The sequence below is a fragment of the Apostichopus japonicus genome, chromosome 18, assembly GCF_037975245.1.
Source record: "Apostichopus japonicus isolate 1M-3 chromosome 18, ASM3797524v1, whole genome shotgun sequence".
Taxonomy (NCBI): Eukaryota; Metazoa; Echinodermata; class Holothuroidea; order Aspidochirotida; family Stichopodidae; genus Apostichopus; species Apostichopus japonicus.
The window spans coordinates 5,382,824-5,519,747 of NC_092578.1; the positions used below are offsets into that span (position 1 = coordinate 5,382,824).

A 136,924-nucleotide genomic window follows, 5' to 3' on the forward strand; every position below is an offset into this window, starting at 1 on the left:
AATTTCTGCTTGTATAATTTATCCATTAGCTTTTTTGAACCAAAAAAGGCTTTTTTGCTTGCTTTGTGCTACTTGATTCCACCACTGGTCAAATTCGGTGTTCCTTCCCTTCACAGTCCAGCATGTTCGGCCAAAAAAAAATTAAATCAAAAAAATAATAAAAAACGCGAATTACGAGAAAAAACGCGAAAATGAAAAAAAAAAAATCGGAAATCCGCGTTTCCGCTGAAGAGTCTCATGCCTGTAATATGGTGTCTGCTCATGATTACGCCGCTGATGTTTTTTCTATTGTTTTTTTCTTTTTCTTTGGTACTTTCAAGGTCAACGTAAGCAGTGTTGAAAACTATTACAATGTCAGTATTATGTCATATTGGAACGGTATTTTCTCTACACAGTATAGTTGTAAACAGTATAAGGTGGACTAAACATGTTTTTCCAAATTTTAGGAAATGTTTTCAAACAAGGCAAACAATCTTGCATATCCTGGGGTTCACAGTTTTTTCATATTTTGTTTTTAGCTTTCCGGTTTTAATAAAATCAAGCACGCTTTGCAAAAATAAGATGAGGTAAATAGAAAACAAAAAAAGAGGGGGGGGGTGGTGGTAAGCAAGGTTAAAATTGTAGAATTTTAAGAACTAGTAAGCGTAAATACTTCGCAAAACACGCGTAACATTTAAAGAAATGACATGACAATAAAGGAAATGCTTTTCTCACCCAAATAGTTATTTCTGTCTAATTCGTATATAATTTCAATCCGTCAGAAGAAACAACAGCGAAATGAACAATAAGAAACCAATACCAGTAAACAATAAAATGTTTAAACAATGAGCAGGCATTGCGGTGGGAGGAGTGTGGAACGGACGTTGCTAAGGCAGTTTCTGAACACAATGGGCGGGGGGGGGGGGGGGAGGGCACACTAGGAACTCACATACAGTGGTATTAACTCTACCATTAGCTGGTAAAAGGAAAAATCGAAATTTTTGTGGTTCAGTTGAGAAATCCGTTCAGAATGAGTTTATGCTATATAAAGTACAGAATCCAACTTATTGAAGGAATAGGGGTTAAGGATGCGTACTGGTGTACGAAACTCAAGTAACGATACAATATGGGTTTTTCTGTTTACTTTGGTGAGCGATAGACAATCAGTGTGCTTGTATACTCACTTAAACTTGGTCATTACAGTCGGTGTCAATGATAATTGAAACCCGCACCCACGAAAGAAAAAAATGCTAAAAAAGAATGAAAACAAACAAATAAACAAGTAAAAAAACATTTACAATTGCAACATAAGATGGAGAAAGTGGACTTTTTAATATCCACAAAAAATATAGCCTATACCTTAAGCAAAATACCAAAGGGGCGTTTAAACACACCGATTTGTTGAAAAGTATCACGGATATATATGTTCAGTAATATCGCGTCTACATGTTCAAAGAAGCGCGCGGATATGTTAAAAGCTAATCATTTTTTTTCTGTGTAATCTTCGTCATGCAAGTATCAAATTATGACACGTATAACTCATCATAAGTCATTACATGATACAACATGCTGATATATATGTCGACATTTCCATTGAAACATTGTCATCTCATTTTTGTGTACGATATTTAGCCTATGAAAAGTTTGGCTCTCCTTAAAGACACAAACCTTAGTCCAAGACCCCATGCAGTATACTTTAAGAGTACGTTTTTTTTTTGCCAGAGCACTTTTAATTAATTCAGACTAGATTCCCTTTGTACATGGACTATTCATTATTGCAGCTGCGCAGTTAAGGACTTCGAGCTGTCGAGAGTACGGATGAACATACATACAGACGCGCTAGGTGATAGACTAGTTCAAGGTTTCACTTGTTTACTTTGTCCGAATGAAAAAAAAAAAGGCTACAAAAGTCAAGTTTAGGTTGACTTGAAGGTTCGAAAATATGTATCAAAAGGATCTCCTTTTCAATAATAACGAACATAATAGTATATTCTTCTGATGATCAACTCACAGTACCGTTCCAAACGATCTGCAGCTAGTCAAGTTTCGCGGAACTAGATAGAACCAATATGAAAGCGCCCTCTCTGTCTAGTTTGGGCGATGCTGCAGAGGGAGCCCCTTTTCCATGACTTATGTTAACAATCCAATCTCTCATTAATAAAATAAAATAAAAATGGAATCCAAATAATAGAAAGCAATATAAAAACCTTTTGGAAATGCCAAAAACTGAAGTAGAAAAAATAAGGAACCAAAACATTCCTTAACTATACTTACATGGGTGTCTATTATATAGAACAGCATAGATTTTACATAGAGGTATAACACTCAAGACCAGCTTTAGTGGGATCCATGGTATCTATACACATATCCACCTGGTCAGACCAAAGAACACCTTTGCTGTTCTACTTCGTTCTCAATGTCAACAAAGGTGTCATCATCAATATTAGGAACCGTAACAATCAGTGGCATTGTGAGCCACGTGAGGACCAGGCTGGCCCCTATGCTGGGTCACCGGGCAACCCTTAATGAAGTCGTCTTTTTAACTGAATTGAATTATGAAAATGGGAATATTTTTTATATATGTAAATGTTCCCTGGACCCCAATTGTTTTTAGCTAATTAATCATTTAATCATTTTATTTTTAAAGGGGGTTCGTTATCCAAAAACTCGATGATTTTTCCCATGAGAGTAAAAAGTAAATTTCTGAATGTACTACTCTAATATCACAATTATAGAAAAATTGTCAATAGTATACAGTAGTAAATATGGGGGATTAAAAATTGAAAAGTAAAGGGAACTGAAAATATGAAAGAAACTCATTCTGGGTATGTATATATATATCAACCCTTTTCCAATATTATTGTGGATGTCGATAGTCAACAAACTCTAGTCAGCCTATGCACAGTCTACATTAAACTGACTAATCATGCTTATATGGGTAGATGAGAGCGCAATAAAAATAGTCAATAATGGCGAATAAGTAAAAAGCTGAAAAGGGCGCCAGCAGTCCATTTGAGCCCCCCTGACTGTATGGACGCTCCGCCACGGCTCGGCGGAGGTTGTTCGGTTGTTCCTATAAAAGAAATTACAAAAATACGTAATAGAATTGTTATTTTTTAATAAATTGTTTTCATATCGACAATGCAGACTTATGATCAAAATGCTTATGAAAAAATATATATACTTTGAACGGTCATTCGTTTGTACTTTTATAGGTGGTGTCGTTTAACTAACTACCGCCAAATACATTGTATGGGATATATTACGTAGAAGTGTCTCTAGCCAGTGGCGTGCACAAATTTTCAAAAGGTGATGTGGGAAGGGGAACGAGGAAGGGCAGGGGTTGGTTCCCCTGTATTATATCATTTGTTTCTAAACCACAGATTATGTAATCCGTTGATTTGATTACATGATATCTTCATACCTTGACCTGGACATACAGGTATGGACCCAGTTGTTGTAGAGAATGCTTCTGCACCGTTAATGATTTCCATAGAGGAGGCGATAACCCGGAATTCGAAAACACCATCAGAAGCCACGATGCTCGCTGGAATGGTCACGTTCACAGCGACTTGCGTTGTCGTCATAGTAACATTCGGGAAGGCACCGATATAGCTGGAATTATCCGATATTTCTAAAATAAAATGTTCATGAAAAAAATATAGCTCTCTCAATTATCAATTCTCTTGAAGAAAACTGTTACCAGTGAATTATTATTCGATATTATCGAAAATTAAAATTAAACAAAGATGAAACCTACCGCTAATTAAGAGTGAAATAATTTCGGAATAGTCCTCGTCTCCACTGGCGACATCGATGACGACTGTAGCGGAAGAATTTCCTCCGGAAATTTTGAAACAAGTCTCTTCGATGGTAAGGATCGGTAGATCTGCTTCCGGTGTGATGGATACTGGCACATCGACACTCCTGGAGACGGTGACGCCGTCTGCGTCCGTCACTGTTGCGTTCACAGTAACAGTAAATTCGCCGGAGATATCCGGGATAGGGGTAAGAACTAAGTTTTGAGCCTGTTCAGTCGGGATAATCCAGGCCTCTCCTTCGCCTAATTCTTCTCCTATGTTTGCCTCGAACAGTCCTGCGAGATTTTCCAATCGGAGCTCAATGTCATCATCGAGAGTTGGATTCACCAGCTGGACAACCAGTGGGAACTGGAATGGCATGTCTTCCACACCGAACGCCGGTGAGAAGCCAATAATCGGTGGTTCCTTTGGTGGTGTGTCTGAATTTGTTGAAAGTTGAAATTTATACAAATGCGTGTTGATAACATAATAATTTCTTCTTTGTTTCAGATTAGAGATTACTTCATTGATTTCATAACCCTATATTTAAACTAGACTGGGTACCGAGACGGAAGTTGGCTCTCCCCCAATAAATACTTGATTAAAAACACCTAAACTAGTGGTCATTTAATTTTTTCAATGCTGTAGGCATTGTAGGTATTATTGAATGCAGGGGCGTCGAGCCAAATCGGGCCCCATATTTTGAAGCCATGGTTTCCCTTGAGTTTATTATGAAGATGAAATTAAAATATTCTTTGACACATATTGTCTCGGGCCCTCTAACTATGCAGTTGAGTCGGGGCCACGGTGTTGTAGCTCCCTGACAAGCACCCCTCCTGTCCCCTCCTCCACGTAAGCAAACCATCTCAAGCCTGGTTCTGTATACTGTTAAGACCAGTAACTGCAGTTGCCTAGTAATGTTTTGACTGTGAACATAATGAAACCGGCGGGACAGTCCCCCCCCCCCCCAACTCCTCGGCCTGTTCTCTGTCTATCTGGGGTTTTTTGTGTCATGCTCCTGGTTTGGATAATTTAAGACTGTGTCAAACTTACCTTGGCTGCAATCGTCTCCGTAGCGGCCCTCAATACACTGACATAAGTTATTGTTAGTGCAATTACCAGCCCCAGAACAGTTGTTGACACCTGCGCAAGACACTGTTTGGTAACAAGGGGGAGAAAAGCAACGTTCAACTACTAATTTACTTTCTACAGCAGAGATTTTTCTATGATAAAAAGGCCTAGACGTGATCAACACAGGCAAAAGACATGCGGAACTAGAAGAGTGTAATAAAGAAAAATCGTTATGCAGGGAGGGGGAGGGGCAAACATGTGCACTATTTAACTTATATTGTACCGTTGCGTGGTACTGATCAACATCGTTGAACCCACGCGCTGGAAGGAAGCCTCTAGTTGCCGTGAAGTTCTGTGGTATATGACATTACCGGAGCAGTTGAACTGCTTGGAAGCGCAGTAATGAGAAATGTAAGTGTGGAATGATACAAATCTCTTGAGCGACGGCCATGATGGTGTACCGGCATTCTTGCATACAATTATGAAACTGTCATGGATAGACGTGCTTTAGATAAGCCGTGCTAAAGCATCAATGACGTCATCCTGAATGCCTTCATTATAGTATAGATACAGGCATATGCCAAATAGGATGATATCTTCAGTCTTTAATATATAAATAATTATATATATATTTAGAAAATACATAGCCTAATTAAAATTGAATTGAATTTATTAATTTTTAAAAAATTAAAAAATATAATTATAAAATCACGTAGAGGTTGACCAACCCGAGAAGTCAAGTTTCATGAGTTTTATAAATCAGACGACATTTACGCTTTTTAGTGTCTGCGTCTTCGACAAATACGGTTAGGCCCTATTAATAAAATTACAATTCTCGATCTCCATTTTTTTTTTGTGAAAGTGTAATAACGGAACAATTTACAGAACATGGTTTGCCTAAATGATAATAAAGGATTTCAAATCAGAGATGAAAATAAACACTGAAGCGAGAGAGACAGATAGAAAGTACTAGGATAAAATCCAAATTATATGCACTGCTTGAAAGTGTGCTCATGAAGTCATGAACTAAGATTTCAAGGAGCAATATTTAGAGCAAGAGAACTCGTGAGTTTCGGACAGCGTACAGCGAATTTGTGGGAAAGTGGGAAAGAGTGTAAGGAAAAGCCAATAATGCATAGAGAAGGAAAATGTATTATTAATAGAATCATCGTTACAACAAGATTGAGTCCTATATAGATTATGTTTAGAAAGTGATGATAGAGAAGAAATTTGATAAAACTAAGGTAAATTCCAAAATGGTCGGAATATATCAGTTTTGATTTTCTCTTTAGGCTTATATTGAACTGGAAAGGATTTGTTTTCGTTGTTTTTGTGTGAACATGCACTTACCTTCCGCGAAGGGAAAGATGACCGTCAGCGATGACGCACCCCTAGCCGCCGACCGGAAATTACCGACGTTATCTTCAGGTTGTAGGACAAGTTTATAAGTTGCACCACTAGGCACATCTAACACGACTGTCCGTTCGTTAGATGCACATGACTTCAAGAAACTGAGCTTGCCATCTATATAGCGGAGGAAACCAAAAATGCAAGGAAGTCATTTAGTGTAAAGTATAGGTTTCTAGCGATAAAGTTGAGCTAACAAATTGAATCAATCCTCAACTCACGACATGCACATGCAGCATTAACAACTAATTCCAAGTTTGTATTTTACAGGCCTCTGAATGCTATAATCGGAAGTAGTATCAGCCTAGTGGTAGAAGTAGGTATAGGAGACGTGAGGAGTGACGTCAATAATGTTATTTCGTTTAATACACTTTGTTAGTTTGATATGAGCCACAAAAAAAAATCAATCAAACAAAATAAGGGTTCAGTGACCCATCAGTTATGAAGAGATGGAGAGAGTGACCAAATTGAACAGGATAAAGTAATGAAATCAGGAGGAGAAGATGGAACTGGCTAGGACATGTGCTGCAAAAAGACAGGGCAGGCAACAAGTACATAGCCCTGGGATGGACCCCAGAAGGTTGAAGAGCAAGAGGAAGGCCTAAAACAACATGGCGGAGGACAGTAGAGAAAGAGAGGAGGAGAGCAGGCTGGAATAGTTGGAACGAAGCCAGGACAACAGCAGCGAACAGGAAGACGTGGAGGGAAGACGTCTCGGCCTTGTGTGCCTCTTGGCACAGAGAGCGTTAAGAACATGAAATATGATAATCGTAGTTCATTTCTGCATGTACATTCGTTTAACGATACATCATCACAAACTATGAATGTCAAACGAATAGATAGTCTTGCTGCAAAACTGGAGACAATGTGCGTTTTAATTATTTATATAAAGTCTGGCAATTTTCGTGACATAACATGGTCTCATTAAGATGCGTCGAATGTTTCACTTATATAGTTTTAAGTCTACGAAATTGAAATGAATTGGTGATGATCAACGTTACCGGTATCGGAGTAAATGTTAGTAGTTTTTACACCGGCTCCTACGTCATTCAGTTCGAAAGAGAGCGCGAGAATGCCAGAGCTGATGACGTCATCGACTACACTGATATTGGATGCAACAGGAGAATCTCTGTCGATCTGATTAAAGGAAAGAGTACAAACTTGAATCAACTTGTCTTTGAAAGTTGCACTTCCTAACATAGACGGAGATGTAAAAACATACGAGAGATGGTAACACGTGTTATTATTTGTATACTATGAATCATATATATATATATATGATTCATGATATACAAATAATAACACGTGTTACCATCTCTCGTATGTTATATATATATATATATATATATGACTCATAAGATACAAATAAGGAGTACTGTTTTAGAAATTATATTGGAATGTTCGGTCCACCTGGGACCTTCATCAGCAAAATTGGCAGTGCCGAATGAAAAGTACAAAATGTAACAAAATTGAAAGTATGACGCTAGATAAGTGTGATTGGCACTGATGGAATTAGTACCAAATAAACCATGACTACACAGTAAGCGGATTAAGGAGCACAGAATAGGAAGAACGGATTACAAATATTTGTGGAACTAGTAGTTATTTAGTGGTCCCAAGTCTTTGTTGAGGCCGGTGATGTGGGACTTAATACGAATGATCCAAACCATTTCTTTCCGTACAGTTCCAGACTTGCAGTTAGAAGCAATTTAAATACATTTTAGGTTGTTGAGAGAAATTATGTGAAGATTTAAATATTCCGAAAGGAGGTATTCTGTAAAATTTTCAAGAATTGACTAAAAATCAATTCGTTATTCTTTTGATTTTTTTAGGTGTATACACGTGTAGTTTCTTTATAATATATTATACTAATTAAATATTCAACTGATGACAAAAAATGTAGATTGTCGAAAATATTGAATAGAAATACAAATTAATGTCATTAACATATCATTTCAAATCAGAACGAAGTGTGTTGCTAGTGCATGTGCATCTCAGTATTCATACTTCTTCCGTTAATCTTCAATGTACATTACCGTGTTAAAGATAGCTTCAGTATCAATTGGATCGTTGTTATCAAACACTATCCTAGCCTCAGCGTCAATAACGTCGTACGTTTTGGACGACGAACGAGGCCGCACAGAGTACGTCACAAAGCCTTCTCCGTCAGTTCCATTTTCCATGTTTGGTGGCAGAAAACCGATTCCGGGATCGACTGGAGGCTGACCTGTCCATATATTGGTATAAAGTATCATTTCAATGAGTTTTAATTGTCTTTTAACACTGTAGTAACACTCACATTATGGATCACTTGAAACCCTCATTACATAGGCTACCATGTAGACATTTTGACGAGGCTGTTACAAGTTTTGCCCTTTTCGGGCAAAGGAGAAGGGAAGGAAGGAAGGAAGGTAAATGAGAACCAGAGCAATGAAGAGGGGGAGGGGAGGGGTATTGGGAGTCGAAGGAGATGCAGCATGGGTGCCTTACACATGCACGACTGATTTATCTACATGATCGGTGCTTCCAAAATCTTGAATCAGGAATCAAGTCGACAGTTACAAAATCTATCAAAAGTTAGATTGGGAACGATAATTGTTTCTTGAGTCCTGGAATGGTGTTTTCAATGCCTTTTTATTTTTACTGTTTTGATAGATATTTAAAGCTCATTCATATATTCACAGGCTAGTTTCTGTTATAGCATATATAGTTGATCGTGCACCTAATAACTTAGCCGGAGCATTTAATTACACTGACCTGTGTCAGGATTCAGTGTTTGAAGTTCCCACGTAGCTCTTCTGTTGACAAAATCGAGTCCAGCCGTAACCCGAACGACATATTCTCGATCATCGTCGAATTGAAGCGTCGTCTTAATAAAGGCAAAAGAGAAAGACAAATTATGAAGAAGAAGGAAAAATATTAGTTCACAAAAGAAATGAGCTTACACAACAAGTGAAAATCCACTTTTCAGAAAATGACGTAACCTCGTGTGGTTATGGCGCATCAATAACATGCGACATGATTGCCGACATGATTAGGCTGCCCTGTTTGGCATTGGATATGTACCAAAAAAACGTTCGCCCAATTTGCCATGTGAGTACGCATATATAAGAGAGGTTATGTATGAATACTTATAACACTGACAGTTATCTTATAGTGAGCAAACAGAGAAAAGGAAAATGCGTACAGGTATGCATGATCTAAAATCTGCAGATCTAACTTTTATTTTCGTGAGTCCTTCAGATCAATATACTTTCATGCGAATAATAATTGTAAAACCTAAACGTCATTTACTCGCAACGCGGAAAAGAACATCGGTACGGTCAGAGCATTTAAAAAAAAAATTAATTGTGATGAAATTGCCATGATTATCTTATATTATAAAATACCTGTAATAACGAACTCGTAGAGCCGAGTTCGAATGTAAAGTTGCCAAATCCGAAATTACCCAGACGAAACGTTGCTATGTCGACATCGTCATCCAAAAATGTGTCGATGGTCACCAGTTGGGCAGGTGCCGTTGCATTTGCCATGTTTTCAAACCTTATACGATATTCAAGAGTATCGTCTGCTGCAATGAATCGTGCATCGCCGAATCCAGACGGTCCTATAATGTCATTCTGCAAATGATAGTATAAGAGTATTAACTAAAACTGTGATCCGCTCACAGATTTTCTACCGGTCATAGCTATAGTTCATAATAATGGTGGGCTTTCGTTTCAATTTGTTCGATCGTTATAGTGCTGACGTACATTGGTCAATAGTGTTGGGCTCCCGACCAACGGTATGTTGTCAGAGCTAGGAGCATATTGTAAGCACAAAATGGTCAGCTAGATTTCTATTTGTTTTGTAACGACATTCAGTTCTTAATGTAGTTTGTTGAAAAGAATTTATCTGTAGTTCTTCGAAACGACTAGGCCTATATGTGTTTTCTCTTTTCTGTAAATGTTACAGATCTTGTAGAAGAATTAAGTATATCAAAGGAAATGATGGATGTCGTTAGTGAGATCTTCAAAGCAGCAACGTTCCGATGTTGTACATCGCTTGCAAAGTCTCGAAAACGGTACACAGGAACTTAAAGCAAATTTCAACTGAATGCAAAGACTGTCAGGCTGCCTTACTCATAGGTCTTAAAGGGCATGAAGACTTTGGAATTTTTTTGCATTTCCAGGTGGCCTCAGATGCAATTTGGTGCAATATAGCACACTTCAACACCCACTCCATTTTGTAAAGAATTTTGCATTTTCACCTGGCCTTAGATGCAATTTGGTGCTTCAAATGAGATTTTTTTCTCATTTGGAAATGAAAAAGGGGTTTTCTGACTTGCGGAGCGGGGGGGCGGAACGATACTTCCGCCCCCCATATTTTTCACTGGGGGGGCTGGCGCCCCCCAGCCCCCCCGGTTCCTACGCCCTTGCTAGTGTATACAGTCAGTACATACAGCTGCGGTCAATACCAACAGCACAGTGTACAAACGATACAGCGACGGACATCTCGGGTCCAGCTAGAGATAACAAGGTATCATATTTCATTACTGTCTGCACATTGTAGCGACAAGAGAAAAAATTCACTCGCAAGCAACGGAAAGTTAACTTATTAAAGATGGCGGCACGCTGTTTGGGGCGAGTCTTCAATGCCTTTAACCATTGATTTATCCTTTAATATACTAGCACGAAGAAGAGGGAGAGCACAGCATGGGTATTAATAGAAAGTTAAAATAGTTTACGGGATCAATAGAGCGAACCCAGCGAAGTTCATCTTCAAATTCGTCTATTCCGTCGACACCCATCCTCCTCTCATCTTCTTTTTCAGGTTTCTTTCCTACAAGATACAAAATCACCATGCAACAATCATCAAATCAAGACGCCGTGGAAGACTTCATGCGTAGCCTCTTCATGCACGTTGGCTTTTTGCCCATGTATTTGCACGGTTTTAGTTAAGCTATCCTGTCATTCTTTTGGCTCTGTTTAGAATATAATAAATGGTTTGAAATATACGCCTAATTATTACCTCCTGTAAAGAAAATATAGCATTTCCGGTGTTGACCTATATATCACTAAACCACGCAATGTCAAAAGGCAACCAGAATATTTTTATTCAAAGAGGCAATCTTTCTTAATGATATTATTAGTAAATGTTTGCAACGTTTAAGGAACTGAGTGGTTCTTTGGTGTCAACATTTGAAAACAAAACACATTCCAAAAGTCCTGGCCACCTCGATAGTTTGAAATAAAGATGATATTTTAACATCAATATATTAAAACATAACATGCAGTAGTTACCTGGGAACAAATGTGCTTCACCAATTTTCGCAGTAACTTTCGCCGCTGTTGACAAGTAGGATTTGGAAGTTGCTAACGAAGCTACCCCACCAATCACTCCATGGCTAAGCGTTGAATATGAATTAAATTCTGCGTCAGAAAAAAGGGCTGTCGATACATCTCCTAAAGCATTTCCGACAAACTCTTCCGTAAACTTTTGTCCTCTTTCGGAACTTACTAATCTCCGAGCTCGAGAGCCTGTTCGACCAAAGAAGCGGCGTGTGGATCTTAGAAAGTTTGAATTAAATGCTCGTGTTAATGGCACCCTCGAAACGGCATTTCGCAATAACCCATTCAGCCTCGGAGCCAACCCGACAACTTTTCCAAGCGGTACTGCACCTGTTACAGCAGCCCAAGCTGCACCTTCCCAAGTTAGGCTTTGACAGGCTACTGTTTGTGAAACTGCGTAAGTTCCTAATCCAACAACCGCTCCAATAGCAGCTTTACCAATGGCAGGTAAGAATGGTAGAAGAAACGCTAATGTTCCTTCTGGATCGACAAAGGAATATGGATTGTTCTTTGCATAGAGGTACAAATTTCTGGGAGATCCTTCGAAACCGAAGACATCTGGTGAAACGAATCGCCCAATCTTTGCATTATATAGGCGGGTTCTGGTAAGATAAAGCCCACTTTCTCTCAAGGATAGTACTCCGAATTGACCAGAGAACTTGAAGAGATTGTTAGATTTACCGGATCGTTGTATGATATTTCCGAATGGATCGTATGAAAATGAAGATACCACTGCACCACGTGCATCGACAATGTCTGCCACGGCTCTATAAAATAAAATATAAAACGTTCATCAACTAACCAGGGATCATTGCTACGAACATATTGTACTTCAATCATAATCAATGACAGAAGATATATGCAGGCAATTCTGCATGATAGCAAATGTAAATCCAAAGCAAACATTCACTTTCAACTTAATGTATAACGCATTGTAAGCAGTAAACTACTTTGAACTAAAGGACTAAAACAAAAAGCATTTCTGTACTCATTATGTGTACTAAAAAAGACATCTTTTCTACCACCCGGCAGTCAGTGGCCGTTTTGCTCAATTACGCATTATACCTAATCGATCCTCTTTGGGTTGTGTGTCCCATAATGCTGTAACGTAGTCCCGGCACTGTTCTGTCCAAGGCCATTTCTCTCTTATATCATTCCAGGACGTACAACCTAGCTTCTTGAAGTACGCATTAGATGTGTATTTTGCATGTGGAATCGGAGACACCATTAGATATCACAGATATGAAGATAGAGTGTTTGGGAGCAAATAACCCACCGTAAGAGATAGTATACTAACCCCACGCCGTCGAAATTGTAGAAGAAAAAGTCACTCCCTTCTTGGTAGCCGACAAGACCAATGTTAGATGCATGGAAATAGTTTATTGATTTATCTTCCGACACCTTGAAATGAAAGGCAACAAAAAGTTCACTGCTATGTCATTACGAAACAACAGGCATGAAGTAAACTGTATTCTTGGAAAAATAATGTTGACATGAAAGTAAAGGGGTGTTTAATGTCACGTAAGTTGTGTGGTGATATGATCGTTAAAAGTATCATATTATATTTTATTATATGGTGTCTTTGAGCAAAATCTAGGCTTATTTATAGTCCATGCATGGAAAAGATTTGAGCTTTGTTAACGTTTATTTAGCTGTTCTGTTCTTCAAGATCATCCAGCTTTAATGTATGCTAAATCACTGTAATGCTCCATTACTGGTTAATTGATGACCTATGTGCCCCAATAAAATGTTAATGTTCATCCATTGTCTTATGAATGATAAAAATTCAATCGAATCATGTTCTGATTCAAATATGAAACAGAGCCCCGCGCCCACTTTTATTCTCCTCTGGGGTCCTAAGAACATTCCTGCAGTTGATATACTCTTAATTAACATTGATAAAATAATTACCTCGATTAATACGTTCGCGTCAATTTCTCCAAACAGATCCATGTAGTAGCGTGTGCTTACCCCAGCGCAGATTGTTTCGTGTAAAACACCCATCGCGTTGTAATTATACACGCAATCTTCACCACCCATTTGGGATGATGCTGTTATCTGATTGTACACATTAAATTCATAACTAGCAGAACTGATTGTGTCTTGCATTTCAATGATATTTCCATTTTCATCGTTCATAACTGCCACGTCTCCGATCTGCTCATATTGGTTAAGACTGTTGACAACATATGAGGTTACATCACCATTTACATCCATGGATCGACGATTACCGGCACCATCATAAGCAATGCTCACTTCATTTCCCTGAGGATCACTCCAGGAACGAATCTGATCAGCGCCGTCGTAGCGAACGTTCCATGTTCCCTGGGTAGTATTGATTTCTTGCCTAAGAAATCGTTGATTGTAGCCATAATCAAATTGAGAGACAACAGTAGATCCGCAGAAATTCAAAACTCGGGTAAGAATTGATCCACCTGTCTTATAGGCATAGGATGTTTCACATCCGTTTGGAAATGTTCGCTTAGAAATAGGACCACGCTGATCATATTCAACATTAACGAGGTTTAATCCAGTTTGCCCATCTGTAACATTGATAACGCGATTGAGCGTATCATAGGAATACTTGGAATGGTAGCCCTCGCCATCACGGATAGCTATTCGTCTGTCCTGATCATCATAATCGTAGGTGAAGGTTTTGCCGTCTGGGTACTGCACCGTTCTTGGCGCACCAGAAGATGTATATGTTATCTTGATAGTGCCGACACCATTTGTGGCTTCAGTCACTAAACCTCTGTCATTGTACATGAAGAATACATCATCGTCTTGCTCATTGGCTCTTTCAACGGTAATCCCTTCCTCGTTTACTTGAAAGGATGATGTTAATCCGTTTCGATCACGCCCTCCAACCAAAAATCCGTTTTCGTCGAAGGTTCTGTTTTCAAATGTACCATCTGGATAAACAATTGATGCAGTATTCGTTTCCTCGTCAAGATTGTATTCATACCGGTTATTATTCCCATCTATATACTCAGTAAAAGGCTGGAAAGATGTTCTAGTGAATGTAATTACGTCGTCATTACCATCGTAGACACGATGGATATTTTGTTCGATATCGTACTCGCGTCTCTCGGCAACCTGAAATATTGAAGAAGAAAAAGTATTCACAATTATTTGTAGTTCATCAATGAATTGTCCAATTTAATGGTGCAATATTGTTTTTTATCAGTTTAGAGTTTATATATTTTTCAACAAAGATAAAAACAAATATTGCTAGTTGTAATATAATGAAAGTATAAATTGCTTTGGTTTATGCCTTAAAGGAAAGACATAGCTAGACCATTAAGCTTTTTTTGTATATATATATATATATATATATATATATATATATATATATATATTCGTAACATTTACATATAACATTTGTACTTGTTTACGACTATTTTTACTCACATGATCACCTATAAGAGTCGTAGAACCCCCATTGTTATCTTGAACTACCCTCACAGCACTTTCGCCTCTGATGTGAATATAACCAGTGTTACCCGAGATATCGTAGGTGAAATCTGTAGTCAGGTTGCTTGGATAGTCGATAACATTCACTCTCCCGTCTCGCAAGTCCGTTATAATCGACTCGGCAAAAATTTCGCCATTGGGATCCAGGACTTTCACACTATCTAAAATCCCATATGCATTGTAAGAATAAGCTGCCTTTACACCATTTGCGTCGGTAAATGATGAAACAGCGCCGTCACTTTCGTAGGTATACGATACTGTGTCGCCATTGACGCTAGCCGATAGTAGGAAGGATTCAGTAAGGTCGTAGGTATAGCTGTGTTAGAAGCATAGAACGATTATCATTACGTGAAGAAGCAAGTTGGATTGCTAGATAAGAACTGTTCTACTAGATATACGGAGTATTGTGATCAACCTATGACTGTAATTGATCGAATTATGGTTTCCGTTCTTTCAGTCAGGCCGGGTCTTTAATCACTATTGATCGCACGGAAGCCCAAGATTACATTCATTTCAATTATTAAGAAATGTTATTTAACTAAAGATTGCAACATTAAATACAACCAATCAATTTACTGTAACATGTTCTATAACTTGAGTGGAAAATACATCTAGAAATCACACTTTCTGTCGCCTAGTTAACGCCTGTTACATTTGCAGAACCTGCAAGCGTCACTGCATTTAAATGGATTCTATGTGTTCTATTCACAGAATTTGGAAATCTGAAATTATTTGGACATTATTTTGAACTACTAACCTAGCCGAACTGTACATATTACCGCGACGGTCCCAAGCCTCTACTAGTTGTACGAAACCAGACGCAGTGTAGGATACGGTTAATGAAGAGCCAAAAGATGAAATCACTTCGACCGGTCTGTTGTCTCCATTGCACTCAAAGGTTAATCGGGTATCGTCCTCGAAGGAGGCAATGTACTTCAAGGCCAGAGTTGTGGAATCGAATGCATACAAATACCCACCTAATGCAATGGCATCAATGTAAAGGAAGTCTGAAAGGGAATCGTGAAAGATAGAGTAAGTATTAATCAAAACTTTGGGAGAAAAGGCTGTTACAGACGTTACGATATATCTTGGAGGTTATATAAACGCATTTCTATTTATATGCACCAAAAAATGTTTGGAAGTCATATAACGAAAAGTATAAAGTAACATAATATCATTTTCCTTTAAAAAAGGAATAATAACATCGTTCAGATAAGTTTCTCAACACATTCTTTCAGCGGTTCAACCACCCATCTGTAAAGTGAACCGGGCATACTCCATTAGTTAAGTAGTTATGCATATTCACCACCACCATACTTTGTGTTTGAAAGAGAACGTCCGAGTTTCGTGGTCCATGATTAAAAGCTTGGGCATATGGCATTACTAACAGTACCTTTTATAAAGATCAAGTATACATTCAATATGAAAATTATAAAAAAAATATGTAAGAATAAAAAGAGGCTGTAGGTGTGGATTAATTATTCCTAACGCCGTAGACTTCGTCTCAGCTTGCAGCGTGCCGTTCATTCTGCGAGCAAACATCCGAAAACTATAACACAACATTTCAGAAGTATACTTATTCCCCTCCCCCTTACCCTTTTTCTCAGAAACACAGTTTATTTGTACCTGTTCCGTTAAGAATAATGGAGCCCCTGCTGCTGGTATATGGTCCATCGTTATTCTCTCTCTCGAACTCAAAAAAATTATTTTCCTGCTCCAAGATCAAAGATGTTTCTTCCACGGATACTATCTTTAAATTCCTACGATAAAAAAGATAACAGTTTACATGGGTTCAACACATTTTAAACTTCGCGTGCAATTTTAAACAAGTACGTACAGTTCCTTACAGACTTACAATTCCTTTCAATGGACTATATGTCTATGAACTTTGGGACAATATAAAGTGCAAATGAAATAGACAGTGCAAACGAAAATCTAACTGTATAATTATATTTTATAATCAATGACACAAACAGGTTTTCGTGGCTTTTACGTGTGGCCTAAAAGCATGCCAAACGCAGTTGAAATTCATCTGACCAATATCACTTAATCATGTTTGTCATTTCAAAAAGGTAGCTAATTCCAAGTTGTCTAACTACAGCTATAATAAATAAGCTAAACTGATAGGATTCAGAGTTACTTCTGAGAGTCACATGGAAGGCATTTCACTTAAAATCCATAGCAGATAATCATAGCACAAGTGTTATTTTTTTTAAAGAATGGTCTTCATGATCTCAATGAATGTTACTAATCTATATGGCAAAAAAAGGTAGAAATCTAATTACCACCACAATGACTTCCAGCCTCTTCCAAATGCTCCAACAACTGCTCGACTTGACAAACGCGAGTCAAACGTTCTGGTATACTCTAACGTCAACAGCCCCTTTTCATTTCGAAGTTCCTGTATATCTACTATGTCAACATCAACAGCACTGAGATCCCCAAAACCGTCGATTAAATCAAGTTGATATGTCATAGCCTGCTCCAACAAAGGAGCTCTGCTTCCGGTCACGGCAAGTTGGTTCAGTACATTAGACATTTGCCGCATAAAACTTGCATGAGATGGGCCTGTGGCTTCAAGAAATGTATCCCACACCCTGTTCCAGCGTTCATCACTGTACATTAATGGACGATAAAAATCTTTGTCGTCGGCGTACAAATTTGGTATCGATTCGTCGTCAGAAGATATTGATGAAATTTTAACATTCACCGTTCCCATTGCATCCAACAACCGCACCTGAAAGGTGTACCTTGCAAAAGATCCAGGAATTAAGACACCAGCAGGGCCTTTGCTAGGAGAGCCAAAGAAAACGTGAGAGGGTGACCAATCAGCAGTTGGTCCTCCATTTATTAAAAGCGCTTCTCCGGGGGTTGTAACACTTAGAGTTAAAAGAGGGGAAAGGACATCTGTATTGCCGGTATTTGAAATAACAACATCAACAATGCCAACTTCAAAGGGCCTTAAACGAGTCGGATTGTTTACAGAAATTGTCGTTGTGCCCTGTGTTCCATTGATCATTTCTAATGCTTCGGAAAATTCGGCCACGTTGTTCAGAATTAGATCAAAAGATGACCCGACGTCTGTACTTGACAGATCAAATGTTGCAAACAGTTCCTGAGAAGAAAACCGGAAGACTTCAACTGCGTCTAATTCAAATCCGGATGCCCTATTTCTAATTTTAGCATAAATGTCTTCTGGGAATACAGTCCCTTCCACTGAAATGGTCACCATACCGAGAGGGGCGACTTGTCTTGGCTTAATGTCCATAATTTCAAACGCTGCAATTTTTGCAGAAAGCGTTATGGTAGATGGGTTGTAAGATTCTCTGTTATCTAATACACCGTTATTCTGCACTAAGAGGTAATACTCTCCTTGCCTAGTCGGAGTGAGAACGACTGTTTGGTTGGCAGAGAGTTGCCCTTGGCTTGCAGAATCAAAAAGATGCGGAGAAGCAACATCATTGAATCGAAGAAACAAGGAGTTCACGCCAAAATTAGATGTGCTTTCTAAACTGACTATCAGGGTTTCATCAGACGGTACTGATGGAATGCGGTATGCTAAGCGCTGCATGAATTCAAGTTGGGCAGAGAGGGGTACCTCAAGTTCCAGGAGCGGTAGAGATACAATCACTACGTTGTCGTCAATTCCGATGTTGTTCTCTAAACGCAAGTCTCTTACATTGCTACGTGTTCTAACAATTGTGTATAATTCCCCGGAAGGGACGAGTGGTACTTGGGCTTCGAGTGAGACGATATCTGTGTTCAAGGGAACACTTGACAATCCATCAAGTAGAAATGAGTTACAAATACGCCCGACTTCATAATCCATGATGCTCCATTCTTCATTATCAGACAAGTAAACCGTGTCACATTTGTAGCCCCGCACCATTTGAAGACCAAGATTTTCCACAACCCAGTCAATGGCAATCGATGCCCCAAACGAAGCTGTCACTGGAGCATTTACTGAGGTAACTGCAAGGTCAGACGAAAATCCGCCGCGTATATCAAACGTCATTTGGTCTATGTTGTTATTCTCATCCTCTTCAAATACTTCACCTCTGCTATCTATATCAACAATAAGATAGTACGTCGCCGCAGGGAGGTCGAATGGAAGGAACACTTCTACGTTTTTCTGGAATGTGTCTCCAGACGCCAACGTTGCACTAGTGGGTGATGATGAAAGTCTAGTATCGAATGGATCAACACTTGAATCTTGGCTGAGATAAATGGCATCAATCCATGCATTCTCAATGGTTGCAGGTCCAACGTTTGTCACATTGTAGCGAAAAGTGAAAGGTTCACCAGAACCTAAATCCAAAGCGCTAGAAGATATGGCAGCTACAAGATCACCCCTTGGTCCTTCGTAGAGGTTAAACTGGCTGCTAAGTTTAACATTGTTTTCACGATTTGACTCTCGTTCCTGCAATGTCACGTCAGTAGCAACCTGAATTTGTGCCAAACCGTTCAAAGCAAAGGGGATTCTAAACCCGACAGTGGTAATATATTTGTCTTTGGTGTCTAAAACACCAATTCGTGTGGACTTTACAACTAGTTCTTCAAAGAACGGTTGAACCAGGTAAATACAATCAGTCCAAGATGACGATGTCGTTGAAGCACCCATGTTTTGAACCTCGTAACGAATTGTGATAAATGACCCAAATGAAACATTCAAAGGAAATCCAGTTATATTAGTTACAGCAAGATCAGGTATACCAGGTTCTGGAAGCGTCAAAAGCACTCTACTTTGGGCTACAGCTGTGCCTAGTGGTAACGGTTCTCCAGGGACTAATTCGTATGTACTTGTGACAGCAACGGATAGAGTACCAGCAGCATTTTGAGGAACTGGAAGTGTCTTGGAAGTGCTGTAAGACTGTCCAGTTTCCATCTGTCCAATAGTAGGAAAAACGCCAAGGCTGAAGGAATTGTCTGTACCCAAACCCATGTCGGAAACTATAGTAACTTCGTCATACCATTCGGATTCAGCAATCATTGTATTTCCTACATTTGTCACCCGCCAACTGACAAAGATGGCCGTTCCAGACTGTAAGATTTCCCAGCCGACGTTGGAAACCTCTAAGCTAGGCGTTGGCGGCGGATTAATGGAATATGGACCAAAGTATACTGGCGAAACAGAGACACAAACAGACTCATCCTGTTCATAAGATACGGTAAATGAGACAATACCATTCACAGTCAGTGGAAGACGAACCGAAATATTAACTTGTAAAGAGTCACTGGGAACAAGAGCAGATGTCAATAGCACATTACGAAGAGGATGGCGTTTTTGAGATACTAACGACACAATCGCAGTTACACTGTTGGTTAACGCTGTGAGGTTACCAACATTAACAGTAAACCATGTTAGTTTAATGTCTTCTCCTGCAGTGAAAGAGTCTAACTCATCAAATGCGTTAGAAATTGTCAAGTTACGTGTTTCCAACAGAGGTGACAAACATGGTATGGTGAGGAAAATATCGATCACGTTACTACCAGTCCCGCTTTCCAAACCATTGAACGATGTGGTAATTTCAATCCTAATGTTTCCACTAATTTCACTCGGGATAGGAAATTCTCTATTTGCTATGTTGTAATTGGAATCTGGAAGAAGATTCGTCATAGTAACAACGCTTTCAAGAGTTCTTCGTACGCACCTGCCATTACATTGTATCACTACCACTGTATCTATGATGCGATCGCCGCCAGTCGCCCCTGGCCCAACATTTGTTACAGTCCAGTTCAGTACGAGGACAGATTCCCCACTGATAAGGTTCAGGCTAACTGTACCATTTGCATCCGAAATTACTAAATCCGCCAAGCTTTGGACAATTTGCATATCCTGGGAGGCCTCGTTGTTATTCTCATATTCAAATTCAAAGACTGTATTGGTTACATCTGTCGCCACTTCAATTTGATACATTCCAGTTGTCCATATGTCACGTACGAAGAATGTCGTCGATCTTTGATAAGACGAGGATGGAGATAAGTCTTCTGATATAAACCGATAACCAAATGTCTGCAATACTCGACCATCTGCTTGTTTTATCACCTGCAGAAGAAAATGAAATGAGATTTGATTCAGTACTGATAATCACGGCCCATGAGTGTTGCAATTACTTGTTGACGCACCTATACGTTACTTACTACACACTGAATATGGACTACATCGATGTTAGCAGAAAATGAAAGTAGAGAACAAGTCGACAGTACAAACAAACAATACAGCTTTACTAGGAGAAATACAAGAACAAGTGTCACCTACCACTGAATCGTACCAAAAGCTAGAATCTGGAAGTCCATTTCCAGCATTTCGCACTTCCCAGCTTACGTTTACAGCTTCTCCCGATTGTGCTCTTTTAGGCTGAACAGTTACGTTGGTGACAGTGAAATCAGCAGGGGGACTCAGAATGACAGAAATATTCTAAGGGAGTGGAAAAAATAAAGAAATGCCATTATAATTATTCTGATGACATTATTTCTCATATGAAAAAGTGTAAACCATATAGTCAGTGGTTTGGTGCTTACTGCAGGTTTTTGATAGTCTAAATGTGACGCCATTGAGGCTGACACTTAGATATGTACACCTCCATGGTAACAGTCGTACAGTGTAGGTACTTAGTAACTACTCAGAGTGGATTCATTTATCTGTTGTTGTTGTTACTATTAGTTGTTAAACTATCTTTCATTTAAACTGTTCTCTTTGACCTTAGAAAAGTTAGACCTTCTGAACTTCACACTCACCCGAACCCCCCCCCCCCAACCTTCACCTTGTTGTGTTAGCAAGGGTAACAACATGGACTGAGTGAAATAAACAATTCCTGTACAAGTAACGGATGATTGGCAGGGATGATAACAAGACGTCGTTTTGCCAGTGAGAACCGTTATAGCAAATGACAGAATCATATTAAATTTGTGGAATATTGTTTCTTTTTCACGGTCTTCTTTGTGTTGCACGTATCGTGATGGACAATTGACAGGAATGGAGCACAGAAAGCCGTCTTTGCCTATACATGGTAGAAAGAAAAAAGTAGATTACCATGGAGTTCAGTTCATTGTTGTTTTCAAATACGTGCTCGTAAATAGAACTGAATACGTCAGTTTCTACGATGACTTGGAAGGTTCCAAACACACGTTCTGGGATCGTCACTGTAGCAATACCGCTGTAGCCGCTTCCAACAGAGAGGATACCGTCGTGTCTGACCGTCGCAAGTCGATGGTCTTGTCTGTCCAGAACCCCATCGGAGGAAAGGGAAATTTGATCAAACCATACGGCGCCTCTGGTGACACCAAAGCCAACATTATCCACAGACCATCTAACTTCAATTTCCAGTCCTGAAGAAGAACAATATGTGGCATAACCATTTTTGACGAAACCGATACGTATAGTTACTCAATTTTTTCAGAATTGGTGAAGAAAATTGGCTTTCTTGTTGTTATTCATTAAAGTTCCAACACTTCAGTTTCAGGAAAACACAATTGTAACACTATTAGAGTGACTATTGGCGGTAATTAATACAATATTATTATCATTATGCCGATATAATCCCATGTTATATATTCCTACCTCTATACATTTTACGTTTAGGTAAGTCGACTGGAAGCTGTTTAAGGCAATGAGTGTTTTAAAATTGTTGCGAAAAGATTCAATTCAATTTATTTCTCATATGTACATAGGTCACTGGCGAAAGTAGTTGTAACAAAGAAGACAAAGAACTTACTGTTTAGATCTAGAAATATGAAGAAACTTACCAGAAAATGAAGAAGATGGTACAATTACGTCGGATACCTGTAGGTCTGGGGGTGGCGTTAAGCGTATCTCAACCGTACCGTCTGAGCGTATTAAGTTATTTGACCTATCGATGTCTTCCACTGCTCTTCTTACATCAGTTTCAACAAAAACAAAGTAGGTGCCAAACAAGTCTTCTGGAAGTATCCATGTAGAGGTCACAATATGTCCATCACCCGGATCAACAAATCTTTCCACATATTCAAAATTCGAAAATTCTAAATCAGTGGGGTCTGGTAATAACGAAAAATAGACGTAGTCTAATCGGCCAGTTCCAGGTACTCCCATTTGCCCAACATTGCTCACCTCCCATGAGATCGCAATCGCTTGGCCTGAAAACGCAAAATCTGGTATGACGATCTCACCGACAGTTAAGTCAGGAAAGCTTCGAGTGATAAATCCCCAGATAGGACTTGGTACAATCGTGACCTCACCTGCGATAACGTATTCCACTTGCCATAGCATCCGTGCGCCATGCGGATAGGGAGAGGAGGGTCGATACATCAGTTCAGTTGTTTCTTTTGCGGGTTCCATTGGACGTTCATCTTCATAACGCCAAATGTAAACTCGATGGCTTATTGCACCTGGATAACTAGGCCAACTTAAAAAAGCTGTCAGAGCCACATTAACTTCTCCATTAGCGGGTGATTCTGGTAACACCAGTTCAAGTATTTGGATGCGTTGTTGTGCTCCAACTACATTACCACAGTCATCCATAACCGTCCAAAATCGTGTGAATTCAGAGCCACACTGCTTCACGGCAACATCATCAGAGAAGGTAACTCGAAGAGGATGACCACAAGGGTGAAAAACCGGTGTACCGAGCTGTTGTGGGTTCAAAATATCTAACTCAGATTCCAGATTATCGTCACACGCCAGTAATCTAAAGGTTGGAATATTGATCTGCGGTGGTAAAATGATATCGATGACAAGGCTTTGACGTGAAGTAGCTGAGTTGCCTGCAGCATCGGTTGCTTTCCAAACGCGACTGATGGAACAGTCAGGTGTGAAATCGTCGACGAACGTTAGTAACGGAGCAAAGTCTTGGTTATCGGTGACGATCGGAACACCGGTGATATTTGGATGAGTAGGTGCTCCACATGTTACAAAAGCGGTAGAAAGATTTGAAACAACTGGTGCTTCGTTATCTGAAAGAAAAAGCCAGGGGTATTATATTCCAAACCATCAAGGTAGCGTTCATGCCATGCAGAAACAAAGTTCATGAAGGCAAGATTATGCTTCTAGCCATTGTAATAGGTCACGACGTTACACGTCAGTCTTTAAGATAGGATACGTCCAAGAACTTTACCTGTTGTCATGAACCTTCTCGCAAATAAATTGTTTACACGGCACAGCAAAAAAAAAAGATTTGTCATTAAAACATGAAAATTAGACGTCGTTGCAGTCTTTAGATAGTTATGAATCATTCGCATACTGCTCTGTAACGTCACTATAAAGATCGTGTTCTTAATGTTGAGAATAAAATGCTCACAAAGAAAGCACATAATCGCAACATCATTAAAACAAAGTCTTGTTACTAATCGGTGAAATCAAATGTGCGACACATTGTTTTCCTTTTAATGTTTGTCCCTTCATCTTATATACATATCGTACGAAATACGCTAAAAGAAGCCGCAATTTTGCAAGTGGAATTCAGTTCCAAGCTCAGTGAAACTGATGAACTCACCCACAATCCAGGAGATGGTGACTTCTTCACCAGTATTACCAACATCATCGGTAGCGATCAGTGAAAATTGATACTGAATGTTATTGATCAGTCCAAATATCATGTACGGACTTGTACAAGGATGATAGTTTGGCTCAAAATTGGAACTGTTATAACCACATACGAATTGGCAAGTGTCCCGGTAAGAAGCGCAACGGAAAGAAAGTAGTTCGTTGGTATTGTTGGAGAAATCCGTGGGCCGCATTAGTATTTCAACCTCTGGTGCAGTTGTATCTACAAGACAGATTAGATAAAACAGTTTTATCATAAATTCTGTCTGGGATTTAACGCTGTCATCGTTATTATACGAATGATACCATTGCCGTTAAAATTTCTCCCTGCACCTTTCCAAACGATTTTTTTTTTCAAATTCCAAACATTAATTGATTAATTTCTTCTTGATATCATTTGTTAAGTGCAGCAATGCAGCTCATATGGTAGTGAAGTTTCACTCAAAATAACGAAGGAAAAATGTCGCCAATTTTTATTTCAACTTTCTTTTGACAGATTACCGACACTGATACGAACAAGTATCTGGAGGGGGGGGGGGGGACGAACTGCTTCGAATCAAATAAAATACATTATTTACTTTCACTGAGTGAAGAAAGCAATACTTAGTACAATGATGTTGGTCAGGGGTGCAAAGCTGCATCGTAAAGTCATTTGGCAGAATCCATTGTGTCGTTTCTCCTCTGTCCCCAGCAGTAACACTAAGTAATCCTGTGTAATACATACCAACGAACCAAGTGGTCTGCCTAGTCGTGCCGATATTTCCAGACGTATCCGTGGCGGTAACATAAAGCGTATGGAAACCCTCTCGTAGACTATCGCCTCGCCATGACTGACCACAAAAGACAAGACTTGTCCCACTAGGTGATGATAAGGTACAGGTGCTATTTGCTGGTTCATTAACGCTCCATTCAATGGTAACGTTTTCATTTGATCTAAATAGTACATTGTTGAAAACAAGCACCGGGGGTGTCACATCTCCTGCGAATGACAAGTTTAAATGCTTATTTGGATGTAATGTTCCTGTCTTAACAATTCATTCATGTCCAAGGAGCAACTCCTTGCAAATACCTAACACGTAAATCATAAAACAACTGAGCACAGTCTGGGAAAAATTGTGAAGGAGCAAAGATATCTTAAGGATAACTTCCATACCAGAGCCATCATAACTTAAAGCCATGAGTTCACTAAGTGATTTATCTACCACTTAGTTATTAAATGAAAAATGAGAGGAAGGGGAGAGGGGGGAAGGGAGGATTGTGGGTGGAGGGAAGCCTGAGGTTCCTTCTGTGAAAGTACAAGAAGCACTTACTTATCGTGAACGTCCAGAGGGTAACGTCAGTGATTTGTGGTGATTCAACGCCACAGAATGATGTAGATTTTGCAACTCCGGGATCCATTAGAATATAGTAGGTAAGTTTCTCTACAAGGACTCTTCGTGGGATGACAAATGCAACATTACTGTCATCGAGAAATTCAACTTGTTGAGAGAATTCAGCATCCAGTTGGTAGACGAGCGAATCAGTTTCGTCATAAACTGAAATATAGGTCGGTCTTGTGGGTCGAACAATCTATAGTGCATGTAGGCAAAACGCACATGATTACCATAGTGAAGTGTTGGGGATCAAACTTAAGTATAGTGAATTTCACTGCTTTCATTGCTTTCGGGAAATGATGGTTTGACTATCGATAAGCTTAAAGTGTTTCAAATTGATGCAAATTAGGTTATGAATATTTTATATATCAGGACAATGAGGTTTCATATATTTAGCCTGATGTGTTCATTATGTAGTAGAAGACGAGTGAAGCCATCAAGTCTTACCTCTTGGTCAAAAGTAAATACCACTGAAATGTCATTTGGGATGAGTAAAGCTCCATTCGGTGGTTCCAAAGATGTAAAGTTTATTTCTGGCGGATTAGCTGGAAGAGATATAACAAAGAAATATATGTTTATAGCTATACATTCATGATACAAGAACCTGTTGAATATTTGAAGTTTTATATATAATCTGTCAATACGACGCATATTAAATACATATGAAAACAGTCTTAACCTGAATGGCTTGTGAATGAAGTTTAGTTTGCTCCTATTCAGTCTTTTTTCGTTACATGTGAAAGCGACTGTGATATCAAAACAACTTACTCCCAGTGACCAAGGTGATACAGGATTGTATACCCACGGATCTGAAATGACAAAGATATTGAAGATGTAAAAGGCATGCATTATCAAACGTTGTCTGAACATTTTAGGTTACCTCGTCGTCTTATGTTTGTAAAGAGAAATATCATGCTATTATGCTATGCAGTACATACTAACATGAGTAAAACAAATCAAAGAAAAATCAAACCCAGCTGGCAGATGCAATAGCTGAGCCTAACGAAGTCACATGAAGTAGAAGTATTTTTCTTTCTATTTGAGTTCGTTGGGGGGGGGGGGGGGCCTTAGCAGCGGTCTTTATCTGTTAGTTCTATAGTTATAATTGCCTTAGTCGTCACCTGATTCACAAGCGTGTATAAATCACAGTATTCCATAATAAGATAACGTAAACAATAGAAATGAGAAACAACATAACACATCCGTACAATGAAATAACTTATAAACCGATGTAATTGACGCTGTTAAATGGACAACAACAGACACATTTTAACACATGTCACGTATATACTACATATAGGCTGCTTATAGACAATCATTTAACAGTAGTTATAATCACTTACCAGATAGTCACGTGACTTGGTGATTTCTTGCCAATATGAGAAGAAACTTTAGATACAAGATTCTAACGAGCTGAATTGCTGGGCATAAATGGCAAGTCTTGCAGAATTGAGTAATACTTACCTATGCAAACAGGGTCGAAGGTCAAACAAACTTCACTTCTGCATAATAAGACTTATTATGACTGTAACCAACAATTGACATTCAACGACCTTCGACCTCCATGGAAAACACAAGAGCCCAAGGGCACTATGGTTCCTTGCTTATAAAGACTAAGCTCTATCCTAAAATTGTTATTTCCGGGTTTAATGTACACAAACAAGACGACTGCTATAAATATCACAAATCAATGATTGGCCATTTTGTTAATCTGTTGACTTTTGTTAGATTTGTTTATAGACTGTACTTAATAACTTTGGTTGCACATTTACCCATGGACAAGTTTGGTTACTCATGGACCCATAGTTTGGTTACCCATGGACAATTACAATATGGCCACCAAAATTCAAATATTCAACTTAAAAATAACTAATACAGGTCACTGGAGGCGCTATTCCAAGGTTATGTGAGGTCAACAGAGGTCCACCTCTCAAAACCAAACAAAACCTTGACCTCTGCTAACGTTGCACATGAAGATCGCACAGGGGCCAACCATGGACAATTTTGATCAGTTTTTAGGAGATTGAGTTTTTGACCCATAATTGACCTTTGTTGACCTTGGATCACATAACCGTTATGTTCGGAAACAATCGCTTACCCTATTCACAACTAATCCCAAAATGTCAATCATGTCGGACCCCTTGAGTGGCAGTTTCACCAGTTATTGCCAAAAAAAACCACACATTTTGAGCCATAATTGACCCTTTGGTGACCTTGGATAACATAACGGTTATTTTTGGAAAACTTCATTCACAACTTGTCCCACTATATCAGCCATGTCAGACTTCGTCACTGGAAGTGGTTGCAAATATTAGCATGTGGGCATTTTTTGCCCATAAGCGACCTTGAATCACCTTAGATGGCATGACGGTTTTTATGAAAAATGTTCCCCTTGATGATGTGCACTCGATCCTAAACTTGTTATACACTCAACCCATGGACAATCATGATCGGAAGACCATTTGCGATCTGAATATGGCCACAAAAATTCAAAGAAACTAATACAGGTCACCAAATGTCAACCTTAGGTCAAAGGTTACAAAGATGCGGGTCGACTAATGGATTACAATAGCGTAACTCCCAACCTTGAAGGACATTTCATTCTCAAGTTTTCTCAAAAATACTAGTTTTTGACCTCTAATTGACCTTGTTGACCATGGATCACACGACTGTTTCATTTGAAAACGATCCTCTACCCTATTTACAACTAGTTCCAAAATAACAAAACATCTCGGACCCTTTCAATCATGGGAGTTATTGCTTTGTTTATTATTTTGGTTTTTGGCCCCTAACAGACCTTTGGTGACCTTTATAGGCACCGAAAACAATAAGACACACCTTCTTACTATGGCGCATGTAAATACCAAGTTTGAGTGAAGTTCAACATTTCCTAGCTGAGTTACAGTGTACCCAAGCAAGTGTTACAGACACACACACGCACGCCAAGTTGACTACATGTTCCTTTTGCTAAAGCAAGGAACCAAAAGGGATCATTTGCTCACCAAGGGCTACCAACATACAAAGTTTAAAGTTCAAGAAACTTCAGTTCTTGCGATATCATGCATACAAGTTTTTCAGACTTTGACCTCTGGTGACCTCAAATGACTTTGAACTCCATGAAAAACACTAGGGATCATCTGCTTACCAAGGGCTACCTACAAACCAAGTTTAAAGTTCAAGCAACTTCCACTTCTTGAGATATCGTGCTGACAAGGGTTTCAGACAAACTTTGGCCTCTGGTGACCTCAAATGACCTTTGACCTCTATGACAAACACTTGGGATCATCTAATTACTAAGAGCTACCAACATACTAAGTTTAAAGTTCATTCAACTTTTACTTCTTGAGATACCATGTTTACATAGTTTTCAGCATTTGACCTCTGGTGACCCCACATTACCTTGGACCTCAATGAAAACAATAAGGATCATCTAATTACTAACAGCTACCAACATACTAAGTTTAAAGTTCAATTAAATTTTACTTCTTGAGATATCATGTTTACATGGTTTTCAGCTTTTGACCTATGGTGACCTCAAATGACATTGACTCCCATTCAAAACCATAAGGTTTACCTGCTTACAAGGGCTTTCAACACACTAAGTTTAAAGGTCATTCAACTTTTACTTCTTGAGATACCATGTTTACATAGTTTTCAGCCTTTGACCTCTGGTGACCCCAAATTACCTTTGACCTCCATGAAAAACAATATGGATCATTTGCTATCCTAGGTCAATCCCCAGTTAAAGTTTAAAGTTCAAGCATTTTGTAATTCTTGAGATACCGTGTTTACATTGTTTTCCGCCCATGACCTCTGGTGATCTCTCAAATGACCCTTGACCTCCATGAAAAAATAGAGAACATCTACTTACTAAGGGCTACCCACATAATAAGTTTGAAATTCAGAAACTGCTACTCCTAGAGATATTGTGCTTACCAAGTTTTTCAGACTTTCACCTCTGTTAACCTCAAATGACCTTTGAACTCTATACAAAACAACAGGGATCATCTACTTACTAAGGGCTACTTACACACCAAGTTTGAAGTTCATTCAACTTAAACTTCTTGAGATATCGTGTTTACGAGCCAAGCGTCACATACACACACACGCATACACACTCGCGCCATCACCGTCGCATAGATTCCTTCGGCCTTCGGCAAGGAATCAAAAAAGTACTTTCTACCTAAGGTGTGATACTGTGTGACTATGGGGTCACGGCACACCCAACATACTTCCTTTCTATACCTAATTCTACGCGTAATGGAAAATTGAGTCCGTCACATGTAGCTTGCTTTCCAGTTGTTAATGATTTTCCCAGAAAAATTAACATGAAGTACCTAGTATAACAAGATATAGATTGCCTTCACTACAGGGGTTTTGTTTGAGCAACGAATGCCTATATCAACCGTAATGGTGTGGATGTCTATGTCATCTACTTGAAATGCGCGAACGGAAATTACCTTTCAGGGTATCTCACGGCCTAAAACCTATAGTATATATATGCAGAGTACAACCAATAGAGATAAAATATACTTACCCAACGTTATCACGTGGAGTGAAACATAGTATTTCCTCTACACCAATGGTTTGAGGTGTCCATGTTACATTCACATGATAGTCAGTCGGTAGGCCACCAGGATAAGGCAAGACACCTGATTTTAGCACTCCTGGTGGTGATACTGTGTCAATATCTGCAATACTGTCATAACGAGAAATATATCATACCTTTGTAAAATGGTTTTTATACACCTCACTGCAAATGAAATTAATAAAAATATATATATTATCATTAAATTTACTCTTTTCAGCAGCAAATCAGCTTAATGTGTTTTCCGATCAGTTTGGGTGTTTGTAGGCGATATATTTTCGTGTTTGTATTGTGTTGTGCGTGTATTTGTTTCTCCCTTTTGTTCAGGGAGTGATCTACTCCTGCATGCATGTCTTCCTGTCACATGACTGCTTCATGTTCTTTATACCACTTCGTTTCTGTGTGATACGATGAATCAATTGAACTGAGTATACCTGACGTCTTCAGAACCAGTTCTTGCAACAATCGGCTCATGGTAAGTACTGTTTGCAGGTACGCCTACACACGATCCCGAACTTCTTGTCGGAGGAATAAAAACAGGCTGAGAGACACACGATTCATCGCTAGAAAACAAATCAACCAGGAACTGCAAAGGTATCTCACTGAGAACCTCTGTTGAAGATTGGGTGGCAAAATCCTTAATTTCAAGAGCAACTCCGTACAATCCAAGAGAGGTGGATGTATCGACATCCCAGACGAGTTCACAAGTTGTCTGTAACATGATTGCAGGACTGTGTAAAGAGTTGTGTTCAAGAATTACAAGGAAAACGCACGTTAGGGTATCAGTATAGGACGTTACTATATATCAGCGTGTGAGGACGAAATGGGGGGAGGGGAAGATGCCGCAAATATCAAAGTTATTTTGAATTTCTATATATTGAGTGCGACATTAAAATTATTTTAGACACAGACCAGCTGCCCCTTTATTCATGCATATATAGATGAAAGGGGAAAAACAAGGGTAGGTTTATTACCTCAATCACTTCGAACCCACCTCGTTAGTTCAAACACTATTTGTTTCGTGCTAATGAGCAATTACTGTTTCAACAGTTAAGGCCAGTTTAAACTAATTCATCCATTAATTTGGGCACAACGTTAGAGATAAGATTCACAAAGACTTAAGCAATTTATCACCTAGCAAGGTGCTATAAACGCATCTCTCGGCCAAAGGGAAGCCACGTCATGGTGTAATGACATTTAATTAGAAATTAAATAACATATACTGCGTAGGGAAGGTCGTGGCCGATTGTTTCAAGATGATAATTCTGTGCACACTGCAGGTGTCGAATCGCATTTCATGTTTTAAAAGGTTAGTTAAAACTAAAGTCATCGTGTGCACTGCTTATTTAATTCCAACTGTACCCTTTTTTGCTTGTTTTGGGGGATTTTTTGGGGGTTTAGGGTGTTCCTTTTTTTTTGTAACTGGGGAACTGCCTGTAACAATACATTTGATTCTGCGTTTCCAAGTATATAATCTGGGTGTTTACTTTGTTATTACCCTTGAATAAAATACTATTCTGAACTGAAACCATGCACTTCCTTTGCACCGTTGGAAGACAATAAAAGCGTCGGGTGTCACGGTCTACCAACGAAATCAATTACGGTAACGTAAAGTAAATGACACGCTGTATAGTTGTGAAAAGGCTTCATAACCCTTAAAAAGATACTACTTAACCTTGAATTTCGTGGTTGACAAAGACATGCAGTTACTTTTAACAACAATGATGCCTCAGTGCTCTCCATAAACCTTATTGAACCCGTCTGTTTGCTTTAATTGGTTTGAAAAAAATTGTTTACCATTCGAAACTAAAATCTCACAACAGCACAATCTTAAGCGCTATTTGTTCGTCATGCCATATAATGAAGAAAACTCCCCCCCCCCCCAACCAAAAAAAAACAAGTGTTGTATGATGAGTCCAGTACTAGGTGATAATTTCTGTAGGTGACGATATGTCATAAGGTAGAATGAAATCATAAGACTTTTTCTATTCGTTTGGTGACAACATCTTGCTTGCCGTAGATGGTGATCATACACTAAAAGTTTCTCTACACATGCATACATATATTAATGCATACATAACACTGTTGACTGGCAGTGACTTCAATGTTGTAACTTTAACCTGAATGGTTAGCGACCATACATACATGAAGGCATTTGCGCAACGCCACTCAGCCTAGGCCTATATATAGTCTAGAGCAGAATTTGACATATCCACCAAAACTTGTGTAACACGCACTGCATTATAAATGAAGACCGACAGAGTGGAGAAGGAGGAGGCTCTTTTGTATACCCATGGAGCTATAAACAGCTCCATGGTATACCCAAGTACCGAAACCTCGTGTTTCATTAGCCGCCGCCCATCGTGGGCGGCTATATTGTGCTTATACAAATGGCTTCTTTGTGAACAACACGGCACATCGCTGCTCACAAGACAAAAGATATTACATACTTCATTCAAGACCGCTCCTGGTAAACGGTTGCAGATACCCCCGCATCTTCTTGTGGCCCAGAAGCACCTTACGTCATCTCCATCCGGATCATTAACTGACGCAGATAAAAAGAAAATATATTGTGAAAGGTTACCCAAATATTCTTCTCTTAATAAAGTGCCGGAGAAGCTTGTGTCTTAAAAGCTTGGTTTTTTCTTAGGTTGTACGATTATGCAAACGGTGGGAAAAAAAAGGAAAATAGGAAGATAATATAGCTTTTTGACACGTTTGTCGGATTTTTTTTAATTAGAAGTTGAGAAATATTGAATGAGCACAGTGTACATGGGGCGTAGAAGGGATAGCGACAGCAATAAGTTGATTTTACAGGGTGAGCGCAACTTATGGGAATCAATATGCTTTCGGGAAGTCATTCTAACAAGTGTTTCCACACAACACCTCATCTCTTTCAAAATGTGCACGAAATGATACGAATAATATGTCACAGCTACATTTGTAAAGAAAATCTCGGGGTGTGTAAGGTAAACACCCAAGTTTAAGAATATATTACTCCAGTTTCACAGAAACCCGTAGAGCGTTGTAACTTGTTCTTTTATTGACATAGGCCTATGCAAACGTGATATAGCTCCTGGACAGTTATAAAAATGCAAAAACAGTGCAATTTAAACTGCTCGATGTATTTAACTTATTTCCATATTACAAAAGCTTGAGTATAGTCCTTTTGTGAGAGAACTCACGTTATCATAAATAGAAAGGCTGATTCTCGAAAATACCAACGTGTCCTTTAAACGTTAAGGCTGTGAGTATTCCCCCCCCCCCCTTCCCTCCACCCGGCCACTCTTTCTTGGGATGGAGACATTCAACATACAAAAAGTTAGTCCCAATTATGGTAAATTTATGTTAAGATTCATTATATGTATAATGCTTAAAATGGAATATGCATTTTGAGTTGGACTACATAGTCTATAGCTTGATCACATTGTCCTCCTAAATCCAATCAATTTATTAGTTATACCCTCAATCAAGCTAATTTGCTTGTCACTGGTTTACGAATTAGTAACTGGTTTGATACATCCCACTAATTTTAATGCATTCTTTCATTGAAAAACAAGTATGCCAATTTTAACATCTTTCGTGTGGTTGTGGTGAAAAGATTACATCTTCAGATACATGCAGGTCTTGTCTTAGAAGTTAAATAACGTACGGTACGTGGTAACGGCAGGTTTGTAGTAAATCCAACACAAAAGGACACTATTATAGTGGTTTCGCGAATATTTTATAAGTAACCGCAGACGGAAATGCGAACCGACTATAACTGAGCCATGCAATGAAGTCAAGTTTACGTGTCTTTACAAACATAAAGTTGTTAGTAGCTGGTGTTTTGGGTAATGTAAGTATTTCGAAATAATTTGCACATAACCCAACGCATCGATTATACGTATTAAAGATATAAACTTTATGCTGGATATTAAAATGTCCTAGGAGGGTCATATCTGATTTCCTAGTCGAAATGTACAAAGATTAGGCAGATTAATGGTCATCTTCAAATATCAAAATTAAATTAAAATAAAACAACAACCATTATCCAACAGCTTATCCACTTGTGTGAGCCTGTGTACGAGAATTAACCTATCAGTATTCTGTGCTTGTATTTTGTCCCTTGCAGTTTATGATACTTGTCATTCAGCATCTGAAGAAGATCCTGGTAGGATCGAATCATCAGGCCAACTCACTTTTACAAATCTTCAAATATCATATGATAATGATATGCGGATGTGAATAAAATACTCGGCTGTAGAATACCTCACATGCAGTAATCGAAGAATTAAAGTTGCTTTAATTTCTAAACATCTGTTAAACCAGGGAGGATTTAAAAATGAAACATGCATGCATGCAAACCTAGCTTTCTTATTCTTTATAGGTTAAACAACAAAGCGTTTCCGAGCCTACCAGTGTTTACTTACTGGTCAAATGTAACTAGAACATTTTAATCGGTGGCTTAAAACACCTCAAAATAATTCGCATTCCGGCGCTATAAGATAAATACCATCGATGCAAATATTTCGTGAACATAGATTAAAATATTAAAGTGTTATGCAAAGTATGTTTAACGGTCCAATAATTTCTTTGACGCTCTACCAATATTAGCTTGCGAATTTAAGAAACGCGGTTTTACCTGGTATTGTGATGGAGTTATTGCATTCACGTTGAAATCGCACAATAGGCATTGTGGTTGTAGTCGGTGATGAGTTGATACGTCCGGTGTCGTTTCGAATCGTTAAATCGATTATGGCACCTAGATTCCAACCTGACCCACCATTTCGTAAGGAAATCCAACAGCAGCCTGAAAACCTAATGAAATCGTTCACTTACTAATGTACTCTGTAGTCAGTAATTCTGTCAGCGGTTGGGATACGCTGTTAATGGCTGGGTGCAGGGGCCCACCAAGAGGACAAAACGCTGGTGTGTGTTTAGTAAGGGGCCAACTCAACAAAGTTGATCAGCGTTTTCAGCTATTCATGTTTTATTACAGAAAACGTATGCATCACGCTGTACGATTGATGTTAACTCGCGAGCGATTTATAAACAGAACATGACACAGAAGCAAGGAAGAATAACATAAATAGTGCAGTAACCGTACAAAGAATAGCTATATTTGAAGCAGCAAAGTCTCAAGTTCTCCTGCAAATTGTCAAAATTGTGTAAGATAAGGAACCTTATTATCAAATCACAACATAATTGGTTTTGCCAATTAGTTTTCGCAAGTCACTGATTTTGTTTTGTTTTGCCGACCTCGGTTAACCTTAGACAGTTAGACCTGTTCATCTTAATCTGTAAAACGTAAGTAAGATCCGTTATATTACAACCTGTAGAACTATGAAACTGATACTTTTTAAACTAAGACTAAAACTAGGACATGGAAAAAAAGCAAAAAGAAATTTAAAGAAGAGTAACATAAATAGTGCAGTAACAGTATAAAGTATAGCTATATATGAAGCAGCCGTTATAACTCTATTTCATCTTTACATTACGTTTCCATTGAAAACCACTGTTAGAAACTGTTAGCATATCACATCTGTTTTATACAAAAATAAATTTGATGAAATAACGTAACGATGTTATGCTACTATATACAACGAGATTTGTTGGCTATATAATTATACTGAAAACTTATTTAATATACGCTTCAATTATTTCATCTAGTTATGTTAAATGTAATACTTACCATACTTCGAATGTTGTTGTCGAGGGCTGGTACTGAAATGAATTAATTCCAGTAGACCAGTCTTCTGTGCTACTGAAATCAGTACAGATATAAGTCAATCTCTGAGAAAGACCAAAACATGTACATGACAAGCCTCCTTCCCCAGATATTACTTCACGGTTGGCAATGCTTTCGTCAGTGCAAAAATGTCCACCAGCACTCCGTCTCCACGCCATACGGTATGAGACTTCGATCTATTCAGACAAGAAATGTAAGCATTTTGTATAAAATGTGACTACTTTAAGAAACTCACTTAACTCAGAAGAATATCTTGAACGGAAGCCCGTCTTCGAAATAAAGCTCTCCGTGTATATGATTCACACAAGTGCAACCATTATATATTGCTACTATCTGCAGCACCGCAAGTTAAACTAGATTTATATCAGAAAATGCTTTTCCTGAAAGAGGAGTCACATAAAGTGATGAATTCGTAATTGATACTTTATAAGTGCGGAATACATATAATTTTATTTTAACTTAATTAAAAATTTTCGTCTAGATTTATATAACATTTTCTGAAAATGTTGAAATGATTAGGACTAATACAATAAGTTCAACTGTTTGCACCAAAATGGTAAGATATTTTCGCTTTTGTAATTAATCAATTAACGACAAAATGATTATCTCACACAATTAAGTGATTGTCTCCTGCAAACTGCAAATTATTAAAATTTCGAAGTTTTTTTTTTAGGTTACAGTGCAAGATAAGGAACCGTATAATCAAATCACGGAGATTGTGAATTGAAGGAAATAGGTTTGGCAAATAGTTTTCGGAAGTCACTGTTTTTTTTTTGGCGACCTCGGTTAACCTTAGACAGTTAGACCTGTTAATCTAAATGTGCAAAACTTAAGTGAGATCCGTTATATTATAGCCTGTAGAACTATGACCTTTTGCAACTGATACTTTTTAAACTACTGTAAGACTATTAAAACTAGGACATGGAAAACTATAACTTTGAAACCTGTGGAACAATGGCTTATAAAACTAGTACTTGTCGAGCTAAGACCCTTAACTAAGACTGTTAAAACTAGGACCTGTTAAGCTAGGAATTTCAAAATTTCTGAAAACATGGCTTACAAAACTAATACTTGTGAAGCTAAAAAACCTGGAAAACTCATGCTTCCAAAACTAGGACCTGTAAAGCTAGGAACATTAAAACATGTGAGACCATGGCTTATAAAACAAATATACTTGTTAAGCTAAGACCCGTAAACTCAGACTTTTAAAACTAGTGCCTGTGCAACTAGGAAATTTAAAACCTGTGAACCCATGGCTTATAAAACAAATATACTTGTTAAGCTAAGACTCGTAAAACTATGACCTGCTAAGCTAGGACATTTAAAGACAAATATCTTAAATTTGTTCAAATAAAAGTACTATCTTTAAGCCGTAAAGGGTGAATGTAACTATGATTGAGATTTGAGATTTTCCCGCCATTCAACAATATGGACCCTATGTGACTTAAATATGGCCTAATTTTTAAGAATAAGAGAAACAGTCACGATTCACTTACCAGTGGTAGAACATTGGTCTGATTGTTGTCTGATTGTATCAATGGCCGCCATGATATAATTCCACCTCTGAAATGAGAAGCTCCTGCCTCATTCGCGAAAAGAGATATCCACAAAACGAAGACACATGTAACCCCACTGGACACCATTTTGTCTGACGAGTGTACGCATGTTGAAGATATACGGATATATATATGTCTTCTTAAATTTACAAATATTTGTACGGTCCTGTGAAATCAGTCGTGCGTGGATGAATACTTTTTAGTCGTAAAGTAGTTCGGGCCATGCGTGATTGAAAGAACTTGCTCAACTCAACTTAATTATAAACATTACGGCTATAACTCACACCACAAGGAAGCCGAAAAGAAGGAACTTTATGTCAAAAGGCATATATATATAAATATTAACAGTTGGAAGTAGGTCTGATCAGTGGCATTATACGAGAGGCGCATCAATTTTTCTTCATAAGAAGTTAAGCGTTGACTATATAGGCAAACTTAAGTTTTATCAAATATGTTGAAACCGAATCCATCGAACACAACAATAATCATTACAATAGCACGAACGGGTGGTAATTCTCCCAAATTTTTAGGTTTTATTAAATTATTATATTTTTTTACCCAAAATCAGAACCATTATGAAGACTCAATCGACTGGGAAAAGAATGCAGGAACAATTGTTTCGAAGTAGCCGTTGGCATACTTTAAATTAATGGAAAATCAATCAGCTTATTGAATTAAAGGTGTAAACAATGGGCACGTTAAATTTCGCAACAGCTAATTAACTAATAAGTGGCGTGCCCAAAAGGAGTGAGGGAGAGAGTGGGGCATGCCCCACCTCAAACGTCAGTGGGGGGGGGATAGTTCAGTAGGGCTCTCCTTTCTTGGCATACAATAGAGAAAGATAATAGACCGTTATACTACAACGGGTGTACACCCCCCCCCCCAACACTCCTCCGACCCCTTCCCTTTTGTCAATCTCACACAATATTTATTAGCACAACCTTGCGTTTAGAACTACTTATATAGAAATACTCTTTGGTCTAAATCTGCCTCTGAACGAACCATTTGATGTCTATTTTTATCTGGGGAAGGTCTCTCCCCCCCCCCCCACAAGTATGCAATGACCCTAGGCCAGCACCTACACCTTCATAGGATCCTGCAGAATTAACCTAGTATGGTTCTTCCATAAAGGTTAAGTCACCTACTTCAAATCAGTTGGGGGAGAACTTTGAACCCACCTCCTCTATATCTCCTTTTTCAAAATGAAATAAAACTGTTAACAAACTGCTTATCCACTAGAGAGCCTGTGTAGAAGAATGTGTAAAAGTAAGTTGGCCTGACGTTTCGATCCTATAGCAGGATCTTCTTCAACGGCTAAAAAAAGGTTCGAAACGTCAGGCCAGTTTACTTTTACCATGGAGGTAAAAACAGAGTTTCACCTCCATGATTTACACATATATCCTGTTTAGCAATCATGTGAATGCCACTGTAAATGGCTGTTTTCCGTTATTACTATTTATTTATTTATTGCAGAAATAAGTGTTAAAATGAACTCTTTGCATTTGCGGTTGTTCTGAAAGGACAGGCGGGTTGGAGACAAATGGCATATTTCTTTTTAAACTTGTGATCAAGTTGCATGTAACGCAGCAACGCTAGACAACGTGATGTTTGTCACGTCATAACATTCTCGTAACTTGTCAACTAGACCAATATCATACCAATATATTTTGACGTGTTTTCAACACTTTAACAAATTTCGTCAAGATATGACGTTAGCGTTATTTCTAAATTCAATAAAAATCATATTTTTTGAAACTTTTTTCAAGTTATGTACAACGCAGCAATGTGACAGTTTTCATAAGGATGTAACTCGTCAACTCGACAAAACTATGCAAATTTGTCGTTTTGAACAAACACGAAAGAAGTCTGCCACTTAATTACTTACATGTCTACTCGATCGGAACCACCGTATGCATTTGAATGTTGTCGTTCGGACATTTTACACATAAATATATTGGCATATACGAGAGGCGCATCCAATACTTCTTCATAAGATTATACAGCGTTGACTATAGGCAAACTTTAAGTTTTATCAAATATGTTGAAACAGAATCCACCGAATACAAAAACAACCGTTACAATAGAACGAACGGGTGGTAATTCCCCCAAACTTTTTAGGTTTTATTAATTTATTATATTTTTTACCCAATATCAGAACCATTATGAAGACTCAATCGACTGGGAAAGGAATGCAGGAACAATTGTTTCGAAGTAGCCGTTGGCATACTTGAAATTATTGGAAATTCACTCAGCTTATTGAATTAAAGGTGTAAACAATGGCACGTTAAATTTCGCAACAACTAATTGACTGATCAGTGACTTGCCCAAAGGGAGTGAGTCGGGGGGGGGGGGGGTAGTTCAGTAGGGGCTCTCCTTTTTTGGCATACAATAGAGAAAGATAATAGACCGTTATACTACAACGGGTGTACACCCCCTCCCCCCCCCGACCCCTTCCCTTTTGTCAACCTCACACAATATTTATTAGTACAACCTTGCGTTTAGAACTACTTATATAGAAATACTCTTTGGTCTAGATCTGCCTCTGAACGAACCATTTGATGTCTATTTTTATCTGGGGAAGGTCTCCCCCCCCCCCCCCCACACAAGTATGCAATGACCCTAGGCCAGCATCTACTCCTTTATAGGATCTTGCAGAATTAACCTAGTATGGTTCTTCCATAAAGGTTTAGTCAACTAATTTAAATCAGTTGGGGGAGAACTTTGAACCCACCTCCTCTATATCTCCTTTTTCAAAATGAAATAAAACTGTTAGCAAACTGCTTATCCACTAGAGAGCCTGTGTAGAAGAATGTGTAAAAGTAAGTTGGCCTGACGTTTCGATCCTATAGCAGGATCTTCTTCAACGGCTAAACAAAGGTTCGAAACGTCAGGCCAACTTACTTTTACCATGGAGGTAAAAACAGAGTTTTTACCTCCATGATTTACACATATCTCCTTTTTGGCAATCATGTGAATGCCACTGTAAATGGCTGTTTTCCGTTATTACTATTTATTTATTTATTGCAGAAATAAGTGTTAAAATGAACTCTTTGCATTTGCGGTTGTTCTGAAAGGACAGGCGGGTTGGAGACAAATGGAATATTTCTTTTTAAACTTGTGATCAAGTTGCATGTAACGCAGCAACGCTAGACAACTTGATGTTTGTCACGTTATAACATTCTCGTAACTTGTCAACTCGACCAATATCATACCAATATATTTTGACGTGTTGTCAACACTTTCACAAATTTCGTCAAGATATGACGTTAGCGTTATTTCTAAATTCAATAAAAATCATATTTCTTGAAACTTTTTTTCAAGTTATGTACAACGCAGCAACTTGACAATTTTCATAAGGATTTAACTCGTCAACTCGACAAAACTATGCAAATGTTGTCGTTTTGAACAAACACGAAGAAGTCTGCCACTTAATTGCTTACATGTCCACTCGATCGGAACCACCGTATGCATTTGAATGTTGTCGTTCGGACATTTTCCACATAAATATATTGGCATATACGAGAGGCGCATCCAATTTTTCTTCATAAGAAGTAAAGCGTTGACTATAGGCTAACTTTAAGTTTTATCAAATATGTTGAAACAGAATCCACCGAATACAAAAACAACCGTTACAATAGCCCGAACGGGTGGTAATTCCCCCAAATTTTTAGGTTTTATTAATTTATTATATTTTTTTTACCCAATGTCAGAACCATTATGAAGACTCAATCGACTGGGAAAGGAATGCAGGAACAATTGTTTCGAAGTAGCCGTTGGCATACTTGAAATTATTGGAAATTCACTCAGCTTATTGAATTAAAGGTGTAAACAATGGCACGTTAAATTTCGCAACAACTAATTGACTGATCAGTGACTTGCCCAAAGGGAGTGAGGGAGAGAGTGGGGCATGCCCCACTCCAATCGTCAGTCGGGGGGGGGGGTAGTTCAGTAGGGGCTCTCCTTTTTTGGCATACAATAGAGAAAGATAATAGACCGTTATACTACAACGGGTGTACACCCCCTCCCCCCCCGACCCCTTCCCTTTTGTCAACCTCACACAATATTTATTAGTACAACCTTGCGTTTAGAACTACTTATATAGAAATACTCTTTGGTCTAGATCTGCCTCTGAACGAACCATTTGATGTCTATTTTTATCTGGGGAAGGTCTCCCCCCCCCCCACACAAGTATGCAATGACCCTAGGCCAGCATCTACTCCTTTATAGGATCTTGCAGAATTAACCTAGTATGGTTCTTCCATAAAGGTTTAGTCAACTAATTTAAATCAGTTGGGGGAGAACTTTGAACCCACCTCCTCTATATCTCCTTTTTCAAAATGAAATAAAACTGTTAGCAAACTGCTTATCCACTAGAGAGCCTGTGTAGAAGAATGTGTAAAAGTAAGTTGGCCTGACGTTTCGATCCTATAGCAGGATCTTCTTCAACGGCTAAACAAAGGTTCGAAACGTCAGGCCAACTTACTTTTACCATGGAGGTAAAAACAGAGTTTTTACCTCCATGATTTACACATATCTCCTTTTTGGCAATCATGTGAATGCCACTGTAAATGGCTGTTTTCCGTTATTACTATTTATTTATTTATTGCAGAAATAAGTGTTAAAATGAACTCTTTGCATTTGCGGTTGTTCTGAAAGGACAGGCGGGTTGGAGACAAATGGAATATTTCTTTTTAAACTTGTGATCAAGTTGCATGTAACGCAGCAACGCTAGACAACTTGATGTTTGTCACGTTATAACATTCTCGTAACTTGTCAACTCGACCAATATCATACCAATATATTTTGACGTGTTGTCAACACTTTCACAAATTTCGTCAAGATATGACGTTAGCGTTATTTCTAAATTCAATAAAAATCATATTTCTTGAAACTTTTTTTCAAGTTATGTACAACGCAGCAACTTGACAATTTTCATAAGGATTTAACTCGTCAACTCGACAAAACTATGCAAATGTTGTCGTTTTGAACAAACACGAAGAAGTCTGCCACTTAATTGCTTACATGTCCACTCGATCGGAACCACCGTATGCATTTGAATGTTGTCGTTCGGACATTTTCCACATAAATATATTGGCATATACGAGAGGCGCATCCAATTTTTCTTCATAAGAAGTAAAGCGTTGACTATAGGCTAACTTTAAGTTTTATCAAATATGTTGAAACAGAATCCACCGAATACAAAAACAACCGTTACAATAGCCCGAACGGGTGGTAATTCCCCCAAATTTTTAGGTTTTATTAATTTATTATATTTTTTTTACCCAATGTCAGAACCATTATGAAGACTCAATCGACTGGGAAAGGAATGCAGGAACAATTGTTTCGAAGTAGCCGTTGGCATACTTGAAATTATTGGAAATTCACTCAGCTTATTGAACTAAAGGTGTAAACAATGGGCACGTTAAATTTCGCAACAACTAATTAACTGATTGCATCTGCACCCGGCGGCGTACGTCGCCAGTTTCGATTGGGTGTATAGCGGCTTCGAAACCGAATAGCTCTTTTGAAACCCCAATGCATAGGCTGACCGAGCAACCTTTTGAAAAATACTCCAACAACACCGGCAATTTGTTTTATCATAAAGCTGTTGCATTTATAAAAAAATATATATATTTAAAAAACTGTTGCATTTATAAAAAATTAAAAAAAAAAAAAACTGTTTCTCAGAGCTCTAGTGGCGATCCAGGGGCAAAGCCATCGAAGCTGCAGCAATGTTAAGCATTTCTTGTTCTCTGGCAGCGAGTTTAAGGGTCACCAGGATTGCTTCCAAATATGCTATAAATTCAGATAATGGTCACCCATGATCAAATTTCAACAAGCAGTTTACTGTCCACTTTATAACGTAACTTTACATTGCGACATTGAATGGTCCTTATTAACACATTCCTGAATATCTGTGAATAAAAGTAGAAGAATCAGAAACTCTAGGCAAGTATGCTGTTGTAAAATTCTAGCAATTCTTAGCGTGCTAAAAGTTTAGGGCCAATGCTGATAAACTTTTTAGCACAAAAATACATGATAGAAACAGAAATTCAATCTCTCTGGAATTAAAGTTCAAAGCCGCTGTGGATTTTCTTCCCCTTGATTTTTGCTTTATTACACTTACGTTCATCGGTGTAAGACCACGCGGAATTTGGCTACGATTTTGAGATGGCCCGGCATCGATTTGAGACCAGCTTTGATTTTCATTGCGGCGACGGGGAGGGGTGGGTACCACAATGCATCCACCTGTCGCCTGTATGTACGCCCCTGGCTGGGTCGTATCGAGAAAACCCGTTTTACTTCGTTGTCGTTCAGTTCATTTCGCTTCAACGATCATTTGCATTTGTAGTTTAGTTACTATGTTGCTTAATTACAATATAACCAACGGATCAAAGAGATCACTATACCATGCAGCTGTCTGCTATATATATATATATATATATATATATATATATATATATATATATATATATATATATATGCAGCTACCTATTATATCGTTAAGTAAGCTACCCTGTCATGCACAGTCTATCATTGCAACACATTCACATGGTATATATAATTTTTGGATTTCCAATAGGCTACTTCCCCCTTTGAAAATATATGCAGTCAGTCACTAAATATTGCAAAGTGTCATATTAAAGGTTCATTGGTGACATCCAGATAATCATTATACAAATTTATACGAACATCACAAACAAGCGGTTGCAACTTTCTGCTTACCCCCCCCCCCACACCCCCTCTCCATTTTACATCATAAACCAATGGAGTCTGTGTTATGCAATATGTCAAGAGTTCAACAATTAAAAGAGACCAGTCCTGTCTTGTCCTGTCTTGATCTGTGTTTGAATATGGCCTACGACGGAACATTCCTCCATCAACATGTTTGGTTCGTCTAGGAATACTCTCCTTTGCGTTGCTATGCCTTGTTTCTTTAAATTGTATTAATAAATGTACTCCGTTGTGATTGAATGGCAGAAATAAACGAGACGAAACGAAAAATGTAAAGAGAAGGCTCCATAATTTCTTTCACTAAAATGTAAAATATGTTTCGCTATAACCGATTGTTTCGCTCGAAGTTCCCCAAAGCTCCTCCATTCGAATGGTTCAGGATTGAATGAGATTTAATGTTGGCAAGTTACAAACCCAGCCGGTTGAACAATGACGGAGAACAAAAAAGAAAAAAAAAATGGAAAACGTGAAAGAAAACCAAAGAATGAATAAGTGTAAGAAATCAGAATATTCAAGTTGTCTCTTCTTATTTCTTTGTCTCAACAACTGTATATAACATTTATATATAACTGGAATATTAACGTTAATCCTTTACAGTGATACATTTAATTACTTATTGTGCCTTGCAGCTTGGTGATTTACTTCTGGTGAACATTTATGCCTTTCTTCTTCGTCTTCTGAAGACTACGGAATGTTACTCAAAATGAGATTACAATTTAGCAACCTCAAACAAAACTAGATATATTTACCAAATGAATATAAGTGAACAAGCACTCAAATGTCACCACTATGTGCCTAAACTTTCTGAAAGCTCTTTAGATTTAATCGTCATACCCTTCCGGAAGTACCGACAGAGTTATTCCCCGATATCAGTTAAGGATCGTTTAAATTTGAGAATGTGACGGTGAAGATGAATACTTCGAGAGTGGGGAGGGGTGGTGGGAGGGGGGGCATGGGTTTAGAAGGTTAAGCATGAGTACATGTCGATTATTCGACTTTCTAGAATATTCAATGCGACCAATGAAGTTGACCGCTCATTTAATTTAAAATCGAAGCTCAACATTTAGACGCCCAGACTAGCATGAATGACAAGCAAATAACTCATAATGTGAGGGGAAAACATCGTTATTTGAAATGCTGCTTGACTATAATGAAGGTAATGAATGAATTGTTTGTTTTGTACGATTTTAGAAATATATGGACTCAATTTTTATCAACATCAACTCAAACAGATATGTCAGCACAAAGGAATCTGTGTTATCGTTAAAGACAGAGCAACTAGCTATCGTAAAGACTCAAGTTGAAAGTTTCCTAATCGAACGAAAACAGAAAACAGAAATGCATTAGAATAATTTAACAAAACATGTCTTCCAAGTGGTATACCAATTAACGTTGTATTTTTCGTGATTAATTTCAGCCCTCTGTTCTACTTTTTCTTCTCTCTTTTTCAAATATATTTAGTAATTGATTCAAAGAAACATACTTTGGACGGTCCAAGTGAGTTAAGTGTACACCTCGGCTCATGCCAGAGTTGTTCGGCAAACTTGTCACAGCAAAGTTCATCATGGGTAAATTGGGAAAACACACTCGCAACAGATTTCGAGTAGGCATATAGTCTGAAGCGGTTCATTAAATCCTTGGCATTTTTGTCATGGACCTAGATTATTAAACGGCAAGATGTAACATGTCGAACAGAGATGGATGAATCTACCAAATGAATGACCACATTGAGTATAGTGAACTATAATAGTTGTATATCTTGTCCTGTCTCTCAAACTACATAACGTCAGTCCATCTTTAGTGTGCGTGACAATGCTTTCAGTCTCTGCATCAGTTGTTGCTTCTGCTGAAGTAAGTTTTCTTCCAATGCCTTTGCTTCTGAAAGAAGTTTGTCGACACGATTTGGGCAAAAATTCTCAAATTCTTCACTCTCCCTGTTTTAGCAAAAAAGATTTTGTTTCAAATTTATTTGTACCAGATGTGATCAAGTGACATAAGGTTGTTTACAGGGATTTACAGAAAGAGACTTAATTTTAATATTTGTCGCATCAACATGAAGTACTTCATATATTTTCAAACAATCCTCGACATTGACGGGCGTTAGGGGAAGAGGATTCAGGGGACAGATGCCCCCACCTTGGGTGGGGGTGGAGGGCTCAGCCTGGGGATTTATTTTAATATTCATTGCAACAAAATGTATTCTTCAAGTAAGCTAAATGAAGATATTCTATATGGTCTTAGTCTGTAAAATTAAAGAGTGAAGGAGTAATCAGTGATGATGCCATGTTACGTACCTTCCTCTACACGAACTTAATTATCATTAATGAAGTAATCACTGTGAATAACATTATATTTAGTAACAGATGGTGTTCTTATTCCAATAAAAAAGAATTTCAAGAATCTTGTTATTACTACATGTCACTTTTAAAACAACTTTTTAACTTTGTTGTCGTTTGTACTTTTTCGTTTTCGGAAAAGTTGCATAAACAGTTGCATAAACATAATAAATCGATGATACTCTAGCAATTATTAGATCATTCACAATTTTTTTTTAAAAAGTCCTATTGAAAACATTTGATATGACTTACTTGAAAACATGTATCCACTGAAGGCATCCAGATTTCAAATCGTTACCAGCATCTGTTATTGCCATTGAACATATAGAAATGGGTTTGAATGAATCATTTCGTTAAATGTAACTCTTAACTGAAGACCCTCTATTCCCCGTAGACCATACTGTCAGGCGTGTAAATCAGAATTTTATATATCGTACTTTTGTCATTTCATGGAATCGAGAAGCCAAACTTATCAGTATCGTTACTAGTCAGTACAGAATTTCAAGATACCCCTGGAACAATCACCAACAGCGAGTTTAAGTACATGCGCCTAACCATTTTTTTGCCTTTGTTTACATTTTCAGTGGAATCGGGAAGCAGAATTGCTATTCTGTTTTAAGAAATAAAGAGTCCCATCATTAAATTAACATAGTGTGATGTATAACTCATATTCAGAAATTATATTATCTAATCTGACTAAACCACTGTATGTACCTTGTCACCTGTTACCTTTGTCATAATGGTTTGCCCACAGGGTCAACTCCTGACCCCTCTAGACTCCTGCTAAGTCTGATTATCTATAATGCGTTATACTCTCTTATAAATTTACCATCATTACATATAAGTAGTCTAGATCTGGAAGCTGTGGAAGAAAGACATTAAAACAGCAGAAACCTACCATTTGTCTGTGTCTCCAATTTAATATTTGCGTGCAACATCACACATAGTACTCTGCGTATATACTGCACATTATGATGCAATATATTTACTTGGATATAGCAGTAATTTTTCAATGGTTCATAAACGCTCAATAAAGTTGATGTTATCTTCAAAACTGAGCACCACAAAGTTTCAAAGCTTTGAAAACAGTTTCTTCAAGTACTGGTATTCGAGCATCATGCTAAAGATCTATTTCTCTTACCTTTTAACACTGATTCAAGCATAACTTCAGATTGGTCTGGTCTCATCCTGCACAGAGATTTCTTTGCAACGACGTCATCGCCGCTGATAGATGTGTCCATTCTTTTCAGTTCTGGCAGATTAGCTCTGGAGGAGCTGTACGGTATCTTGAAATCTCCGGAGGGGCCTAATTCCATTAATGTTCTGTGATCCTGTTAGTAATGATCCAAATGATAGCTTAACAAAAGACGGAACTGATTGGCTGTAAGGGTTTGTATCAAATCATATTTCAACTGGATGGAATTAATTATAATGATAACTTTTTTACCCATATATGCTCTCCTGACAGTCAAACTTATATGATAAAGTTTAAAGTGATATGTTATAGTCTACGATACATATTTGGTGCTCTATTTTCACGTCATTTTCTCTACTTATTTAGTTGGTTACCCACATCACCAGTACTTCAATGGGTAACAAGTGTCTAGTGGTACATAGTTGGAATAAAAATGAGATTACTTTTACAAATTAAGCAAACGTTACAATTTGCAAAAGATCGTCCATTGGAAGAATTCAGACTTAAAATATTAACACCTTTAAGGTTATTGCATTGAATCTGTAGCTTAGTGCACTTTCAGTTGATCCTCCAGTAGCAAGATCGACTTAGTAATATGTCATGAAATATCCTATTGTGTATACTTTGGGGGAAGTACTAACCATGGTAGACTCTGTTGACATTTGCTCTGATAGTTGAGATTCAGTGATGGTACGGTTAGCAGTTTCATTATTTAGTTGCACCCTCTCAGAGCTGGTTTTCTTATCCATATCAAGCATAAGTGCTCTGTAACTTCAAATGCTATATGGAAGAAAACAAAATGAGAGAAATCACGCATGACATAAGATCAATGAACGGGTGACAAGTTGAACATTTACTATTGAATGAAAAATTAGCCTAAGTTTACCATAATACAGGTGTTCAATTCTAAACTGTGACAGGTGGCTTCAGTCACCTATGCTGAAAACATTGTATGCATCATTAGCTCTGGACCAATATTAAATCATGGGACAAACTTTTACCTATCAGGCTCGATCAAATGGTTAACAACTCACTGATAATGCAGTCACATGGCTAATCCTAAGATTACTTTGTTTGGTCAACAAATAGGCCAGCCTATGTAGCCAAATTTATGTGCATTGCCTATGTCTATTTTCTTTTCTGAATTCAAGCTTCTGAATTGGGCCTAGCCTAGGCAAAACATAGTACCAGTACGTAGCCTACTAGTAAACTGTAGTATCGCCTAGCTAGTGCAAGGAATCTTAGTGTTAGGCTATATAATTAGCTTTGTTGTCCTTTTTCCAGCATCGTCTTGTGATAGATTTTTACCGATTCACTGCTATTTCGACCGACGACAAAATCACTGTTTGCATTATTACTAAAACCAACCTAGGCTACTGTAGTGTATGACAAAGAGTGAGGTCTACCATCCGTTTTAACTTCATAATCTTAACTTACTGTGAGTGTGATGGGTGGTCAAACGTTAGGCCTAACAATACATTAGGCTAAGCTATAGGCCTTATAATTGAACAACAATGTTCGTTCGTCTGTGCCCAAGCAACCACAACAAAAATGTCTTAATATTGAATATCGAACTACTCTACCTAAATGAATAACGTTAAAGTTGTACAGTCTAACTTACTGTAATCAATAGTACTCGAACGTTTTTACTTACAGTTACTACTACTATAGCAGGATTCCGTGGATACAAGTTAGGCCTACGAGTCTGATCTGAACGTTGGGTCAATGCACCAAGCGCAGCTCAGGCACGGTACAGACAGGTACGTAGGCACTTTCAACGTACAGTATATGGAAGGCCAGAAGGGCTTGTGACATAAATTATGTAGCTCGAAATCCGGATACATTCCATTTGCTTTCGGATGGGACAAGCATGGACTCAAGATATATTTTCCATTCGGATTGCGCTCACATTGTTAGACGAGAGACTCAAACATGCCCTGGGTCTCCGCATATGACACATTCATTTGCGTCCTCACAGAACATTTACAACAATTTCATGATCGCATTAACCATCGAAACAGTGATTATATCTGTTGATTTTTAAAATACGATCACAGATACCAGTGATACCGAAATTTTGGTTCATCCCAAGCCATACCACATGCTCTGTAGAATCAACCAAACCAAATCAATGAGAATATGATTACAGGGTGTCATAGACAAAGATTATTCGGGGCGAAGCAGGGACGGCAGTGTAATCTGCTCCTCAGAAGGCTTTCTTCATAAAGTTACTAAACATAATGCGAGGTTTCTATGAACAAGTTAGCGTTGATTTAGTGATTAATTGTGGTCTTAAATAGTGAACTAGTACATCTCAGTCCATTTGGATCAATATAAAGAAAAGAGATACATGCGTACACCTACCCACACGTACTTATAAGTATTTGTATATTTGGATCGTTAATATTAACAAGGCTTTGGCCACTGGGACCATGGGAACACGTGGCCTCTCCCATCTCATCCCCTCAATTTTTCTTCTAGATGACTTACATTTTATAACGATTCAATTTGATATCTGCCTTTTTTTGTTGTTTTCTTCTTTATGCTGCGATATCATGGTACTAAGGTTGACTTAGATGCCACTATTGTTTGTAGATGCTGCGGTTGAGTTTTACACAGCAGATAACCAATGTTCTTTGGTTCTCACGCAACAACGACGACTTCTTTTTCGCTTTTGGCGTTCCATACGTAATAACTATCATCAATATCAATATCGTTCAAGCTCCTTGGCCAAGTCTTACCTACTATAGGCAAGAGATGGGATTCCTAGGATCTGTGGTACTCGATAAAACATATTTTTTTCACTCCCAAAATTATGCCTGTTTGTGATGTAACATAACAACTCCGTAACTTCTTAAGAATTCGTAAAGGCCTAGGCTAGGCCTGGCTATCATGCATAGGCCTAACTTGTTATTCCTTGACCCTACAGTATACAGTAATAATAATAGCCTATCAGTATCACTCACTCAGTTTAGCTAGGATATGCTGTGAATTGTTAACTTTTCAGGCCAATATGAACAATATGATTACCTGTTCAGTAGGGCAGAAGCTTATAACGTAAGGACTACTGGTCCTATAGGCTATAGTCACAAAACTTTCCTAGCTATAGCATGCTATAATTGGAGCAAATAAAATAGCTAGTAATACTAATGGATGAATATAGACAAAGACCTTGATTATTAACAACCACTGAGCAGTACACTGCATTTCTAACACAATTTTATTTTGAGAGAATCAGTGCAACTTTAATTAATAGGAAATTGCAAGATTTTCATGGGTGTGACACCTACAGGAGTCAATAAAAACAATGGACTAATATCGAATTTCAGGCACGGACTCAGGAGCCAATCATATAGCTGTGTATGAAGTAGCACTCTGAATACTTAGCATACATGTACTTTAAAGGCATTGAAGACTCGCCCTAAACCATGTGCCGCGCTCTGAAAAGGTTAACTTTTTGTTGCTTGCAAGTGAGGTTTTCTTCTTGTCACTACAAAATGCAGACAGTAATGAATCGTGATACCTTGTTATCTTTTATCTAGACCTGCTATGTACACTGTGTTGTGGGTATTGACCATAGCTGTATGTATTGACTGCAAACTAGTGTCTAATTACCGAAGGTAGCAAGCTGTGAGTGTATTTTCTGGGATCGGTGGTGGTGTCTAACACTTCTGTTACACCTCATTCGAAACTAGGTCAGATTACCGGCATCAGACGTTTCTTTGTGCGCAAGTCTTCACACCCTTTTAAAAAGTTAGTATCTTGAAAAGTGGAATCGCTATATATAGCGGCTATGATCTTCTGCCCTCGTAATAATTATATTACTTTTATTATTTTTTTTTAGACTTCCTGAGATGTCATCTTAAACCAATGGAAGAGAAGAACAAATTTCAAGATGTTAGCAGACAGAATAGTTCAAGGGAGGCGAGAGCGCTGACTGTTGAGGAAACAGAAAGACTGAAGAAAGATGATGTTTGCGTTTCAGAATTCAAACAGAATAAATTAGAGAAAGAAGCCAAGAAGAATTGGGATCTTTTCTACAAAAGGAACAGCACAAATTTCTTCAAAGATCGTCACTGGATATCCAGAGAATTCGCTGAACTGCTTTCAGGAGCATCCGAAAAGGTTAACTACTGTAGGAATCATAGAAAATTGGCAATACCAGTCGTTAAAATGTCATAGTTTACCATAACAAACCACAATCAGCCTGAAATGTCACCTGTAGTGTTTGGGAAACACCTTGTCTAGAAATTCCTTAAATAACAGAAAAATTCACAGTTTTCTGTTGAATTCTAGCTTGGACAGGATCAGCTGTTTCAAGGAGAAATAACTTTGCAGGGAAATAAACAACTGGTCTTTATTTTTTTTAAAGTTGGAATATAAAACCATTGAGAATAAGTTAATTGTATAAGTGGGTGTTATTGTATGTTGTCACTGTGTGATCAACTAAACAGTAATGTCAAATCAATTGTGTAGAGGTTCTCATTGCATCAGTGAAAAAGAAAAGAAAAGAGTTTGATGTGTGATGTTCATGTATAACATCACAAACAATGTTTTTCCAATTGGCCATATTTGAATAAAATGAGTAAATTATCAGCTTTGATCTCAGCAACAGAATGAGCTATCAATATGGGATGTGTTTCTTTTTACTTGCTCCGTAAATAACGATGTTTGAAATTTTAGACATATCTGTCCTTTGATATTTAAACATTCCTTTCATTCTTTGTCAGGTTGAGCCCAGTGAAAGACTGACTCTGCTCGAAGTTGGGTGTGGAGTCGGCAATCTCGTCTTCCCTATTTTGAAAGAAAATCCGCTTCTGTTTGCATACGCTTGTGACTTCTCACCGAGAGCCGTGCAATTTGTGAAGGTGAGGTATTAAGAAATTGATGAACAATAGTTTTGGAGATGACATAATCAGGACGTTGTTCTGTGTATGCATTGAAATTAAAACTTCAGCACGTAAGGTATATTATGGTTCATATTGGTATCTTTAATAGGTTGTAAGAGAGGGATGGATATGTGGTGGGATTTTTGGGACAGTAGTTGGGCCACCCAGTACATAATCCTGTCAAAAGACCTGGGTGGACATGAGTCTGTTTTGACACCAATCCATGTCCACATATGTGTTAATATGTATGGTAGCGATATCCAGTGATTTAGTAATGGTACCATTACTTTTACTTCAAAATCTTAAATTACACAAGCACTCTATAATAGCTCCCCCCCCCTCCCCAACCCCTTAAAAGTAGTTTTCAGTATTTATTATTGCAGATCAAATAAATGAAAGCATTTTGTATTCAGATAAACATTTGGTTTGGCTAATGGCTATAAACTTAATGTATGTTCAAAATGTGCAGGAAATTACACATTACAGTAAAACTCCATCAATCGCCTGATATTGTAATATATTTATTGTAAAGGGGACATTTGTTAACATTGTGCAAACGTTAACATGGCTCAATGTTAGTCACAGTTCAGACTATTGCATGACAAAATTGATGAGCCAGGTATGTAAAATTGGTTGTTGAAATCTTCATTTTTCTGTTAACACCATGTATTAAGTTTCTACCAAAGAACAAAATCCAGCAATCTAAAAGAAATTTTGAAGGCAAAAATATAAGTCGTTCCTGAATCATGTATACGTAAATATGTAATGTGATATTTGTCCGTGGAGCATCCAGTGGACATAATTTGCTAACATAAAGGGTGATAACATTTCATAATTTGGTCCTGGGGAGCCCCCTACCCTACAAAATCTGGACTCTATATGATGTAATAGTTCTACTAAAAGTAATCCAAAAGTCACACGCTTTAAGTTTGGTCACATGATCTCATTTTAACTACACAGTATTACCTCATTTCTGGTCTTGTCAAATACCCTGATACAGTGATGTGTGTGTATATGATGTATGTTTGTATTTACAGTATGTATGTTTTTTATATTTGTCAGGAGAATGAAGGCTACAAACCTGATAGAATCAAGGCTTTTCAATGTGACCTGACTAAAGATGATCTGATAGAAGAAATCCCCCCTGAATCTGTCGACCTGGTTACCATGGTGTTTGTTCTGTCTGCAATTCATCCAGATAAAATGCTTTCATCAATTCAGAATATCTCTTCAGTGAGTGTATTTATGCTTGCCTTGTCCTTGAGTAGACACGGGCAAATCATAGGTGTATTATTTATCGGCCTGTACCTGCTATTAGTGTATTACCAATGAGTAACATTAGTTGGTGCATTAGACATTTGTGAAACGTATTAATCATGGCAAATGCAAGGCGTATAAATACAAAAGATAATAGACTAGACTTATGCTTTAGTCCTAAGGTATTAGGCCTTTGATATAATCCACGGTATGTTTAAGAAACATTGCTAACTGTTCTCAAAATTTCAATTTAACGTGTTGTTCAAATTGTGTCCATTTGGGTATTTTCTGTCACATTCTATTTGTGATTGACAACACGTTATAGCATAGTCAGTATTGCTGAATTTGAGCTTGGATTTTCCGTAAACTTATGATGGTTTCAGTCACAATTTTTTGTTTATTTTCTAAAATTTTTACAGTTAAGTTTCATTTCACATTTTAAAGGGTTTAATTTCTAATTGGAAAGCCGGTAAGTGTCGCTAAATACAGTAAGCACACTAAATGGTATGCAGGCGTCACTTTGGTGTGATGTTTAAACACAATATGCTCCTTTAAAGGCATTGAAGACTTGCCCCAAACCGCGTGCCGCGCTCTGAAAAAGTTAACTTCCGTTGCTTGCAAAAGTTTTCTGCTCGTCGCTACAAAATGCAAGCAAAACATGATACATTGTTATCTTTAGCTGGACCTGAGATGTCCATCGCTGCATCGTTTGTACACTGTGCTGTGGGTATTGACCGCAGCAGTATGTACTGACTGTACACTAGTGTCTACTTACCGACGGTAGCAAGCCGTGTGTATATTTTCTGGGATCGATGGTGGTGTCTAACACTTCTGTTACACCTGATTCAGGTCAGATTAGCATGAGTTGTTTCTTTGTGCGCAAGTCTTCACACCCTTTAAGTCCAGGTGGTTGTGTCTTATATCAGTACTCACTCATACACATCTTACAGTTTAACTATTTATTCTACATTTTCAGGTTTTAGAACCAGTTGGTAGAGTCTTATATCAGTAATCACCCATTCATAGTCTCATACACCACTCACAGTTTTGATTATTTTTCTGTACCTTCAGGTCCTAAAACCAGGTGGGATGGTTTTATTCAGAGACTATGGACTGAATGACCATGCGATGCTGCGTTTCTCTAAAGGACACAAACTGGCGGATTCCTTTTATGTCAGGCAGGACGGTACTCGGGCTTTCTTTTTCTCTTTAGGTGAGTCCCGAGAGGACAGGATCCATCTCAGACTAACGTACATGAATTGCAAAATTTTAAAATTTAGCTAAAGGAGCGCAATAAATCCATTTACTCTACAGACAATAACTAAATAAATCTTAAAAGTTGCAAAAGTTGTTATATTAAATTGACTGACACTAGATTTTTACAAGAAAAAGAGGATTATATATGGGTATTTGTAAGTTTTTAAGAGATGATAGTGTTATATGACAGAAAAATATTTATTTGCAGGGAAAAAATGTTTGTTCTGTGTCTTGTACATTGTTATTACATCCTTGTGGCCCATTTGGGGTATTCACCAGCAATTTGTAGTTTATTGATTGGGTATACTACTTAAGGATGAATCGCGAACGGTATGCAACCAGGTGGAGTACTGCCCATAGAAAGATAGAATAAAAATGGTGTCGAAATAGTTTGTTCGTTGAACTGATCAAATGTCATCTGTTGGCAGCAACATTTTTTTCCACTCTCGACTCATTACCCATCTCGGCTTCTGTTCAGAAACCTGGTGTTAGTGCATCACCGCCTCTGTGTGTGCAATTTATTTCCCCTTTTTCATCTTAAACCTTCAGTTTTTCTCGCTAAGCTCTTTAGCGATGCCGGCTTTGAGGTGGTAGCTAACGAGTATGTCTTGAGAGAAACAGTGAACAAGAAGGAAGGGCTGTGCGTGCCGAGGGTGTTTGTTCAGGGCAAATTCATAAAGAAAGGGTGAAAAAAATATCCCAGAACAAAGAGTGAGTCAACCTTTTTTATTCACCTTTCTTACCGAAATAAAAATCTCTCCTCTTCTGACTGTTATTGTTTAATTCAATGGGTCTGAATCAAGTTGGTGTGTGTGGGTGTCTGTGTGTATGTGGTGCCCTAGCTTGTAAACACAATATCTCAAGATAGGCTATCATATTTGGCATGTGGCTTCCCCATAATTAGTACAAGAACCCTATTGTTTTGGGTGGAGGTCAAAGGTCAAAAATTTCAAAAAAACTGATTTTCTCCAGAAAAGCTCCAGAACCTGAACATCAAAGGAGCTCATATATGCATGGTAGTCAAGCCTTATTTAGTGTAAAGTTTTTACAAAATTTTGGTCATTGTTCTGTACTACTGTTGCCTATCTAGTCTAATAGGTGGTTGTCATAGTGGTGGTGGTTGTATTCCCATTTCTATATCGCATTCAACAATGAGGATAGTGTGCATTACAAAATTCAATGTCAAACAGGGTTCAAGCAGTCCACACTCCACATATACAAACGCTGTAATGTTTGCACGGATGGTACAAGATGCAAGTTGTAAGTATTTGTTCATCAACAGACCACAGAGATGTTAATAGTATGGAAGACTTGAAAGGCCATAAGTATTGTGAAAGTTAAGCATATTTTGAGCTGCAAAGGGCTTTGAAATCTATCAAATCAACCAATTGTTTCCAGATTGTGTGAGATTTTATGAACACCTGTCTTTCTCAGTCCTTACTAAACAAAACAAATGCTGGTGTTGAAAGCATGGGGACATTCTTTGACAGCCGTGCAAACAACAATGGGCTATTGTTCTGGATGAAAGGCATTCAACAAATATAATATCGGACCTGCTAGCCTTGCATACTATTTATTATATTGTAGTTTCTGAGGTTCAACTAGATAAAATTCTCGATTATTAGGTGTTCATCAAATTATGATAATATTATACTTGGGCATTTGGTTTCCATAGTTACTAGTGTCAGATGGCTTTTCATTCTTTTTCATGATCTAGTTTAGCTTACAAAAGTTTCTACAAATTTTGTTAACTTTTACATCACAGTTAACTGGTTAAATCATGACATTGATACAGTAAAGAGCAAAATGTAGACTCATAGATGCAGGCTCTCTCCATACAGTGTTTATAATCAAATAATGAGGTTGAAGTAGATATATCTCAGCATGAGTTTAATTTTTAATTTTGGTAAACTTACAAAAGTAGTTTTTCCTGTCAATAATTCCTTGTGAAAGGTGAAGTGTTGACTTTGGCTTGCAAATTATAATTATTACTCTACCATACAACCATGTCATAATCCTAATATTCCACTTTTATGAAAATGTTTGAATTTTATCCCCATGTTTCCTCTGCCCTGGTACTTGGAAGTCAAATTTTTCCCAGTTTCTTCACTGCTTCATCATACTTCTATTAAGGCAATAATGATTTTTGTGTCCAACAATGACAAATTTTTGTTTACTTTTTGTTCCTCTTATTAACTAGAGGCAGAAGAAGCAAAATCCTATGCTAGTGGAAGGACCCTAGCAGATTGAGAGTCTCTTTGTGAGAAGTCTCCCACGCTGAGGGACAGCTCTCAAGATGAAACATCAGAACATGAAAAGCTTGATGCATTAAGAGGCAACGAACTGCTCAACAGGAAGAGACATACTCCAGAAAGCGCACTTCACATACACATGCAAAGTCTGTTTTGCTGACCAATGTTTTGATGAGCAATTAATGATACAGTTAGACAAAGAGTTAATGCTTTTGTAAAATTTTATACATATATTTAAATGAGAGAGTACAGTTTTGAAGAGTATGTGCAATGGCTGACATCACAGACCACACACTGTGGTCCACTGGGGAATAAGGAATGCCTGAATGTAAGTCAAAATAGTTTACGTTCACTTTCAACACATCTCTTGGAAAAAAGCGACAAGGGAATTTTCAGGAGTTGCAATTCAACAATGTTTGCCACTGGATTTATACCCATTTAAAGACTTCAGAGTCTGAAAATAGAGTCACAACTTCCAAGATGGTGCTTTCAAGAAACTTCTAGCTGTGGTGGTATGCTAAAATTGGAGCCAGTACTGATAACCTTTAAGCTCAAAAATGTGATGTGTGATACTCTCTCCTTGGGTTCATATTATCAAAGTTACATTGTGTTCATAACAAATTGTAATCAAGAAAAATGTACAAGAGTTTCATAGTGTATGCGTAGTTTGCTCATTGTTCTTGACAGTAAATTGTGGTTATGTCACAGGGTCATACTTCATACTATAATAAATCAAAATATTAGTAACAGACTCTCAACTGCCCATCCTGCCATGCATGAAGTACTGTATGTTAATAACCAACGTTACCGACGGACCATAACGCATATTTTGGAAAACAGGTCTTTTCAGCAATCTATTGTAGTTGTATCACATGACCATGACGTATCATTATTTTGTACAATGAGAAGACTTTAAGAAACAATAACCTTAAACTAGCAATATGATTGGTTATAGTCTTGGCCAAGATGGAAGTATGTGGAGGGAAAAAATAAGGAGCTACATGTCATTTCCTTTGTCGATTTCACTGCTGTACTGAAGACCTCATAGCTTTCATGCTGTATTAGAAAATGACTGATTTCTGATTTACATTAAAAAGAATTAAAAAAAAAAAATTGTTTTCTTCTTTTCTCTTTTGTTGCCTCTCATTTGAAGATTGACATAGAATTACATTGAAAGCAATTTATTTTTTACGTTAACACATATATATTTGTGCTATGTCTCGTGCACAAGTTGTGCAGGGCGTCCCACTCCATATGAATCTTCACAGACTCGACAGTGTTGTAATTCACCAGGCCCCATTTTTTTGTCAGTCTTCATTTTTCATTAAGTATATTATAAAAATTATGATATGTTATTCCTTATCTCATACTTCTCTGGGCTCCATAGTTGACCCAGGGGTTGTAAAACCCTCTGGTATTTCCTACCCCGCCTCCCTTCTTGTCAAATTAGTCAATCAGAAGTGGAAATGAGCATCTTAATGTCTAATCTGGTTTGTAGATGAGGATAAGTGTCCCCCTGCCTCTTGAAGAAAAAACTCAGTTACGAGCTTTTTACTTCACCCATGAAAGAAGTCACCCCGCAGAAGAAGACATACTTTGAGTTGTAGTCTAGAAGCCTGTGGCTCAGCTGGTGGAGTCAGCCTGGGAATGAGTACCAGTCATGAGGGGAACATAACAAATGCCACCAAAGGAAATTGCCCTAATATGGTCAGGGGGGCTCTTGGAACCCAGATGTACACTTCTGCAATTGCTGGAATGCAACTATGAATCGCACATTGAAAAGGCCCTTACATTTTCAACACCGATTTCCCAGCTAGCTAATTGAACAGTTGTTGCGTATGTATTTTATCTTGAACATGTGCTAATAGTACCGTCGATATGTTATTACGCAACAACCCTGGAAAACTAAAACGTTTTTGATTGGTCAATTTGTGACACACCTCTTCAGAATTTCTGGGATTTTCCCTGTAACTGTTAGTAGGTGCTGCGGCTGAAATGAAGTGTTTGAAGAAATACCAACTTGTTCCACGTAAGTCTTCTACCTAATGCACAAAGTTTAAAATTAATGCTTATCAAAGGACTGAAGAAAGGCACATCGAAACGTGCTATAGGAGATATGTACGTTGCTTCTGGATTTGGTCGCCCATAGTATCTCCACCGAATTTCTACTCTGCAGCCTAACGTTAGGCTTTAACGTTTAGGTTTATACTAACAACGTCTTTTCTACGGCCTAATGTTATCAATTTGCCAGCATTGGCATACTACAGTACAGAGTTAGTGAATGTTTTAACGACCATTTTTGATGCTTGGTTACATTGTGTATGTACAGTATGTCAAATCATTGACATCAACTCAAAAGCATCACGTCCACAGACCAGTAGGCTTACATTGTGATGCAATCAGACCAGTTTGACTTGAGACAGTGATGACACTAAAACACAGACATGCAAAAGAGGTTACACCAGTACAAACTTTTGTAGATTGATTTTCTTTTCGTTTTTTGGGGGAACATTTGTACAAAGAACAGTGCTTGTTTCTTTGCTTTGGAGGTCTTCAATTTAGATCTACCTACAGTAAGAAGAGAGGTGTTCATTTATCCCCCTCCTCGCCCCCCCCCCAAAAAACAAAAACAAAAACAAAAGCACCACAAAATGAATGCAGCTACTATAGTACAGTCATTCTGCTCTAGATGATTTTGTTTTAATCTCACTAATGGACATTGCTGAAGTAAATTTCCTTTTATACCACATAGATAAAGTATTATCAATAACACAAGTTCAGTATGAAGTTTCTGAGAAGTGACATATGCGGCCAAAGCCTTCTGTCATGGTCCCGCATCAGGTCACTGTCTGCATCAAGGAGCAGAGGGAACCGACTGATTCTCGGCATTGAAACTAGCTGTGATGAGACGGGAGCAGCAGTTGTAGATGAGAATGGCCGACTGCTCGGAGAAAGTTTGAACTCTCAAAAGAGGATACATGTAAGGTGAGCTAAATTCTGAACTGCACCCAGTAGGTGTACTTCCCCCACCCCACCCTCCCTTTTCAACAAAAATTAAAGGTAGTTATTAGCAAAACCTTGCATATATAGACCTAATTTATCGCATAGAATTCCTCAGAATGCACAATTTCACCTCTAAAATTGTAATTTGTTTCTGAGCAAGGGCTTGCATACCCTCCAACATGGCAGTTGGTCTCAACACTCCATGACCACAAACCCCCTTCCCCCTATTTTAAAATCCTGGATTGCACATGTAGGATGGCTGAATATTAAAAAGGCTTAAATGTAACTTCAGTTGTTCAACGGTTGATCTTCTTTGGCTCCAAGGACGGCAGTGAGTCATTTCTTTGTCTTTAGTTCTGATATGAGTCATTCACTAAGCTTTATCTTCTGATTCCCACTTAAGTTGGATCCATGTTAACTCAATAAGCATAATTTTTCAAGGTCGAGTAAGACACTTTTTGAATGTATATATGTGCAATTGATGTTTTTGGTGCTACACATATGTGTAGCACCAAAAACATCAATTGCACATATATACATGTAGCTGATGTTTTAGTTGGGGTGTGACAGAACATAAGTACAATGCACACTAACCAGAATTGGTACAGTGATTGCAGATAAATGTAACGATCGTTGGAAGGCATTACAGCAGCAGAAAATTTATATAATAAAATAAATAATTAATGCAGCTCTCTCCAAAAAAAATTGTGGTATTATATTGACTTGATCAAATTCACAAAATATTGGAAGATCTCAGATATTTTAAATAGGAATTAATATCAAAACAGCAGATTAACCTCAGACTACCTTTTTTCATGTGATAGAATGCAATGCTTATAAGCACCTTACCGATAGCAATGGATGTTTATACATAACACACATGTTCATCTTTTTTGTTATCAGAAATGGAGGTGTGATACCTTCATTGGCCCAACACTTACATCAGCAGTCCATTCATGATGTTGTCCAATCAGCATTAGCGAAAGCAAAGACGTCCTATCAGGTAACCTTGAATGATTATATGTCACATTAACAACACTGTCCTCACTGGGCAAAATAATAATGTACACTGTAGGAGAGATGTGTAGGTGTGTTCGATAGAATACCAGCTTTGGGCCAGTAAAACTCCCCTTTGGTTGGATCAAACTAGGCCTACAGTACCACTATATATATTGTTTTATTTCAGTATCTACAAAGTGATGGGTTTTATACCAATGTATCATCTTACCTATTTGGGGTAATTAAGTCGAAATGCAATTTGAATTTTATGTAGGCAACCAGTCGTCTGTTGGAGGACTAAGTAAGTTGATTTTGGTCGTCTGAACAGAAATTTGGTCGTCTAGGATGATCAGACGACCAATAAAAATTTACCATGTCTCTCTCCATGATGACTACAGGGTTTAGAGTAAGTATAAAAACATTGAACACTTACCCCAATTTGTAATCCTTGGATCATCAGGGCTGAAAACAATCCGCTGTACTCCTTGGCTTGGCTGACCCTTAATTCCAAACACCTACCCTGAGAATTAGCTTGTTATAAAGTAAACACAACCAAGTGGAAACTAAACATTGAATCCCAAAGCAGGGGACTGACTGGTCCCATTCTACAAAAGCTATGCCTCTTAAAATAGGCATTTGGTAACATAATTAACTTCTGCTCTTTGTCAGAGAATAAAGTACAAAGTGCTGTCATGCAGCAAACTTTGATAGGTTTTAAGCCTAAGTCTAGTTGTTGTCCCTGCAAGGTAGGTCTACTAGCAAGTAACTTTAATATGACTAGCTAGACTAAGGTCCTTAAATCAATATGACATTATTTTGATGTAGTAGAAAAGTGATAATTATAAAGATATATTTCACTTGCCCCAGAGCAGTCAAATGATAAAGATTCAACATCTTTCCAACAACAGGATAAAAAGCCATGTGCTTCTCTTATAAATCTGAGCAAGCATATATATACTACATGTACAGAAAGAGAAATTTTCCACCATGAATATTCATGTATCAGTTTTTAATATTACAAGTAGCAGTCATGAATATTCTAATGATCAAATTAACATTGGAAAAGATATTCATGAAATTTTTAAGGAATTCACTACAAGGGAATAATTTTCTTTGGTATATATCTCAGCAATATGCTGGGGAAAAGATAGCCAAGGTTGTAACAAATTTGGAGAAATTTATAGCAGGTTTTGCATACAAAATCCTATTATTCTCACCATTAGATGGTAAAAATAAAGTTTCTGAAACCTCAAAATCTGCTGTGAAATTTGTACATCCTCATTTTCAGGTTTGAATGCATTATAATCCAAGTAATGAGTAACATGACTTTGAATCTGAACATTGTAAAACTATAGCCTACTTTCAAAATAGGTCATTTTAATTTAATACTGCAAACTTCATTTACTCAAACGTTGGTGTGTTTGATATCCCAGGACCTTTCTGCTGTTGCCACGACCACCAGACCAGGTTTAGCTCTATGTTTACAAGTTGGCTTGGATTATACCAAGCAGCTGGTGGCGGAGACTGGACTTCCTTTCATTCCGGTCCACCATATGGAAGCTCACGCTCTGACTGCACGCATGGTGGACAACAGGTAGATATTTCTGAATATTCTTTCAATTTTTTAATTAGTCTCCGACTCGGTTTCATTTACCGAGCATTGTCTTGATGTTGCAAGAACAATGTTTGATCCATAATGGGAAGTCTTGGAAGATGCTGGTGTTAGAGAACTGAATGTGTTGTGAACCCTAGACCTTCAAATTAAATAAACGTTGTTCAAAAGAACTTACCTTTTGGACATAACTTTCTAACATGGTATGCCAAATACATTTAATACATAAACTGTTAGCATGTAATGTCTGTTAAAAGTGTACAATTTCTTATCATTTTTTAGCAATTTTAAGATGCCGTCTGCAGTTTGTTTTAATTGCACATTAACTTGAGAAAAATGAAGTCAGAAAGAAATCCACAGTTCATTGTATATAGAATTATGATTATAAATTTCTTCTTATGGATTGCAAAATCATGTAAAACTTAAATTGTATATTAAATGTAAAGAGCCAGTGATTTGGAATGTTCATGGAGGATGGGAGATGGACAACGTTTGGAGACAGCTGGTGGAAGAGGGATGCAAAAAATATCAAATTTTTTTTTTTTTCTGACAGCGTGTCATTCCCCTTCCTGGTACTTCTGGTGTCTGGAGGACATTGCATTTTAGCTCTCGCCAGAAATGTTGGAGATTTTGTTATCTTGGGTGAGACTCTGGATGGAGCACCAGGAGAGGCATTTGATAAGGTAAAAAATCTCAACAGGATTTTATGGTGGGGGGAGGGGCAGTGGCGGAGCGTCCATACAGTCAGGGGGGGCGGATGCCCCCCCCTGACGGACTCAAATGGACTGCTGGTGTCCTTTTCAGCTTTTTACCACATTTTACTTATTCGCGATTTATTGACATTTATATTGCGCTCACTCATCTACCTATTGACATTTGTCACATTTTTTTTGTTGGTGTAATTTTCTGACAAAATGCTGTAAAGGCGGTCTTTAGTTTATCGGCACTTCCGTTGTACGAATCTATTTCCAAGCGCATGTACTTTCAACACACATCAAAAAAAATTCTGTACGCTCCGCGCCGACCTGTGGTGGCACTCCGCTTAGATAGTGTCAAAGCGTCCCTACAGACCATTCTCGCCCCCCTGACCAATTCCCCTTGCTCCGCCACTGGGGGGGGGTAGGGTGGTGGAAAGGGTCAGTGGTGGTGTCTTTAGTGGGGAGGCTGAGGGATGGTGTCAGGAGGTCTTTGGAAACACAGATGTCTACTGTTGTACTTTCTGGTCTTACTAAATGTAAGGTTGCCCTGAACACTTCATATTTTTCAACCATTGATTGTCAGTCCGACCTGTTTGGATCAAATGTCAGAGATGTAACCGATCGTCATTTTCATAGTCAGTTGATAACTTTCTAAGAAAACTTTCTCATGTTGTTACAAAATTGAAACTTGTCCTAATGAACATCTGATAGCTGCAAATAAACTGACGATTTATCAGCCACTCAGTGATTTATGGTTACTATGGTGATAACGACCATCGACATTGACATTTCTAATCGTAATTATGCTTTACAGATAGCAAGGAGATTGAAACTGCAAGAGCACCCTCAATGTAAAGGTATGAGTGGTGGTCAGGCTATCGAAAAATTGGCAAAGGAAGGGAACATTCACCTCTTGGATGGCAAACATCTGTTCCGAATGCAAAGAAAAGATTGCAACATCTCGTTTATTGGGTTCAAGCAAGCGGTGTTTAGATTGATACAAGAGGAAGAAAAACTACAAGGTAGAAACTCTGCAAACCTTCGAATCATTCCGTCAAAAATTTTGTTGTTTTTTTATGTCTGTGTGTCCGTCTGTCTTGGCTTTTGTGACCTGCAATTACAGATATTGTTAATAACTGTGTGTAGACGGTGCAAAATATTGAAAGATAGATTGATTAAGCACGATCTTGTAAACCATCTCTAACTAGGTCAGGAGGTTACGATATTGAACTGTTAAAAACAAAACTAAACGTATGATGTCATTTTTAGTCTATCATGATTATTAATATGTTATGTCTGTGAATAATACTGAATACGTAAAATGTTTGTTATGACTTAATGATAAGTGTAATATATCAATAAATCATACTGCGATTGGTGAGATAATACTCCAAGTCTTGTGGCTAAATATGACTACAGTGGGTGATTGAGTGGACTAACATTCTACTTTGTTTGCAGGTACGAGCAATATCCTTGGGAACGTATGTGACATTTGTGCCTCTGTTCAGCATCACATCACGAGACACCTGGTAACAAGAATACTGAGAGGCATTGAATACTGCAAGATGGCTGACATGCTCCCACAGGAGAAACAAATTTTAGTAAGAATTTAGTTCCATTTATTTATTTTATTTTTTACCAGGGCCATATCTCAAACTGTTTCAGCTAGATTGATGCATGCAAGGAAATTGTTTCATACAGACCTACCTCATGGAGTAAATCTGTGGCAAAACCTCTCCCATGTACTAAAACGATGGTCCATTGATCTTCAGGCCATTATATAGCTTGCATAGTTAAAGTGAAATAAATTTTTAGATTAGAGAATAGTATAAAATTTCAGGTAATTTGCATGCAGTGATGGTTTGAGAAGCCTATGCTAATGATTACAATCTCAAAATGAAAACAACTTAGTTAATTGAAACAATGCAGTGGTATAGTGTCTGATTGTATTCAAATCAAAGGTATACTGAGGGCAGGTGCAGATCCAGGATTTTAAATGGAATGGGTGTGGCCCTGAGCCTCTTTAAAGTCAACTGTTATGTAGGGGGTCTGGTGGTCAATCCCTACCCCACCCCCCACCCCGGAGAAAATTAACATTTTAGAGGTGAAATGGTTCATTTTAAGTCATACTTGTAAATTAGGTATATGTGGAAGGTTGTGGTACTAATAACTAGTTTAATTTTTTTGTGGGGTTGGAATGGAGGGGGGTGTACACCCCACACCACCCCTAATTAAAGATTTTTATCTCTTGCCTATATCCTCACAGGTCGTATCTGGTGGTGTGGCTAGCAATGGTTACATACGGCATGCACTGAGCAGGCTATGCGATCATACAAGTTATAAACTGGTATGCCCACCTCCGAAACTCTGCACGGACAACGGTATCATGGTAGCTTGGGCTGGTATGGAACACCTTAAGCTGGGTACTGGATTAGCAGATAATCCACAAGAGGTCAGATTCGAGCCAAGGTAAAGTAGATTATCAAAATGAGAAAGAAAGAAGCAAAAAAAATATATTTATCTGGATAAGTTGGATTATCATCTCTGGTTACAGAGTTTTTCAAATGATTGTCTCATATTCTTACTGCTTAAAAATGACCCAATTTTTTGCACGAGATATTTAGAAAGATGGGGTATGATATGACCTATTAATGATAATGAGATGGATTTTATACATCAACCGATCATGGTTGATAGTAATGTAGATTTATTACATAAAATAAACTGTTATTTCCCAGTCAGTTTTCCATTATTGATTTGTTTCGTAAAACAAAGATGGTAGGATTGATGGACTCGATATTAGTTCTACCCCAGATGGTTGGAGGACTTAATATATGAAGCAATGATAGAAAGAAAGATGTACTACGGAGTATTAGCTCAGTGGTTAACGCTGGTGCCTTCCAGTCATAAGGTCCACGGTTCAAGTCACTCCAAGATTAATGTATGTCGTCCAGTTACAGAGTTGTTGACAATTCATAACCATGGACATTAAATATGAATGTAAGAGACTGACTTCGGTCAGCTTGCGGCTTTGATAAGCCATTGAGGCTTCTTCGCGAGTTCCTGCTTGCAGGAGGATCTAAAATACATGCATACATACAAACATACACACATACTATTTATTTCAATAAAAACATGGAATTTTTATCGTGTGCATCATATCCAATTGTTTTTTTTAGGAATGATGCATATTCATGTTCATATTGCATATTCATATTGCAGAGAACCTTTAGGGGTTAACATTGCTAGTGCAGTAGCCGAGGCTAGAGTGGACATCAAAAGATTCAAGTTTTGGGCGGATGGATGATCAATAAAATTGAACGGAGAAAGTCTTCAATGAAGTTGTTGATAGAGGATGGAAATAGCAGATGAGACACATCATGGATGGAGAGATTAGAGAAATCAGTTGAAATGAATGTTGCTGCTCAGAAGAGGAGGGGTGCAATACATTCAGTATAGCAATGCTGCTCGATGATCAGGAAACTGAAGCCAGTTATTGAAGCAGCAACCCAACTGGACAATTGGTCATGTACTCATTAGTCTATTGAAAAGTGATGAATTCTTTTCACGTGTACTTACGAAGTGTGAAAAGGCAAGATATTGGACGGGTTGCAAATATTGAATAAATATTTTTCTTGCTTTGTTCAAAGCTGGGGTTTAAGTGCAACCATGTACCCTTCTAGGGGGGAGGGACTTTACCCCCCCCCCATGGATGGAATCAGGGAGGGGCTCAGCTCATCCCCATCCCCCCACCCCCTTGCAGAAAGAATATTCCAAAATACCAAGTACACAAAATTGCATAATGATATAACATTTATGTACAGTAAAAGCTAAATGTTGAAAATAATTTCTACATTGTTTCAAAAGTTGCAAAATATTGCAGCATTTTGCATGTAATCTAAGCAACTTCCATTTTTTAACAAATTTTCTCACCCCTCCCCTTAGACCCCTCCACTGCATGCTTGCTAATTTAATTCAAAAGATTCAATTTGCCCTGTACAAGTATATGATTATAAAATAAATGACAAAATAATGTTGTAATGGGTGTGAGACATTTGATTAGGTTTGATGTCTTGTCACAAGACTTATCGCAATGATGAAAAAAGAGAAAGTACCGTGGCATACTCATGTTTATTGCAATACTTACTATTCGATTAAACAACAAAGATCATGCAAAGATCAGTAAAAAGTGTACTGACTGATGAAGAAAAAAGTGTTTGAAATTCCATGTTCAAAAAAAATCATAAAACCTGGGAGAAAATTCTCATCGCATTTGAGAAGTTACTGGGTTCAGTAGGAGGGCAAAGGTAATCAAATGAAGAGTGGAAAAATTACTCAACCCCAACAAAATAAAATGATTATTTTTTTGCAGACACATCAGATTTGTTTATATTGAAAAATATAAGGAAAGAGATGACCCTTTTGCTTATATTTGTGGATCAATTAATACTCTCCCTTTAATCGAAGGGAATGCAACTTCGGCGAAAATCCTTTTCATTTTGTTTTCTTGAGTTGACTAGTGATTGTCAATAAAATCTCATGGAAAGCGAATAAAGTGCCTGAAACATACTTGCCCATCCCTCCCACATTCCCCTTCCTCCATAATTGATGAAATTGTCGGCTATTCTGTGAGAGTTCCACAGTTCGAATAACTCAAAATAATATTACCCACGAACTTAAAGACCCTTTCACAATGCTCTGGTAGAGGGTGACATTATGCATTTAACTTTAACAACCTGTTCCCAATGTGGGTGGTAGTTGGTGACAATATGAAATTCCACTGAACAGTAAAATTTAACCAACAAGAATGCACTTTTTGATATTTAAAAAAAACATTATAGAAGACAATGATGGCAGCATTTTGGAATTATTTTTGTTTCAAGTTTTGCATATAAATATTGATCAACTGGCTTAGGATGTCATGGTAATCTAAATGGGATTAACATCTACATTATTATGTAACTATATTTGTATACATATATATATATATATACAGTGGAATTACGGCCTTCGTTACCGGTTTCGAACCTCTGGATATACAATCAGCGTCCATAGCCTAGTGGTTAGGGTGTCAGCATATAAAGCGGGAGGCCAGAGTTTGAATCCCGAAGGAGGCTGGAAGTTTTTTCACTGTTCTTGATTTTCCAACTCATTATGACTTCAATTACATATATATATAATCAACTAAAATGGCAAAGGATAGTTATTATGAAACCTTTATTCAAGCCATGATTAGATAATGCTTTGTACTGCTTGTATGAAGAAAAAATAAATGCTTCCAACAATAGCTGCCTATAAATTTTATTACTGCATTTTGAAAAATATGCAAAACATTTTACACAACATCGTCATCGAAAGCTAGTAAGATAACAAAAATTTATATTCCGCAAATAAAGAAGTCATGAATCATTAAAATGGTTTCAAGGATTCTTTAAGGTAATTTAAGTTAAGCTTTTTCACACCCTCTTATGTTTTGTTTTTTATTAAAATGCTCTTATGCAAATACAATGTACACTAGTGTTAACCATCAGCAAGTTGTGTTTAGCATAACGCAATCTAACGTTTCATATTCTATTCAGCATACAAATGTAAAAAAAACATATTTCAAACTTGAAAAAGAGAAATACAGGAGATGAGAAAAAGAAAAAGTAAAAAATTTGAAAATTACACAAAAAAAAGAAGAAAATTAAGTATTTGAAAGACGTTTATAATCTTGAAAACATATTTTGAGACAATCTGTTTAGCTGAATACAACAAAGCAAAAAAAATAATACATGAAAACCAATGCTAACCTTCGTCAGCTCACTACTGGCCAAATTTGATTTCTTTGACTGAATTTTAAGCACTCATAAAATTCTCTTAAATTCTAAAATATATCCAAATATATATAGTTTTATCTTCAAGGTGTAAAACAAGTTTATATGTAAAGCAACCCTATATTAAGTTAAAAGTTATGCGCACTGTATGTAAAAAAATAAAATTCTAGCAACCTCTCTTTAGTCTGGAATGTTTTTATATATGCAAAAGATCAGCTACTATTGGTAGGATGGAATAAATGGGGGTGGGGGGGTATACAAAGAAAGAAGAAAATTCTCAACATGATTCCTCCCCCCCAAAAAATGGATTATACCACACAATCCAATATTCTTTAAAATTGTTTTATAGTAAATTTCATAATTAGAAAGAAGCATCTTTCTTTCTTTCTTTCTTAATTACCAATATCTTGCTAGAATAACACATATATATATAAATATATAGTAAAGCAACTCTATTCTTCTCAAAGCAACTCAATAATACACTACCAGCTGACTTGTCCTTATTCCACATAATACCAGATGTACTTAACCCAGTCTAATTTATATAATGCCATTATTTGTACCAACACAAAATCATTTAGATTACCTAAAAAACAAGTAGGATTATTTTGTTGTTTATGAATAGCCTCCCTGACGAAAAAAATTCTTTCTCTTGTTTTAATATACAACGTAGCCTGTCGATCATGAATTGCTGTTTTATTGAGTTATCAATCATCTTTTGTGACAGCGATACAAGCAGCTAAAAAAAAAAAAAAAATTGCTTCTCGTATGTATTTACGCTGATATCACGATTCAATCTAAACTGATCAACAACAAACAAAAAAAACTTGAATTACTGACTTATCATTTAAAGTCTCAATGTGTGTTTGCCAAATTTTAACTTCGACCTTTTCCAGCTTACTGCCCTAAAAGCTTGGTGAAAATAACACTGTTCCAGGCAATTTTCATATCATTATTCATTATTTTTATTGAGTTACCTGTCGTTAAACATTTTGAGCTGAATAAAATTTGCCAGATTTATTAACGGCGAGTCTGTAGATTCTACAAACTTCAATCAAAATTTGCTAATCCCACCCAAGAGATAATGCGCCAATCAAATCTCTCTGTTTTGTTTACAACCGTTAGACGGCTTAGGCCTATGGGCGGTCGTAGTGATTTTATGGTAAATCGTTCGTTCGTTAAATTTCTTTCTTCGATTGCAACAGCTTTTTTAAATTAAACCCACCTGGTCAGAGTGCATTTAGAATAACAAACACTGAATCTGCTTCGGAAGTTTGTTTTCCTAAATTCATCAGCAAACAAGTATTGGGACTTTTAAACTATCTAATTACCATTAGTAAACATTCACATGTTTACATACAAACCCTTCACTATTTACAACTCTTTCTTTTATACTTGATTGTCACTTGAAATTCCCATAAAATGTCTTTCCTTTTCAAAAGAACCCAATTGAAGGTAACTCATTATTCATCACTAACATGACGTTTTTCAATTCGAATTATAGGGTAAGAAATTATTCAATAATCTGGTTTGCCTTTATCTGTGAACAATTAAAAATCTCTACATTTTGTAGTGGTGGACAAATACAGCTAACATTCAAGCTGTTTCTACAAACGAAAAGGTCAAATATGTAAATTCGAAATTATTTTGGGGAAGTCTTACAAAATATTCTGTGATAATCCTGCGACAGCACCAAAATAATCCGGGGACATTTCAGAGGACACTTTTAATCTGGGGAAGGTACACAACCTCAGGGGACTGTCCCCGGAAATTGAGTCACCTTACACCAATATCATTAATCCTTTCCATGAACTTGGTCCAAAATTGCAATGAAATGTCTTTAGTTATTTGAGAATACTACACTCCAGAGAGCTAGAAACCACCCACCAAGCCAACCAAATCACATATGTATGTCCAGAGCAGGGTTTTCCTAACTTTATCCCACCATGAATCCCCTGTGGATGTCAGAGTTGTCCACGAACCCCCAACTTTTCGAGACATGATCTGAGTCATTATTATACTATAATACCCATAACAGTACTTCGTAAAAGATCAAGTATCACATGCATGGTACGGTACTACTATGGCAACATATGCGTATGGAACGCAAAAGAGTTTGTCGATAGGTACGACTTTTGTACATTACTAAATTATATGACATATCAGATGTTAGCTCAACAAAAAGGACTCTAGTTTTGACTTTCAGAAACGTCTCACAAACCACCTGCGATGGAATCACGCACCCCCTGGAGGTTCATGCACCCCAGTTAGGGAACCCCTGGTCTAGAGAATGTTGCTATCAATGAAATACAAGTGAGTAGTCACTTTCAAATCTCTCTACATAGCATGATTTCATTAGAATAAATTAAGCTAACCTTCCAACTACGATGGCTAGCGGCACACCTATTAGGTAAGAATTCATAATTGCATTCGTAAAACTGGTCTTACTACAAACAAACAAATATTAACAGGATGAATAATTTCTTGCATAAAGTAACAGTTAATTCACAATTTTTCACACGACCAATCATCGAAACAAGAAGTACCTGCACGGTTACTATACTAGAGTGATAAGTTAACAGTTTGCTTCTCCCAAGATTATTTCATATCCTAATCCCACGCTACCTTCATTTCGGACTTCTTCGTCCTGACTTTGTCCCCGCTTCCCTTCTCTTCACCCCCTTTTCCTACCCTGGTATCTCCAGATATCTTGATGGCTGGAACTGGACGAGAGTCTCGCGGTACGGCCGGTGCAGAGGACATCCTTGGCACTCTGATCATTGTGGTCTTTCGGTCGTACACGCCCATACTCGTGTGTGAGCGAAAACCTTTGGCAGATTGGCCTGGCGAGAAGAATGGATAGATGATTGAAGTCAACCAAATACTGGTTATGTTCACATAAACCAGGCAAAACTATTATGCTTTACATCTCCTGAATTAAAAAAAAAAGCAAATATCCTAAACATATCCAAATAATTTTTGGAAGTCTTTAACTTTAATTTCACTTGCTGTTTGCATAAGATCCAATACTGTCATACAAAATGCTTGAATAACGGCCACGTCTTAAAGTGAGATGTCTTTGCCATTGATAGTTCACCAAATGGAATAAGGTAACCTGAGTTCTTCATCGCAGTTAGTTCTATCACATACAACAATGATGATGGTTGGATGCTGTTCTCCTTTAACACCACTTCCCCCCACCCCTACCCCTTTTTGCCTCAATATTAATCCTGAAACCGCAAGTATAGTCAATGAAAGTACAGTATGGTTGTGCTGATGAATATCTTTACCCCTTCCAGTCTTTCTTGACAGACAAAATTTCACGTCATTTGGCGATTTTTGATCATTTCTTTAACAGTGATGTATTCCAGACCCTGCAGCTGGTATTTATAGCTCCGCAGATTAAACATAAGAATGGTACATACCTCTCTGCCTTGAGGGTGGTATGACTGGTGGACCTCCATGTTTCTCAAGGCTGCGTAATAAATCAAATAAATGAACGATTTCACTTTTCGATGTTGAAAGGTGCTAATTGCTGGCTTAAAAGGATTGTCCAAAGAAGAAAATGTTTATATTTGACCAAATGAAGAAGAACATACACTATGCATCTTGGTGAAATGTTCATGCAATTCTTACATTGCATTTTCAAGATATTTTGAAAATCGAAATTTTCACAGTTTGTACCAGAAGTGAAAATTGAAGCAAAACCAGATGTGATGTCATAGCTGTACAATGACAGCAATCAATTTTGTGTTTTTCTTTCATTTTTTCACTTATATTATATTAAACTTGGATTGGATAGGGTTCTAACTTTCCTTTGTTGGACACAACAGGTTGATGAGGAGTACTCCTTGGATCCTATGTTAATACTCAAGGTGGTATTAAACAATGACAATGATATGGTGCCCAAGCTTCTTACAGTTCACACGGATTGCTATGGTGATTTTGAACAGAAGAAAAAACTGGAACACTGGTAAAACCGGGCACAAATAACATCTAGGATATGCCCACGAGAATTCAAAAGGATATTTATCAATCTATTCTGCACAGCAAATATGATCGTAAGACTAGCTGATAAATATCAAGCAAAGTCTGGATGGCTAGCAAAAAGAAACACCCTGTATAGATAACTAAAGGTCATAACGTTCTCAATCTTCTAGACAGATTGGGTGGTTAGGATGAGGAGGTGGAGGAGGAGGGGGAGGAAGAGGAGGAGAGGGTAGGGACTTTGACCAGAGGTGAAGTACTCGGTGATGCTACATGTACAAATCCATCACAACTACACAGAAGTAAACAGATCTTTTCAAGATTAAGACATTGTTTTCGATACCTTAAGGCTGGAAGACCGACAATCTGTTGTCTATTAAATTCCTCGGTAAAATCGCTGGCGATCTTGGCATCTTTGTCGATATTGTCCATGAGCCTCTTGTAGAGGCCGGGGGTATTTCTGGTCGCGATCAGAAGCATTCGTGTCGCCGTTCTGTTATAGGTCAGATACCCTAGGGCCACGGCAGCAGCAGCCCGGACCTCGATATTCTCCGAGAAGAGATGTGTGATTAGGATGTCGACAGCTCCAGAGGTGATGATAGCATCGGGAATACCAGCTCTTGTGTGAGCCAGACTCGCTATTAAACTCCCTGGAGAAACGAAAATGGAACGAACCTGTCAAAATGCTGAAGCAGTTTCTATTGGTTCATGAAAATCAACACAACCTTTTTAAAGTACTAGCTTTATCACAAATACACTTCTAATTTAGCATTTATTGTAAAATACATTTTACTTCTATGCACAATGACCCCCCCCCCCTCCCCCTCAATCTGGTACTTAATGATCTAGCATTCTCTGTACTCTTGAATGTTTTCCGACCTGTGAATTCTGTTCTCTTAAAGAGCGCGGAACTTGTGATACAAAATAATGTTTTGGAATGAAATCTTGCTCTGTTCTTTTCCAAAGTTGACCTTCAGAGAAGGAGACATTGCGTTGGTTTGCAAGGATTTTGAGTCCATGGTGAGAATGTACCAGCTTCTGGTAAATTCAACTTACTGGTCCCAAGTTTGAGGAGGTTGTTTTGCCATTGGTTGACAATTAGTAAGAGGCTGTGTCAGCGCTTAATTTTATGATTTAATATGATGATTCAGTACTAATTATTCTTACCTGACAGTATAATGGTTTCATCTTTGGTGGAGTTCAGCATGCCCACCAAGGTCGTGACCCCTTCTGCGGATAATGACACCTGATCTCTGTCCACAATAACCCTTGCTAAGATTACAATCTAAAGGTGAAGCAAAAAGGAAAGGCCATTTATAACTTGAGATATATAGAAAGAATGGGATTTCCATCCAAAAATATTTCATACAATGCACTTTATTGATAAAAGTATAAACTAGGCAATGCCTCCAGGTAATTGATTGAACCGATCAAATCAAAACACCTTTCTACCAATTTTAACACACAGCGCAAGATAATTAATAGCGAAGAAATAATTATTCCATTTAATTTCAAAGAATTCCACTGCCCAGACTCTTTACCATTGATATATAGATATATTAACCACTGCATAAATATATATGTTTTTTTGGACTAGTCTTTTCATTCTCTGAAATGGAACTTGTATAGTCAAGAAATGAACAGAATAATGATGGGGAGGGGGAAGGGTGAAGGAGGTTAGTATAGAGAGTAATTACAGTTTGACCACAATCAGCTCAAGGAGCTGCTCTCAATATTTAATAATTTTGATATAATTTATATTTTATTTACTCACCTGAAATGCAGCGTGAGCTTTGTATTCTTCGTTCTCCGAGTCCAGGAACCTCTGGAAGGCACTCATCTTTATTCCACCAGCCTCTCGTATCGCGTACTGCTGGGTAGTGTTATTGAAGGCGAACGTGGCCAAGGCAGAGCCGGCTCTTAATTGGACAGCCTAGAGAGATGTGATAAGATGAGAAGAATATAAAATGTATAATTGAAATCATAGTGAGTTGGAAAATCAAGAGCAGTGAAAAAGCTTCCAGCCTCCACCGGGATTCAAACCCGGGCCTCCGGCTTTATATGCGGACACCCTAACCACTAGCCTATGGACGCTGATTGTATGTCCAGAGGTTTGAAACTGGTAAGGAAGGTTGTATACAGTATATATATATATTAATATATAAATATATATTTTTTTTTTTAAATCACAAAATTCAGAAAATATTTGAAAAATTCTTTGCAGATATTCATTGCAAAAAAGAAAAAAAAATAGAGAGGTTTGTGTACTTCTCCATGTGGTATCATGGTCATAACTTATTGGTTCTGGTCAAGACAAGGTGGTGATGTCTTTCCATCTCCTATCTCTTTTTTCTGCAAAAGAAGCTGACTTTTTAACAATACTACAGATCCAATAGTTGTGGCACCAAAACACCAACCCAAACACCCCCCCCCCAATAAACACTTAAAAATTGCTTTAAACCGATAAAATATTGGTGTAGTACCGTATCGGTGGAGTAGAGCAGATCCAGTAGCAGATGGACACTGAAAGCTGACTCATCTAACAACAACTCCTGGTTTTTCTTGTTTCCTAAGATGATGCAGCCCAGTGTGATAGCAATCTCCACCCTGATGTATTCATTACGTGATGCCAAGAGCAGCTGTACCAGGGTATTGATGGCACCTTCCTCCGAAATCTTCTCCTGGGTCACCTTATTATTCCTGTTGGCGACACCTGGGTATCATCAAGGGTGTTATCAAACGGGAAAGAAGACCGAAATAAATTTAAAAAAAACAAAAAAACAAATACAAGCATCAAAAGAAGACAACCACACTTTTGAAGTTCTTATTTGATGAAAAAAAAAATTCTAATCAGATGACACCAAAGAAAAGAATTAGTAAGTGTATAACATACTTAATTTTTAAAACAATGGCTGAATTATAATTAGTTGATTTTTTTATACAACCACTGCTTATTACAATCCATGATGTATAAAACATGGTCACGTTTCTTATCTTTTTAGCTCTATCAAAGACCTGCGAGATAACTTTGCCTCATTCAGGTAACAAGGAATTAACAATAATAACAACTAAGGCACTTTGTCAAAGAGTAAGATGCTGAGGGGGGCTGCAGCATCCTGCAGCCAGGCTGCGTAGGATGTATTAACCATTTGTGATGTGTAGTTTCAGACAAGTGGACCCTGTAGTCTATGCACACAATAGGCACTGCTGAATTGCCGAGATAATCTACATTGTTAGATGTCGATGCAGCCTTGCTGCAGGGGAGTATGCAGCTGCTGCAGCCTTTCCTTTTTAACGTATGAATGTATGTATGTATATTAGATCCTCCTGCAAGCAGAAACTCGCGAAGAAGCCATTATTGGCTTATCAAAGCTGGAAGCTGACCGAAGTCAGTCTCTTAGATTCATATTTAGCATCCATGATTATGAATTGTCAACAACTCTGTAACTGGACGACATACATTAATCTTGGAGTGACTTGAACTTGGGACCTTATGATTGAAAGGCACCGGCATTTACCACTGAGCTAACACTCCTAGGAGTGGTAACTTACCCAAACAGAGAGCGCCCAAAGCCTGAATGACTGTCAGCAAGACTCTCTCAGAAGTCTTCGTTGACCTCAAAATCCTTACGAGAGGCAGGATGCCGTTCTCCTCCTTGATCTTATTCTGATAGTCAAAACTTTCTCTCGTGAGAGCGATGGTGGCTTTACATCCTGCGGGCAGAAAAGGAAAAGACTGAGAATTAAGAAGGAAGCAAGAATGCTTGGTGGGCTCAAAACAGACAGAAAGAAGCAACAGATGAAAAGTAATAAAAAAAACACCTAGAAAACAAATAATCATTAAGCAAATGAGATTTCAGTTTAGATTTAAAGGAAAGTATAGTTTCGGCATTTTTTATGGTACTATCTAAACAATTCCATATGCCGACACCTGTGTTCATAGATAGGCGGTGAAAAATTTCTCTAGCAGTAAAGTTTGTATGAAGATCTATAGAAAAAATGTGTGTTATGGTTATGAATATCAGTTATAGTTAAAGTATGCATAAAACAGTTAGGACAGGGCCAAGTTTTAATGGTCTGTTGAGACGAGCAAATTTCTGTCCTGCAGACTACAAGTTATTTTATACATCTAACTAAAATGTTAAGGTCTGGCATATGTCATAACATTTAATACAGCTTGATATTACAAGTATTCATCCAAGTCTGTCTGTCTGTCTATCTGTCTTTCTGTCTATCTGTCTGTCTGTCTGTCTGTCTGTCTGTCTGTCTGTCTGTCTGTCTGTCTGTCTATCTGTCTGTCTGTCTGAATAAAGTCCATGATTTCTCTTACCGACGTGTTTAAGCCTTTCTGATTTCACGATCAAGTCAATGATTCCACTGATTCCTATACACTCGGCGATCATTTTCTGTTGCGGTCTGGTGTGACCTGCCAGGGCCCAAAGAGTACAAGCTGCCTGTTCTTTCACATCTAACGCCCATATCTGTAAAAAACGAGAGTGAACTTCCCAAAATTGTTTAACTCTACCACGTCAGTAAAGGAAAAAACAGTGCTTAAAAAAAGAAGAATGCCATGTAGATTCAAATCACTTTTTTTTTCCTCACCTCTAAATTATGTTATAATAAATAAATGTTTTATTATCATACCAACGAATATCAGTTAAAAAAAGTGATAAGAAACATAAAAACAACACATAAACAGTTCCTACATCCTAGGTAAAGAATTCCTTGGCACTTCTGTACTTGTCAGGGATGAGCCTGGGGTAAAAAAAAATTACCAAACTTTGCAAAAATTGCGGTATAGGCTCCAGTTTGCATATGCTACAGTGTGTTAGGATAATAGTTTTTGTCCCCAAGGTAGAACAGACATCACGGATATTGCGCAAATTTGCGGAAAAAGCTCATGTCTGACTTGTAAATGCTCATGTAACAGATGAACCTGCTGTGCATTATAGTCGTAAACAGAAAGAGCTTCCACAGCCCTCGTAGTTGTTAGTGAAGTAAAAGTGGAACCTTGGAGTACGCAAACTATTTTTCTGACCTTGAGGAGTCGTATCAGGTGAGTTGGCGCATCCAGGGCTAGGATGGCCTCCTGGCTGTGTGGGTTGCTCTCGGCTAGAGACTCCAAGGCCGCTGCTGCCTTCACCTGAACCTCCATGTTACGCAGTTTCAAGAGACCGACTAACGGCTTGGCAGCGTCTATAGCAAGATCTTGATTCTGTTTATGGTTATGTGTGATGGCGGCTAGAGCAGCCGCGGATGCTGCCTGCAGTAAATCTGAAAAAACCGTAGAAAACGAGAAAAATAAAGGCGAGTTCGATATCAATCTCTTCATTAGAAGAAAAACGAAAAAAAAATCCAGATCAAAATGTGAATTATTAAGAAGGATGTGATGGAAAAAGAATATCTCATGGGGGGGGGGGGGTGGGGGGTGCCAAGAAGGGAACTGGGAAATTTCACATTTGCTTGTCCGCAAAATTAGTCTTTCATTGACAGACCAAGAACCGAGAACTTTTTTTTTTTTTGTATACAGCTTTTCTTGTCACCTCCTTTTGCAAAAATTTCCAGAATCTATTTTGAAATTTAAAGATGAACGATAGTGATTTTTCAGCATCGACGAAAAAATACGATTTTATTCAAGAGTATTCTAGTTGGTTTCCATATTACACATGTGAAAATTCAAGTCAATCCGATGTTGGGAAAGGCTTAAAAAAAATTCCTAAACTCGTTGATTTTTTAAACAAAAATTGGGGTTTTCGCGAACAGCGATATGATGATCACGTGATCTACAGTGACATGTGACGTCATTATGATGATAACAAAGTGAGCTCGGCGTAGTGTACTTCAGCAGTGTGCACTTAGTGTAAGTTTAGTTGCAACCTTCTCTATATTGGACTCTACAAACAACCTAAACCAGAGAGGAGATTTGATACACTGCGTGAGACATTTTAAGATGAACGATAGTGATTTTTCAGCATCGACGAAAAAATACGATTTTATTCAAGAGTATTCTAGTTGGTTTCCATATTACACCTGTGAAAATTCAAGTCAATCCGATGTTGGGAAAGGCTTTAAAAAAATTCCTAAGCTCGTTGACTTTTTCAACAAAAATTGGGGTTTTCGCGAACAGCGATATGATTATCACGTGATCTACAGTGACATGTGACGTCATTATGATGATAACAAAGTGAGCTCGGCGTAGTGTACTTCAGCAGTGTGCACTTAGTGTGTAAGTTTAGTTGCAACCTACTCTATATTGGACTCGATAAACAACCTACACCAGAGAGGAGATTTGATACTCTGGGTGAGATATTTAACGGTCTAATTTTAATAAGGTGTTATTGTTCCTGCTTTTTCTTGTCGTTTTAGTGAAGCCGACTGCCCCAATGTAAATTACGGAATAATCGGTCATAGAGCCATCTTGGGCCCAATTGAAATTTGCGTGTGGCAAGGTCACTAAAGTAAAAAAGTTTGAAAGATTGATGCTTTTATGCCGCATTATTTATATATATCCCGATAAATTCAACAGTAAATGTTGGAACTGGAAGACATGTCAGACGCGAACAACCTAATGACTGTGTGAGGAGAGAATCCACGTGCAAATTTCAATTGGGGCATGGACGTCGCTTAGGCAGAGTTTTTTTGGGCAGAGATGTGTTCATACCCTCCAAACCACTTTAAATGTAATACGAATAGGAAATGTGTGTATGCTCAAGCGAAACAAAACATCGTGTATTACTTACGGTAGCGCACACTGTGACTTATCTTTGCACAGTGTGAAAGTACCGTTTGCGGACCTACGTGAAGTTGGGCTAGAATACGATTCCTCCTGAAGCCCAAACCACGAGGCATGCATGTGAATAAACGCAATAGGCATTGCATGTAGTGAGAAAATTGTTCGAGCTAGACTAACTACTCGATTGAGTTCAAATGCGGTTGTATTTCAAGCTCAATGAAACCTTTCTGTTGGATTTAATGACGCACGGAACAAGGAACGTTTATGTCTTACAGTAGGCCTAGTGCATACAAGCGAATCTACTTTGTTTAGAACTTTGGATTTTCTTTTGGATGTTATACTAAACTACGTTTGAGACTATCATCACTATTGTTATTGTGCCAGTTTGACTGGTAAGTGAGCACATTCATACATCACTCTGTGTAAAACCCGCCAAAAACGTGATCTTGAGATTTACGTTACTTTGGGTCAGCTTGCGAAGTTGCGAGTTACCTCTTCAGATATTGGGAAATCGTTGCGAAATCGCCGCAAATTTCGTAAAAAAAAACTTGTAAACACGTGGTGAAGATATCAAGAAACACCAGGATATTCATTATCTATTTATGTCTTGAACATTGTTACGAGGGCCCATTGTAGCCTAACGCTAGTTAACTGCTAATGAGAAACCTAATGTTATAATATAGAAAGTATTGAAATTGCCTACGTGATAAAACAGTATTTGAGAAATTAGGTCGGGTTACCGTGTCAGAATGTTATGATACACGATTGTTCTAGTGTATTCCTCATGATGACGCGCTGGTCTCGGGTTGACGTCGGTTTACGTGAGATCGCGTGTAAGCTGTACACATCGTGAATTCTCTGGAACGTTCGCAAGAGATGCAAAGGACTTCCAAGAATAGAAAAACTGGGTCAGGTGTATCGAGAAAGATCTAGATGATTCTTGACATGGCGAATCGTATAAAAACCCGCCCAGATCGGAGAGTTTCTCAGTTTCTGTACGAATACAAGCGACGACACATATTATATCATTCTACTATATATCGTCAGTGCTCAACTACCAGTATTTTCTGAAGGATTGAGATATCGATACCAAGATTGATTCTACACTTCCATTCAGAAGTTTGAAGAGGACTTTACTGTGATACTACAGTTTTCAGTCGTTATTGCGGAGAAGGTGAAGAATTTCTGTCTCCGTTGAGGAAGTTCGTTACGCCAGGAGTTGGTGGCTATAAAGCTGATTTTGGACTGACTCTGGTAATATTTTGTCGGCGAGAAGTTCGACTTGTGCTTCACTCTATTGTGGCTGGAAGTCCGTCTTCTATTTTGGAGCATCGCCGGAAAGAAGGTGACTGCTGTTTCTGGGATCGCGAGAAACTTCGTCGAGGACCAGTGAATTTCGCGGTACAACGGACCGAGAATCGTCGTCATCGAGGTCGTGGCCGCTGAGGGATATCGCCGTTGGAAGAGACCAGCGTGTTTTAAAGTGTATCCTATCTTGTTAAGTTTGTGAGTAATTTTCTATATATTTGTAATTACCACTTGTTGTTGTTGGTTCGAAATCCATTGTTCAATATAGTTTACGTTCTCATTTAAAATCTCTAGACTCGTCAATTTGTCTGTGTTCCTTACGGAAACCAACCCAGGCTTGTGTCTCGTTAAAGAATTAGTTATCGAGACCTCTCGCATTCCAACATAACAACATTACGCCGGAAAATAACAGTTATGCTGACACGAAATGCACGCACATATGGAAAGCCGTTTTAACATTTAATAAGGAATTTCAGATATCTCGAAATAATTTCAGATATCTCAAATTAAATTACAGATATCTCGAATTCAATTTCGGATATCTCGAATTCAATTTCAGATATCTGAAATAGAATTTTGGATATCTCGAATTCAATTCCAGATATCTCGAATTCAATTTCAGATATCTGAAATAAAATTTCAGATATCTCGAATTCATTTTCAGATATCTTGAATTCAATTTCAGATATCTCGAATTCAATTTCAGATATCTGAAATAGAATTTTAGATATCTCGAATTCAATTTCAGATATCTCGAATTCAATTACAGATATCTGAAATTTCCCGATTAAATGTTAAAATGGCTTTCCATACATGCCATTTTAACATTTAATTGGAAATTTATGCATATGCATTTCAGATATCTCGAATTCAATTGCAGATATCTCGAATTCAATTTCAGATATCTCGAATTAGAATTGCAGATATCTTGAATTCAATTTCAGATATCTCGAATTGAATTTCAGATATCTCGAATTGAATTTCAGATATCTGAAATAGAATTTCAGATATCTCGAATTCAATTTCGGATATCTCGAATTCAATTTCAGATATCTCGAATTGAATTTCAGATATCTGAATTAGAATTTCAGATATCTCGAAATCTATTTTAGATATCTCGAATTCAATTTCAGATATCTGAATTAGAATTTCAGCTATCTCGAAATCTATTTAAGATATCTCGAATTCAATTTCAGATATCTGAAATAAGAAACAATTTCAGATATCTAAAATTCCCGATTAAATGTTAAAATGGCTTTCCATACGCACAGCTCCGTACTGAACAGTTCACAACAGAAAAGATCATCACAGTGACGTCATTCACTGATCTGAGGGCTGTTCAAGGTCGTTGCAGTGTTTGCAAATTCCTAAATTACGGAGACGAAAAAACGATGTTTTAATTCCCTTTTTTATAACTTTCCGGTGTGCTATTTGGAAAATTAAAAAAATATGTTGCTTGGTAACATATAAACTACATTATATATGAAAATAAGAGATTTTTTTTCTGTCACTATCGTTCTACTTTAACGGTCTAATTTTAATAAGGTGTTATTGTTCCTGCTTTTTCTTGTCGTTTTAGTGAAGCCGACTGCCCCAATGTAAATTACGGAATAATCGGTCATAGAGCCATCTCGGGCCCAATTGAAATTTGCGTGTGGCAAGGTCACTAAAGTTTGAAAGATTGATGCTTTTATGCCGCATTATTTATATATATCCCGATAAATGTAACAGTAAGTGCTGGAACTGGAAGACATGTCAGACGTGAACAACCTAATGACTATGTGAGGAGAGAATCCACGTGCAAATTTCAATTGGGGCATAGACGTCGCTTAGGCAGAGTCTTTTTGGGCAGAGATGTGTTCATACCCTCCAAACCACTTTAAATGTAATACGAATAGGAAATGTGTGTATGCTCGAGCGAAACAAAACATCGTGTATTACTTACGGTAGCGCACACTGTGACTTATCTTTGCACAGTGTGAAAGTACCGTTTGCGGACCTACGTGAAGTTGGGCTAGAATACGATTCCTCCTGAAGCCCAAACCACGAGGCATGCATGTGAATAAACGCAATAGGCATTGCATGTAGTGAGAAAATTGTTAGAGCTAGACTAACTACTCGATTGAGTTCAAATGCTGTTGTATTTCAAGCTCAATGAAACCTTTCTGTTGGATTTAATAACGCACGGAACAAGGAACATTTATGTTTTACAGTAGGCCTAGTGCATACAAGCGAATCTACTTTGTTTAGAACTTTGGATTTTCTTTCGGATGTTATACTAAACTACGTTTGAGACTATCATCACTATTGTTATTGTGCCAGTTTGACTTGTAAGTGAGCACATTCATACATCACTCTGTATAAAACCCGCCAAAAACGTGATCTTGAGATTTACGTTACTTTGGGTCAGCTTGCGAGTTACCTCTTTAGATATTGGAAAATCGTTGCGAAATCGTCGCAAATTTCGTAAAAAAAAAAAGTTGTAAACACGTGGTGAAGAAATCAAGAAATACCATGATATTCATTATCTATTTATGTCTTGAACATTACGCCGGGAAATAACAGTTATGCTGACACGAAATGCACGCACATCTCCGTACTGAACAGTTCACAACAGAAAAGATCATCACAGTGACGTCATTCACTGACCTGAGGGCTGTTCAAGGTCGTTGCAGTGTTTGCAAATTCCTAAATTACGGACACGAAAAAACGATGTTTTAATTCAATTTTTAATAACTTTCCGGTGTGCTATTTGGAAAATTAAAAAAATATGTTGCTTGGTATAAACTACATTATATATGAAAATGAGAGATTTTTTTTCTGTCACTATCGTTCTACTTTAAATGTACCACATCAATTCCTTGATTTTACTGCAATCTAAATCAATCAATCTTCAATCTAAAATCAATCTAAATATCATGAAAAGTACACGTACCTGAGTCTGTCTCCAAGAATTCTGTCAGAGGTTCGATGCCACCGTGCTTGGCCACCAGGGTCTGATTGTCTTGGTTTCCGAGGCATATCACCCTGATGGCGTTGACCGCATTCACGAGTACGTCCTCCAGTTCGGAATCTAGCAGGTGTATCAACGGAGGGATGCCGCCCTGAGAGGCGATGGCGGACCGGTTGTCCTCGAACCGCGCGAGATCGGCCAGGATGATGGCGACTCTGGACTGGATGTCGTCGGTCACGGATCCGAGAAGACGGATCAAGATAGGGATGGCGCCCGAGGCGGCTATGGCAAGACAAACCGATTCGTTTTCCTTGGCCATGTTGCAGAGCACTGCTGCCCCCAACGACTGCATTTCCTGGTGTTTTAGCTTCATTATGTTGACTAAGGCTGGTATCCCATCTGAAAAGGAAAGGAAAGGGCAATATGTGTTTTCTGTAAGTTTGCTGCTTTGATCAGAATTCCAACATTCCTACCCCATAGCCAGGGATGGATCCATGATCTTAGGGAGGATGTGACCCCTGTGGTCGTCAAAGTGGACTCCCACGTAGGGACTCTCGAGGTGGGGCTACCTCCCCCACACAAGAAAATGATATTGGAGACATCATATGGTGCATTGTGAGGATTCTTTAGACTAAAAATATATAATTAGGTCTCGGGGGGAGGGGGTATAAACCCCACAACATTAAGTATAAGATAGTACTAACTTGTTTTTACTGTGTAACATTAACACAGAATGAAACTCACTTGCTTTCAGTATTGAATTACTGTGTAACATTAAACAGTGTGTGGTACTCACTTGCATTCAGTATTGAAGTACTGTGTAACATTAAACACAGCATGATACTCACTTGCATTCAGTATAGAATTACTGTGTAACATTAAACATAGAATGATACTCACTTGCATTCAGTATAGAATTACTGTGTAACATTAAACACAGAATGGTACTCACTTGCATTCAGTATTGAATTACTGTGTAACATTAAACACAGTATGATACCCACCTTCATTCAGTATTGAATTACTGTGAAACATTAAACACAGAATGGTACTCACTTGCATTCAGTATTAAATTACTGTGTAACATTAAACACAGAATGGTACTCACTTGCATTAAGTATTAAATTACTGTGTAACATTAAACACAGCTTGATACTCACTTGCATTCAGTATAGAATTACTGTGTAACATTAAACACAGTATGATACCCACTTGCATTCAGTATTGAATTACTGTGAAACATTAAACACAGAATGGTACTCACTTGCATTCAGTATTAAATTACTGTGTAACATTAAACACAGAATGGTACTCACTTGCTTTCAGTATTGAATTACTATGCTGCAGACTGGAAGTTGTTAAGATTTCTAGTGATCGAACAGCACTGTCTCTCTTCTTAAAGCTTTCGGAATTCAACATTTCTTGAAAATGAAAACGAAATAAGTAAAAATACTTTAAGAAAGGCATTTCTTTCACCTTAAATAATTTGAATATCCTTACTCTCATACAAGGGTACAATTACTTTAAGGTGATTATGCTACACTTTATCCTCTAGGCCTAAACCCTTGAGTTCAGCATAACTTTCTCAAATCATTGGACACTGTACTTACAATGGTACATTGAAACAAGCTATTGGTTAAAAACTTGATTCGGTAGAATACTCCTGTGTCCTTGATGATAGGACTGCAACGAGCCCATCACAGATATCATATCACCCATATCACTCACTGTTACACAATTGACTGCTTCACACCACAAAACCAAAATGGTTGGGAATGTGAGACTTTTTTTGCATGCAAAAAGCGTAAGTTTGACACGATTTGAGACAGAATTGCTCCTTTTTAATTCCTCTTCAAACACTATCACAGGTTTCTCCTGGGAAAGAGTGTGGAAACCCCACAACACAGGTTGACACAGGGAATTTCTGACAACCTATGGTAAGAATTTCAATGTGTGCATATGTGTGTAATTTGTAATTTGTTTTCTGTGACAGAATTTTCCCAACTTTTCTATGTATTGTATAATACTTGGATTGGATATTCTCAGGTTTGCCACATGTAGAAACACACATGTTGACACTTGGTCACATGTGTCACATGCACCTGTTTCAGGCACATGTGAAAGCATGTAAAAACATGCACATTTACCTGTGAAATGGCCGGCTACAGAAACACAGGATTACAAAGGCCGGTTTTATGCATGTCTTCTTTGGTGTCTTACCTGTAATCACACCTAGTCACAGGTGAAGGGACGTAACCATTATAGAACTACTTGCTCTCTGTCAACTGTGTGTTTCATATTCATTCAATTGAACTGGTAAACTCCTTGATCTTGTCAAGTCCCACTCGCAGGCTTCAAACAAATTTATCACTGCTATTCAAAACCCTCATATATGCCTTCGAATATGCAGAGATTACATTACTTGCTAATAACAACAACAATAGCAATAACAATAATAATAAATATAATGATTAGTTCGGCAATTTAATGTATGCCTTTCCTGTTTATTCCCCTTAAAAATACATTTTGCACCAAATTATCCCAACCATCCAAAGTATCCAATTTATGTTGATGACATCACAATCACATGTATCAGTAAACACTACCTATGCCATCGCTCACCTACTAACGTTTCCCAGACCGGAACGTCGGGGTTATTCCACTGGATGAAGTGCTCCAGAACGTTGGTGTGGAACCTCAGGGCGGCCAGGTGAATCATGTTGTCACCCTGTTGGTCGGTCTTGGTGATGTCCGCTCCCAATGCTATCAACAGACAGACGGACTCCAACGCTCCACTGCTCGAGGCGATCAGAAGGGGCGTGTGGCCCTCCCTGTCCAAACAGAGTGTACGATACGTTAACATGTGATACTAATATATACAGTAATTATCAACATTACAGTATATGAGGCCAACAGTGTAGTAGTGTATCTAGGTAGTGCATGTCTAAATTGCCAACCACATCACCTTACATGAATGCTAATCTTCTGAGATGACTCTAAGGGAAGCTTGTGAAAGAGTTATGGTGGGATATCATTCGGTGTTAGATGAGGGTACGAATAAATAATGAACAAAGAGGCAGAGCGCAAAACAAGAGACGTGTGTTACGATGCTCTACTACATTCTAATCTTCAAATCTCTCCGTTATCTTCCAATACCGTCTATAGAGTTGATTACAGAAAGGTGGCGCTATACTAATTTACATGTTTACTACATTACATATGGGATGCTACAATAATCGGTTACCAAGGTCAGCAACTGACCAAGAACCTACTGACACACTTGACTTGACCAATTATGCAACCAGACTGACTGTGTTTAATGTGAGAGTGCTACCATTACCTAGGAAGTGACTGACAGATGTCTTACATGTTACAGTCAAGATCTGCCATGTCTAGGAACCTCGTAATGTTACACAATTGTTTACTGGTATGATACTAACTTCAACAAGTACACATTTACAGAACAGTGTTTACATGTTTGGATCATGGCAAATTGTGAACTTTTTATCAAATTTTCTGCTTCTTAAACACTGAATAATGTTTAAATCTGTTATACTATGTATTTCTACTACAGGGAAAAAAAAAGGCGAGACATAATGAATCTTCTCTTCCTTTCATTGTATGTTGCATGAGGAAAAACAATGGTCAAATTCAGGCACACATTTTCAATCTTCCAACACCCCCTCCCACACCCTCCCTTTCCCTCCTAGACCCCATCGTGGCCAAAAAATTATTCCAAGTCAGGAGCAAGAACTTACCCATCTATCGTTTGAAATTCTAAGAGGTCTTCCGCCCTCCTTATGATCATCCGCAGTATGGGTGTGTGATTGTAAAACGCCGCGTGGTGAACTGCCGACCAGCCGCTCTTGTCACAAAGGATCATATCGGATCTGTTCGCCAGGATGCAGAGGGCAGCCTCAAGGGAACCGCTTTTTGCTGCAAGGTGAAGTGCTGTTGTGCCTGGAGGGCGGAAACATGATCATGACATCATTCCCGGAGGATTATGAGAGGTAGAATAAAGAATCGAATATAAACTGGTATTATTATAACATGAAGATTAATTTAATGAAATATTTTTTATCATTTGCAAATTCAATTATAAAGCTTGTCTCTAGACATGTTCATTTCGATATATATATCAGCCATGTAAATGTTTGAATATAGTAGCCACTCATCACTGCTGTACATAAAATAGTTTTTACATACATAGACCGTCTGTGTCACACTAACAGTACAAACATTGTGAACACTGGATCCAGTCTTTGACAGCTTCCCATACCAGGGATGAGCCTGGGGTAAAAAAAAAAATCACGGAACTTTGCCAAAATTGCGGTATAGGCTCCAGTTTGCGTATGCTACAGTGTGGTAGGATAATAGTTTTTGTCCCCAAGGTAGAAAAGAAATCACAGATATTCTGCAAATTCGCGGAAAAAGCTCATGCCTGCCATACACACTCTTAGATCTTACTTTAAATTACCGAATGAAGGAAAGAGAGTGCAGTGAATATTTTATTGTTTATCATTTTGCATGATATTGCATGATATTGCATGCATATTGTGCATGATACTTTGCAAAATAAGTGCAAAGATGTATAGCAGATTGTTTGTACACCCGAACCATAGTATTTCATTTATATTTCAATATCCAGAGCCTTCAAACCGATACACAAAATCTGAACATAAAATTGATTCCCTGGAGTTGACAAAGTCCCAGATGTGGGATAGAGGGCATGGTACTAACAAACATCAGCAATTTTAGAGGGTTAGATAGATGAGGAGAGTGTACAAGTAGACTGGAGACAGGTAAGGGAGGAGCGAAGTAAATGAAAAGGTTTCGAAAACTGCTACTGGTAGATTTCACCAGAGCGGACTAATGGATGGCTGTGATGTAATAAACATTGGTCATGCAAGAAATAACAAGAGTATACAAGATACATGCAAAAGTGGTCTGTGGCACACGTTTACCATAGCCGCAAAAAAACCCACAAAAATGCACATGCTTCAAGAAATCTACCGGCTATAATCAACTTCTCACTGGCCTTTTTTCCTAAACTACAACACACATCAGATTATGTATAGGCAGCTTTTGACAGCAGCCCAATGATAATATGTATGTATGTATGTGTGCGTGTATGTATGTATGTGTTTTAGATCCTCCTGCAAGCAGGAACTCACGAAGAAGCCTCATTGGCTTATCAAAGCCGCAAGCTGACCTACGATGTTGACTTACGATTTTCAACCAACTTACCATGTGTATATGTTTGTTATGTCTACTGTCAGAAAAATGCTATCCCCCTCACCCCCCTCCTGTTTCTACTGGCAAATAGGGGAAATCCACTAGCATTTGGTCAAAATTTTGAGGTCAGGCAAAGAGTCACGACAATCTTAAACATGACACAGATGAAAAATACCTCACGCATCAACATGAAGTAGCACAATGCCATTTGTAATATACAGTATTACTTTGATGACAAGAATCTCATGGAACCACATGCAAAGAGAACACACAAAGCCAAACAAGACAAATGAAAAAGAAAAATTCAAATGATGTGGTAAAGGAAAACCGAAACAAAAGACATGCATAAGAGAAAGAATGCAAAGACATTGGCTGGGTCCAATGTCTTTGGCCTCTTTAGAGCAAATGGGGCTAAAAACTATAACAATTGCAAAAAGTGATTGATTCCGATAAAGTGACTTGATCATGTCCCTTAACACCATTATTTTACAAGAAACATGCCCAACTTAAAAGACTACAATTGTGAAATTTTGGTAAAGTACATAACATTTTCAGTTTTAAAAGACCAAACAAAGGCTCTGAACCAATCTGGGTGTTGTGATATATCGCAGAATACTGGACAAAACACTGTACCACACAACATGGAGAAATTTCCGTTTTATGGTTGGCAGGTGGGAGATGGACTTGTGAGCCTCTCTTTTATGAACGTAGTTTCTAAAACCTATATTTCAAAAATTGCCAAGAAATTAACACAATCTTGTGTGTACATGCATACAGTAAATTGTAATATCTCAAAGAATTGTCTTTAAGTAATCGATGAATGTTCTCGGCAAAACTGCAACGATGAAAGATGGAATGCGACATGACTGACATTTTCTGTAATTTACGAACTAATTTCTCTACCTACATGATACTATAGACTAATGGCTGAAGTCATGAAAACACCCACACAGGTGTCACGCAGTGACTGACGCACACACTTACCACCAGTGATATCTGTGACAGGAACTTAAGAAGACAAAAAGTTTAAAGTTAGCTATCGAGTATTAAAGATCTGCTTTATTGGCTCCGATTATAGCACGCTATAGCTAGGAAAGTTTTGTGATTATGTAATCGACCTCAGGCTCTACAATTAGCCTGCATAGCTTCTTTAACACCATTAGGCTCCATTGTGTAAACACTGTGTGGAAATATGTTCATGTCTACAGTTTAGTTAATCATACAGCCATTCACACACAAAGACCATCATACAAGACAAAATATGTGGCAAGCGTTGCAGACTAATTGGTAAAAAGAGGTCATTTTAGGACCAAGGCAGGTCGATTACGTAATCTCAAGAAACTTTTCCATGATAGTGTGCAATAGTTGGGGTCTATACAGCAGACCTTTAAAAACTAGATATGAATGTGTGCATTCAGATATTGCATGAGGAGTGCTCTTTTAGCGAAGGAACATTATAATTGCAGTGATGTTATTTGTCGTGGGAGGACAGAAGATAACAGTAGGGTAGAGAGGATTGGGGGGGGGAGGGAGGGGTGGAGTAAGATAGGGTGCAATCAAAGGGAACCAGGAATGTTGTGTTTAATCATCTGTATGAGCCGAGTGGGTATATACAACGGTATGTAGCTAGGGATATTACATCACTGTAGTTTTTATTATGGTTATAAGAAGTGAACATTTGTTTGATCTTCACCTTCTAACACAAAGGTTTTTGCAGACCTCCAGTTCAGTCCACACAGCATTGTGCGAGAAACAGTCCTTTGAATTTGCAACATTGCTTAATAATGCAGATGGTCGTGTTAACATGTAAACGTCTCCACAATGGCAGAGATGTGGTTAGTTTGTTGCGTTACTGCCCGAGAGATGCTAACAAACAATGTTATAGCTAGAGACTGGAGCTATCCAAGGATTTGATGTGGAGGGACTGTGGGAAGGGGGTTGGGGATGAGGGGGATTGGAGAAGAGGGGAAGGGGGATTGGGGATGAGGGGGGTGGACAGAGAGTGGTTGAGGTGAGAGGTGAAGTTGAATATGGTTGTGTATGCTAACTACGAAGACATGTATACATTTTATGAAGAATTATTAAAGAACCAACTGCGTCCAAGATTGTAATCACAACACACACCAAAGATCAGACAACTGAACAGTGTCCCTCTATAGGAAGCCCGGATTCTGTTTCCTATTTCGTTTCATTCTGATGTTAAATTCCTTGCTAACATTAAGATACCCTTTCTCTCCACTTGATGTGATTGTCTTTTAACTTTCACAAATTTGGCCAACGTAAAAATTAAAATTAAATCCTAAAGAATTCAACGGTCACAAACCAGGACTATTGGTAAGACTTTTTTCCTTTTTCAGTATTGAGGTTATTTTGAGGTACAGTTTGACAGAATTCTCTTTTGCATGTCCCATTAGCTCTCAAATTCTTATCAAGTTGTATTCAGAAAATAAACCTGGGTGCAAAACAATTTCCTTTTGTTTTTAGCTTTTCATGAAGTTTAAAATTGGTCTCTCAGGATTGACTTACCCACGGATGAAGTGAGGTGAAAGCGGCGAACGTTCAAATCCTGACCTTGACCGATGAGGAGTTGAAGTATCTGTGGCCGGTTGTACAGAGCCGCATAATGAGCCAACGAATAGCCGTCCTCATCTTGCTTCCCTAGTTGAGAGGGGGCGCTCTTTCTGGCAAGAGTGTAAAAAATGGAACAAAGACCCCTGATAGCAGACTGCTTCAAGCCAGCATGATGATTCTGGTGGAACGATAAAAGTTTAAAAAAAACAATAACAAAATTGTCAATCAAGTGATGCATCCATAAAGGGACAAGCCAATATATTTAATAATAATATTTTTTAATGTAGGAACTTTCATTTGAAGATTAGCTCAAACTTGAAGTTTGAACTTCCATTTGCACGTTTTAAGTGATAAAAATTTTGAAGATGGGGAAGTTACACCAGTTCTGTAAATAATTTGTAATCAAATTTACTGAAACCTACGAGAAAAGGAGATAAATATTGTTTGAATTTGTCACAATTTTCAAGTAATTGTAAATAGTTCTTAAAGGTCTCAACTTCTCAATGGCACAAATACAAACAAATACATTCTCCTGAAATTCATCCAAATCTGTGACAACTTCAATTATCAATTTCTCAAATAACGCTACGTAAGAATGGGTAACACATTTCAACAGAATACTTAGAATATGTTCCTCTTTTTGTCTGTCAAAGATATACTTCACTTTTTAAGCTACATAATGATTACAAAAACAAGAAAGAACTACTCCTGGTGATAGCTTCATAACTCTGCAAAGATTAAAGTTAATACACAACTCAGTTTGGCTACCTTATACTTAATGGCTTGCTTGTAGTTGTAACGTTTCTTAAATTGTTCGTGCATCTGATTATCGGCTAGAGGTAGACGCTTCGGTTTCAAGTCCTTGATCTTCTCGTAGAAAGCATGCACCCACAGAGGTTGAGCTGGTGAAACACGGTAGTAGGTTTCAAACTGGATGGCAAAGAAACAGTACCTGTTGAATAAAATACATTTGAATAAATTTAATACTAAGTGAAGAATCTGAAGTAAGGGGCTTCGTCTCTCTATTAGCAGAACTGAACAGTTACAAATACCACTTTAATTTTATAAGTAATACATGCACTCACTCCTGTACATAGCTTTATTTATGGCAAGAAGTGACGCTCTCTGTTATCCAAAGTTCTGAAGAAATTCTATCTGTGCAATCTTGCGAAGCAAAGACTTCATTTCACGAGAACAGTCCAACGAAAAAAAAAAAATGGATGTACTAGAAAGTTAAAGTCAGTTGAAATTACATTTTCAGTTAGCTAGCTAATTTTACACAAAAGAAATTATCAAATTTGTTCAGTATTGCTCAAAATAAGATTATTCTATTAAGGATTTCTTCACAACAAGAAGTTAATTAGCCAGCCTTAAGAATCATCCCATTTCATCAAACTTTAAATTTTGTTGAAAAATTAATTTAATTTGTTGAAAATGAAAACTCGACCGAAATTGCATTTTTGTGAGATTTTAATATTGATATAGTATCAAAACCTACTACGGGACAGTGCTAAATAGAAAAAGCTGCAGCAGCTGCAAGATGCCCTGCAGCCAAGCTGAACTAACACCAAACTGTAATCTCAGCATAATCTCAGGAGAACAGCAGTGCCTATCATGTGTAAACTACAGTACACCACTATTTTGTGAAACTCCACAGACCAAAATATTACACTCAGTTTCTACACAGCCTGGCTGCGGGATACTGCAGCCCCCTCAGCCACCTACTTTTCACAAAGTGCCTTACAAAACTGTCTTACAATGCTTTGACAGTACTCTGCTTAACTAATATCTATACACTATCTCAATTGATCGATGTCATACACAATGAATCTAGGACTTTACACTACAAATTCATTCAGACATTTACCATTATTTTTTTATTCATTTAAGTTTTTCAATCAAACATTGACCTAATCGTAACGTGAAAGGGCATGCATATAAAATCCTATTGATACTCTAGTCTTGTTTCCTCCAAGGCTTTACATATATATATAAGACATATATGTATATAAGATTAATTGTTTCAAATTTGAGTCGTGCTCTATACTTTTTGCCATTTATCTCTCGCATCGGAAGTGGATAACTCTCCTGGTACGGGTAGCTCCTATCCGTCACTCGTTTCAAATAAGCGATCGCTTCCCGCTCGATTTCGTCGTACACGGCCCGGATGTCCTCCGGGAGATCCTGAACCTCATCCGATTCGATGTCCACCTGGATGCCTCCATGCAAGTGGAAATACTTGTTCCCAAAATCAAAGTTTGGGCAACGAAAATCCGGAGAAAGCATCAGGGGTGGGAGTTCTCTTTCTGTCTTGCAATCGTCGGCTAAAGATACGAACAAATGAAATTGTGGATGTTAGACAGGTTCGACTATGAATACTTCGGTGAATAGAACGGTTACTAAAATATTTGACATACATCGTGTTCTATATATCAATCTTAATTCTCTTGACTAATTAGTATTTATTTAATTGATGTATTTACGGTATCAAACACTAGTGCATTGTTTGAATACTGTTTGCTTCTTCAATATGATTTAAAGGCATTGAAGACTCGCCCCAAACTGCGTGCCGCACTCTGAAAAAGTTAACTTTCCGTTGCTTGCAAGTGAAGTTTTCTGCCTGTCGCTACAAAATGCAGACAGTACAGAAATGAAATGGATACCTTGTTATTATTTAGCTGGACCTGAGATGTCCATTGCTGTATCGTTTGTGCACTGTGCTGTGGGTATTGACCGCAGCTGTATGTATTGACTGTACTCTAGTGTCTAATTACCGGCGGTAGCAAGCTGTATGTGTATTTTCTGGGATCGATGGTGGTGTCTAACACTTCTGTTACACCTCATTCGAAACTAGGTCAGATTACCGGCATGAGACATTTCTTTGTGCGCCAGTCTTCACATACTTTAAATGAACACGTCTGCCAAATCTATGTAACCATTTATACAGTAACAAAGCTTTCTAGAAATGAACCCACCTGGCAGAGGGGGTAAAAGTTTCTCGATGTCTGGTATTTTGTTCCTCCGTCTCATTCCCATTAGAAATGGCACCAGGAAACTGACCAGTTTCATGAGCTCCATCTCTTTGCGGGTCTCCGCCTTCCTTGCTAAACTCCTCTGAATGACGTCGACGTGAGCTTGCAGTCTCGTCTGAAGACGCTCGAAGGTGTCCCGCTTGACCTGGTCCTCATGCAGCTTTATGATTCCGGCCACCTCGGACTTGGAATCGACGAGGAAGACGTTATCCTGCTGGCTGATGGAATCCTGCCGCCAGGTCATGGTCAGCCCCATCTTGTCGACGTACTGCATGAACAACTTCTTGTCCTGGTTGGCATCCTTCTTGCTCATGGGGAACAGTCGCATGTCATCGTAGATGGTAGCGTAGTCGGGGTCCCGCGTGATATCTATCATCCCTTTTCATAGTAGCCAAGAACATAAATAAGGTCAAAATTGAATTTTACAAACTTTTTCTATATCAAAATAAAATAAAACTGTTAGCAAACTGCTTATCCACTAGAGAGCCTGTGTAAGAGAACATGTATCCTCTGAAGAAGATCCTGCTAGGATCGAAACGTCAGGCCAACTTACTTTTACACATTTTTTCTATATCCTCAGATTACAGAGAACCCATGATTGCGACTAAATGCAATAGCCTGTGCTTTAAAATCTATCAGTTTCTTTCTAAAGGGTAGTAAAGCTGGTATGCAATCTTGACAGTTGAGACATCTCTGAAGATATTCAGCCTTGATTCTTATATGCAAAGTATCAACCGTCCTCATATATTATGATATATATTTTGTCTTGAAACCTTGACCAAATTTATCAAGAGCAAGCATCTGTTGTAACAAGCTCATAATGAATATTATGTTGCAGTTTATTGGTAAAGTCCAGACATGAGAGGATGGTGCCATGCAAAACAGGAACCTTACCCTTGCACCGAGTTATTCAAGCAATTTAATGCACTTGATCTTGATGACCGATTAAAACAATAAACTACTCACTGGCTCAATGCTTCTCCATTGCCAGGTGTACGGTACATAACATTTGTACATGTACATTACATTTTGCACATATACATAACGTTCATTTGTACATGTACATAACATTTTGCACATGTACATAACAGTTGGCACATGCACATAACATTTTGCACATGTACATAACAGTTTGCATGTGTAAATAAAATTGCACATGTACATAAAAGTTTGTACATGTACATAACAGTTTGCACATGTATGTACATAACATTTTGCACACGTACATAACTTTCGAAGGCTGTCGAGAGTTTCTTAAAAAAAGCAGTTACAAACCTGCAAGTGCAAACTCTGTCGGTATGATCTTCTTGGTCTCGGCAACGCCCAGCGCGTTGACATTCAAACTCGATCTCCATTTCTCCGCAAACTTCAGCCTCTTCTCTTTCGGGAAGTATGCTCCGTGCCAGAGAGCTTTCATCATATAATCGATATCGATCAGAACCTGTCCGACTTTAGTATCGGTGTAGGCGGGCGGAATCTGACAACTGGTACTCTGGTCAAAGTTTGCTTCCAGAGTAATGGAAGGCACTTGGTTCAAACAGTAAAGTCCCATCACAAGTTCCCTCAGAATCTGGTGGACCTCCCTGAAATCTATGTTCTCCTCCTCCTTCGACCGATCCGCCATCGGTAAGACGATGACACATTTGTCCTTAGAGAACGGCTTCATACCCATCACAAGGCCGATAGGTGGCTCTACCGGAAGGCGGTGCTCCTCTTGAGAGAGGAACCAGTGGAAGGAGGTCTGAGCTAGCATTTCCTGAACTTCAAATCGCTCGTACTTCTGGAAAAATTGCAACGCCATGCGGTTAGCAGTTGCATTGGCGACAAGGGTAGGGTCTTCTAGCCCTCCGGAAGGGGCAGCTTCAGCCTTTGTACCCATTTCAACTTCTAAAAGGATGAAATTAAAGAAATATATACTAATACTGTATGTTAACAACTTAATGTTTAACCTCTCACCTACTGTAAACATATCATAATTACATGTCTGTTTCTACATGTGTAGACTTACAAAGCTTCTGGAACTTTCAATTGGAATCCCTTCCCTGCTGTGAAAATCTCCTAATTTTATAAGATGAAACTGTGGGAAATCCTCAGCAATACAGCATGTCTACACAAAATGCTTAAAGGCATTGAAGACTTGCCCCAAACCGCGTGCAGCCCTCTGAAAAAGTTAACTTTCCGTTGCTTGCAAGTGAAGTTTTTTTTCTTGTCGCTACAAAATGCAGACAGTAATGAAATGTGATAGCTTGTTATGTTTGATCTGGACCTGAAATGTCCATCGCTGCTTTGTACACTGTGTTGTGGGTAGTGACCGTAGCTGCATGTATTGACTGTACACTAGTGTCTAATTACCGACGGTAGCAAGCTGTGTGTGTATTTTCTGGGATCGATGGTGGTGTCTAACACTTCTGTTACACCTCATTCGAAACTAGGTCAGATTACCGGCATGAGACGTTTCTTTGTGCACGAGTCTTCACACCCTTTAAGTAGCAGGGAGCAGCAGACACTAGCTGGATAGCTCAGTTGGCAGACCACACAATATATGGGCTCTGAAAGAATCGCTGATCGTTAGTGCTCACAAGCAAAATAACACCAAATGTTAAGTTTAGGGTAGTGGTTTAGGGGCATTTTCAATTTTTCCCTGGCAATTGTTGCCCTGCTTGGTAATATTGTGAGAATCCTGTCTGCAGAAACCCTGTATATTTACTAATATTATCTTCACGATTTAGGGCATTTCTCTTTAGGCTATTCATCCTTCCACAGGAGAATAAGACGATGGGCGCCTAGCCTACTACATTATTGCCCCTGCTTCAAGGCAAATAGGCCCAGCTAAAAGCTAGGGACAACTGTGAAGTAAGGAGTCTCATGCTTCTTGTCTAGACTGTAGAAACATAATTACTAGCCTAGTTAGGCCAAATATATATCAAATTACTTGATGTTTTAAGAAAATGGAATCTGTGCAATACTTTGCTAAGTCTGGCAAGGTTTCCATCAGTTTCTGCCTGTTTGTTTCTGCCCCTAGAAAAACAGAAGATTCAACCATAGAAACAAAATGTTCACAGGCAAACATCCCCCCCCCTCCCCGGCCCCATCGGCACTTTGGCCTAGGCTAAAGTGGCATCTTCAGTGTTAGTCACAAGTGGCATTCGTAAACACATCTTAGGCCTACTCTTCTTATGTTGGGCCTAGCTTAATGTTACTTGTTATAAACGTTGTTTCTTCCAAACTTCTGTCTAACGTTCGTTCGTTACCCACACAGGCAACGCATGTGTATGCTAAGCTGTAGCCTACAGCACTTTCTAAATTCTAGGCTAAATCGAGTAGCTTACATATAAGTACATATGAAAAACGTAGGCCTAACTTAAGCCTAGGCCTATGCTTATCTGGTCGGCTGCGTACAGGTGGCTGAGGCTCAAAATAAATTATGTGCTTTTACTTCTGAGCTGTAACATACCAATTAAGTTGTTACTGCCCTAAGATTTAATGATATGTCCCAGATCACATTTTTCTCATTAGTTACTCTAACGTTAGTCGAATGTCGGACTAGGTCCAACAACAGTTAGACCTAGGCCCTTGGCCTAGGTTTGGACCCCTCTAGACTGAGGCCTGACGTTACGAAGGCCTACGCTCCTGAAGACTAACTCTTTCTGGCCTAAATTAATCCATGATTATACTTTGGCATTTAGGAAGTCGTAGCCAAGTCTCACCACAGTGCCTTCATACACTTTAGTTAGGATAAACTATGTATCATGATCCTATGTTCCATTCATTTGTAACTAGTAAGAGTGTCCCTAACTTCAAAGTTAGTGTGTATCGTACGTACGCAAGTAGCGTATGCTGTAGCCAAGTCAACGGTAATATAACTTTGATCCAATTGTTTAGTAAAAGCACAGACCGGGTTAAGTTTCAACGGAAGAGACACTTTCACTTTGACAAAACTGTTATAGCGCCACCCTATCAGCCTAAGTTTGTGATAAACCGAAAGAGTCGTTTTTACTGGCATTAGAAACTCATCATTTTGATAATAGTGTATATAGAAGGAAATTGTCCGGAAACTCTTTAAGGTCAACAGTATTGCTTCCAAATTACTAGATAATTAAACAAAAACATAAAAATTAAAGATGTAGTACCAAAAACATTTGTCACTCTAAGATACATTTTATTCTCTAGCTCATCAATTAATTTGAATTGAAATTGAATGAAGAGTTGCTTTTGCAAGTTCTGTAGTATTGCTATTACTTTAAGTAAAGCTGATGAACTTTCCAAATGCTACCTGTTCCACGTACTATTTTGATGAGTTAAAAGTGAACGTTATCTAAAAATCATGAGACAAACACATTGTAACACTCAGTAATAAAAGTTCATTGCACGGTTAATGCTGCTAGAAGTAAAAGAACAGGTGGTATTGTCACGAACAAAATTAACAGTTCTCCACATGGAACCGATCATTAGCATCCCCCTCTGGAAGTCATTTTGTCACGTCTATCAATGCATAAATTTGGTTGTGGCATCTGAGGTAGGTGTTTTAGTGTGCCAGTCACGCTTTACTTATGCAGTATAAGATTTGCTTGATCATTGCTCGTAGGTGTCTCACAGTGTAGGACGCTGTATCTGATACTTTCTATTCGGAATGGATTTCGGCAATGAACGTAACTTTCCATATGTAGGAGCTAATCGATATTTTAGTCATTGGCACCATTAAAACAATAGTCACCCATGCCAATATTAATACGACCCGCAGCGTTAGGAATTTCTTAGGCATTTAGGGGTTGGAAATGTCAAGGGAAATTACTTTCCTGATATGTACGTATATATATATATATATATATATATATATATATATATATATATATATATATATATATATATATATATATATATATATATATATATTACCAGATGGTAAAATATTATATATTCTTATCCAACGTCCTGTATGAGCTATTAACTGTAGCCCACTAAGGAAATTTGCCATGGTAATTATATAGTTCAGTGACATCAATGCGGGTTTCTGAATATCAGGTTGAGCATTATCTCATTGTCCCATCAATTTTTGCTTATAATTGTTCCGTTTGTTAGTTTGCGTTTACAAAAATTGGACTTAAACTATGAAGTTCACATGGAGTGTACACTATATTGAACTGTTTGAACTATATAGCCTACTACGTTAGAAATTCAGTAGAACTAACATAAATCGGTCGTGAAGCCTAACCCCCACCAAAGGCGTGGGTCCAAAGCGTGCATGGGCGGCGATCCGTACTTCCGATTGGGGGGGATATGACCTTGTTCACTATCTAAGCGTAGCGCCACCATGAGTTGGCGCGAAGCGTACAAGAAAATTTTGGGATTTACAAACCCTCTAGATGGCCAGAAACGGCACTTGCCGAGGTTTCCAAGCGGCATATACCCAACTTTAAAATAGGGATATCATGTCCGAAATATCTCATAATCAGGATCCAAAATACTTTTTTTTTAAATTTCGGGTGTTATTTTGGGAAAATTGCACCTGTCAATCTTGTTTCAGGCGCTACGTTAGAATGTTCGAGAGCTCTTTATATTATTCGATGAAGAAACTGGCTCATGCAGGCTATTATAGACCTATACACATGCAATACACATTTACACATAGTTACATTCCTAGGTACCGATTGCTAGGGCATCCAGGTGAAACGTACGTGTATTAACAGGGGCGTCGGAAGCTATTTGGGATTGGTACGGAAGATCAGAGTGTGGCCATCTACCATAATTATCGGGGGGGGGGGGGGGACGTTTGGAAGGTCAAACTACGCTACGCGCCACCAATGGTTGGCGCGTAGCGTAATGGAGAAAATTTTGAAAAAATGCCTCCCAGATTGCAGGAAATGGCACTTCCCGAGCTTTTCTTCTGTGCATTCTCCCTTGTCTGTTTTTGTACCCGATTAATCTTCTGAAACACATTTTGAAGTATGTTTCATTTTGGTTCTTTATTTTTTGCCTTTTTTTATTCTTAGTATACTACTTTTTTTCTCCCTTTTTTTTTTGCGCCGTGAATATCGGTCCGGCGAACCGCTCCGACGCCCCTAATTGAGCATTACCCTGGTACCATGAGATTCTCAGCTGTTCGAGGGAACATGTACGTGTGTAGGCCTACTATAGGGCCTATATGAATACTATGAGGGTGCATATATGTACTATATCAATACCGTGGGCGCAATAATACATTTTGCTGTTATAGGGCCAATGAAGCCTACAGTCAACTATTCTTGCTTTATAAAGACGGTTTATTTGAAAAGATCGCACTGCGTTTATGGTAGGCGAGAAATGAAGCTAAAAAAGAGCCGTACATTCACGATGATGCATAAATGAAGGCATGAAAATATTCTTATTCCTGGCATTTGGTGGGGGGGGATATGGTGTATTACATCCCCTCCACCCATTTTCATGGGGGGGATATATCCCCCCCAGGATCGCCACCCATGAAAGCGTGTAGGGTGTACACCCATCAGTCCCCCCCCCCCCACCCGTTTTTTTTTTTAACTTCATACAAAAATTCAAAATTAGCTATTGGTATAACCCTGCGTTAGTTTAGATCAAATGAAAGAGTTATATTAATAGTCTAAAATATGTCTCAGAATATATCATTATTGATTGTCTAAATGTTTCAATTTTTTGAGGGAGGACTTCCATAACCCACCCTACCTGGGAGTCGGCTCCAACGACCCCATTGCTACACCCGCCCCCCCCCCCCCCACTTTTGTAAATCCTGAATTCGCTCCTGCCGTACAGAAATATAACATTGTTCTTCGAAATTAATATCACTATACAGCCCCAACTTGTAACGATAACAGGATGTAAACATTGAACGGTTTCTACAGTACGTTCCCACAGGATTGTGAGTCTCCAAATGTTTCCCCGGATATTGATCAACGACAGGGGGAAATGCTTACCAGCTGATATTCAAATAAATCATGCTGGAGTTTCAGTGACTATTATTTGACTTTATAGCAATAAATATATATATATTTATGTATTTTGAGACTGAGTTTTTTTTTTATTCATTATAGCTCATGTTCAGTTTAACGTGGGAATTTGGGAATAAACTTTTGTTTTTTAATTGTCGACTCCCCCTGCCGATTAACATGACGCGTATAACGGACTTGTAAATGTCACAAAGTTGAGTGGGTGTGAAAGGGGAATAGCGCCATATTCTCACAAGGTACTCTCTCGGATTAAGGGTCAACTAGTGGCAAAGGTGTGACAAGGTTGAGAGGATAAAGACATCAAATGTCATCATTATGGATGAAGATGCAACGATTGATTTGATTTTTTCTCCTGTTTTATTATGTCCACCGTTTCTTAACATAACATGTGAACAACATCCAAGAAAAGATTATATTTTGGTAGGTTACAGACATTACCGTGGTCCGTATGTGCGTCTAAACAACCCGTCTTAAGATTTGCATTGTAAAATATGCGTCATGTTATAGCTGTATAGTCCACAAGCGTCTACACACTCGATGTTTATTCAGATAATATGCGTGATCTATTTTATCCACTCTTTGAAAATTGAAATCATTTCAGCCCCTTCCCACCAGGTAAGTTTTGAACATGTTAGTGATGATAATGCCGGATATCACAAGGAGTTATTAGCAAGCAATTTAATATATTCAGATGGAGGATGTGCCCATAGCTCCTGCATGGGAAATCGGCTTCAATAACTCTCACCCCTCCCCTCCCCTTCCTTCATATACAAAGGGGTATGCCCTTCAAACATAACGGACGGTACGAATATCCTACAACTATTTACCCAAATATAAACTACAGTGATTGGTCGCAATGCCGTATTGACTTGCAATATGTATCTCTGAGTTGCAACATTATGAGTTGCAGTGCACGGTTTGTGAGTAGCCAGGAACCAGTATCCCGCGTAGCGTCCCTAATTATTCCTTCCTAATCTCATAGTTCGGGCTGGAGATCGTGAAAAGGGAGCCGGCTACGCAGGCAACTTGTTGTCTCGGGAATACAGAGAAACACCAACGTCGTATACGTATTGAGAAAACAGTTGGTTAGGTACACTGATCTGTACACTAGAGTACAGATCAGTGGTTAGGTAACACGGTATTGTCAGTTATCATTTGTTTCATATACCAAACGCATTAATACCAGTCGCTGGTATATCTTCACGTACTGTAATTGAAACCACGGTGGCCGAGACGTTACATAAAGAATCCCCATGATGAGGGAATTGAAGGCGAAGAAACACGAACACAGATATGAAATAAAATAGCATATCCGGCAAGAAAACAAGATTAAAGGTCATCAAGGCAAATAAGATACAGAAAGACCAAAATTATGCAGCAAATGTGAAGCTTTCATATACCGTCGTTTAAACTTCTGTATATATATATAATTGAAATCGTAGTGAGTTGGAAAATCAAGAACAGTAAAAAAAACTTCCAGCTTCCACCGGGATTCGAAACCGGGCCCGCTTTATATGCGGACACCCTAGTCACTAGGCTATGGACGCTGATTGTATGTCCAGAGGTTCGAAACCGGTAAGGAAGGTCGTTATTCCACTGTATAGGTGTTTGTTACCTGTATCGAACAATGCTAGTTATGTTCTACACACACATATATATATATATATATATATATATATATATATATATATATATATATATATATATATATATATTTATATATACAATATGTATAATATAGAAGACGGTACAAACTATATAAAGGAGTCAAATCACCAACTATATGTTACTATATGTTATACGCTATACGTATTAGGCAATGTACTACACATAGGAGACAATACACACAAACATAGGAGACATAAAGGTGGTTGCGAATTTGATTCAAATTAAAAAAAAAAGTCCGCGTAGATACATCCGTCTCTCTCCCTCTTATTTTGTATGCAAATCTTTCCGTTGGCGTTCGTGCCTCCCAACGTTGTCAAGGTAACACAGCTGGTACAATTAAAGCCCCCCATCGTTAACAAACTGCCGAAGATGTAATACTCCATGCATAAGCACTCATAACCAATATTTAAAAAAATGAGATAACGTCTGTTTTGCCAGTTGCTATGTTTACTGCGAACAGGTGTTTTCATTAAATCTATTTTTTGTAGTGTTCGTATTATTTTTTTATGGTTGTTTTACGTTGATGTTTTACGCGTAAACCCGGTTTCATGTTACAAAACCTACTGAGCGATCCAGTCCGTCTGAACTTCTGACACGGTTGGTATAGAGTGTTACTTGGTTTGTATCAACTCCACGTTATTTATGATATTATGGAAAACTTCCAAATTAATATCCAGCCAGAAATTGTACAAAAGCAAAGGCTACTAATATACACGGGCGGGTGGTATAACATGTACGTAATAGACACTGGTATTTTACAGAGTAAAAATATCGATGTTTTTGTCTTGTTTGTCGATATTCCTATAAATTTTAATCTTTGATGTTATCAATGGCTGGCAAATCGCTTTTCCTATAACAAACCTTGCTTCAAAGTCATCCATACTGCCTCCAAAATTGAGGTTTCTTACATATTAGGATAGGTTTCAAAGGTACTTTCAAGGGCGGATCCAGGCATTTCAATAGCAGGATGTGACCATAGGGTCCTGCATGTAGGAGGATCTGAGGTTCTTTCCACAACAAAAAAGAGGGGGGGGGGGGGATAGTAGACATGAAATGGTGCATATATCTAGGTTATAAATTAAGTTTATAATTAAGTCTACAAGCAACTTTGTGAAATAATAACAACTTTTGAAATATTGTGTGGGGTTGGAAAAGAGGGGGGGCGGTTTCAGAGTTTCAAGAGTTTCAATAACAGTTTGTGACCATCGGTTTGTTGAAGGCGAATCCTATACATGTAGGAGGATCTGGGTTTACTTCCACAGCTACAAAAAAGGGCGAATAAAAGATATGGAAAAAAATTGGTGCATACGTAGGCATATATTTAGGCTATAAGGAAGTTTATAATTAGGTCTACAAGCAACGATTTGCAATAATAACAAGTTTTGATATACTGTGTCGTGCTATATTGTGTCGTGCCACTATCAACGGCGTGTCTCGGTTACTGGGGGCAATTTGTTTCGGTGGCCGTGAAAACAATGAAACATGGGTGACCATAACTCGACCTTCTAGCATATTCGGCGTCGGAATTAAGAAGAACCTCTAAACAAAATTGATGTGTGTCTTACCGATACGTCATGAAAGTGTACTGTGTACTCCGTGTGTTTTTTATGATCAATGTACTTCATATAACCATGTCTCATAAAAAAAAAAAAATTCTGTGCAATTTCTTCACCAAACATTATTGGTGAGGATATGAGGATATTTCACAAGAAGCTTAAAAACTAGATTCTTCTACGTTGATATGTGACGTCATCGAAATAGGTGGATGCACAATTTCACCAGGATGTTTTAGGATATGTGCATCTTTCATCAGACAAAAATAAAGTAATTCCTGGACTATACCACTTGTTACTAGGGACAATTATGCTGCAGGGTGCAAGTGGTTCCAATATTCAACGCATTTAAAATAAAAACGTTTTTACAAACACTGGAATTGTATCACGGAACTGAAAAAGACATCACATTTTACTACTTCTGTCTTTCATTACATTATCTTCCAAAAATCACTCTCCCCTCCAGCCAACCCCCCCCCCCCTGCCTCCACCCGAAAAAAATCTCTAAATTTCTACTGACACACACACTCATTTCCATATGAGCAATGAATTGAAAAGGACTTGTCACAAAGGATTTTGCAAGTCGGTGCCGGAAATGTCCGCGCGAGATTATTTTCCAAGAACCCAATTACAGGGCGCTTCGACGGAATACTCCACAAGCAAATAAATAGATCCAGGGCACTAAAAAGGAGGGAGTGTAGCCCTGGGGTCTTTTAAGCCGGTAATGGGTCTTACCCCAGAAGAAAGTATATTTTGAAATAAATTAAATATATATGAAAAAGTGGTGTACACCCCCCCCCCCCCCCCCCGATGCACACCCCTGAAGCCGTGCTTGTTATTATCCAGGTAAATTTAGTATATGGGTTCCTAAAAGGCGACCGGCGAATCGAATCTGAACCGCAATCAACTCTGGACTCTTGCCTTAATTGAGTATATGTGGACCCTTAATACAAGTGTTCAAATTAAGAAAAACACATATTTCGACACATGTCTTCTTATCATATATATCCATCCAAGTTTACCGGTATATCTTGCAATCGAGTAGATTCTGTGGGTGGTGTACCGAATCTCGCTGTAATATACTATACGTGTTCTATATATACACACAGGCTCACAAGCCGGTTTGCTATTTTCACTTACCTATATATTAGAATGATTTCGTAAAAAATAAGAATAAGAATTGATTCCCACAGGCTAAGTTGTGTTATACCTTTTTTGACACGAGATGTTCTTGGACCAGCACTTATACGCCTAACTCTTTGGTGTATACTTCTACGTTTTGGAATTTGGTGTTCTAGAAGACGTCATCAACTTTCTGAGACGCCATATTACAGGAAACATCTATTCATAGCCGATAACATGTTTGTCTGAACAATATTGATATGTGTAAACATGATATACGGTATACCACCTGCAATCGTCTCAGCACTACCCATGTGCAAGAATGTTACCCATCCACTACTGAAGCGTTTAGGTGCCATCGGGATGATTACATTCATCCCTGGTTAGGCTGGTTTCCAAAAATTGTTTGCTTGTTAACAACAATATTCACCTTCATAATCCTGGCTACCTTCCAAGGAGGTTGTTGTGGCCTTAACCCCTGATCAGTTTGCATTTGATTAAAGGTGCTTAGTGTAAAATTGTGGAAATATCTTGCAACTTTTGAAGCTACTTATACTACCTCCATGCTTATACGTTCATGATTTTATCCAAGGACATCAGTGAGTGGTAAATTGGTAGCTCATTGTACTGCGTAGCATTTTGTTCCTTTAGGTTTCCCAATTATTGTCAGGTTAAATAAAAGCCAACATCGGATATTTTCGATTTTTTTCCGAGAAAGTTTGAAATTTGGGTAACAAACTTCGATTAAACCGCCTTATCTCCTCAAACTTACAAGGTCAGTTAAGCCTCTTAGCAAGTTTTGTAGCTTTCCAAAAGGTCATTTCAATTCCGAATCGTACAGTTCATTCACAAACGTCTGATGGTATCATTTCTCTAATGTTGATGGCGCCTTACCTCTTCCATGAACTATGTGTATGGGCTAAAACACCCCCCCCCCCCCGCACACACTATTTTGCTCCTTCAATGAGACGATTGGTCCACCGGAGGGAAGAACAAGTGTTGACAAGATTTGTGAGAAATTGCATTCCATGTGGAGAAAAATCGTAACATTTTAGGCAGTGATTGACAGCTATATGGCTCTTGATGCATACCAAGTCACCACCTGTGTACCAAATCCTAACAAATTTTGTAATACAGTACTCCTTATCTGTCAATTATGAGTCATATCTTATCTTTCTGTTCTGGTCTAATAATAATTTCTTTTAGAGGACACGTGAAGTTTCTTTTATAATATACCGATATCATTCTAGATTTTAGATCTATGCTACTATTGTATATTTGAAAATTTACCGAATGTCTTTTCTGCAAGCTGTCTAAAAGTTTTAGCCACCCCAGACTGTGTATACTGTGGGAAGAAGATTTTCAGATCCTCGTAACCATATTTGGTAACAATTCATACATCAACTCATAAATAATGATATTCTTTATTATATTCAATGTGGTATGAGGTTAACGTGATTATTTGCAATGAGTTTATGGATAGCCTCATGACTTATACAGGAAGTAATTATATGGGGTACTTTTTAAGGTATACTTTACAGGAGGATAATATAGAGGCCCAATGAGAAAAGAATGGATTTGCGATGTAAGGATGGTAGGTTCTAGTAGGTTCGAGAGGGCAAGGCACTTTATCTTCCTTGCCTCTCCAGTTCACCCAGCTGCATAAACGGGGACATGTACATATATATATAGTTGCGTGCGCCGGCTCGTGGCGGCACCTGCTGCACCAGGTCCCCCTCCCCCTCCCACACCCCCACCCCACGCCCTTTTCTCGGAGGAAACGTTAATGTGGCGAACTGCATTGCCTAAAGAGCAAATGTATGAATTGTGATAAGTAACCAACGACCATACCCGGGGTTTGCTGTTGTCAAAACGTGTGAGGAAGGCCTTGCCTTGATGAAAGAATGTAAAATTTCAACTTCCTGAGTTGTGGATGTTACAATATGTTGGTCGCTCATCAGCCGGTATTCAAGATTTCTGAGTTGGATGGGGTGTCAAAATTTGAGGAGGTGGTACCAACAATTGAAGAAGCTTAGGTGGTACCAACAATTGAAGGAGGTGGTACCACTCATCTTTACAAAGCGTTTGAGGCATAGATTGGATAAATGCTGAAAGGATTTCCATAGCTTTTTCAATGCTGTTTGATACTGAATTTTCATAACAATGGAGGTTCATTAAGTTGACTATATATACAAGACAATATTCACGAATTCATCGTAAAGACCGCGGTTATTGTCTCGCCCCGTCGCCGGGTTTGGCTCCCATTATAACAGTGATTTGTCCCCCAGATTAACTTAGTCGCTTGCAGTTTACAATTATCACCTCTTATCTCAGGTTACCTCTGCAGTTCTATAACTTAATAAAGACGATTTTCATTGAAGTATTAGTGCACTCCTCTACGTACAAGTTCATCTGGATTCACGCATAATGAGTTAATCGACAAAACATTCCAAATGAATTTTTCCACTTCCTATTCGAGGAAACCCGTTCCCGGTTATTTCGAGGTTTCAAAATACCACCACATATTTGGTTTCCTCTGAGTAACAGCATAATGAAGGTCAAAGTTTGACCTTCACCAGCATATTTAGTCTTTCCTACTTGGGAGCAACAATATCCTGTATAGGCCTATACTATGCGAGTCAGAAAACTGTATTACTTATCCAAATCATTCGATACAAGTTTTTTCATACAACACCATATAAGTATGCAAGCCTAAATAACTGATCGAAAAACCATAAATGAAAGTCTAGGTTTTCCTAGTGCAAGCAATTATGAAAAGTTTTGTGTGTCATGAATTTTGCATCTACAAAATGTACATAGTAAAAACATCATCATCATCATCATCATCATCATCATCATCATCATCATCATCATCATCATCATCATCATCATCATCATCATCATCATCATCATCATCATCATCATCATCATCATCATCATCATCATCATCATCATCATCATCATCATCATCATCATCATCATCATCATCATCATCATCAGCCTCCCTCTTCTACAATTACAGATTACTCTCAGCGAGTGATATTATTATTATCCTGCTGTTCGTTTGGTCACCTTCTGAGGTTGACATGACAGCCATGTCCATAACCACTTTCAAACTACTAACTTCCCTGTCGTGGTACCGCAGGAAACGTTACCAGGAAAGTAAGACTTTGTTCAACTGTAACCTCGATTATTAACCTAGGCGCCCTTCTTGGTTGAACCTGCCTTGAACTTACAAACTATAAACTTTACATTTCAAGGAAGAAGAGGAGTAATGACACTGTATGTTCGGGTTTATAAACAACTGTTTCTTTTCTTTAAACGTTTCCTAGTTGAATAACTTTCTTAGCGGTTGAAAATCTCCCTGCATAAACAGTAACATATCAAAGGTCAGTTCTTTTCAATTTAATAATCGGGCCTATAAATGATGAAGACGAAGGGTGTAACAACCGAGGTGACGAAAAATCCGGAGGTGATTTGAACCCGACTTCGAACCAGCTGTTCCACACGCCACCCCTTCCATTTTTAAAAGAATCAAAGTTTTATTTATTTATTTATTTTTTGGAAAAGAAAAAGAAACAAGATCGGGCAAAAATGCGTCAAATGATCTCTTCATTTGTTATGGTGGTCGGCCAGACAGCAGAGACGAGATAAAGAAAAAAAATCGTACTTTTTTTTAATCAAGTTATAGGCCTAAACCAACTTTCAAGAATTGATGTGTCTTGATGAAATTTGCCAACTTTCCGAGTTGCCATGTGCTGCAGTTGGCATGACAACGCTTCAAAAACATAATCTTTGTTGTAGCGTCCTTACGTACATGTTACCGTAAATATTTATCTACTGTGCGCTCGATATTTTGTAATATTCAGTGTGACATGCGCGGTGAGTGGGTGGGGGGGGAGGGGGTTGGGGCTTTGTTCTGGAGGGCTTAAACCCCTCTCCCAGAAGTATACGGGGTTTCATCCGTGCCCTGCACGAATCCAATGCTTTTGGGCAAAAACCCTGGATCCATGAAGATGACGCAAAAATCGAACGATTATAACATTTCCTCACCGCGTGATATCGAAACGATTGCTTCTTCAGTTATTCGTCTGAAACGAATACATTATTTTTTTCTCTCCAGAAATCTAATGACCTTCAGCGAGTGTTAGTTTGTCTGTTCAAGTATACAGAAAACTTTAAATACGTTAACCTTTATGGCGTGACACTGCAGCATAGGCTATGGGAAACAACAATTCACCTCGAGAACCAGTATAACTGATTCTCTATCAAATTGGAGTCCCGTACGGAGAACATGGGAACACTTCTGCGTGCTGTGAGCTGAACGAGGGACCAATGCACGTGCAACCTTGTTTGTCTTCAAACTCACAAACATATATAGCCTAACTACTCAATTGAGGCTAAAAGTTTGAATTTTAAGTTTTACTTTTCGAACTCGTTTTCAGGTCATGGAAAAGATTAAAATCACACCAATTATTTCCTTATTGATTGGGAAGGCCTTGGAGCAGTAATTTAAATCCACATGAACATTTGGCTCGACGTATGCATTTCTGGCATTTTTTCTTATGAGGGGCGTAGGGGGGGGCGGGGTCTATATATAATTTCAGTTTAGGAAGTTTGTGATATCTAATTTAATTTGGGTCCATATCGAGCAGGGAGTAAACAGATTGTAACAGGGTATGCTTTTCAAGAGACTCGTTCACAGGCGTGGTTCGACGGGAGCATAATAAATAAATGTGTATAGACCTAATGGCCTAAATATGCAATATAATCATGTAAAATTGCACGTCTACACATTTTTCGGGAGGGCAGGGGTGGAGGACCACCCTTCCCCTTCTTTCTAAAATCCTGGATCCGACCGTGGTTCATAGGAACGATAATAACGAGTACATAAACCTGACATTATGTATCAACCATGTTTTGGGCATCTATAAGTTCATTCGGTCACACCCGGAATCGTCTTTGATCAGACTCCCGACCACCTTTATGGGAACTGTAAATTTATAAACGCCATGAGCCAACATAGACAGTCACAGCAGGTTCCACTTGCAAGAGAAGGTTGTGACCGGTCACACGTAAGTAGTAGTGGCATTGACCTATGATGGTCACTTTGAACTTCCAGTGGGATAAAAAAAAAAAAACTGTTTGCTTTCCACTGGGGATAGGTTTGTCCTTAAAGAATTATTATCGTTGGTTATACAGATTCGAGAAATTCTAGTTATAACATGTCTTATACGACTATATTATGATCATGGTGCATGTTTGGTGATTTGCATTTACTACCATCGTCAATACAGGAATAGTGCATCAGCTTGAGAGGGGGAGGGGGGTGGGCGTATCAGGAGCGGGCGTAACAGGAGCGGTGTCATCAGCTAGGGCGCATCCAATTTATATCACGCTATATTGTCTCACCAAAATCAATAGTTATGTAGTAAAATGACCCTAAGGTCACGGGTTACATTTATTATTGAGCTCAAATATTTGTTGAGGTGTCTGGGTGCGCGCGCATGTGTGGCAAATGAACGAGGGTGGAAGGAGGGAGGGGGTAGGTTGGAAGAGGGTGTGATAGGCTGAACGGGGGTAGAGTACACGTTGCCCTAGCCATCATCAACTAAGGGGAAGTTCATCGCACATAATCTTTAACAAAAAAAACAAAAAAAAGATTGTGTCCTACAATAACGTTTAATTTTTAAATTTAATTTGTTATTCTTTTTATTTTTAACACTGCTGGTGGTACTTCGGTGAACTTTCCTTGTTAATGCTGACGTTACGTACACACATATCTGTGTACCCATGGATAACGCATTCCTTGGTGTAGTAACCGCACAAGGGGACGTGCCGATGTCGATATATATATATAACTCGCCGTCTGCCGGGAACAACTTTGAACCCTGTACTTTGGGATTCCGAAGAAAAAAAACAACTATCATATACAATTGTGTCAGACAAAACGTCAAAACGAAAATAGGAAGAAATGACACCCGAGGGAAAAGCGGGCACGACCTTTGTTACGAACCAACAAACTACCAGACCTGGCAGGCCTACCTTAGAGTGCTGGAGTTTTACTCTGCTGACTAGACTTTTACCAAGCAGACAGAAACGGACTGTCTGCCACACACTGCATTTGACAAAATAGTTCACTTCTCGTCACAACACAGGGACCCAAGGATGTATTCGTTGCTGCAAGCTACCGTTTGGTTATCCCTGTTGGGATTTGGATTCGGGAAACCGTTCACTTCTCAGGTATGATATGAAAAAAATTATTAAATAAATAAACATTTTTCGTTCTTATTTGGGGGGGGGGGGGGGGGTTAAAGAGAGAGATGCTAGAGGACGTCTGGAGCTTTTTGAAAATTACGAAATTTAAATTAGGCAGGTAACTTTCCACCTGTAGGCATGTATATGTAAATCAATTTGCCTTTTAATTTACATTGAAAAGGAATTTTGGTGACATAGTTTAAATAACTAATAACAACTTAACATTCTCAGAAGGAATCTTTTTTAAAAGTGAAAGGTTTGACGGAACATTTCGTCATATAATTTGTCGAGGGATGACCCTGTGTGTTGAAACATTTATTCTAGATAACAATGTATGTCCCAGCGTAAATCGATGAAATATATCAATTCATTAGCTATACATGCAACGTGTAAACGATGACGTCATATACGCAAACTACCTATGATTTAATTTGTGTATTTTACTTTGTTTTTTTAATTAATGATTTATTTTTTATATATATATTTTTTATGCCTTGTCATTTTTTTTCTGTCTCACCTGCTGACTACAACTTGACCTTTTAAGATACGTTTTTTTTTCTTCAAAACAACGGCAGTTATTTTACCACACACGTTTATCACAAGGGTATAGTTTGTTGCGCAGGTTTCCCATGCCTAAAGTCGGTAACTACTATCATACGGTTAGAGTCGTCCAACACGGCAACATACAGAATCGCTGTACTCAAAGCCGAAGCTTAGTTGGTGCAAATCCTTCGATCAGCAACGGCAAACCGTAGTTTCTCAAAAAGGTTGCTTTTCCAAAAATCTTATGGTATGCACTGTTTGTCACATTAGAAAGAAAAACAAAAGAAACCATTTAACAGTTTCAATAAAGTTATCAAAGGGACATTAAAATTGTACGTGGTATATTAATAATTTTGTAAGTTAGTAAATAGTAAATTAGTTAATGTTGATACTGTTATGTAGTTAGCATGTCTTTAAATGTAAAAATATGTTGTGGTTGGTACAGAAATTGTTAACCCCCTAACAATTGTTGATGTCCTGAAGCTTTAGTAAGTACCATTATGTTGACAGGGGTAACGTAAGTTGGCTTAAAATAAAATAAATAATAAATATCTATAATAATATATCTATAACGTAAATAACTGCATTCACGGCAGAATACGTATAACACACGTATTGTTTATGTAATCTGAAGAAAAAAATTATCGCTCGGCTACTCCAAAATGTATATGACATGCCAACTTTACGCATAATGAGTAGAACTCCTGTAACAAATCTTACGCGGTACAGGTAGGACCCTTGTAATGTCATCTGCGAATTAATCAGGTCACACAACCGGAGTCTATGCATGCCAAATTCTTCAATGCCGCCCTTATTTCCTGTCGGGAAACATTTCATACTGTAGTCTTGATTTTCAATACTTAACAATACGACTGGACAATGTTGTATTTTATAATAATATGCCGTACGAAGCCTATACGGACATCGATAGCATATGTCTGTGTGTGGATACCCTTTTAGTTCATATCAGAGAATTGATGGGACAAAAACTTAAAGGAATACTTTTCGTTGCATGTGTTCTCGAAACAGTGATCTCACGACAGACATACCTTCAGTGAATAATCCCGTTTTTTTTGTGCTTTTGTTTGTTAATACATAAATATGTTCCAAACCAATTACTACACAATATCCATACATGTCTTTTGCTGGACTTCAGATGGAGAAATATGCCAGATTCAAGACATTATTGACCACTAACGGAATTTCGATTCTGGTCACCTCACAATCGTGCAAGGGCGGCGGAACCGGGGGGGGCACAGGGGGCACGTGCCCCCCACTTTTCCTCAGGTTAAAAATGTGCCCTTTTTCTACATAAAAATTGAGGTGTCTCAAGTTAGCAAGAGGCTGCAGGGAACCAGAATGAACACTCGGGAAGGGCCGTTTCCGGCCATCTGAGGGGTTTGTAAAACCAACAATTTTCTTGTACGCTCCGCGCCAACCGATGGTGGCGCTCCGCTCAGATAGTCGTGCATACAACTTTGCAAATCCTGGCTACGCCCCTGACTTTTAATGAATTTCTGTGGGTCAAACTCAAAGCTATTTCGAATGGAAAACAATTTGTTAAGATATTAACAAGAAATAAACTCTTAATTCGGAAGATTCCTACATTAGCAACTAGCATGATTTCACCTCATTTTGTATCAAAAGAAAACTTTTTCCTTGTTTCCCAATTTGCACATTGGATATTGCAGTGCTAGTATGCATATTTTCCTTGAGAGTGTTGATGTAGTGATGTGTATACGCAAATAAGATAATACAATAAGAGTTATAAAGGGTACTAAATATAAGGCTGCATCAGTCCAATCGAATTTCTGCAAAGTGCCCTTTGATGTCGGTGCCCCCCCCCCAGATTAAAAGTGCTTCCGCCGCCCTTGCAATCGTGACAACACAATATAGTCATAATCGTACTTTTCCAAATATGTATGCAATGTCCTGGCATCCAGTGTTCTATAGTGTCTTGCAAACCCTTCCCATGCCGTGAACAGAGAACCGATTAAGAAACAAAGAAAGGCGGAGCAGGCCTAATTCACATGTCACAACAGGAATGTTCAGGGTGGTGAGTTGATATGATAATCGAGCTCTGAGTCACCTGTTTGTATCTCAAATAATCGTCCTAGTACTTCCTTATGACTTCCAGACAATACTAAGGCCTATGTCAGTCATTGTGGGAGTATAGAGCGCTGGCGTGTCAATTTATCAACACATCATCATGGGCATGTTATATGTGATTGACCCGTAGCATTATGGCACGCCCTAAACCTGTTGCGGTTAAAATACACACACACACATATATATATATGTATGGCAAGCCATATGGGACAAACACCGCATAATATATCCCCTCGTATTATACGAATATATATATATACGCATGTTAATTATCGAAAGTATATGTGACTGGGTGTGCTGAACTTTCATATGATTTCAGCCTTTTGAGAAGGCTTTAAAATTGTTAATAATTTAATGACTCTCGATAAGGGAAAAACTCCCGAGAAACTGTCATAGTGGGAGTAGAACCCTGCCGCCAGTAATGTTTGTAAATGATGGAGAGATGGGTGACCAATTCTATGACAAACAAGCATATGATGGAAATAGTGATCTTTATAGAAAGCTAGACATCCGCGGTAAGCCGGATATGTAATTGTTATACATCACGTGACGACAGACGTTACGTAATAAATACAATAAAACTACGATCATTGAAAATAAGTCGAGATCTCTTCAATGCATATTCTGGGTTGCTATCGCCAAACCTTGGTTTTGCTTCCTATTCACCTTGTCACTAATGTGTATGTGTTTTTTTGGTTTTAACTGACGGAAATGCATGATCATGCCACCATGCCTTTATTTATATAGCAACCATTGTCACTCGTGTTGTTAGAACCTCGGTATACCTAAGTTAATACTTTATTTAGTATATTTCACTCGTTCGACGGTAAGTTTTAGATCTTAAGTTGGAGACTGTTGAAGAAAAAATAATACTTGGATAATTTTGTCACCTGTATCAAGCTATTGGACCTTTGGTCGATAAAAATGATGTACCTCTGTATTTCATACTTCGAGATGTAGAAAAAGTAGAGTCAGCAATCATATTCTACGGAGGTTGCTTATTTCCACTTAACTCAGTGCTTCTCTGGCCGAGATTAAAGAAACAGGACACTATAGCGGCGATCCTCATAAGTGTGACACCCACTGGGTAGCTTATTATGTTCCGAGGCTTTAGGGATGCCATGTCAAAGGTCACTGGAGAACCATCCATAGGACACAGATTGATATAGTGCCTATATCCACATGTAACGCGACTGATTTTGTTTTCAGCTCAGGGGGCTATCATATTATGTGCCGACGTTTTTACAGGCAAAAACAGGTGACCCAAAACAAGAAACTAACTAAATTTTGGAGTTCAAGGCACGTCACACAAACATGCATGCATTTTAAACGCAGGAAATAAACTTACTGTAGCCATTTACAGTTTGGGAATACCTCAGATCGGACTTAAAATTCCTAGAACATATGTTTGAGGTTAAAAAAAGTTGTATGAACTATTGAGTTATTGGTCTTTGGTTGTACTGGCGGGTGGGTCAAAGAGAGTTATATAGAAGCCAGCGAGCCAAACTGTTTCTTTAATATTAAACCAATGCGTGTAAGGCTTATAATAGGGTAGTTTACCAGACAATAAGTATGTAGATACCACTCATTAAATTATGAAAGAATATCAAACAAATATATCAGTTAAGAGATCATGATGAATAATTACGATATCCTTTTTGGGGTTTGCCAAACAGATAATAACTGTTTTACATTGAGTGGATAAGGCAGTTTCAGTTAAAGGTAGTCAATATAGGCCCCAAATTACAGCTATAATTGCTAGAAGTTTTCAAAAAGTACTTTCCTGGAGGTCTTTACTCTCCAAATTGTTCTGAGACATTTTTAATGAACATACAAGATGGCTGAATGTCCCAGTGAGGAAAATTTCCTCAGTTTAAAAATGTTGACCAAAGGTGACCGTATTTGAATATCTAGCATATTTGGGGCCAATACAACATACCTTTAAAAGTTTGATATAATCAGCTGATTTTTGCTTCAATTTATAGTCCCTTTTATTTATTATAATCTGTCTGTTCTTATTATAATTATTATTATTATTACAGATCGAACATGAGGGTTCTAGAATGAAAAGGCAGATAGAAGGTGTTCCTTCTCTGGCTGACTTTGAGATCAGAAAGGCATCCCTGAATGCAATAGCAGACATCCTGGAGATCAAATGTAAGTATCGGCTATAGCCGAATATTAACTTTCGTCTCCTCCTATGCATGTGACGATAGCTGACTATCTAGTGGTCTCTCTAAAATGCCTGTGTGTACAAAGCAGGCGCGTAGCCAAAGGGAGGCGAAGGGGCGACCGCACCCCAACCCCCTTGAGCATATTTTTGTTGTATGTTTTTATGATATCGCTAGAATTTCAAAATAGAAAATGCTAAGATGCAACTAACAAGGCCTGGGAAGTGCCATATTCAGCGATCTGGGAGGCATAGTTTCGGCCAAAATGTTCTTGTACGCTTCGCGCCAACTTATGGTGGCGCTACGCTTAGATAGTTTGCAGAGTCATATGTACGGCTCTGATAGTGTGCCTACAGGTTCGCCCTTCCCTTGACAAATTAAATAAGAACGTAACAATACAACATATGATGTAGACCTATGATATAGGCCTATGCAACCATATCGAATTTGTTTGCCATGGCTTGGTGACATATCACGCAGTTAGTTTTAATGTTCTCACAGCAAAATGATAAGACCACTCTCTACTGCAAGCCTGAAAAATGTGAACCTTTCAATATGGAGGAGACAGGGGTAGGGGGGGGGGGGAGGCGGAGGCATACGCACCCTGTGAACTTCTCTGCGAACGGGTCTGGTATATCAGGTTTTCGTTCTTGTTTTGTAAGTGTATATCTGATGTTTAGGGTAAAGGAGGCAAAGAGCTGAAATCTACAAAACTATCTGACAGCCTTCGGAGAAGGACCCTATGTACAGAAGTAATCTTACGAAAAGGGAAAATCGATCATGTTGTTGTGCGTGTGTGTGTGTGTGTGTGGGTCAGGGTGTGTGTTACTTTAGCGCTGCATGATGGACATCCAGTTTGACCGTCACGTGGTATAAAGGAGATCAGACGGTGTTATTGAGAACTGGAACCGTGTTAGTTGTCTATATAGAAAAGGGCAGTCGAGACGTCAAAGTTTCGCAATTTTGTAAATAAGATAAAAGACGACTTGTTTGAACTTCGCAGTTGGTATTTTCAGTTCCCTCTAAACCCCAAGACCAAAACCTTCCCCCTTCGCTCCCTCCATATGTACGATATCATCTTAAAGGAATTGAAGACTCGCCCCAAAGCGCGTGCGGCCATCTGAAAAAGTTAACTTTCTGTTGATTGCAAGTGACGTTTTGTTCGTGTCGCTACAAAGTGCAGACAGTAATGAAACGTGATACCTTGTTATCTTTAGCTGGACCTGAGATGTCCATCGCTGTATCGTTTATACACTGTGCTGTGGGTACTGACCGTAGCTGTTATGTACTGACTGTACACTAGTGTCTAATAACCGAAGGTAGCAAGCTGTGTGCGTATTTTCTGGGATCGATGGTGGTGTCTATAACACTTCTGTTACACCTCATTCGAAACTAGGTCAGAATACCGGCATTGGACGTTTCTTTTAGCGCGAGTCTTCACACCCTTTAACCAATTAAGTGTTGTTCCTGTTATCTTTCAGTTTGCAACGACGATCATCTTGCTGGTGTTGTATGTCCCGGCGAGGAGGAATCGGACGATCCAATCTGTGCCTCCTGGTCAGAAGTTTGTAATGGCAGACAGGTATAACTACAAACAAGCACCTAATAGGTTAAACCTACTAACAAATGCTTAGAGACTAGTTCTATAAAAAAATTACTTTTAAAGAACCTCCAAATTTCCGATTATCCCAATATATTTTTATTTACACGCTGCTTTCATGTTATATATGTTTCAAAGGCAATTGTATACTAACAGTATGGGCAGTATGAATATCATGTTAATTACAAATAAAGGCAAAATAAAGTGCTTTTGAGGATGCCAGCTTAATACTTTTTAACATTTCGTGACCATTGTCTACCTTTTCGGTTTCACGAAAGGGAAAACTATGGAGCCACTCTTACCGACCTTGCAAAATTGGGGGGGGGGGGGCGGATTGCAAAGTCGGTAATGACTATAACGCGGATCGCAAAGAAGGGAATTACTATTACGGTTTGCTTCGTCTAAACACGACATTATACAGAAACGTTGTACTCAAAGCCGAAGCCAAAGTGAATTAATCTGGTCACATGATATCAGGAGTCTATGTATGCTAAGTTCTTCAATACCGCCCGCATTTTCTTTCCCCGGTGGGGGGGGGGGTGGAACATTTCATACTGTCTTGTACTTTTGATGGAGCTTATTTGAAGCAATACCGAGATCATCTTTCGGTAAAACCTTGATGATGTATTCACATGAACAGAATCAGTCGAATTTGAACAGAGGTGACAATTTCACGGCGTTGTTGACAAGTCTCGGGGCATGATCTTAAAATAACGTTTATGAATAATGTTTACTCTTGAATAATTGTTCTTGTTGTTGTTGCTGTTGTTGTTGTTGTTGTTTTTCTCCTCGAAACATCTTCCTCCGAACCCTCATTCCATGCTACGGCATGGAAGAAGGGTCAAATTTAAATGAAATAAAACGTGCCCAGATGCTTTAAATTATCAGTCCTATTTTTTGTTATCTCTCTCTATCTCTCTCTCTCGCTCTGTTTTGTGTGCAAAGTTTTGTGGTGCTGACGAGTACGACGAGTGTCTTCAGAAGACTATTGATGACTATGGTGTACCATGGTTTGACTTTTGTCGAGGAGAAGAAAAAGTCGACTACTGTCGCCTTAAAGACTTTCAACCAACTAGTAAGGATATAGTCGAATTTTCTGATTTCAAGTCCTCTCTATCTGCCTTCCGCTGAAATGATTATGTTATAATGGAACACTTGTACTCAAACTGCATATCTATATTCTGACTGGTTGTAAATTTTGTAAATGTTTTTTTTTTAGAGAAAGCGGCGTAGCATGCCTAAAAGTATATTGTCTGTTTAGAGATAATAAAAATAAACGTTATTACGCTTTAACATATATCTTTTCAAAGAATTCTTATCAACTTCTCCTTCTCCTTCTCCCCTCCTCCTCCTTCTCCCCTCCTCCTCATTCTTCTTCTTCTTCTTCTTTTCCTTCTCATTCTCCTACTTCTAATTAATAGGGTGCGGGGCTGATCTTAAATTGAGGAAGGGAGCTAAAGAAGTGAAAATTCTCTCACCAAACTATGACAGTAACTATAACAACAACGCCTTCTGTTTCTGGAGAATAACCGCCCCCGAAGGATCCAATATCAGAATTTCTTTCAAAGATTTCCGCACGGAGAAGAATTACGATTACCTCAACATCGGTAAAGGTTTAGATTATTTAACCACTGATGTCTCCCAGCTCATCCTGAACAAATTTTCAGGAGATGTACCTCCCGAACCGGCTGAATTCCAAACACCTAACAACGAAATATTTATCGCATTCATCTCCGACGCGTACGATAACGAGCAAGGTTTCAAAATCGGGGTGAAGGTTGCTGATGAGGGTAAGTTTGACAAAGGAGATTCTACGTAGTGTGTCATATTCCCTCCCATTCCCCTTCCCCTCCCCTTACCCACAGGCAACACAAATAGTTACATAAGTACAAAACCTGAATGATTCAGACGTCGTCATTATTGAGAGTGGTATATACTGTCTATCAAATTATCGATACAGAGTATGATGGTTTCTATGATTATTCTTCCATCAAATATAAAAATTACGTTCACTTCCATTTACTAACGATATTTTGTATATATTTGTTTCTGTTTCAGATGACACATCGGAAGTATATGAACCTCCAGAGCCAGTAATCAATAAAAGTATGTACTATCCCTTGTTCATTTTAAGACACACATTTTAATAAATTGTGGACCATTAGAAAAACACTGCCAGCTGTCCAGATTATATTTCTATACCACGTCTATTTTTTATTTATTTATTCCTTTTTGGGGGAGATAAAGCCCTTTAAACACATGCGGCTTATAAACAAAAGTGTCTTGCCTACACACAAACAGACCATTAGGTCAGCCTGAGTTTCTCAAATGCAACCCAAAACTCAATCGGAAAACTGGCCTCGATTAAAATATTTGTTAACAATGCATTCACAAACTAATCAAGGGCAAATGGTGTTTTAATGGTCATCCACGGCCGTATGGAAAGCCGTTTTAACATTTAATAAGGAATTTCAGATATCTCGAAATAATTTCAGATATCTCAAATTAAATTACAGATATCTCCAATTTATTTAAGATATCTACAAATAATTGCAGATATCTTAATATCAGTTTCAGATATCTCGAAATACAACGGAATTTCAGATATCTGAAATTGAATTCGAGATATCTCGAATTCAATTTCAGATATCTCGAATTCAATTTCAGATATCTCGAAATACAACGGAATTTCAGATATCTGAAATTGAATTCGAGATATCTCGAATTCAATTTCAGATATCTCGAATTCAATTTCAGATATCTGAAACAGAATTTTAGATATCTTGAATTCAATTTCAGATATCTCGAATTCAATTTCAGATATCTGAAATAGAATTTCAGATATCTCGAATTCAATTTCAGATATCTCGATTTCAATTTCAGATATCTCGAATTCAATTTCAGATATCTCGAATTCAATTTCAGATATCTGAAATAGAATTTCAGATATCTCGAATTAAATTACAGATGTCTGAAATACCCGATTAAATGTTAAAATGGCTTTCCATACGTGCCATTTTAACATTTAATCGGGAAATTCTGCATATGCATTACAGATATCTTGAATTCAATTGCAGATATCTCGAATTAGATTTGCAGATATCTTGAATTTAATTTCAGATATCTCGAATTCAATTTCAGATATCTCGAATTCAATTTCAGATATCTGAAATAGAATTTTAAATATCTCGAATTCAATTTCGAATATCTCGAATTCAATTTCAGATATCTCGAATTCAATTTCAGATATCTGAATTAGAATTTCAGATATCTCGAAATCTATTTTAGATATCTCGAATTCAATTTCAGATATCTGAAATAAAATTTCAGATATCTCGAATTAGATTTAAGATATCTCGAATTTAATTTTAGATATCTGGAATAGAATTTTAGATATCTAAAATAAGAAACAATTTAAGATATCTGAAATTCCCGAATACATGTTAAAATGGCTTTCCATACGGCCGCACTGCTGTTCACATGAATCTTTAAAAGGAACATGATTTTTTTTTAATTGAGTATGAAACTTTATGATGATAAACAATAAGGTTAAGGCCAGCACCTTCATGAAATTAGCCTTAAAGGAGCACTCCATAGATAGAGCATATTTTAAAGGTAAATCTGTTGCAAACCGGAACATACAGCCTACGTCACCAGCTCACGTATACTTCATGTTTTACTCGGACTTAAACATATCTGCCTGCAGTCACCTTTAAAGGAGATATAAGGATATATATTATATATATAAAATATATATATATATATATATATATGTATGTATATATACATATATATATATATATATATATTACGTAATTTATCATGTCATGTATGAGAGAACGCTTAATCAAAATTCGAGTACGCGTTTCTGTTCGTTCGTGTAACCCCTGCAGCTTGCGGAGAGCCAGAAGTGATGGAACTGGATGAGGGGTCAAAGGTTGTTATAACATCTCCAAACTTCCCTGACACTTACAGCCCAAACTCACAGTGTGACTGGCAGTTTAAAGGAGCACCCGGTAGACGTGTTGGTATAAAGGTCGTGCGCCTGGACACCGAGAACAAAGCGGTAAGTTGTATGTACTCGGTGAAACGTTGGAGGTATACAGGAGTACTCCGAGTACGCCGTTCCACAATTGGAAAGCGACATATTTGTTGTTGCATAATCACGTGTGCGAATTCTTCCAGTCGAGGAATGCGTGACTTCACTAACTATGGGGCACAGCAATTTGATCATTTCCTAATAAAGGACAAACGTGTTTGTATATATGTGCCGCACAACCTACGAAAGACATGTTCATGATACGGGTGTACGAATATAACATGGTCACATTTTCGCACGTAAACTGTTTTTTAGTCAAGCGATAGTGGACCAGACACTGACCTGTACAATGTTATCCGAAGAACTCCTCTATAACCGGTACTTACACCGTACCAATCGTGTAACATTTCTCAATTTTTTTTTTAACCATGCTAGTCAGTTGTGACATTATCTTCTAGTTCAAATGTAAAGCCCATGGGTCCATCTTGGATCCCGCCACCCATCCATTCCTACCCCCTCCCCTTTCAAAATAATGGTCTCACTTCAACAAGCGTTTTACTACCATTGAACCGTAAGTACTTCTCCTCACCGAAATAATTAAATATCTAGCTTCAAACACTCCTCAATGCCTGGAACTAATTTGCAGATACAGAAACATCAGGAAAGAACTTTAAAAAACCTAACAAGTTTTAACATGCTTAAATTTTGGCCCCATACTGGTGACCTTTGTACCTAAAGTGTGAAACTTTTCTGGCTGCTGAGAACTGATTGGAGGAAACCGTTTACTCGCTCTTTAACCATGTAAAATGCGTACGGTAATTTTTTTTTTTTAAATAAAAAATTATAAGGGCGTATTACTTTGATTAAGTATATTGACTCCAAAGGAGACTAAATATGATACCATAGCATGATTTGTTTTTCTCTGAAGGGAAAAAAAGTTATTATGTCAAAACCTTTCAAATTGAACAGTCGCGTTTTTAGTGCTCACTTCGCCGTTATCTCTCATATTTCACTATGTCAAATATGTAGAAACACTCTAAAAAAAAAGAGTTGGGCAATTTTTTGGGGCCCAATTTTGGCCCAATTACCGTAACTGGTTAATGAATTTACTCATAGTTGGGCATATAAGTTAACCAATTCATATAGTCACTATGAAATGAACCTACTGCCCTGTTGGGCAATTTTTTATCATTTGTTGGCGAAATGTCGAATACGCATATTAAATGTTTAATGGATATCCTTTACTCCCTAATTGGGTAACATTTGGAACTTTATTGATAGCTATTTCGACATCATGTAAGCATTTTCTCTCCGACCTTTATATCTTGGGCATAATGGATAGTTTATCAATAGGTTCATTATCTCTGTCTTTTTACACCGTTGTTTCGTTGCAAAAGTTTGTTTTACTTACCCCTTCCAAACAAGATCTTTTACATGATAGTTCGAAATGATTCAGTCAATTGTTTTGATTCCGTAGGATGTAGTGACTGTTGGACATGGTGAATCTGTCGGTAGTCGTGACAACATCGTTGCCCGTTTGGAAGGCAATGACATCCCAAGGAAGCCCGTCGTAGTTGACAGCGAAGACGTCTGGATTCGTTTCACCACAGATACAGCTATGGAGCGAACAGGGTTTAAATTTGAAGTCAGTGAAATACCAGCAGTAGGTAAGACGCTGAGGGTTGTTGTCAGTCAATGACGGGGGTATAGGGGTTTGGAGGTGGGGTGGGGTAGGGGAACGCGAGCGATAAGTATTGAATAAGTTCTTCATCATTTCATATCACTTCTTCTACATGCAAACATAACCAATTTCTATAGAACGGAGCTCACTCGTCGATTTACTTCATAGCGTACCTCATAGAGCAGGGTTGTCCAACCTTTTGCAGAGGAGGGCCGCATGGAATGATTATGATGAAGGAGGGGGCCGCATGAACCCTACGCTCGATTTTTCGATTTTCGCCCGAAGCCCAAGGCAACAAGATATGAGCACTGCGCGCGGAGCGCACTGATTTATTTTCCTTCCTGATAAAACATGAATAAAGTCCAGCCGCCCCCCCCCCCTCCGCTGAGAGAGTGTCACACAAACTGACCTGTATGCAGTTTTTTGGACCCAGAAGGTTCGAATGATTGATTATATAGCTTAAAATTGTTATCAATAAATCTGCTCACTAACATTTCGCACCGTAGAGCATCTCTGGCGGGCCGGACGCAACCATGCGGCGGGCCGGACTGTGGCCCGCGGGCCGTAGGTTGGACAACCCTGTCATAGAGTAACGTTCGTTTCGTTATCAAACGTATCTGCCGCTACTTTCTTTTTTTGGCCTGTAGGTTGTGGAGGAGACTTTAAGGTGCCAGAAGATGGGTCCATCGTTATTGCCTCACCGAACTTTCCGGACCTAGCCTATCGAGTTAACCAGAACTGTGAGTGGCGGTTTCAGTCGGCTCCTGGTCGCAAGCTGACGATGCAGTTCCTTGAATTCAAGACGCAGAGATACGCAGATGTCGTCAGTGCTGGGTTCGGTGATGAACCTGCCTTTGATTGGTCAGTTTTCAAATGTTATGGTCAAATTCTGTCTGCGAATCGAAGGTTATGTACTAATAGCTCTAAAACGTGACATATTTTATAATCCAGCTCAGCAAAACACGTGCCAATTGTAAAAGGATGGGAAGGAGGGGGTGGAGGGTGGAGGGGTGGAGGGAGGGGGTCGGGCCATTGGGTCGTTGAAGCCAACTTCATGATGTCTGGGTCCACCCTAAGAGTCTAAACTAAAATTTAAGAAGTGAAAACGGTGAAATCTAAGACATACTTTGTATATAAATTAGGACATATATGATTATGCCTGCATGCAAACTTGTGCTAATAACTACTTCTGTTTTCTGTTGTGGAGTGGCAATAATGAGGGAGCAGGGGGGGGGGCGGGAGTACACCCCAACATACCCCTCTACGTCCGCGTCTACCAAGTGGTTTAGACAATACATTGGGGTAGAATATTTCCTCATTGCAGCCTTCGTTTTCCTAGCCACTTCTTCCTAAAAATTCACATCTCAGTTAGACAATTTTTATTGCAATACTAAAAAAAAAAAAGTTTTCCTTACGAAAATACTTTGACGTCGACTGACAGCCCCTGTTATTTGTGCAACTTGCAGATTGTCCGCATGCCTCTTTTCTACGAGAGAGCCGTGTCGTCTCCACATTGTAACCTATCACAACTCGGAGATGTTTGGACAAAGTGCAGCGCACAATAATCACAGATATTCTTCGCGCTCAGAAAGAATTTAATTCATCCAACATTCCAGCATGCCGCTTTGAAAGAACGAGTGACAGATGGCTATGCCGATTTGTCCATTTATAAATGCACATATGACGAGTTCTCTGCCAATCAGAACAGTTAAACACTGACACGTGACAGAGTTCCCGGGGGGCTATGAGATTACAAATAAACCGCCAGATGGCAATTTTCATTTTGTGGCATCATGTCGACTTTTTTTTATGCCAAATCAGAACCCTACCGTCTAAAATGAGCCAATGAGATCACGAGGAAAACTCTCATTTGTAAGAAAATTGTCAAATGTCGATTTTCTCGTACACAAAGATAAAGTGACGGTCTTGTCCGAAGGAGAGTAGGATATAAAACTGGACATGCATGCCAATCCCAAATCGGCATAGTTGTTATGTCGATTACAGGACGTATGGCACGTTAAAGGTGCAGCACCTTTGTCCCTTATACCGTATATAGTTTCGGCAATTCGACGAATTGGCTAATGTGCACTGCATCCATCCAGAAACTATATTTGGGTTGAAATGTAAAAAAGACAAGGTAACCATTTAATTTTTTTGTATTCTTTATATGTTTCGCATTTTGGTTGTTTTTTTTTTCTTACTCAGGAGCAATTATGTTATAACTGAGCACAGTGGTGATGCACTGCCTGACCCTCCAGCGTTTGACTCTAGGAAACCATCTGCTTGGTTGTCATTCCGATCGGACTCTTTCATCGTGGATAGAGGTTTCAAGGTACTAGTCGGAGATACAAGTATCTATGGTACGTGCAAGTAGGTTCGATTGTAAGTGGGTTCTGTGGTATATGTTATCAACGCACTTTAGAGTGCTCAGTAAGCTGCTGCCACAACACATTATCCCTCTGACTTTCGCTCATTTTTCTTGATGTTTTTTACGTCTATGCTTTTCCAAGTTCTGCTTCATTGAGATATTCAACAACAACAAAATCATCGTTACACGTATTACTTTGTCTGTTTAAAAGCTTGGTCAGTCATTTTAGAAGTCATTGATGTGTACCACCATAGGCGTAGGAGGCGGGGTGGGGCTGGAGGGGATGCAGCTACCAACCAAATATTTTTGTGAAAATTCGGGCAATATACTGAGAATTTTTCGGGCACCCACTAAAAGAAAACTAATTTGCAATGTGTTTTCCCAATGGTTAAACCTGTATCAATTTTATCAATATTATTGTAACGACTTCCCCAATAATGATAACCAATGTGGAACGGTAATAACACGGGAAAATGATTGTATGCTATTGGCATGCGATGCAATAACCGATATATGCCTCTATGATATGCACATAAAGATGTTGAACGCGCGCGGAGCGCGAAAAATGTTGGTTATATTTTCGGGCAATTAGTTACAGCCCCCCCCCCCCCCCCAATCATATTAGGCTCCTACGCCTATGTGTACCACAGTACAACATATTATGCACACGTTAACATTCCTGCATGAAGTCTATAGTATATACAAGCTGTCTGAAGTTTACGATACTTAACTGTTATTTCTTTATTTATTTCTATCAGCGAGTGGAACGAAAGCAACGAAAGGAGAAGTTCATGAATTAAACTCAGGTAATCCTACATAGTCTACGTCATCACTAACTTTGAATACTCTGGGCTTTCTGATCAGGCCCTTCCCTTGTCTAGTTGTCAGTGACACCTTGCAATCTATACTTCAACACTAAATGTGAATATTCTGTGATTTCTTATCAGGCCCATTTCTTGTCCAGTTGTCAGGGACATCCTTCAGTCTATACTTCATCACTAAATTTGAATATTCTGGGCATTCTAATTACGTCAATCCCTTGTCCAGTTGTCGTTGACATCCTAATATCTAAAGTCTACTATAGGGCCTTCCTAAAATCGCTTTCGATTTGAGATATTTTTTATTTGTACAAGGGTCATTTCTTTTCTTTTCTAAACTATAGTCACTTTTCCGTCCGCTCTTAACGTCTTTTCCCCCATGATCATGAATGTTCATACTTATATATAGGCATATATGACTATGTGTGTATATATATGTATATATGTATATATATATATATATATATATATATATATATATATATATATATATACATATATATACTTTATATTAATGCAATGGAGGTATATAAATGAAAATCGTAATGAGTTGGAAAATCAAGAACAGTGAAAAAACTTTCAGCCTCCACCGGGATTCGAACCACGGGCCTCCCGCATTAACATAAAGTCTGTTCAAAGTATCTCTTTCGAGATCCGGCTTTAGGAATCACAAATGATTTTCGAGTTGGATAGCATCATGTTTGATCTCTAGAGTAGGGCAAAATATGTCACCAAAAACAGAACTAGTATTGTTCGATATAGGTGACAAACGCCTACAGTGGAATTACGATCTTCCTTACTGGTTTCGAACCTCTGGACATACAATCAGCGTCCATAGCCTAGTGGTTAGGGTGTCCGCGTACAGAGCGGGAGGCCCGTGGTTCGAATCCCGGTGGAGGCTGAAAGTTTTTTCACTGTTCTTGATTTTCCAACTCATTACGATTTTCATTTATATATATATATATATATGCATATGTGTGTGTACATATATATATATATATATATATATATATACACACGTATGTGTCTCTATTCTGTAGACTGCGGTGAGGAGTTCAGTCGCGAAGATGCCGTTAGCGAGATAGTAATCAGTTCACCGGAAGTAAGGGGATACTACACCAACCTGTTGGATTGTATTTGGGTCGTCAACATTCCATTCGGTGGCCATGTCAAAGTTCAATGGGATTCGTTTTATACCGAGCCAAACCGAGACTTCTTCACGTTGGGCAACGGTTCCGATCCCAACCTGGAGAGCAGTGTCGTCATCGACAAATTCAGTGGCTTGAGACCCCACCGGGAACTCGACGATACCTTCCAAAGTCTCTGGATTAGGTTCCAAACTGATCTAAAGAACACTTACAGAGGTTGGCAACTACGGATACTCCCTATGCCATATACAGGTAAGTTTTCATGGAATTTGTAATTATATGACAGATTTGTCGTGGTTTTTAATTGTGACACGCCTTTATGACAGCTTATGGTCTTACAAACCCTAAGTTCAGACAACGAATATATCGACACATCGACACATCGACATATCGATATATCGAAATATATCGATATATCGACATTGCAAAATGTACTGATGAGTTGCTTCTTGAGGGTATTACTACTTGATTCCAAAATATAACTGATCACGTGTTGTTCCCTGCTGAAAACGAAACATGGCGACAATTACAACTACACTGTATACCTTCTCTCAATTCTCCAGCATGCGGCGGACTCCTTAATGTACCAGAGGGCGGTTCTCTGGCAATAGCATCACCAGGGTACCCTAATGATTACCCAAACTCTATAGTTTGCAGGTATGTAACTGTTGTCGTTAATTGATTGGGCGGATTTTGTTAATTGTATCAGGGCGTCTACAGTTTAACATGAAGCTCGATATTCATATTACATTTGTCCTGTTTACAGTTGCCTATACAATATCATAATAATAAGAAATACCATATATTAAAGTGCTGTTATCATGAAATAAAACATGCTCAAGAGCACTGTACAAAAGAACCAATACTTGGAATATAAAATTACCAAATTTAAGAAAACCTAAAAGTAATAACAACAGCAATAAAAATAAAAAAATGATATAAAACAGGGTTATAAACCACAATAAGGAACATAAAAAACATAAAAATATAAATATACATAAAAAATGGGCAAGGTAATGTAAATAAAACAACGAATAAGAGTAACGCCCATACTCAAGCCTAAAAGGATCAGTTTTCAAATGCTTCTTAAAAGTGTCAATAGATCTGACATTTCTCAAGTGACGAGGAAAAGAATTCCAGAATATGTCGTTTGGAGTCTTGACAGTACTTGACCAACATGTAATGTACGTAAAAGTTACAATGAATGAGTCCAAAATTCCGCTTCAAACACTACACAGTAGCAGTCAAATCCAGTTGATCGAGAAATTGCTCAATTGCAACCTAGTTTTGGGGAAAAACAGAAAGAGCCGGGGGGGGGGGGATATAACTAGATTCGTAATTATTTAAAATTACTCCAGAATTCAAGTACCTTGTCAAACTAACCATTTTTGAGATACCAGAAGTTACGCAGCAGAGGTATAATTTGTTATAAGTTTATCTGTTAAATTTCCCTTACCTTAAAGATTTAATTATTAAGGCCTACTACATTTTTGTCCCCTTTTGTAATACCATGAGTTTTTTTTTTCTCTTTGTATTTTCTTGTGACAGATACACGATCCAGTCGACTTCTGGAACCAGACTGGCCTTCACTATTACCCAGTTCGATACCTCATACCAGGATTATCTTACCGTGGGTGAGGGTTGTTCTCCCGAAGATGGAGGCGATATCATTCTTGATAAGCAAGCTGTCACCAGACCCATCAACTATCAGTTCATCCCTCGTACTGCGGCAGTCTGGATGAAGTTTTCAACTGACGATTATCGTACTCGTCCGGGTTGGATGATTAATCTCGCTGACACAGGCGATTCCATCGAAGGTAAATCTGTCAGAGTTTTTTTTTTTTTTTTTTTTTTTTTTGGGGGGGGGCTTTTGGCTTTTGGCGATACAGATTGTGGTATTATTTGAAAGACTGGAGTCTGAAACGGAGACACGAAGGAAAAGTTGTAAAAATAGCGAGAACTTGTATCATTAAAACTCTAACTTTTAGCGGTACATAAAAGTGTATATACGGGGCTTATAGTATAGTAAACAAACAAACAGGACCGTATATATGAGAAGGGCTTGAGGGGGGGGGGGGGGAACACAAGACTATGTAGGGACAAGACTAAAATTACAATTATATAAGTTACGGTGAAAGCAGCATAGTGAAAATACTATACAAAGTAACTAGTCAGTAATATTCATAAAATATACGGACGGTACCAAAGTAACGTGTGCAAAAGTGAATTTTACATTATAATAAAAAAAAGATAAAAAAAAAGACATCAACCCCAAAGTACAAAAGACAAAAACGAAATTAAGGTATTTGTGTCTACATGCTATAGAAACAAATATAAGTGTGTTATCAATTCTCACAGAAAAACATGTTGTGATGATTGACAATAATATGTAACAAATACATATCAATGCTTCAAAAATGACATCACTTTATATGTCAAGGATAATATTCGAACAACTATGTTGTATTTTGTTTTGAACATAAAAGTGTTTACTGACGGTTTACAGTATAGTTTTGAGAGAGAACAGAAAAAGACAAGTTTGCAAAATATGTTTCACATTTGGAATGGTGAAGGGTTTGCGGGAATTGCGTATAGGAAGAATGCATCAATGTTGGCATACCCAAGACTCAAAGAGAGAGAGAGTTCATTCAAGTAGCTGAAGGGGTGTAGATTCTTGGTTCAAAATGAGCAGCACACATTGTTTATAGTTGAATCGGCAGGTGGACTACAGCCCGGTATTCATAAGTTTTAGCTTGGTTACCCCTTTGGTGTCAATTTTAGTGTCACTGCTTTGGTGTCAATGGTTAGTGACCCCAATTGCCACCTTCGTCAATCTTCAAGACCTTCCAATGACGGGTGTCGTGGCCTCCTGAGGAAGGGGTGTCCACGGATGATGTATCCCCACCCATTTGAGAAATATGTACATGATTAAGGATATTTATAGTTGCAAAATGATTGATTATATTTGATAAATTTTATGTTCAAGTTTTTTCAACTTAAATTCTCTTTTCTTTGCAACCCGCCAAGATATTTTGGTGACCCTTAAAAATGTCGCGAAGCCCGCTTTGAATACTTGTATATCAGTATATGTATTCGCGTTGACGTCAGAATATATCAATATCAGTATTTGCATTCGCGTTGACGTCAGAATACACCAATATCAGTATTCGCGTTGACGTCAGAATATACCAATATCAGTATTTGTATTCGCGTTGACGTCAGAATATACCAATATCAATATTTGTATTCACGTTGACGTCAGAATACACTAATATCAGTATTCGCGTTGACGTCAGAATATACCAATATCAGTATTTGTATTCGCGTTGACGTCAGAATATATATACCAATATCAATATTTGTATTCGCGTTGACGTCAGAATATATCAATATCAGTATTTGTATTCGTGTTGAAGTCAGAATATACCAAGATCAGTATTTGTATTTGACTTTAAGTCCTACTTAACCAAAGAACAACGAACTGTAATTTGCGATAATTGGAAATCTGGGTTATTATTACTTAAACAGGTCAGAGAGGATTTGGGTCCTGTGAGGAATATACTAGTGATCCCACAACTCAGCCTCCCCCTGAACCAACTGAGGCTGTTGAAGTGATAGAGGAGGAGAGTGAACCAGAGGTGGTTGACAAGGATGAAGAGGAAACTGTAGAATTTCCCGATTGGTATGACGAATTGGTAAGAATTAACTTAATTTTTGTTTCGGGTAAATTTGGGGGAAAAAATGAAGCTATTTCGGTAAATTTCCGTATAGTGCTTTACTCTTTGGCTCCACTGTTTTGATATATATAAATATTTATATATATACTATTCATTAAGATGCATAGATCAACAGAGGTACTTTAATGTTGGAATGTCTGAAATTTTATAATTGAAATCTATATGAGCCCATTTTGCCCATTTACTTATTACTATGTTCATTTTCTGTAATGGAGGTGGGCTTTGTAAATGAAAGAATATAAATTAGTACGGTCAGTAACGTTACCAAAAAAATGACATTGGTTTTAATGTCAATTACATGTTGATATTCTACCTTGACAATATCATACGAACAGCAGAAATGTTAACCCTAGTTGCGCAATGCCCCAAAAAAGTGGCCCAAAATTATAAAATGACAGCGGCAGGCACTATGTGTAAATTTTATGTATCCCTTAAACGGATTAAGGGTTTTCTCGAATTTATTTTGAGGGATTTTTTTCATCACAATGATCTCCATAACATGTTTAAAAAGTAAATGGGTCTGACGTTTCGATCCTAGCAGGATCTTCGTCAGAAGCTGAATAACATATAAGCTAAGGTATAATAGCCGTCTCCATTAAATGGCGGACATTACAACTGATGTGGTGCGGTGAATACATGCAAAGCACTCAGGTATAATGCTGAATATCAATGTGTATTTTTTATGAAACAGTTGGGATTTCAGATCACTTAAGATCGTAAGCCCGTGTATCTAAACAAAAATCGGCAGCCTGGTAGATTCATGATCATTACTTTGAAGTATACAGTTCTGTTAATAGTATGTATTGTATGTGCATTATTATCAATGCCGTCAAACTTTAGTAAATTAAGAAGGATCCTCGTATCAAAGTGTGAAGTCACGTGATCGGACATGACATTCCTTTTTATCAGGAGGACGAGGAAGAGGAGGCCAGGAGTAGCACCATGACGCCAATGGAATCAACCGATGCACCATTAATCTTCGAGCCAGAAGAAGGGTCAGGCTCAGTAGTCCAATAGGCCAGTTAATAGGTAAAGTGAATAGCTCATTTCCAATGCCCTGGCTTTGCCCCTGGAGGGCAGATTAATATAAGGGGTGACCATATATTTGTACAGGAAATCAGGGGATATGGTATTGATATCCCTCCCCGCACCCTGTATGTTGACATTAACAAAATCTATACCTACACCGAATATTGAAAGGTATAGGTGGCTTTTTGACGGCCCCTCAGTTCTTTGGTGATCCTTGTTTTAAGGATCATGATGGTCAAATGCTCAAGGTTAGAGCAGCACATTCAATTAAATTTGTCCAAGATAAGAATAATCATAATATGCTTACAACAACAACAAAAACGTGAATGTCACTGGGTGTTTTATTATTCATTACTAAGGGCAACATGATGCTTTACATGTGAAATTACAGCCTATTAAAGTTATTCAATGATCTTGGTTGCCTTTAAATGTTATTTTGTAAGCCATGTTTTACGTTTATTCTTTGGCTGACAATGGTTGTAGAAAACAAAACCACAGATTATGTTCAACTTAAGCGTTCTCTTTACGAATGATGAGATCCGTATGATGGTAGGTCAATTATTATAAGGACCTTCAATTATTACTAATTGATCTTTCATTGTCTTTCTTTACAGAGATTTCGCTATTTTTACATATGGATTTATTCTAAGCTCTTCATTATTATTTTGTCCACGTGATTGCCAACCCGGAAATGGTCAACAATTTGAAAGCAGCCCGCTACGGTTTCGTCAAGTCAGCTAAAATACATTACTTTCGCTGCTGATGTACTATATAAAAGGAACCCACAACTAATTGATAACCATTTATGTTTTATTCGACGGGTATGTTAATCGCATGTGCTGTTTACAAAGCATAACAAGAATCATTTTATATAAACTCATATGACCTCCCGTCTCCCCTGAACAACCTAAATTAGGATCACGTTAAGAGATTCAGTGAGGGAAAAGTTTATGTTAGTATAGGCCTATATGTCTTCTGATTTGTATTGCTTAGATTTGTGGTAAAATTGTCAAAAGTACGTATTAATGGGAACGTAAATTTCCAGTAACTTGCATGGTTCAATAAATGAGGCATCATTCTATGGGGCAATTTATCACTTGTCTTCAACAGTTCAATGTAGTTGAAACGAATACATTAATGGTGAACCGATACTGTTTCCGTTATAAGACGTGAATGATAGCTAGACACGCAATGTCAACTGTAAAATTAACGACATAACCACGTGTTTATCCAATTTTCTAAATGATGGCGTTATTTAGTAGCTCTTCAAACTTGTTCTCTTAAAGTAAATGAATCGTTCAGGTTTTAAGATTACTCTGCGTTAACAATGCACCAATAAAACTACGCTTAACAGTACCTCTTGTAATGTGTCATCTATCTATTTGTCTGTCTGTCTATCTATATATCTGTCTGTAAGTCTATATCTATGTATATATATATATATATAATGTATATATATATATATATATATATATATAATGTATATATATATATATATAATGTATATATATATATATATAATGTATATATATATATATATATATATATATATATGTATATATATATATATATATATATATATATATATATATATATATGTGCGTGTATGTGTGTGTGTGTGTGCGTATACAAATAAAGGATAAAAGACCCCTGTTGATTGATTCTGATTTAGCTTGTTCACACGTGGCTTTATCTATTAAATGCACCATATGTCTTATCTTGATTTAATATTTTGAAACATAAAGTGTTACCATGGTTACAAGTATCAATAAGCATCACGTGCACACATTGACTGTATTGTATCAAAGTTAGATATATCTAAATCAAGTAACATCATGCACAATTCTCTACAGACTGATTTAATTTGACATTTCACATCGAAAACCTTTCAAACTTGTACGATCCAAATGTTTAACTTGTATGTATTCATGAACGACAGGCCTACATTATGTCCAGTTGAAAATCTCTCGAAGCTACTCGAAAAACAAAGGCGAGCCCATATATAGATATTGCGACATAAAATGAGAATTAAGCAATGATCTCAGCAGTGCTTATATGCACATATGAACAGTTCACTCATTCAGGCGCGGCGGAACGGAAAAATTATTGAGGGGGCTAATGTGTGGAGACTATCTAAGCGGAGCGCCACCATCGGTTGGCGCGGAGCGTACAAGAAAATTTTGGTTTTTTCAAACCCCCAGATGGCCGGAAACGGCACTTTCCGAGTGTTTTATGCTGCGAATACCTAGCCCTAAAACATGGGTCTCAAGCCTGCAATTTCTCAGATTGCACGTAAAAGTCTGTAAAAACATTGTAATTTGTATATTCGATGGTTTTTTAAGAGAGTAGCTATTACTCGTAGTGTACTCGCAAAGATGTTTTTGAGTGTAGTAAGGGCAGTGGCGGAGCTAGAGTATTGGTCAG

General features: G+C 38.2%; 6 protein-coding genes across 8 annotated transcripts; 3 read left to right on the plus strand and 3 right to left on the minus strand.

The window, feature by feature from the left end:
* Positions 1-1,686: 1,686 nt before the first annotated feature.
* LOC139958625 (uncharacterized) lies at positions 1,687-38,116 on the minus strand. Its single transcript, XM_071955835.1, has 31 exons — positions 37,770-38,116; positions 36,217-36,449; positions 35,167-35,342; positions 32,993-33,087; positions 30,977-31,254; positions 30,492-30,653; positions 26,723-26,763; positions 26,402-26,499; positions 25,892-26,150; positions 25,306-25,560; positions 24,532-24,804; positions 22,808-23,992; positions 22,095-22,390; positions 21,321-21,479; positions 17,347-21,107; positions 16,688-16,821; positions 15,819-16,068; positions 14,999-15,377; positions 13,499-14,683; positions 12,885-12,988; positions 11,540-12,354; positions 10,984-11,078; positions 9,647-9,877; positions 9,015-9,126; positions 8,294-8,484; positions 7,259-7,394; positions 6,201-6,374; positions 4,833-4,934; positions 3,740-4,219; positions 3,404-3,613; positions 1,687-3,052 (listed from the first exon to the last, which is right to left on the minus strand). Exons 1-31 carry the CDS (start codon positions 37,914-37,916, stop codon positions 2,943-2,945), a joined length of 12,126 nt encoding a protein of 4,041 aa, XP_071811936.1. The 5' UTR covers positions 37,917-38,116; the 3' UTR covers positions 1,687-2,942.
* A 6,995-nt stretch (positions 38,117-45,111) lies between these two features.
* On the minus strand, positions 45,112-49,893 carry LOC139958588 (uncharacterized). 3 transcript variants are annotated; one of them, XM_071955742.1, is made up of 5 exons: positions 49,717-49,767; positions 48,737-48,875; positions 48,042-48,231; positions 47,153-47,204; positions 45,112-46,498 (listed from the first exon to the last, which is right to left on the minus strand). In XM_071955742.1, the coding sequence occupies exons 2-5, from the start codon at positions 48,851-48,853 to the stop codon at positions 46,351-46,353; spliced, it is 507 nt and encodes a 168-aa protein (XP_071811843.1). In that variant the 5' UTR covers positions 48,854-48,875; positions 49,717-49,767; the 3' UTR covers positions 45,112-46,350. The 3 variants fall into 3 exon arrangements, with proteins under 3 accessions (XP_071811843.1, XP_071811844.1, XP_071811842.1); XM_071955743.1 differs by lacking the exon at positions 49,717-49,767 and adding an exon at positions 49,533-49,659; XM_071955741.1 differs by having other exon boundaries at positions 45,121-46,498; positions 49,750-49,893.
* A 780-nt stretch (positions 49,894-50,673) lies between these two features.
* LOC139958585 (tRNA N(3)-cytidine methyltransferase METTL6-like) lies at positions 50,674-56,209 on the plus strand. The gene is made up of 6 exons (XM_071955737.1): positions 50,674-50,873; positions 51,940-52,220; positions 52,826-52,963; positions 54,047-54,217; positions 55,313-55,454; positions 56,048-56,209. Exons 2-6 carry the CDS (start codon positions 51,966-51,968, stop codon positions 56,185-56,187), a joined length of 846 nt encoding a protein of 281 aa, XP_071811838.1. The 5' UTR covers positions 50,674-50,873; positions 51,940-51,965; the 3' UTR covers positions 56,188-56,209.
* Positions 56,210-59,629: 3,420 nt separating this feature from the next.
* Positions 59,630-70,171, plus strand: LOC139958583 (tRNA N6-adenosine threonylcarbamoyltransferase, mitochondrial-like). The gene is made up of 9 exons (XM_071955735.1): positions 59,630-59,779; positions 60,503-60,735; positions 61,657-61,756; positions 63,186-63,346; positions 63,918-64,047; positions 64,877-65,084; positions 65,521-65,663; positions 66,329-66,531; positions 67,285-70,171. The coding sequence occupies exons 2-9, from the start codon at positions 60,533-60,535 to the stop codon at positions 67,367-67,369; spliced, it is 1,233 nt and encodes a 410-aa protein (XP_071811836.1). The 5' UTR covers positions 59,630-59,779; positions 60,503-60,532; the 3' UTR covers positions 67,370-70,171.
* Positions 70,172-71,389: 1,218 nt separating this feature from the next.
* LOC139958582 (ankyrin and armadillo repeat-containing protein-like) lies at positions 71,390-99,545 on the minus strand. The gene is made up of 19 exons (XM_071955734.1): positions 99,405-99,545; positions 96,973-97,584; positions 95,641-96,075; positions 94,713-94,989; positions 93,434-93,617; positions 92,621-92,843; positions 88,618-88,819; positions 87,482-87,690; positions 86,176-86,280; positions 84,842-85,258; positions 78,904-79,139; positions 78,196-78,346; positions 77,418-77,579; positions 76,349-76,578; positions 75,640-75,798; positions 75,033-75,150; positions 74,209-74,515; positions 73,304-73,353; positions 71,390-72,721 (listed from the first exon to the last, which is right to left on the minus strand). The coding sequence occupies exons 2-19, from the start codon at positions 97,574-97,576 to the stop codon at positions 72,489-72,491; spliced, it is 4,302 nt and encodes a 1,433-aa protein (XP_071811835.1). The 5' UTR covers positions 97,577-97,584; positions 99,405-99,545; the 3' UTR covers positions 71,390-72,488.
* A 13,424-nt stretch (positions 99,546-112,969) lies between these two features.
* Positions 112,970-135,856, plus strand: LOC139958689 (cubilin-like). The gene is made up of 17 exons (XM_071955959.1): positions 112,970-113,242; positions 117,952-118,066; positions 119,562-119,662; positions 120,626-120,755; positions 121,102-121,470; positions 121,739-121,786; positions 123,574-123,746; positions 125,197-125,386; positions 126,048-126,261; positions 127,606-127,760; positions 128,527-128,574; positions 129,627-129,986; positions 130,298-130,391; positions 131,283-131,551; positions 133,263-133,429; positions 134,381-134,500; positions 135,115-135,856. The coding sequence occupies exons 1-16, from the start codon at positions 113,168-113,170 to the stop codon at positions 134,486-134,488; spliced, it is 2,616 nt and encodes an 871-aa protein (XP_071812060.1). The 5' UTR covers positions 112,970-113,167; the 3' UTR covers positions 134,489-134,500; positions 135,115-135,856.
* The last annotated feature ends 1,068 nt before the right edge of the window (positions 135,857-136,924 follow it).

Coding starts and splice junctions, on each gene's coding strand:
- LOC139958625 (XM_071955835.1), bottom strand. CDS start 37,916: ATGGTGTCCAGTGGGGTTACATGTGTCTTCGTTTTGTGGATATCTCTT. Junction 16,822..17,346: donor GGCTGGAAGTCATTGTGGTG/GTAATTAGATTT, acceptor TTTTTATCGTAG/GAATTTAAAGATAGTATCCG. Junction 12,355..12,884: donor TACAATTTCGACGGCGTGGG/GTTAGTATACTA, acceptor TTTATTTTATAG/AGCCGTGGCAGACATTGTCG.
- LOC139958588 (XM_071955742.1), bottom strand. CDS start 48,853: ATGCTTGATATGGATAAGAAAACCAGCTCTGAGAGGGTGCAACTAAAT. Junction 48,232..48,736: donor TGTCAACAGAGTCTACCATG/GTTAGTACTTCC, acceptor CATTACTAACAG/GATCACAGAACATTAATGGA. Junction 47,205..48,041: donor GCTTGAATCAGTGTTAAAAG/GTAAGAGAAATA, acceptor TGGCAATAACAG/ATGCTGGTAACGATTTGAAA.
- LOC139958585 (XM_071955737.1), top strand. CDS start 51,966: ATGGAAGAGAAGAACAAATTTCAAGATGTTAGCAGACAGAATAGTTCA. Junction 54,218..55,312: donor CAATTCAGAATATCTCTTCA/GTGAGTGTATTT, acceptor CTGTACCTTCAG/GTCCTAAAACCAGGTGGGAT. Junction 55,455..56,047: donor GGCTTTCTTTTTCTCTTTAG/GTGAGTCCCGAG, acceptor TTAAACCTTCAG/TTTTTCTCGCTAAGCTCTTT.
- LOC139958583 (XM_071955735.1), top strand. CDS start 60,533: ATGAAGTTTCTGAGAAGTGACATATGCGGCCAAAGCCTTCTGTCATGG. Junction 64,048..64,876: donor CAGGAGAGGCATTTGATAAG/GTAAAAAATCTC, acceptor TATGCTTTACAG/ATAGCAAGGAGATTGAAACT. Junction 65,085..65,520: donor AGAGGAAGAAAAACTACAAG/GTAGAAACTCTG, acceptor CTTTGTTTGCAG/GTACGAGCAATATCCTTGGG.
- LOC139958582 (XM_071955734.1), bottom strand. CDS start 97,576: ATGGGTACAAAGGCTGAAGCTGCCCCTTCCGGAGGGCTAGAAGACCCT. Junction 87,691..88,617: donor GAATTTCAAACGATAGATGG/GTAAGTTCTTGC, acceptor CTGTTTGGACAG/GGAGGGCCACACGCCCCTTC. Junction 73,354..74,208: donor GTCGGTCTTCCAGCCTTAAG/GTATCGAAAACA, acceptor TTTATTACGCAG/CCTTGAGAAACATGGAGGTC.
- LOC139958689 (XM_071955959.1), top strand. CDS start 113,168: ATGTATTCGTTGCTGCAAGCTACCGTTTGGTTATCCCTGTTGGGATTT. Junction 121,787..123,573: donor AGAGCCAGTAATCAATAAAA/GTATGTACTATC, acceptor TAACCCCTGCAG/CTTGCGGAGAGCCAGAAGTG. Junction 133,430..134,380: donor CCGATTGGTATGACGAATTG/GTAAGAATTAAC, acceptor CCTTTTTATCAG/GAGGACGAGGAAGAGGAGGC.